We start from the raw sequence: 123,239 nt of genomic DNA on the forward strand, positions 1-123,239 counted from the left end.
CGAAGGCTTTAAGGACTGTTTTTTATCCCAAGAGCAATGGGAAGGTATTAAAAGGGGAATGGAGTTGGGGTGGAGCGGGCAACGAGTGACAAGATAATCTATTTTGAAATGCTAGGCTATAGAGTAAACAAATTTGGAGATGTCATCAATGAATTAGAGTAAACCAGGAAAAAAGATGGTGGTGGTATTATAGTCAGAGCTATGATAGCTTGGACTAGAGTAGTGGTGCTAGAAACCTAAACAATTTGACAACTTTGAAAAGGGGTAAAATGACCAGTTCTTGAGGAGGTGTAAAGGATAGTGTTGAAGAATCTGAAGTTTCTCACTGGTTTATTTGGATAAGTAATATGGGTGGTAAGAACAAAAGGGAAAAATAGGCTTTCAGGGTCGGGAGGCAGGAGTGCTAGGTAGTCCTGGGTTTTGATGTGAGCTTGATCTGGGAAGATCAGTTTATCTAGGATTGTGCTGTTTTGTATATTGTTTTCTTATGTGCTCCCTTTGGCTTGTACCTTTTCATTTCCAAAACAATACTTGCTCTGCCAATTACAAGAAATACTGATGATCCAAAAGGATATCCTCCCTTAATCCAGTCCATAAACGGTTCTCATAAATACCATGGCGCATGTTTTTTTTTTTTTCCTTCAAGCACTTTGAATGAAGATAACCCATTTAACAACGTTTAGCGAGTGGTCTTTGAGCACCTCTGTGCCAGCACTATTCTACATGCTAGGTATACCAGAGTGAATAGACAAGGCCCTTGGTTTCTCTGAACTTGATCATGAAAAGGTAGTTGTAAATGCTATGCAAAGCATTTAAGTAAGAATACAAAGCAACTGAGTGGCAACTTTGCAGAGGTGTTACCCAGCCTTCCCTAGTATTTAGGATATGTGATCTGTTTGGAGAGAGGTGTCAGGTGATAGGTGACAGTGGCTTAGATTACGGTTATAGCAATGAAGATGATAAGTGGTCAACTAATAGGGTTTTTTTTTTAATTAAAAAATTTTTTAAAAAAATACAGCAACAAACACAAACATGATCATTCAGTTCTACATATATAATCAATTCACAATATCACATAGTTGCATATTCATCCTCATAATCATTTCTTAGAACATTTGCATCAATTCAGAAAAAAAAAGACAACAAAAAAAATTCATACATACCATACCCCTTACCCCTCCCTTTCACTGATCACTAGCATTTCAATCTAAATTTATTTCTAATAGATTTGTGAGATAGTACTTAGAAAACTTGCTTAGGGATTGCATTTAGAACATGAGGGAAAGGATTCAGGAAAGATAGAGAAGGAGCAGGAGTGAATTATGGAGGGAAAAGCAACAGTTCTGATTCAGCCATGTTAAGTTTAATATGCCTATTGGATTAATTAAAAGAAATGTTAAGCAGTTAAATGTATGATTTCGGAGTTCTGGGGGAGAAAGAAATCAGTCCTATGAGTGGCCAGTTCTTTACAGTTATTGGACTAGATGAATTCACCTCGGAAGAGTATACAAGAGAAGAGACAAAAATGTGCGATGAATTACTCCCAGCATTTAGGGTTCTGGTACATGAACCTGCAGAGAAAACTGAGTGAGACAAAACCTGGCAAATAATAGTGTTATAGAAAGATAAGTTTCAAGACTCTTGGAAGGAAAGAATAGGCAGCTGGGCCAAATGCTACTGAGAGGTCAAGTATGATGGTAAATTGATTAGGATGGGCTAGCTGCTAAAATAAATAAACCCCAAAATATATAATGGCACAAACACAATAGGTGGTTTTCTTTCCCCTCATGTAAAATACTAGGAGAGTGATAGTCCGTGGCCAGACCCTTCCCCCTTAGTTATTTAGGGACACAGATGAATAGCAGCTCTATCAATTCAGTGTGTGGCTTCAAGAGCACACTGGAGTCATCTCCATTACTGCCAGAAAGGGTAAAGAATAAACATGGAGGATTTTGAATGGGACATAATTTTTCCTCATTTTTTTTTTATTAGAGTAGTTGAAGGTTCACAGAAAAATCATGAGAAAGTGCAGAGTTCCTATATACCCCTCTCAAACATTGTTTTCCCTAACATTTTGCATTTGTATGACACCTTTGTTACAAGTGATGAAACAATGTTATAATTATGTCTAGTTTACATTAGGGTTAACCCTTTGTTTTGTTCAGTTCTATGGTTTTAGAAAGTTTTTATTCTGTTAACATATGACCTATAAAAATTTCCATTTGAACCACTTTGAAGTACGATTCCGTGGCATTAATTCCATCACAATGTTGTGCTATCATCATCACCATCCATTCCCAAAATTTTTCCAACAACCCAAACAAGTTCTTTATCCCTTAAGCATCAATTCCCCATTCCCTACACTCACCCCAGCTTTCCTTTTTTTTTTTTTTTCTGTTTGCTGTATGGCACAGTCTCATTTCATTATTTTTCTATGTGAGTATCCTGTTACTGCAGTACCATTTTATTGAATTTTTTGTTTTTTTGGGAAGCGCATGGATCTGAATTGAACCTAGGTCTCCTGCATGGCAGGCGAGAATTCTATCACTGAACTCTTCCACCTCCCACCCCCAGCTTTACTTTTAACAGTTGAATAATACTCCATTGTATGTATACCACATTTTGTTTATCCATTCATCTGTTGATGGATACTTGGGCTGTGGTCCTTTAGTTACGATTTATGAAGCAATATTATGATTATGCTATTAACTTTAGCATGCTGTTTACACTAAGGTTCACTCATGTTGTTAAGCTCTATGGGTACATGTGTGCATGTGTGGTGACTTATACACAATCTAAAATTTCCATTTGTTTCCCGAATGGGACATTTTTATGGGCCAGGATAGGAATCACTTCTCATATTCTATTGACTTGAATTTAAATTTAGTCACAGGCCACTCCACCCCCTACTGCAACAGAGGTTGCAAGAGTAAACAACTCTTACAAACAGGAAAAAGAGGTACAAGCTTATTGTGAGGTGATATATAGAGATGGCTAGTTATCTCTGCTATAGATGGCTTTGGCAAGATGTAGGTCATACTGGCTTTTGATAAGAACTATTTCAACCAAGTGAAAGGACAAACACCTAACAGACGACTGGATGTAAAAAATGGAACTGATGAACACAGACTATTTCTGTAGTTTTGCTGTGAAGAGAAAGGAGGAATGGAGAAAAAGTTAGAGGGACATGAGATGTCAAGAGAGCGTTTTAATAAGAGGTGTGTTTACAGTGCAAACAATATATACTTTTTTTAAAGATTCGCAAAATAGATTCCCATGTTCTCACCAATATGATAGTGTGTTGGTGATGCACAAATCAGATCAAGGTGTACGTTGAACTTAGCAAAATAAGTGGTAAATTATACACTTAGGTTTTAGGTAATTATACAATTAGGTTTCCAAATCTAATTGTCTTTATGACTTTTTAATGTAGTAATGAAGCCATTAATAAACTACAAGCTTGAGAATAGAAATAACTCTTCTATGGCAATGGTCTTTCCTCAAAGAACAAAAATTCATCAAAATTAGTTCATTTTCTTAATAGAATACTGAGATGTATTCATTGTTGCATGCTCTATAGTATGCTACTAATAAAGAACCTTACTTTTTGTAGTCTGAAGATTTTATGGACCTTCCATTCACTTGGTGACTCAGTTTGAGATGATGCTAAGGACTCACATGCATCAGAATCACATGCAACCTGCAGGATCTCATAGAACCTAAGTGAAAGGCTTTAAACTGGCTTAAGCACACTGTTTTGGGATGCCATGATATTTAAAGCATGATTGTTGTCCAGAGCCATTTAAGGGATGATTCAGAGAATGGGGCTAGTCTAGCTAAAATATTTAAATTTATCGAAAAAGAATTCCAGAATGGCTGTATAAGTCTTGCTCCCCTGTAGTGTATTTTTTATTGAGATATAATTCACATATAAGATTCACCTATTTTAAAGTGAACCATTCAGTACTTTTTAGTATATTTACAAAACCTTGTAAAAGTTTACATGGTTGTACAACTATCAGCACTAATTCCAGGAAAAATTCTAAAAAGAAACTCTCATGTAAAAAAAAGTCACTTTCATTCCTCTCTTCCCCCATCCCCTAGAAACTATTAATCTACTTACCATGAATTTACCGATTCTGGCCATTTTATATAAATGGAATTATGCAATATGTGGCTTTTTGTGTCTGGCTTCTTTCACTTAGCACAATGTTTTTACACTTCATGTTTCAGCATGTGTCAGTAATTAATTTCCTTTTATGGCTGAATAATATTTCATCAAATGGATGTACCACATTTTGTTTATTCATTCATCCGTTGATGGACAATCTGGGTTGTTTCCACTTTTTAGCAACTATGAATAATGCTGCTGTGAACATGGTTGTACAAGTTTCTGTGTGAACATATGTTTTCACTTCTTTTGGGTATATACCTAGGTGAGTAATTGCTGAGTCATATGGCCTTTAGTTTATCTTGACCTTTGTTTCATTGCCATTTCTCAAGTGCTCCTCTCTCGTCGTCCATCTCATCCTCCCCCATAAAGTTATCCTTGGATTTATAGAACATTTTGACTTTCTGTAGTGACTAAAATTTCTTTTGCAAGCTCTTCCATAGTCCCCCTTTGGTAATTCATGTTAATCACTTTTCATACTGCGACCTTTAAATTTCTTTGAACTTCTCAATTCAAATGACACTTTTTACTCAACTTCTGTTATCCATAGCAGGTAAATATTCCACACTTTAGAAATGATCATCTTGGGTCTCTTCCAAAATCTGAATTCAAATTACTTTCCTTGGTAACTTTTTTCTCCTTCCATTTCACTCCCATTAAACTTACTCTTCATGCATATCATGACCTACAGTCTCTTAGTTCCTCTCCATTTTCAATTTATTTGCTAGTTTCTGTCATAATTTGTCTTTGTATCTAGCAGAAACTCAGGGCTAGCCATTTCAATGGTGTCTTCTCTCAAGTCCTTTGTTAAATCCTGCCCTGCCAATTTTCTGAGGTAGCTTACATGCCATCTATTTCCTTCAGTCTTGCCCATGAGGTTGCCAAGCCTTATGAAACAGCATCAATAGGTTTAACTGTAAATTCACGTTTCCAGGCTCAAAGGAGCACATTTTACTGTTTTGTATTCCTTTCATGTCAAAATTACTTTCTTTCATAACTACCTATTTCAAAATCTTGAACCTCAATCTCACTATTACCTTTTACTGCAAAAATAAAATTATTTCGCTGAGAAGATCTTGGCCAGCCATTATGTCTGCCTTACACTCTTCCCAGTTTTACCTCTTTTCTCTAAACCTCTTCCCACCAAGGCCAAGCCTTTCTCATACTTTTATTACCTTCTCTTTACTCCCTATCCTTGGTTTTTCATTATTCCCTCTTTAAAGCTTCTCTATGTACTCTCTTCTCCCTACAAATATTTACCCATTTAGAAAGAAAAATATATAAAATAACCCAATCCTAATTCTATACAATACTACCTTCTCTTCACCAATACTATAGATGGTTTTACCCAGGATGTATAATTTTTGCAAAACTATCTCCTTTATAACTGGCTTTCAAATTCAACTATTTTTTGAAATTGTTTTCAAGCATTGCCTATTCAATAAATCCAGTGTTTTCAGTCTTGAACTTTGGATCCCCATGGATTATAAACAGGTTACTTAAGCTTCGGGTCTCCTGCATGGAAGGGACTTAAAATGTTTCTATGGTTGGATGTTCTTGTAAAATTGGCAAAAGTAAAATATTTTTACATTTTTGTTCTTGAGTGTCAGGCCCAACAAAATCTAGATCTGCTACTTTATAAAAGGGGTCTGTCCTTCATATAAAAGAAGTTCATCAGACTCTATTATAGCCTATAGTTTTAACAAAATGGGGAATGGCTCTCTACAACGTCAGAACTAACAACAGAGCTAACTGCTCCATTAAGACTTACATCTTGGATTGCGCAAAGAATTCTGTTCTTTTTTTTTTTAATTTTTTTTTAATTTTTTATTTTATATTTTAGTTTTTAGAATTCTATTCTTTTTATACCTAGGTTCCAGGTCTGGTTCTCAATGCTACAGATTCCAGAACTAGATTTTAAACAATTTGGCCAAAGTGATAAAGCCTTGGAAAATTAATTCATGCTAAAAACTCAAATTATAAACCAGACTGTTTACTTTTTAGCATACAAGAAGGAATGAACACCTTAATATTAGTTATTAATACCTTAATATTGACTATGGGTATAAATCTTTGCTATCTAAGACACACTCTCTCCTGTATCAGGTATTTTAGAAACCAAATATGATTATAAAATGTTATGATTTAAAGAAAAATAACTGAGTGACCTTAACACCTCCTCACTAATGGAGAATCACCTAGCCCAAAATTCCTTGAAAATGGGTAAAGCCCTGTTTCTTGTGTTACCTCAAAATGTGCCTCATTCATTCTGACCTATCAGACATGCCTGATCATGAATAGAGTTAGTCTGTATCATAAATATTTTTATATTTAAAGACAAGATTTAAACATCGCATCCTCAGACTCCACTTGGTTGCCACACTCCAGTACTGCACATCATTTCTAGTTTCCCAACCATCCCAACACTTTTCTCATTTCATTCATGGCTTCTCTTTCTCCACTCTATCTCTCTACTCTAAAATCTTCCCTCGCTTTCAGTGTCCAGGCTGTCCTCCTGAAGCTCCTCCTAATGTCTGTGGTCGACAACCTCCTTTCATTTCTCCTCCTCTATTATCACCTCCTAGATCGTCATCCTCATCTCGTACGTGGCCCAGACCTGGTCCCCACCGCTCAGGTGTGAAAGAGTTGAAAGACGACCGGGACCCAAACCTCCCGGGTGAGGGCGCCCGGGGCCCGCCTGCCGCCCAGCTGGGAGGCTGGAAGGAACGCTCCATATCCCGCTCTTAGCACACTTCCCCTCGACTTCTTCTCCAGGTCCTACACGAACACCACTTCCCTTACCCTTACCGTGAGCCCCAAGAACCCCGTCTTGTCATCAGTTGGGAAAAGGGGTATCCCGCAAAGGCGGAAAAGTCGTCCCCGTAAGTTTCGAACGTAGGTCTGTAGGGGATGAGGCAGCCTTCGCGCCAAGGATCAGAACCTGGGGGAGCGGGATCGTTGGGGCTAAGCCAATCATAGCTCACGACGACAGGGATTGGCCAATCAGAACAAGGGAGGACCGGCTCCTCGGGGCGGACGGGGCCGTGGGAGGGCCCACCCCCTTGCAGCTAGGTGGCCACGCCTTCGCCCGGCGCTGCTTGGAGTGCGCTGGTTCTCAGACTCCAGGGACTGTGCGTCGTCTGAACCGCGGGCGGTGCCCTCTCACCTCCAGCTGATTTCTCTACAGGCCTTGGCCTTACCGGCTGTTGGTGTTTGCGGTGGACGCCGTCTGACCTAGGCCGTATCTCTCTCTGGAGACTTTGTGCCTATGGTTGGGGACATAGTGAGGTCGTTGCCTTGACGACGACGGCATGCGGCCCGCGGTCCTCCCGAGTGTGAACCTGCGGCGGGCCGAGGCCCATCTGCCTCCCTGCCTGCTTCACCTGGGACCCGTAACTGTGTCGGTTGAAGAAATCACGACAGCACTGGAATTGCTGGTTTGCTAGCCAGCATCTTTTAGGCCGGTGACTGAGATGCATTTCACCTCGAATTTGTTTCCAAGTTGAAAACCTTCCAAGTTGAATATCTTTCCATGTGAGGGACTTTTAAAGACACAGTAAGTAAAATATTTAACGTATTATCTCGTTTTATCCATCTGAATCAGTTTAGATTTCGATCTGTCTTAGCAAAATTAAAAATTAGCATTATCCAAGCATATCATGTAAATTATTAGTATTGGAATAATTTGCTTACGTGACACATGTCCAGAATACCACATTTCCAGTTAGCTGTGCTGCTTTTTAGTTTCTGTTGCCCTTAGGTTTAAGGGTAGAAGGCACGAAAAGTTACGGTGTATGAGTAACTGTTTCGGGAAACAAGGGACTCTGAATGACCTAATACTTTTAAGGTGTTTGTAGACAGTGCCACTTAAAGAAGGTGTGTTCACGTGGTGTGTCCAAATGTGCAGTAGGTTGGGAGAATAACTTGCATAATGTAAGCTTGTGATACACTTCAGAACAACATGCTCAAGGTAATTTTTGTTTCTATACACTTTGCATTTTCAAATATTGAGGACACATGGCAAAATGTTTAAAAATTATCCAGGTTATAGATTCTCTATTTTTGTCCGATGTATGATAAACTTTAGAACCTAGTCCTTAATAAAATTTCTTCTGCTTATGGAAGAAAAAAAAAATGAAAGGGAGGGATAGATTTACATTGAGAATTTTTTCAAATAAAAAAGAATTTATTAAAAATTGTAGTGCCAGAAATTGAAATATCAAATGTGTGGAAAGTTAGTGTTTGGGGACACTGATCTGTAAATAAGCCCAGTAGAATCTACCGTTAAAACTGGTAATAAAATAAGGAATAACTTGAATTGGTGTTGACTTTCATCATCAATAAGTAAAGCAAGAAAAATTTTCTTAGGATTGCCCTTATCCAGAAAGTGCCACCTAATGGGATGTGAAAGAATTCCAAAAACGAAATTTAAATGATCATAGTTAAAAGGAGTAATCACTAACAGGATATTTGAAAGATTGTATCCAGGTTTTTTTTTTAAATAGCTTATGTACTGTGAATTTAATTAATTCTCTGTTAGAAAAGTAAAGACAAATATTTTGTCCAAGATACCTAGTGTTAACTGGGCATGCAATCATTTGTGCACAAATATCTTTTCCCATTGAATAGAAAGTGCATAAAGATTTTTACTTTGATTTTTTTTAAGCTGGTAGAAAAAAATGAATTTGATCTTCATTAAGGCCAAATTAAATTGTACCTTTTTCAACTTTGAGTGAAAAGGAATTATGCTTTTCTTAAGTGAGCTGTAATTGTTCTTTATGATAGTTCAAGTGTGGCTTTATCTAAATTAAAAATATTGCATTTCATTAACATGAAATAAAATTTAAAGTTAATGGCTTCAGCTCCATTTGCTTTTTCTAATGTGGAATGTGTCTGAATATTTTGAAAACATAGCTTAAGTGTGAAAACAGAATAAAAAATTGTGAGTCACCACAGGACAACCATCAGCACAGTGACTGCTCTAACACTGATAACAAGTGGAGAAGAATTAATTTGCTAGGAGAGTAGAGGAAATAAATATACTCAATATTATTAACTCTGTGTTTTGCTTTTCACAGTAAGAAAAAAATTCATACTGGTTTTAAATTAAAATGGAGAAATATGAGAATTTAGGATTGGTTGGAGAAGGAAGCTATGGAATGGTGGTGAAGTGTAGGAATAAAGATAGTGGAAGAATTGTGGCAATCAAGAAGTTCTTAGAAAGTGATGATGACAAAATGGTTAAAAAAATTGCTATGCGAGAAATCAAGTTACTAAAGGTGAGTAAATATATATGTTGAGTTGAAAGAAATAGGAATTGTATTTTGATCAAGATTGAGCTTTTCAGGAAAAAAATTACTGGTTTTTGTATTTTTATTTTTCTAGTTAGGTTTAAAGTATTAATTTCTTTTTTGGCAATAAGGAGAAATAAAATGATTATGCATGTATTTATTCATCTCTTGAATCTTTACATGATTTTAAAAGTATTTGTTTCTTATCTACCTACCTATCTCTATCATCTCTCTCTCTTTTTATCTGTCTTTCTGTCATCAATTATCTATCTTTTTTGTGTCAGGGGTCCCAAAGATGACTCCCAGGTTCGATGATTCACTAGGAGGACTCAAAGGACTCAGCACATAGCTGTACTCCTGGCTATGATTTATCAATGAAAGGACATACAGCAAAAACAGCAAAGGGAAAAGGTGCATTGGGCAAAGTCTGGAGGAAACATGGTACAAGCTTTCAGGAGTCCTCTTCTAGTGAAGTCCCATAGGGTATCTGCACTTAATTCCTCCAGCAATGAGTTGTAACAATACATGTGAAATGTTGTCTACCAGTGAAACTCATAAGTGACTTTGTCCAGGATTTTTACTGGGAGCTGGTCACATAGACACCATTCTAACATATGCCAAAATTGTATACTCCCAGAAGGATAGTGGGTGTTCAACATAAACCATATTATTTGCACAGTAAGCCACTCATCATTTCTGGAAGTAAAAGAGACCCTGGTGAAATCCAAATTCCCACATGCCAGCCAAAGACCAACTTTATAAAAAAGACTTTCTAAGCAAAGTGTTCTCAAGGCTACTATGTTAACTTTTTCTTGTCTCTCTTTCCCATTTTAATCATTCTCATCAGAAGTTATCAGTTTTATTTATCTTTAGAAGATCAATGTTTGGTCTAGTTGATCACCTGTATTTATATTTCATTCATTTTTTATCTTATTTTATTCCTTCTGTTTACTTTACACAGGTTTAATTTGCTATTCTTTTTCCTAACTTGTTGAAATGGATGCTTACTTCATTAATTTCCAGACTTCTTTTCCCATATATGTATTTAAGGCTACATTTCCCTCTAAGAACAGCTTGGTCTGTATCCCAGAAATTTTGATCATCAGCTCAAAGTATTTTCTTATTTCCATTACATTTTCTTTAACCTCTGAGTTATGTAAAAGAATATTTCTTTACCCTCTGAGTTATGTAAAAGAATATTTCTTTACCCTCTGAGTTATGTAAAAGAATATTTCTTAATTTCCAAATGTGAAAATTTTCTAAGTTTTCTCCCCTGGTTATTTATTTGTGACTCAGTTGCCCTGTGATCTGAGTATAAATTGTATAAGATTTTATTCCTTTGGAAATTTTTAAGGTTTGCTTCTTGGATCAGAATGTAATAAATTAAGAAAAAAAGGTTCATTGTGTACTTGAAAAGTATTCTATGTATGTCCATTAAGTCAGGTTTGTTAATGGTGATGTTCAGATCTTCTAAATCCTTGCTGTTATTTTTTATGTTTGTTCTGCCCCATACTGAGAAGAGGGGTATAAAAAACTTCCAGTGTGATTATGGATTTGTTTGTCTTTCTTGGTATTTCAATTACTTTTTAACTTTGTATACTGAAGGGCCATATTATTTGTGCATCAAATTGCGAATTAATATATCTTCCTTTTAACATAATGAAACAACCCTTTTTATTATAGTAATATTTTCTCTTAAAGTCTATTTTGTCTGAAATTAATATGACAATACCAATTTAATTCTGATCAGTGTTTGCATCTTTTTGTTTTCAATTTTTCTGCATTATTTTTTGATGATTGTAAACATTATATAGTTACATTTTGCTTTTAATCCTGTTGAACAGTTTTTGCCTTTTGATTGACACATTTAGTCCTTTCACATGTATTGTAATTTCTGTTGTAGTCTGGTTTAAATCTACCGTCTTAATGTGTACCATTTGTCTTAGCAGTCCTATATTTCTTTTGCTTTTCTTACTTTGAATATATTATACAATATTTCTTTATTTCCCTCTAATAATTTGGGAATGATACTTTGTGTTTATATATATTTTTTTATTTGTTTGTTTGTTTGTTTTGCGTAGGCAGGCTTTGAGGATCAAACCCAGGTCTCTGGCATGGCAGACGAGAATTCTGCCACTGAGCCACGATTGCACTGCCCTGTTTCTGTATTTTTAATGGTTACCTAGAGGTTTAATAAGTCCAACATTATTCAATGCCTTTATTCTTCTCCCAGATAATACAAAAACCTTACAATATTTTAATTACAGTTATCCCCTTCTATATTATGCTAACACTGTTGCGTGTTAAACTTTGTTTTTTATTAGAACAGTTATAGATTCACAGAAAAATCATTTGGTTGTAGAAGTGGTGGGTTATTTTTGAATTCTCAGTTCAATTCCATTCATCTGTATGACTGCTCTTGTGCCGGTACCATGCTGTTTTGATTACTGTAGCTTTATAATAAGTTTTAAAATTAGCAAGTGCGAATCCTACAACTTTGTTCTTTTTCAAGATAGTTTTGGCTGTTTGGCGCCCCTTTCTCTTTTTTTTTTTTTAATACAGTTTTATTGAAATTCACTCGCACACCATACAGACCATCTGAAGTATACAATAACTGGCTCACAGTATCATCACACAGTTGTGCATACATCCCCATAATCAATTTTGGAACATTTTCATTACTCCAGAAAGTAAATAAAAATAAAAAATAAAACCTAAATCCTAAGAAACGAATTCCATTTACAATTGCAACTAAAAGAATAAAATACCTAGGAATAAATTTAACTAAAGAGACAAAAAACCTATACAAAGAAAACTACAAAAAACTGTTAAAAGAAATCACAGAAGACCTAAATAGATGGAAGGGCATACCGTGTTCATGGATTGGAAGACTAAATATAGTTAAGATGTCAATCCTACCTAAATTGATTTACAGATTCAATGCAATACCAATCAAAATCCCAACAACTTATTTTTCGGAAATAGAAAAACCAATAAGCAAATTCATCTGGAAGGGCAGGGTGCCCCGAATTGCTAAAAGTATCTTGAGGAAAAAAAACGAAGCTGGAGGTCTCATGCTGCCGGACTTTAAGGCATATTATGAAGCCACAGTGGTCAAAACAGCATGGTGTTGGCATAAAGATAGCTATATCGACCAATGGAATCGAATAGAGTGCTCAGATATAGACCCTCTCATCTATGGACATTTGATCTTTGATAAGGCAGTCAAGCCAACTCACCTGGGACAGAACAGTCTCTTCAACAAATGGTGCCTAGAGAACTGGATATCCATATGCAAAAGAATGAAAGAAGACCCATATCTCACACCCTACACAAAAGTTAACTCAAAATGGATCAAAGATCTAAACATTAGGTCTAAGACCATAAAACAGTTAGAGGAAAATGTAGGGAGATATCTTATGAATCTTACAATTGGAGGCAGTTTTATGGACCTTAAACCTAAAGCAAGAGCACTGAAGAAGGAAATAAATAAATGGGAACTCCTCAAAATTAAACACTTTTGTGCATCAAAGAACTTCATCAATAAAGTAGAAAGACAGCCTACACAATGGGAGACAATATTTGGAAACGACATATCGGATAAAGGTCTACTATCCAGAATTTATAAAGAGATTGTTCAACTCAATAACAAAAAGACAGCCAACCCAATTACAAAATGGGAAAAAGACTTGAACAGACACCTCTCAGAAGAGGAAATACAAATGGCCAAAAGACACATGAAGAGATGCTCAATGTCCCTGGCCATTAGAGAAATGCAAATCAAAACCACAATAAGATATCATCTCACACCCACCAGAATGGCTATTATCAACAAAACAGAAAATGACAAGTGCTGGAGAGGATGCGGAGAAAGAGGCACACTTATCCACTGTTGGTGGGAATGTCAAATGGTGCAACCACTGTGGAAGGCAGTTTGGCGGTTCCTCAAAAAACTGAATATAGAATTGCTATACGACCCAGCAATACCATTGCTAGGTATCTACTCAAAGGACTTAAGGGCAAAGACACAAACAGACATTTGCACACCAATGTTTATAGCAGCATTATTTACAATTGCAAAGAGATGGAAATAGCCAAAATGTCCATCAACAGACGAGTGGCTAAACAAACTGTGGTGTATACATACGATGGAATATTATGCAGCTTTAAGACAGAATAAACTTATGAAGCATGTAATAACATGGATGGACCTAGAGAACATTATGCTGAGTGAGACTAGCCAAAAACTAAAGGACAAATACTGTATGGTCCCACTGATGTGAACCGACATTAGAGAATAAACTTGGAATATGTCATTGGTAACAGAGACCATCAGGAGTTAGAAACAGGGTAAGACAATGGGTAATTGGAGCTGAAGGGTTACAGACTGTGCAACAGAACTAGATACAAAAACTCAAAAATGGACAGCACAATACTATCTGATTGTAATGTAATTATGTTAAAACACTGAATGAAGCTGCATCTGAGCTATAGTTTTTTTTGTTTGTTTGTGTTTTTTGTTTTTTTCTTTTTTATATATTTTTTTATTTTTTATTTTTATTATTATTTTTATTTTTTTCTCTATATTATTCTATATCTTTTTCTGTTGTTTTGCTAGTTCTTTTCCTAAATCGATGCAAATGTACTAAGAAATGATGATCACACATCTATGTGATGATATTAAGAATTACTGATTGCATATGTAGAATGGAATGATTTCTAAATGTTGTGTTAGTTAATTTTTTTTTTAATTAATAAAAAAAAAACAAAAAAACCTAAATCCTCCTAAACCCCTTTTCCCTCCCCACCCCCATCCACCCATTGACCAATAATATTAGTGTGGTACATTTGTTAACTGTTAATGAAAGAATATTAAAATATTACTGTTAACTATAGTCCATAGTTTGCAATAAGTACATTTTTTCTCCATGTATCTATTTTATTATTATTTTTTTAACATTTGTTTCCCTGTTATTTAGTTATTTTTAATTTAATTTATTTGTTATTATCAAACCAAAACAACATACAAACATAAACATTCTTAAAATACAAACATTCTGTGTATGGTGCACAGTCATTGGCTCACAACATCATCACATGGTAGTATGTTCATCACCATGATCATTTTTTAGAACATTTATATCACCCCAGAAAAAGAAAATAGCCCACACATACCATACCCCTTACCCCTCCCTGACATTGTTCACTAGTATTTCCATCTACTCAATGGATTTTAACCTTTGCTCCCCCTATTTTTTTCTATACCCCTTACCACTCCCTTTCATTGACCACTAGCATTTCAGTCTACTAAATTTATTTTAACATTTGTTCCCCCTATTATTTATTTATTTTTAATCCATATGTTTTACTCATCTGTCCATAAGATAGGTAAAAGAAGCATCAGACACAAGGTTTTTACAATCACATAGTCACATTACAGAAGCTATATCATTATACAATCATCTTCAAGAAACATGGCTACTGGAACACAGCTATACAGTTTCAGGCACTTCCCTCTAGCCTCTCTAATACACCTTACACTAAAAAGGGGAAATCTATATAATGCATAAGAATAGCCTCTAGGATAACTTCTCGATTCTGTTTGAAATCTCTCAGCCACTGACACTTTATTTTGTCTCATTTCTCTCTTCCCGGAAGGTTTTCTCAATCCCATAATGTTGAGCCCCAGCTCATTTTAGAATTTCTATCCCACGTTAACAGGGAGGTTTACATTCCTGGGAGTCATGTCCCACATAGAAACGGGAGGGCTGTGAGTTTGCTTGCTGTTATGGCTGCACGAGAGATGGGCCACAGCTGAGCAACAAAAGAGGTTCTCTGGGGGTGACTCTTAGTCCTAATTTTAAGTAGACGTAGTCTATCCTTTGCGGGGTTAAAGTTTCATATGAACAAACCCCAATATTGAGGGTGGAGCCCCTTACACTTCCATATAAATTTGAGGATTGGCTTTTCTATTTCTACAAGAGAGGTTGTTGGAATTTTGCTCAAGATTGTGCTGCATCTGTAAGAAGCTTTGGGTTGAATTGACTTCTTAACAATACTTAGTCTTCCAATCTATGAACACAGAATATCTTTCCATTTATTTAGGTCTTCTTTAATTTCTTTTAGCAGTGTTTTGTAGTTTTCATCCTTGGTTAGGCTTATTCCTAGATATTAGATTTTTTTAGTAAATTCCATTGTATTGTAAATGGAATTTTCCCCCCAATTTCCTCCTCAGATTGTTCATTACTAGTGTATGGAAACATTACTGATCTTTGTAAAAACTTTGAAAAAAACTGAGGAGTTTTGCTCTGGATTTTTCAAGATTTTTTGTACATAGGATCATGTCATCTGCAAATAGGGAAAGTGTTACTTTTCCTTTCCAATTTCAGTGCCTTTTATTTCCTTTTCTTGCCTAATCACTCTGGCTAGAACTTCCAGTACAATATTGAATAGCAGTGGTAACAGTGAGTATCTTTTGTCTTGTTCCTAATCTTATGGAAGAGCTTTCAGTCTGTCATCATTGAATTTATTTTAGTTGCGGGTTTTTCATATGTGCCCTTCATCATTTTGAAGACATTTCCTTCTATTCCTAGTTTTCTGAGTGTGTTTAACCAAGAAGTGCTAGATTTTGTCAAATGCCTTTTTTGCATAAAATGAAATGATCATGTGGGTTTTTTCCTTCATTTTATTAATGTGGTATACTACATTGATTGATTTTCTTATGTTGAACCATCCTTGCATACCTGGAATAAATCCCATTTGATCATAGTTTATAATTCTTTTAATGTGCTGTTGGATTTGGTTTGCTAGTATTTAGTTGAGGAATTTTGCATCTATATTCATGGAAGATATTGGTCTGTAATTTTCTTGTAAAATCTTTGGGTTTGTTAGTAGGGTGATGCTGTCCTCATGTTTAAAAGCATTTTGTTTAGTTTGCACATATTTGTGACCTATCCAGTACTCCCTCTGTATTGATTTCCACCTTTGTTCCTCTGTGGTCAGAGAAAATACATTGTAGGAGTTCAGTATTTTAAAATTTATTGAGACCTGTTTTATGACCTAATATATGGTCTATCCTAGAGAATGACCTATGCACACTAAGAGAAGAATATGTATTCTGCTGCTGCTGGATGAAATGTTCAGTATATGTCTGTTAGGTTTAGTTGGTTTATTGTATCATTTAAATGTCCTATTTCTTATTGGTCTTCTGTCTAGATGTTCTATTATTGAAAGAGATATTTTTAAGTCTCCTACTATTAACGCAGAACTGTCTTTTTCTCCCTTCAAATTCCCAAATATTTGGTCAGTGCTTATTAGGCAATACATAATATGTTGTTAAACTCAACAATTGATTTCTTAATTACAGATATTTTATTTTTTCAGTTCTAAAGTTTGCATTTCTTTTTTTTATAAATTCCAATTTTAAAAAATATATTTTTGTTGAGAAATCTTCACACACATGTAGTCTATCAAAAGTATACAATCAGTGGCTCACAATATCATCATATAGTTGTGTTTTCATCACCATGGTCATTTTTAGAGCATTTGCATCACTCCAGAAAAAGAAAGAAAAAGGAAAAAGAAAAAATTCATATATCCCATACTCTTTAACCATCCCTCTTATTGACCACCAGTATTTCAGTCTACCCAATTTTTATCCTTTATCACCCTCTATTATTTATATATTTTTTATCCTTGTTTTTTACTCATCTGTCCATACCCTGGATAAAAGGAACATCAGACACAAGGTTTTCACAGTCACATAGTCACATTGTAAAAGCTGTATCATTATACAATCATCTTCAAGAATCAAGGCTACTAGGATACAGTTCAACAGTTTCAGGTTCTTCCAGCCACTCCAATACATCATAAACTAAAAAGTAATATCTATATAATGCATGAGAATAACCTCTTGGCTCTGCTTGAAATCTCTCAGCCACTGAAACTTTATTTTGTCTCATTTCTCTCTTCCCTGTTTTGGTCAAGAAGGCATTCTCAATCCCATAATACTAGGTCGTTGCTCATCTGGGAATTCTGTCCCATGTTGCCAGGGAGATTTACACCCCTGGGAGTCATGTCCCACATAAAGGGAGGTTAGTGAGTTCACCTGCCAAGTTGACTTAGAGAGAAGGCCACACCTGAGCAACAAAAGATGTTCTCTGGGGTTGACTCTTAGGTATTATTATAAGTAGGCTTAACTTCTCCTTTGCGGGAATAAGTTTTATAGGGTCGAACCCCAAGATGTAGGTTCAGCCTATTGATTTTGTTGTCCCAACTACTTGCAAGAATATCCCGAATTCCACAAATGGGATGTTGAATTTTTCCTCCTTTCTTCCAAGTCCCCCAAGGGGACTTTGCAAAATACTTTTTTATTCACTGCCTAACTTATTCTGGGATATATTGGGGCATCACACTAACCTGTACAAACCAACAAGATCTCAGGCCCTATTCATGATTCCATGTAATTTTGGTGTTCAACTAAACTGACCATACAAGTTAAATTAGGTAATACACTACACGAAATATAAATTTTGCACCGAATAAACATTTCTCCCTTTTTTTGTACACAGACGTTGAAGTTTTAAAATAAGGACCATATCATCCTTTACCCTGCATTCTGATTTTCAGTCCTGTCCAGATCGGCTTCATTCATATTTCTTGTCAAAGTCTGATCACTTTTTCAACTTTTTAAACAGTTCCTTTATGGGGTACTGCTGACTTTCATAACTTTAGAACTCTAACTTTTAGTCCCATGTGTCACATAAATACCTAAAGTTTCAGGGAACGATCATGTTATACAAACAACTCAGTATCTCAGATTAAGAAATAACAATTACAATTCTTGAATATATGTGACTGCTAATAAGAGATTAAAATCTAGGACTTTTTATGGTAGGCCACAATGTGGTAACCCATGCTCTTGATTTCAGTTCACCAAATTTGTGTATTATAGTTAGTCTACATGAGTGAGGCATGATAATATTTTGTCTTTTTTTGTTTCTGCCATTTCACTCAACCTGCAGTCCTTAAGGTTCATTCACCTAATTGCGTGCCTCAGAACTTCATTCCTTCTATAGATTCCAATTTGCTGCTAAAATTCTGTATTTCACTTCCTTGACTATTTAAATTATAGTCTTTTTAACTCTTTATTTTGCTTCCTTGACTGTTTAAATTATAGTCTTTTCTATAGCCCATATCTGATAATTGTGATATCTCAATTTCCTATGGGTTCATTTAACTAAACAGATAATGTGAAGTCTATGAAGAGATGGCTTATTTCTGTTTATTTTTACACTGAAGGTGTAGTTTTTAGGGTTCCAGCTTAAATTAAAGATGGGGTATCAGAGACCTTTGGCAGATTTTTGGGCTTTGACTTTTCCCCCTTAGCTTCATGAGGCCACAAAAATCAGGTGAAAAACATCTTTCAGTCCTGAACTTACTTACCTCTTTGGGTTTTCCTGTTCTTGATTTTGGCCCAGTAATTCTTCATTATCTTCTTAGCTCTTTGATGTTTTTAATACAATTTTAAAAATCTTTGTCCAAGTTTTTAAGACTTTTCAGTAGAGGGACTACTGGGGATTGAATTATAACCCCTACAAAGACATGTGCAAGTCCTGTGGGTGTGAACCCATTTGTAAATAGGACCTTTGAAGGTGTTGTTAGTTAAGGTGTGCCCACACTGAATGAGGATGGGCCTTAATCCAGTATGGCTGAAGTTCTTATAAGCAATGAAAATTGGACACAGTAGAGAAGCTATGGATAGCAGCCAGAAGCTTGAAGTCAGTGGAACCCGGAAGAGAAAGGAAAAGATGCTGCCATGTGCATTGCCATGTAAGAGAAAAGCTATGGTTTCAAAGTATTCTCAGCAGCCAACCCAGAATGCCACAGTCTTCAGAGAGAAAGCATAGCCTTGCTAATGACTGTGATTTGTACTTTTCTTAGCCTCAAAACTGTGAGCCAATAAATGCCCATTGTTTAAGCCAACCCATTGTATGGTATTTGTTTTAGCAACTAGGAACCTAAGAAAGAGAGTTCATCTTAGTTACCTGGTCTGCCACTATCAAATGTGGTAAACACTTGCTTTTAAAAATGTATACACACAGGGTGCAAGGATGTGCTGGTAGTAGAGTGCTCACCTTCTATGCAGGAGATCCGGGTTCGATTCCCAGACCATCCAAAAATATATATCTATATATACATATTTATAAATATATATATACACACATATATACACAAAGAGAGAGAGAGAATATGTGGAACCAATAGTCTGTATTTTAATCATATTGGCTGGGTTAGGGCTGCTGTGGAAAATTTGGCAAGAAGAAGTTTACAGATAGCAGGGAAAGAGAAATTATCTGATGATATTGTCTGAATTGTTGATAAAGAGTAAAAAAATATTAAGTTAATGTTTTATCCTATTAGAAATTTTCTAAAATAGTCTTCAAAGAACTATTGATATTCTCTCATCATTTAATTTTCTAAAATAGAATTTGTCAGAAAATTTAAGTCTAATAAGCTATGAAATTTGTAAAATTAAGGTGTTCAGTTTGTTTTGTTAACAGGTTGTATGCTCTACTATGTGCATCTTTTCTTATGAGGAACTTAATCTCACATTTTAATTTAGCTTCTTCACGTTTAGACTCTATATCTCTTCTAAAAAGTACAAAATGTTTTTCTCTAAAAATAAACCAATTCCCAAACCTTACTAAGCCTTTTAATCCACTCAGAGTTTTAAATATGATTTGTCTTATTAATTGCTTTTTGGGACTATCACTATACTTTCTTTTTGTGACAAAATGGTATGGTAAATGAAATGCCGTAGTTGTCTCTAGATTATAATTAGGTGTTTTTATTTGTTAACTCCCTCCCTTCATGATTTTAAGGGGAAATGTATTTCTGTCATCAGATGATAGGAAATAAGTTTGTGATCATGATTAATCAGGTTGAAACATCAGATCATTTATTCAGGCTAAAGGTTGCTGCTTTAACTCTTTGAAAACTGTTTATATTAATTATCCCCCTCTTGGTTGCAAATGTTTATATTAGATAAACAGCCGAGACATTGTCTCCATGATATATTTGTTCTATGAAATCTGTTTCCTCTAAATATCATTATATGCTTTTTTCTACTCAGATTGTTAGCTTTGTGGGAGATAGATTTTGCTTTTGCATCTTGGTCTCCAGTAGCTGGTCTATAGTGGGTGTTCAGTAAGTATTTGATGAATGAATAATGTTGGAGTTTATATATATTTATTGAACACCCATTAGATGCTAGAGATTGTTCTAGTTCTGGGGATTATAGTAGAGAACAGACAGAAAATGCCCCTCCTCTCATAGAGAGCACTATATCCTAGCGGGAGAGGACACATTAAAAAAAACAAAACAATTAAACATCAGATAGGGATAGTACTATTATATAGTACTATGACAATAATTAAAGGGGGTGACATGCTAGAGAGTGGCTGAGGAGGTGACAGGAGGCTGAGACCTGAATGACAGGAATAAGCCTGCCGTCTAGAGATCTGGGAGAAGAATGTTACAGCCAAAAAGCTAGTGCAAAAGTCCTAATGAGTGAATAAATGAACCAAACAAATAGTGCATGTCCATTTGTAACACGAAATGAGCTTTGGTCATTTTTTGTCTGTATGAAAAAAAGTGGAACCCCTTCATACTGTACGTATGAGAACTCCTCTTTTTATATAGTGGTGTTGAGATCCAATGCCCTGCCTCCCACTACATAACCTGAAGGTGGGAGATCCTCCCTCTTCCCATCCTCTTATAGTTACCTTCTGTGAAGGAGGCTAACCAAAGGAATGTTCTACCCAAAGGCATAACACACAGAAGCAGTGTTTAGAAACAGAGTTTAGAGATTATTCAGTATATCCATGGGGTTTAGTGTGCACAGGCAGTTGTGCTCAGTGGTGGCCGTGGTGAAGGTGTCAGTGGAAGCTTCCTAACTGGGAATATCCAGGGTGTGACCTTGACTGTGCTTCCTGCAACCGAGCTTTCCAGGTTCCAAACCTTCTCTAGACTCCCAATCCATTTTTCTAATAAATATTTCTTATAAACTTGGTTTCCAATGGTGTGGGCTTTTTTTTTTTTTAACTTAAAATAAAAGCTCTCATGATCCATATTTTTCTGCTTATTTTAATTTTTGAATAGGTAACAGAAGTCTGTTTTATGAGTTTCCCTGCCACCTTTGTATACCACCTATTCTACTTTTCGTAAGCTACTACTTTACTGCTTTATTATACATCCACCGGAGCGATTTTGTTCATATGCAAAGATATGGGTGTTTATGGAGTTGGTATGTGCATATATCAAGTGCTACCGTACTCTACGCACTTACCTGCATCTTTTTTTCCCCACTTAATATATCTTAGCAATTATTGCATACAGTGGACATAGAGTTACTTCATTCTTTTTAACTGCTGCATTTTATTTTATTGTATAGATATACCTTAATTCATTTAACTAGTAATATATTTGGAATGTGCTTTGTGATCCAACTTGAGACCTTTCTTTTAATAAGTAAGTATTGTCTATTTATAATTAAATTGTAATAGAGAAGTTTGGTCTTAGTTTTCATTGATTTGTTTTTCCTCTAGAGTCAGTATAGCCTAATAAATAGAAGAAATCTAAATTTCTTGTGTAGAAATCAGCCGCAGATCTGGGTGAATTTAGAGGGTGGGTGTCCTGGACAAGAAAGAGAAATTCAATCAAAATTAAAATTTTTCCGAAAAAGAGGCCATACTTACTGGGTTCTAATCCTGCCCTTGACAATTACTGCTCTGAGACTTTGAACAAGTTAATTACTTAACTGCTATCTAGTGTAGTTTTCTCATCTTAAAGCAGGTGAATAATTATAGCTATTTCACAGGGTTTGTGTTCTTAGAATAGTGCTTAGAATGTGGTAAGAATTATGTAAGTATTAGCTATTATTATTTAATACTATCATGCTGTTTTATGTTTCAAAAATATTTTCCATGTGGTCTCCGTATTCCTTGTTTTGTATTGGTTGTGTTTCCTTTGGTAATTGGGAAAGGTTTTACTTTTGTGCTATTGGTTACTATTGTGCTATTGGTTTATAACTATAGTATTATATAATATACTTAATTGTTTGTAAAGTAATTACTATGTATCTGTTCTCTCTCTCACTATCTACCAGATGAATTTAGAAGATGTTTGTCTTAGTATTTACCATTAAATATGTAAATATAATTAAACTTTGGTAATTTGGATTTTCAGGTCAAAACATATCATTTTGATCCATTGACAAGGAAATCAGCATATGTGCACTCTTCTTTGCATCTTCTATTCCTTTTCCTACATTTGTTAGTAATATCATTTGCATTGTTGGGTTTAAAATAGTCACTTTCCATTTTGTAACTAGGATGCCCACATTTGTATAAGACTTAATCCTGTACTGAATGGATTCACTCTTCACATTGAAAATTTTTCTGTTGTCCTTTACTTAAATGACAGTCTGGCAGTTTGGTTGAGTATAAAGTTCCTCGATTATGCTTTCTTTCACTGAGGATTTTGAAGGCTGTGTTCTAGTGGTTTCTTTCTCTTTAAAGGTGGTCACATATTTTCCTGGTGTGTGTTCACCTGAAGTTTGTGTTCCTTTCTCCTTTCCTCCTTCTTTCTTACAGTGTCTTTACATAGATCCTGGAATGGTCATTTTGTGATTGTGCCTTATTTTGTAACAAAGTGTGTCCTTCCTGCACTGGCTGTTTGGAGAGTGGCCAGGATTTTGTTTCAGGCTAGCAGCAATCCACTGTGGTTCATAATAATGTTCCTTATGATACAGGACCTTCTGTGGGATTGAGTTCTGTTAGCCTTAATGTCTCTGATAGTTGTAGTTGCAGGTTTGCTCATAATTAATTGTTTTGCCTTCCTCTCTGCCTCACTGACAGATTGCTTCCAGCAAATGTGTTTCTATGTGATTACTTATTCAGCCCTACTTCCTCTAATGTTCCTTGGTGCCATTCAGTTCTAGAGATGCTTTCACTAGACAGCCCATGTACCCTGTTCCCTTTATATGTATATTTTATATATATATATATATTTTTTATATATATATATAAAATAAGGTGTTTTTGTGTTTCCTTTCCTTTCCTTTTTTTATTTCAGGAAATGTCACCAACTTTGGAGAACTCTTCCTATACCCTTGTTTGATCAAAACTACATTTGACAGATTCACTGAATATTGTGGGTAGGAATGATGAAAGAGCCCTCTTACTTTTATCAGTGATGGAGTTACATTTCTTTTTTTCTCATTGTTTTGGTTTTCTTGTGTTTTCTGAGAGAAGAAAAGAGCAGTAAAGTCTTTCGACTATAATTTAAAAATGAGAATATGCTTTTGAAATCTATACTGTTTATGCATTTTCTTTTGATGTTTTTTTTTCCCTTAGGGTAAGATCTATTTTAAATAGTTTAGATTGTGCCTAATTGCTAATAATTTCATCTTACACAAACTGTTTTTCATTTTTTTCAATAATAGCAATTGAGGCATGAAAATCTGGTGAATCTGTTGGAAGTATGTAAGAAAAAAAAACGATGGTACCTAGTCTTTGAATTTGTTGATCACACAATTCTTGATGACTTGGAACTCTTTCCAAATGGACTGGACTATCAAATAGTTCAAAAGTATTTGTTTCAGATTATTAATGGAATTGGATTTTGTCACAGTCACAATGTAAGTATTTGGTTTAAATAATGATGTTGCAATCATTGAGTCTCTAGATACTAGTCATTTAATTAAATGAGATATTTGCTTAAACTGAAGTTCGAATCAATAAAGTAATTTAAATGAACTATGTTACTTGTCAATCTTTACATGCCATAATACGTGTTCTACCCTCCCAAATTTTCTTATGAAAAATTTAAGACATAATAAAAGCTTAAGAAATAGGCAGTGAACACCCATGTACAAACATACTCATCACCTAGATTCTGTACTTAACATTTTGCTATGTTTACTTTATCCCATATTTATTCCTGTTATTCCCAATGTTAGCTACCTATTAATGTCCTATTTGTTTATGCATTTGAAAGTTGTGACATCAGTATACTTCACCCCTAAGTAAGAACTTCAGCTATGCATGTTATTAACAGGTAAAATATTTGTTTACTATCTTTTTTTTTTTGAGATGATACAATTATTAAGTGATAAGTTTTGACAAATGTGTATACCCAAGAATGCATATATTTTTGTCAGTTCAGGTTTCTCTTGCCTACTCTATGAAGTATGAAAGTAAGAAAAATCTCTGTCCTTATCCCATAATCTATTACTACCTTTTTAATCCTTTGAGTTTCATATAAAAGCACCTCCAGGAAAAATACACCTATAAAATATAAAATGAATGATTTAGCACATCAGTTCTGACTGTTATATAAAATTTTTCTTTTTTTAATTAACTGAACTGCAGACTTTACTCTGACTTTTTTTTTTAATTAGTTATTTTCCAATATTTGTGAACACCCTATATCACCAAGTGCAAACTCCCCCTTCTCCACTTTCCCTGTCCCCAGCTAATCTCTAATTTTCTTTCTGTCTCTACAAATTTGTTATTTCTAGATGTTTCATATAAGTGAAATCTTATCCTTATGTGCTTATTTCATTCAGCATAATGTTTTCAAGAGTCATCCTTCCTGCAGCATGTTTCAGAACTGCATTCCTTCTTATGGCCAAAAAATATTTCATTGTGCACATGTATCACATTTTGTTCACCTGTTCATTTTTTGATGGACAGTTATATTGTTTCTACCTTTTGGCTATTGTGAATAATGCTGCAATGAAAAATATTTTATTGATATCTTTTATGCAATTATAAAATTAATGTGTGCTTCTGGTAGAACATTTGAAAACTGAAGATAATCATAAAGAAAAAAATCATCCACATGCCTACCACCTAAACATTTGATATATTTTTCAGTTTTTTTTTACTATTCACTGTCTTTCTTTTTTTTCACTATCTTTCATTATTTAAATTGAGACTGTAGTATAGTTGAGTTATATTGTGTAGTTGAAATATATGTAATAGAAAAATTACTCAGTAGAAGCAGAACTGTAGTTTCTATCTGGGGAGATGCTCTCTGTTCTCCTGTAAGAGACTCCCAAGGTGGAATGATCCAGACTCAGAAAATTTATTTTGACAAACTAATTTTAAGACCTTATCTGTCTTTTAGGGCAGACTCAAATTAAACAAGCTCAGGAGATTGAATGCTAGTTTATTAAATTAGAAAGTTACAAAACAAAGGCAATTATTACAGGATTAGAATACATAAAGTTCACGTGGGATTAACACATTCAATCTCCACAGTATATGGCGATGTATAATGTTGGGTGGCAGAAAATCAGACCACCATGAGGTCAGTGAATCAGGTATTTAATGGCATCAATCTGAAAGACTGATTCATCCTTCAACAAAAATGATGTCTTGCTGATGTCTTGAAGTTTTATGGCTGAAAGCCCCAGATTCATTTCCACGCTAAGGGTAGGCTTGCCAATGGAACCAGTATGCAAAAAAATACCTCTAGTCTCTTCCTTACAGAGTTTGAATGGGCTCTACCTACATTTGCCTTGACGCCCCTCTGTTTTTTTATGCTTTATGACTAATCAACCCATATTTAATGACATATTCTGCATTTGTATATGTTAATACATTCAGGAAGTTTAGAGTCAAGTTTTGCTGGCATGGGTGCCATCCTGTCTTTTTAAGGCAGAGGGTATTAATATCCAGTGGTTCCCTGGAAAGCTTTAGGGGTTCATGTGTCTCTTCAAATTGTGTAAAATGTGAATTTTTATAGGGAAAGAACTGAGTGCAGTCTGATTTATGATGAGTTACCTCAAGGGAACTCTAGTTGCCTGACAATCATACTGTTTTTCTTAGTCCATTTACTTCAGACTCTTAAATTATGATTTTTTATACTCTCTCCTCAAAGCTCTAATACCTCTTCTCAAATCCTCACTCTAAGCCCCTCTATTAAATGGAAATAATAATAGGACCTATCTTATAGGGTTATTGTAAGGATAAAATAAAAGTAAAAGCATATAAAAGACTTAGAATAGTGCCTGATACATACTAAGTTCCCATGTTAGCTGTCATTACTATTATTATTAAAATATTGCATAGTAAGTCAAAAAGGACAAATATTGTATGATTCTACTTATTTGAAATGTCTAGAATAAGAAAATTGATAGAGAAAGAAAGTAGATTAGAGGTTACCCGGGACCGAGGGGAAAGGGAAACATGGAATTATTGCTTATGGATACAGAGTTTTTGTTTAGAGAGATAAAATAATCTGGTAATGGATGGTGATGATGGTAACACAATATGGTGAGTTTAATTAATGCCACTGAATTGCACAATTAAAAATGGTTAGGATGGCAAATTTTATGTTGCATATATGTTTTTGCAATAAAATTAAGGTCTTGTTTTCTGGGCAGTTAATGTTTTTATTCTTAAAGTAGATAGATAATTCTGGTAGGGAAGGGAATAAACAAATAAACACACACGCATGTGTATACATATACATACACAAATGATGAAACATCTCAATTAACGAAAATAAAAACATTAAAAATAAATATTATCCATTGTATATGTATTCATATTTATAAGCCCTAGGTGGTTATTTTTTAAAAATAGGATTTTAGTCCTTTTGTGAACCAGGCTGAGTAAACATATTTGGAAAACAAATTTAAGTTTGCCATCAATTCAAATTTGACCCAAATAGTATAGGATTTTACAAAGTATTTGTAGATGCTTAAATAGCTTTCCTGCCAAAATTACTAGGTATAATCATTTATTAGGTCATACCCTTTCATAAAACTTTTCCTAACCACCCTAGTCTGCAGTGGTAGATTTTAGCAAAAATTCTACTCATGTCAATATGCTTAAATTCTATTCTGAAGTCATAGAGTATAAATAGGAGGGAACATGAAGATCACATAAGTCAGCCCCTTCATTTGGGGTGTAAGAAGATGTACCTAGAAAGTTCAGGTTACCTGTGGCTATACTGAAAACCTGAGACTAGAGCTCAGGTCTCCCAACTCCTAGCTCAGCTCTTTCTGCTACAGCACAGGTGATTTGGGACTGAATGTGCCTTCATTACTAGGGTAATAGATGTTGGTAGCCTATGCAAAATCCTCAGCATGGCAGAGTGCCATTTAGGTTGCTGGCACTCTGAATGTTTTAAAACAAATATATATATATATTTGTATATACATAGGAAGTTATATATATACATACCTATAGATGTATACATACATATATAGTTTATTTATATTAAAGAATTAGACCTAATAATTTGTTTTGTCTAACTGTAGAGTTTTTCATATTGCCTCTCTCCCAGTGTCCAATTCCCCTCCACCCCCCAAACACTGTCCTTTAGAAACTGACCCTGCTTCTCCCTCTTTACATTTCTAACTGCCTGATGAGTGCTTCCACCTGGGTGCTCTGCAGTCCAGGTGGCTAAAACTAAACTACTGATTTTTCCATAAAAACTAACTCTTTGGGTAGACTTGTTTATTTTTGATAATAGAGCCTCCATTCTTTTAGATTCTTAGGTTTAAATAAAATACCTGAGCTATTTCCTAACATATGTTGATTCTTGACTTAAAGTATTTGTAGACTGTTTCTTTTCCTTTCTATTCTTCTGAGTACCAGCCTGGATTAGTACCTTATCACTTCATAGTTGTTCTACTGCTCTTCTCCAGTCCCTTTCTCTACTTTAGCTGGTTTATAGCCAACGTCTTCATTAAACAGCACAATATCAAATCACTTCAATGGGTTCCCATGGCCTTGACCACCCTGGCTGGCAGATGAGGCTGACCCTATTCAACCTCTACTCTAGGGGGAAAACCCCACAGTCTCCTGATATATTCCCATTTCCACCCTTTTGCTCGCCTTGTTACATCTTCTTGTAACTTAGATTGCCTTTCTGTTTCTACATTTAGCGATGTCACACTTAGTATTAAAGACCTATCTTAGAGCCCACCCCTTTCATAAAGATTTTTCTTGGCCATTCCCAGTCTTCAAAGATAGCTTTTCTCTCTCAATCTTGAAAGCAGTCATTAACTGAACAATTAATTTGGCAATTAATAATATGATATTTCACTAAGTATCTTCAGTTGTTTAAATAAAATTTCAAGCATCAGTGGTCTTTCTTACCCAACTAGGTCTTTCTTACCCAACCCACTTTAAACTCAGAGACACCTTTATGTACTTCTAGTGATAATCTTTATAGGAATGAAAATAGTGCCCTGCACATGGCAGGTGCTCAAGCAATAATTGAATGTGGCAACATATGTCAGGCTCTGCTTTTTGTCTTAGATCATACACAGAGATATAAAGCCAGAGAATATTTTAGTCTCCCAGTCTGGTGTTGTCAAGTTATGTGATTTTGGATTTGCCCGGACATTAGCAGCTCCTGGGGAGATTTATACAGATTACGTGGCAACCCGATGGTACAGAGCTCCAGAACTATTGGTTGGTGATGTCAAGTATGGCAAGTAAGAGATCAATAATGATCAGCATATTCTTCTTTGAGTTCTTCTATTGAGTTTTTCTATTTTCTTTCTATTAGTTTTCAGCTCTTGCTGTTCTGTATTTGTCTGCAAAACACCACTGCTTTTTTATGATATGCTTTTTTTCAGTATACCATAGGGCTATAGTGATCAAACTTGTAGAGTTATATATAAAAGAGAATAAATAGACTCTGAATAAAAGCCCAAAAGGCTTATTTCCAAGATAAAGTATACACTGATAACTGTTTTGGCTATTCAAAGGCCTTTTCCTGTATGTACGTGATTGAAGTTTCTGGAAATCTGACATATAAAATTGAAAATTGAGTTTATAGAGAAATGTATTGTTATAGATAACTTAAAGCATTTTGCTACTATTCTCACTATGAAGAATACCAAATAGTAATATGCAAAACAGACTCAGTCACAGTGATTTTCATTAAGTAAACATGTTAGGATGCCAGAGATACTTTACACCATGTTGCTTTTCTTTTAGGGCCGTTGATGTGTGGGCCATTGGTTGTCTGGTGACAGAAATGCTTGTGGGGGAACCCCTATTTCCTGGAGATTCTGATATTGATCAGCTATATCATATTATGCTGTGTTTGGGTAAGATTTTACATCAGCATTTTAAGTTAGGGTTTTTTCCTCTGTGTTGATTTTAGAGGCTGTTAACTATATTGAAGATATATGTTTTAAGTGGAAGCAGGGAGCAAATTAGAAAATCTCACCAGTGTATATATTTCTTCTTAGTCTAAGTCTAATTAACACATGGTCTTAATTATACTCACTCCACACCCCCTACTGAGAAGAAAAGAACAGAGATTGTACATTTGCCTGCACTTCTACCTTCAGTAAATCACGTGTAGAGAGAATATAAATGATTATGTATTATTTTGGGGACAGCAAGTATTTGGTATGTTATGACAGTTGCCCTCAATCTCATCTTTAAGATGTGGGCTTAAAGGCAGTTTAATCTTGTGTTATGTGGAGGTTTGAAACTGTGTATCCCAGAAAGTCGTTTTCTTAAAGCTAATCCATTCCTACGGGTGTGGACCCATGATAAGTGGGATATTTTGGTAAGGTTACTTTACTTAATGTGTGACCTAGGGTGGATCTTAATCTTCTTACTGGAGTTCTTTATAAAATGGGGTGAGTACAGAGAGAGTCATGACAGCAAGAAACTGAAAACAACGAAACCTGGAACAGAAGGGAGAGACCAGCAGATGCTGCCACGTGCCTTGCCATGTAACAGAGGAGTCCAAGATTTCTGGCAGCTGGTCTTCAGGAAGAAAGCATCATCTTAATGATGCCTAGAGTTTTGACATTTACGCAGCTTCAGAACTGAAGCTTGTAAGCTAATAAACTGCCGTAGTTAAAGCCAACACATTTCATGGTATCTGCTTTGAATTGCTTAGCAAACTAAAACACCTCAGATTTCATTTTTGTTGTTAGTGCTTTGGACAAAATTTTGAAGCTAGACTTCAAAGTCTTATATTTGTTGAAATATCAACTTCATGTTGAAATGAAGAGCTTGAAAATTGGAAATAATAGGAAAACACTTGGGGGTAGTTTAAATATTTGATTTTAAGTTTCTAGATTAGAAATTCAGTAAATAGTATAATATCTTATTAAGGTAGAATTTTTAAATTAAAGTAGAATTTTCATACTAAATTAGGAAAATTTTCCATTTCTTATTTTCCTATTGAAGTAGCTAAAAGGTAAGGTGCTCAAATCTGATTCTAGGTAGAGGTGTAAAGTCAATTGACCCAAAATTAAATTCTTAAAGGGTGAAACTGATTTATCTAGATTAGACCCTGAACCGTTTAACTCTTTTTTTTTTAATATTTTTATTGTAAACCTTAACAAAAGCATACAAACATTCTTGACATACAAACATTCTAAACATGGTGTACAATCAGTGGCTTACAGTATCATCACATTGTTGAGTATTCATCACCATGATGATTTTTTGAACATTTGCATCTCTCTAGCAAAAGAAATAAAAAAGAAAAAAGAAAAATTTCATACATACCATACCTGTTACCCCTCCCTCTTATTGACCACTAGTGTTTCAATCTTCTCAATTTATTTTACCTTTGTTCCCCTTATTATTTGTTTATTTTTTTGCCCATATTTTTTACTCATCTGTCATACCCAAGATAAAAAGAGCGTCAGACACAAGGTTTTCACAATCACACAGTCACATTGTAAAAGCTATATCATTATATAATCATCTTCAAGAAACATGGCTACTGGAACACAGCTCTAACACTGTTTCAGACACTTCCCTCTAGCCACTCTAATATACCATAAACTGAAGAGGGGATATCTATATATGCATAAGAATAACCTCCAGATGACCTCTTGACTCTGAAATCTCTCAGCCACTGAAACTTTATTTTGTCTCATTTCTCTCTTCCCACTTTTGGTCAAGAAGGTGATGCTGCATCCCAGCTCATCCCAGACTTTCTGTTCCATGTTACCAGGGAAGTTTACACCCCTGGGAGTCATGTCCCATGTAGTGGGGGAGGGCAGTAAGTTTGCTTTCTGTGTTAGCTTAAAGAGAAAGAGACCACATCTGAGCCACAAAAGAGGTTCTCTGGGGGTGACTCTTAGGCCTAATTTTAAGTAGTCTTAGCCTATCCTTTGCAGGGATAAATTTCATAGGGGCAAACCCCAAGATCGAAGGCTTGGCCTGTTGGTTTGGTTGTCCCCACTGCTTGAAAGAATATCAGGAATTCTCCAAATGGGGAAGTTGAATTTTTCCCCCTTTCTCCCCATTCTCCCATGGGAAATTTACAAATACTTCTTTATTCACTGTTCGAATTTCTCTGGGATTTATCAGGGCACTACACTAATCTGGACAAACCAACAAAATCTCATGCCCTGTTTAAAGTTCCAGGTTCCTATGGTGTTCAATTAAACTAATCATACAAGTTAAATTAAGAAATGCACCAGTCAAAATATAAATTTTGCACTAAAGAAAAAGAAAAAAATTTAGTCTCACACACATGAGCCATTTCACTCTTATATTTTATGGTTTTGATCAGCACCTTATGTTGGGTTGCTAGAAGGGGTACTGTATTACACCAAGAAAATTCTACATTTCTTCTTTTTCTTCCCTTTTCCTATGCTCCCCTCACTTCTTCAGTTCTATTTATAGAGGCATGTGAACTGTTTCCAGTGAGTATGTTGAGATAGGAATGCTGATTTCTTTAAGATGACATGTCAAAGCCACTATGTAGCTGCCACATGGCATCATAGAATTAGCACGGCCTTTGGTTGATTTTGTATGCTAAGAGAGCCTCAAATTCCATAAGCTGTGTTCCACTATTCCCTCAATTCCATACCACCTGTCTCTTCACCATTTCTATCACGTTTGTAACAGTAGAGATATGTGCTGTTTTCACTTCCAGGTAATTTAATTCCAAGACATCAAGAGCTATTTTATAAAAATCCTGTCTTTGCTGGAGTCAGATTGCCTGAAATCAAGGAGACAGAACCTCTTGAAAGACGCTATCCCAAGCTCTCTGAAGAAGCAGTAGATTTAGCAAAGGTAGTCATACTTTTCTTTTTCTCTTTCTGACAGGGAATTTAAATGATGGAGATTTGGTTTTCTCTTCTTTTTTTCTTGTACAGTTGATCTTTAATGTTAGCAGTTTCCTCTGAGGATTTTTATTTTTGTACATTAAGAAAGAGGTTAAATAACTTTTGCTAGGGGACTGCAGAGATAAAGACATAAAAAATTACTTCTTTTAACTCATGAAATCATTAGTGTGACCTAGCATATTTTAAGCATGAAAATACATTCATTACTATGTTTTTAATGTATAACACTTAAAACCAAGCTTCATATAACTGGAAAAGAGAAGAAAAGTAGGATAAGAAAATAAATGGATAGAAAAGTAGGAAAATATTAAAGTGTTAAGGCATAAATAGCATCATATCCAGTAGTGTATTGTCAGAGAATTTTTGCTTAACTGAAGCTCACTTAGAAATGTTCGTTACTTTTGCTTTGTATTTGATTGAGGGAAATGTTAGAATCTCACTAAATCCAACTGGCTTTAAAAATGTATCTTTTGGGCTACTATCTCTAGTAATACTTAGTTCAGATTGTCCTAAAGAATTGATAAATAAGTATTTCTCAAACACTAGGATGGTTTCTTTGCTTTTAATTCTTTAAATAACGCATTTAAAAAATATAAGCAATAAGCTTATAAGTAATAGCAGGTTCTTAGAACAACAGATTTCTACTTTTCTACATAATTTTTTAACAAATGCAAATATTTTTCACTGGAACAAGCTTATAATAAGTCTGTGGAGAGGTTTAAAGGGAATAAAGGCAAAACTACCTTCCAACTTGTGTCCCTTATAATTGAATCACATAATTTTCAAAATATCTTATTATGGAAAAGTTCCAACATAGAAAATCAACTAGAAAGAATAGTAGTGTAATGAACTATCATGTACGTATCATTTGGCTTCAACAATATCAAACTTTTGCCAATCTTATTTCATCTTCCACATTCCTTTCATCTATTTTTTGATGAAAAATTTTTTGAGAATTTTAAAGCAAATCCCTGACATTATATCATTTCACTTATATTTCAATTATTAATAAAAATTTTCTTGTTGATTTAAAGATATTTGTGAGTCCCTTTTATATTTGTTGGCATTGCGAGGTTCTAATGAATCAGAACATGACCTTACATTAAAATAAGAACATAGTAACAAGCACGGGATCCTTTCCCTTCCATTCTGCAAGGACTTTTTTTTTTTTTTTTTTTTGGTATGCTGTATGGCGGGGTCACATTTAATTATTTTTCCATGTGAATATCTCATTATTGCAGCACCATTTGTTGAATTTTTGTTTGTTTGTTTTGCTTATTTGTTTTTTGGGAAGTTTGTGGACCGGGGATCAAACCTGGGTCTCCCACATGGCAGGTAAGGATTCTACCACTGAACTATCCTTGGTCCCCCTTAAAGTATTTTTAATCTAGGAAAATGCAAAGTAGAAAATTAAAATCACCCACAGTCCCACTACCTAGAGACTTACAGACGACATTGTGAAGAATTTCCTCTCAGTATTTTTGATGCAGAATCTTTTCAGATAATATATTATTTTTTCTTTTTTTTCATCACATAGTTGAATATTCTTCATAATGATCATTTCTTAGAACATTTGCATCAATTCAGAAAAAAACACCGAAAAAAACATACATACCATACCCCTTACCTCTCCCTTTCATTGACCACTAACATTTCAATCTACTAAATTTATTTTAAGATTTGTTCCCCCTATTATTTATTTATTTTTAATCCATATGTTTCACTCATCTGTCCATAAGGCAGATAAGAGAAGCATCAGACACAAGGTTTTCACAATCACACAGTCACATAGTGAAAGCTATATCATTACACAATCATCTTCAAGAAACATGGCTACTAGAACACAGCTCTACATTTTCAGGCAGTTCCCTTCAGCCTCTCTGTTACACCTTAACTAAAAAGGTGATATCTATTTTTTTTTCACACTGTAAACGTTATATCTTTATATAATTGTCTTCAAGAATCAAGGCTACTGGAGCACAGCACTACGGCCACTCTAATACACCATAAACTAAAAAGGGATATCTGTATAATGCATAAAAATAACCCCCAGGATAAACTCTCAACTGTTTGAAATCTCTCAGCCACTGAAACTTTATTTCATCTCATTTCTCTCTTCCCCCTTTTGGCCAAGAAGTCTTTCTCAATCCCATGATGGTAGGTCTTGGCTCTTCCTAGGAGTTCTGTTCCACGTTGCCAGGGAGATTTAAAAAGGTGATATCAATTTAATGTGTAAGAATAACCTCCAGGATAACCGCTTGACTCTATTTGGAATCTCTCAGCCATTGGCACTTTATTTTGCCTCATTTCTCTCTTCCTCTTTCACTCAAGAAGGTTTTCTCAATCCCTTAGTGCTGAGTCCCAGCTCATTCTAGGATTTCTGTCTGACGTTGCCAGGAAGGTCTACACCCCTGGAGTCATGTCCCATGTAGAGAGGGGGAGGACAGTGAACTTACTTGTCGTGTTGGCTAAGAGAGAGAGGCCACATCTGAGCAACAAAAGAGGTTCTCTTGGGGGTGACTCTTAGGCCTAATTTTAAGTAGGCTTAGCCTATCCTTTATGGGGTTAAGTTTCATATGAACAACTCCCAAATTTGGGGGCTCAGCCTTTTGCTTTGGTTGTCTCCACTGCTTGTGAGAATATCAAGAATTCTCCACTTAGGGAAGCTGAATTTTCCCCCTTTCTCATCATCCCCCCAAGGGGACTTTGCAAATACTTTTTATTCACTGTTCAAATCACTCTGGGATTTATTGGGGCATCACTCTGGACAAACCTACAAAATCTCATGCCATACTCAAGGTTCTGTGCACTTACGGTGTTCAATTAAACTGTCCATATAAGTTAAATTAGGAGATGGACTAGTCAAAATATAAATTTTGTACCAAATAAACATTTTTTTGTTTTAGTATCACACACAAGTTAAAGTTTTAAAATATGTATTACCACCTGTTTTCATCACCTTGCAGTATTGACATTCCTTTGTTCTTCGTCATGCAAAAACATTTTTTAAATTGCACAGTCACTATCATTGTACACTCTAGGCATTCCTAGATTATACCATCTATCTTTATCATCTGTCTTTCCTTCTGATTTCATTTGTGCTCCCAGCCCTCCTTCCTTTATCATTCTCACATTCAGCTTCATTCAGTGTACTAACATTGTTGTACTACAGTTAGGTAGTATTGGGCTATCCACTTCTGAATTTTTACAGAACAGTCCTGTTGCACAATCTGTATCCCTTCAGCTCCAATTACCCAATATCTACCTTGTTTCTATTTCCTGATGACCTCTGTTCTTAACTGAAATTCTCCGAGTTCATTCATTAGTGTTAGTTCATATCAGTGAGACCATACAGTGTTTGTCCTTTTGTTTCTGGCTAATCTCACTGAGCATAATGTCCTCAAGGTCCAATCCATGTTGTTACATACTTCGTCACTTTATTCTTTCTTACAGCTGCATAATATTCCATTGTATGTATATACCACAGCTTGTTTAGCCACTCCTCTGTTGATGGTCATTTAGGTTGTTTCCATCTCTTGTCAATTGTAAATAATGCTGCTATAAACATTGGTGTGCAAATGTCTGTTTGTGTCCTTGCCCTCGTGTCCTCTGTGTAGATACCTAGCGATGGTATTGCTGGATCATATGGCAATTCTATACTTAGCTGAGGAACTGCCAAGCTGCCTTCCACAGCAGTTGTATCATTTTACATCACAGCAACAGTGAATAAGTGTGCCTCTTTCTCCACATCCTCTCCAGGACTTGTTTTCTGTTTTATTGACAATGGCCATTCTGGTGGGTGTGAGATGATATCTCATTGTGGTTTGATTTACATTTTTCTAATAGCCAGGGAAGTTGAGCATCTTTTCATGTGCCTTTTGGCCATTTGTATTTCCTCTTCTGAAAAGTGTCTGTTCATGTCTTTTGCGCATTTTGTAATTGGGTTGTTTGCCTTTTTGTTATTGAGGTGAACAATCTCTTTATATATTCTGGATACTGGACACTTATTTAATATATTGTTTCCAAATTTGTTTCCCATTGTGTAGTCTGTCTTTTTACTTTCTTGGCAAAGTTCTAGGATTTCCCATTTATCTATTTCTTTCTTCAGTGCTCATACTTTGGGTATAAGATCTAGGGAACCATCTCCTATTATAAGATTTACAAGATATTTCCCTACATTTTCTTCTAAAAGTTTTATGGTCTTAGATCTAATGTTTAGATCTTTGATCCATTTTGAGTTAATTTTTGTATAGGGTGTGAGATATGGGATCTCTTTCATTCTTTTGCATGTGGATATCCAGTTCTCTAGGTACCATTTATTGAAGAGACTGTTCTGTCCCAGGTGAGTTGGCTTGACTGCCTTATCAAAGATCAATTGTCCATATATGAGAGGGTCTATATCTGAACACTCTATTCAATTCCATTGGTTAGTATATCTATCTTTATGCCAGTACCATGCTGTTTTGACCCCTGTAGCTGCATAATACGCGTTAAAGTCAGTTAGTGTGAAACCTCCAACTTCATTTTTCTTTCTCAAGATACTTTTAGCTATTCAAGGTGCCCTGCCCTTCCAAATAAATTTGATTATTGATTTTTCTATTTCTGAAAATTAAGTTTTTGGGGGTTTTTTGGTATTGCATTGAATCTATAAATCAATTTAGGTAGAACTGACATCTTAACTCTATTTAGTCTTCCAATCCATGAACCCAGTATACCTTTTCATTTATTTAGGTCTTTTGTGATTTCTTTTAGCAATTTCTTATAGTTTTCTTTGTATAGGTCTTTTTATCTTTAGTTAAATTTATTCCTAAATATTTTATTCTTTTGGTTGCAACTATAAATGGGATTTTTGTCTTGATTTCCCCCTCAGAGTGTTCATTACTAGTGTATAGAAACACTACAGATTTTTGAGTGTTGTTCTTGTAACCTGCCACTTTGCTGTGCTCATTTATTAGCTCTAGTAGTTTTGCTGTGGATTTTTTGGGGTTTTGACATATAGTATTATATCATCTACAAACAGTGAGAGTTTTACTTCTTCCTTTCCATTTTGAATGCCTTGTATTTCTTTTTCTTGTCTAATGCTCTGGCTAGAATCTCAACACAATGTTGAATAGTGGACATCCTTGTTTTGTTCCTAATATTAGGGGGAAAGTTTTCAGGTTTTCCCCATTGAGGATGATGTTAGCTGTAGGTTTTCATATATTCCCTGTATCATGTTGAGGAAGTTCCCTTCTGTTCTTATTCTTTGAAGTGTTTTCAACAAGAAAGGATGTTGAATTTTGTCAGGTAACCTTTACTGCATCAATCGAGATGATCATGTGGTTTTTCTGTTTTGATTTGTTGATATAGTGTATTACATCAATTGATTTTCTTATGTTGAACCATCCTTGCATACCTGGGATGAATCCCACTTGGTCATGGTGTATAATTCTTTTAATGTGCTACTGGATTTGATTTGCAAGAATTTTGTTGAGGAATTTTGCATCTATATTCATTAGAGAGATTGGTCTGTAATTTTCTTTTCTTGTAGTATCTTTGTCTGGCTTTGGTATGAGGATGATGTTGGCTTCATAGAATGTTAGGTAGCCTTCCCTCCTCCTCAATTTTTTGAAGAGTTTGAGCAGGATTGGTTTCTTGAATGTAATTCTTTCTTGAATGTTTGGTAGAATTCACATGTGAAGCCATCTGGTCCTGGACTTTTCTTTTTGGGCAGTTTCTTAATGACTGATTCAGTTTCTTTACTTGTGATTGGTTTGTTGAGGTCGTCTATTTCTTCTTGAGTCAATGTTGGTTGTTCGTGCCTTTCTAGGAAATTGTCCATTTCATCTACATTGTTGACTTTATGAGCATAAAGTTGTTCATAGTATCCTCTCATTACTTCTTTTATTTCTCTGGGGTCAGTGGTTCTGTCTCCTCTTCCATTTCTGATCTTATTTATTTTTGTCCTCTCTCTTCTTTTTGTCAACCTCATTAAGGGCCCATCAATCTTACTGATTTTCTCATGAGCCAACTTATGGTTTTGTTGATTTTCTCAATTGTTTCCATGTTCTCACTTTCATTTTTTTTCTGCTCTGATCTTTGTTAGTTCTTTCCTTTTGCTTGCTTTTGGGTTCATTTGCTGGTCTTTCTCTAGTTCTTTCAAGTGAAGAGTTAATTCCTCCATATTTGCTCTTTCTTCTTTTAAATATAGGCATTTAGGGCAATAAATTTCCCTCTTGGCACTGCCTTTACTCTATCCCATAAATTTTTATTTGTTGTGTTTTCATTTTCATTTGCCTCGAGATATTTACTGATTTCTCTTGTAACTTATTCCTTGATCCACTGTGTGTTAGTTAGATTCAGTTGTCAACTTGGCCAGGTGAGCATACCTAATCTTGTTGCTGCGGACATAAGCCAACGGTAAGTGAACCTCATCTGTTGCCAATTACATCTGCAGTCGGCTAGGAGGCGTGTCTGCTGCAATGAGTGACGTTTGACTTAATTGGCTGGTGCTTAAATGAGAGATCGCAACATAGCACAGCCTAGCAGCTTGGCATTCCTCATCTCAGCACTTGCAGCTCAGCCCAGGCCCTTGGAGATGGAGAAAGAAATCACCCCGGGGAAAGTTGTTGGAACCCAGGGGCCTGGAGAGAAGACCAGCAGAGACCATCCTGTGCCTTCCATGTAAGAAAGAACCTCAGTGGAAAGTTAGCTGCCTTTCCTCTGAAGAACCAACAAAATAAATCCCCTTTTATTAAAAGCCAGTCCATCTCTGGTGTGTTGCATTCCGGCAGCTAGCAAACTAGAACACACTGGTTGCTTGAGAGTGTGTTGTTGAGCCTCCATATATTTGTGAATTTTCTGGCCCTCTGCCTATTATTGATTTCCAACTTCATTCCTTTATTATCTGAGGAAGTGTTTTGTATGATTTCAATCTTTTTAAATTTATTGAGACTTACTTTGTGACCCAGCATATGGTCTATCCTTGAGAATGATCCATGAGCACTTAAAAAAAGGTATATCCTGCTGTTGTGGGGTGTAATGTTCTATAAATGTCTGTGAAGTCTAGTTCATTTATTGTATTATTTAAATTCTCTGTTTCTTTATTGATCCTCTGTCTAGATGTTCTGTCCATTGATGAGAGTGGGGAATTGAAGTCTCCAACTATGATGGTAGATGTGTCTATTTCTCTTTTCAGTGTTCGCCTCATGTATTTTGGAGCATTCTGACTTGGTGCATAAATATTTATGATTGTTGTGTCTTCTTGTTGAATTATCCTTTTATTAAAACATAGTGCCCTTCTTTGTCTCTTTTAACTGCTTTACATTTGAAGTCTAATTTGTTGGATATTAGTATAGCTACTCCTGCTCTTTTGTGTTTGTTGTTTGCATGAAATGTCTTTTCCCAACCTTTCATTTCAACCTATGTTTATCCTTGGGCCTAAAATGTGTCTCCTGTAGACAATGTATAGATGCATCCTGTTTTTAAATCTGTTCTGCCAATCTGTGTCTTTTGATTGGGGAATTTAATCCATTAATATTTAGTGTTACTGCTGTAAGGTTAGTACTTTCTTCCACCATTTTGCCTTTTGAATTTTATATGTCGTATCTAATTTTTCTTCTTTTTACCTTTACTGATAGTCTCCATTTCTACACTCTTCTCCACACATTTCTCCCCTGTTTTTTTTTGTATCTGCCTGTTGTGCTCCCTTTAGTAATTCTTGCAGAGCCTGTCTCTTGGTCACAAATTTTGTCAGTGATTTTTTTGTCTGAAAGTATTTTAATTTCTCCCTCATTTTTGAAGGCCAATTTTGCTGGATACAGAATTCTTTTTTTTTTTTCTTTTTTATTGTGTAGTATAACATATATACAAAGCGAAGAAATAAAAAAGCAATAGTTTTCAATTCAATCTTCAACAGGTAGTTATAGGACAGATCCCAGAGTTTGTAGTGGGCTACTATACAATCCTCTCAGATTTTTTTTTCCTTCTAGCTGTCCCAGAATATAGGAGGCTAGAAGGCTTAAATATTTTTTTTATCATCACAATCAGCTTTTTTTCCTTTTCTTTTTTTTGTGAACAATAACATATATACAAAAAAAGCTATAAATTTCCAAGCACAGTACCACAATTAGTAGTAGAACATATTTCAGAGTTTGACATGGGTTATAATTTCACAGTTTTAGGTTTTTACTTCTAGCTGCTCTAAGATACTGGAGACTAAAAGAGATACCAATCTAATAATTCAGCATTCATATTCATTTGTTAAATCCTATCCTCACTGTGTAACTCCACCATCATGTTTGATCTTTCCATACCTCTCATTGGGGGTTGTTTGGGCAATGGCAATTCTAAATTTTTGATACTGGAAGGGTTTGTCACTAATATGGGATAGGCAGATGGAACTATATGATGTTCTGGAGAGGCTGGACTAGGTTTCAGGACTTATCTGGTCCAGGGACCCATCTGGAGGTTGTAGGTTTCTGGCAAATTACTCTAGTACATGAAACCATTGTGGAATCTTATAAATTGCTCTAGGTTAGATATAGAATTCTTGGTTGGCAGTGCTCTTTTAGTATTTTTAAAATAATCATACCACTGTCTTTGTGCCTCCATGGTTTCTGCTGAGAAATCTATGCATAGTCTTATTGGGCTACCCTTGTATGTGATGGATTGCTTTTCTCTTCGTGCTTTCAAAATTCTCTCTTTCTCTTTGACATCTGACATCGTGATTATAGGTGTCTTGGAGTACGTCTGTTTGGATCTGTTTGGTGTTTCACTGTACTTCTTGGATCTGTAATTTTAAGTCTTTCATAAGGGTTGGGAAATTTTCAGTGATAATTTCCTCTGTTAGTTTTTCTCCTCCTTTTCCCTTCTCTTCTCCTTCTGGGACACCCACAACACATATATTCATACATTTCATGTTGTCATTCAGTTCCCAGAGTCCCTGCTCATATTTTTCCATTCTTTTCCCTCTATTTTCTTTTGCTTGTCAGATTTTAGATGTCCTATCCTCCAGTTCACTAACCCTACCTTCTGCCTCTTCAAATCTAATATTGTAGGTTTCCATTGTTTTTTTTAATCTCTTCTACCGTGCCTTTCATTCCCATAAGTTCTGTGATTTGTTTTTTTCAGATATTCGATTTCTTCTTTTTTGCCCACTCCTTGCCTTCTTTATATCCTCCCTTAATTCATTGATTTGATTTTTTAATGAGTCTTTTGCATGTCTGTTTGTGCATTCTGAATTAATTGTTTCAACTCCTGTATTTCATTGGAATTGTTGGTTTGTTCCTTTGACTGGCCCATATCTTCAGTTTTCCTAGTATGATTCATTATTTTTTTGCTGGCCTCTAGGCATTTAATTTCCTTAATTAGTTTATTCTGAAGATTGTTTTCACTTTTTTTTACTTAGAATTTTCTTGCTGGATGACTTTATTGTCTACTGTTCTTTAACATTCAGTTCAGCTTATTCTAGACCTCTAGCTGAGGTTTTGTTTAACAGATCAGAATTTTTCAGTTCTTGTTTTCTTATTTCCTGCCCTGCCTGTATGGTGCCTTCCCCCCCCCCCCCATTTGGAGGGTCTACTTAGGTGTTATGGACCCCAGTCAGATTTTCTCAGACCAAATTGGCCTCCTCTCAGGAAGAAAGAGTCACCTGCATCAGTTTTCCCTGAGAGTGAGACCCAGCGGGTTGAAAGACTTTCCTGTGAAGCCTCTAGACTCTGTATTTTTCCTATATGTCCAGTATGTGGCGCTTGTCTGCCTGCAGGTCCCCAGCATAAGGTAATGTGGTACCTTTAACTTCAGTAGACTCCCTGCTTGGGGTGTGGTTGAAACAGAGGAGAGGTTGTAGGCTGGCTTTAATTGCTTCAGTTTTCCAGACCCTGGGTCTGAATTCCTTGAGGAAAGGATTCTACCTGAGCTGGGCCCCACCCCTCTCCTGGGGAAGGCACAGCCTCCAGGTAAGCTCTCAAGATGAGCTTAATTCTGTCTTTGCCTGGGGCAATTGAAGCCTGAGAAGCCGTGCAGTTGTATCCAAAGAGTAGTCAAGCTGTAGAAGCATAGCCACAAAAAAAGAAAAGACAAGAAAAAAAATACTCCTTTTCAGAGCAGGATCCCTGTTCCTCAGGTTTGCCAATCTAGAGCTTAAGCTGGTACATTGCTCTGTCAATCTCCAGGTCCTGTGTGCCCCCTCCTTTCCTTCACGGCCCAGGCCCTTTCAAGTATTCTGTTCTGTCCGATCAAAAAAAAAAAAAACCTCTTTTTTTTTTCTTTTTTTCTTTTTATGTTAGCCCTGGCCCCTCTGCACCAGGGCAAAAAACAGCAACCTTAGCTTTTACTCGAGGTTCAGCTGAGCTGGGGGCCTATTTTTAGTAGTCAGAATTTGTCAATTCCACAAATTTCAGTTTGGTTGATCGCCCCTTGCTGCTAGTAAAGTCTCTTTCCTTTTCCCCTCTGTGAACCAGCCTGTGGGTTGGTTCTCTCTAGAAGGAAGGCAAATAAGTTTGCTATATAAATTAGTTTCATCTTACATGATTTGTGGAATTAGAATTAACATTGAGTGATGAGTTGAAAGAAATGTCAATGAATAGTATCTATAATTTTCTAATGTTAATACTGTTTTAGTTCAACTTCTACTTTAACATAAAAATAATACAGTTGTAATTAATCACTGACTGCATATATAGCACCATTGTTCCTGGATGAAATTGTGGATAATATTTACCTAAACTGCTGTGTCAGTTCAGATCCTAAAGGGAGGTAACACCAAGATGGAATTAAAGTGCAGGGGGTGAAAAAAAGTGCAGAGGAAAAATGTAAAAATAAAGGGGAGAGGGAACAAGAGTCAGCAGGGACAGCAAAGCAGGTTGACATTTGTGAAAAGAGCTAGGAGGAGATTCAAATTATATAGGGCAAGTCTCAGTCAGGCCAATGGGCAGCTCCAGAGGGAAGATTGCTCTTTAGAGGAGTCCCACATTGGGTAAGAATGACCTAACTTCAGAACTGCCACCATGCTCAGACATTGAGTTGAAACAACCTGGGGAGAGCATGGCCTTGGCACAAACATACCATGGTGGATCCTGAAGATGCAGTAGCTGAAAGTTGCCAGCTGACTGTACACTTTGCCTCAGGTTCTCTCTAGAAGGGAGATCTGAGAGGTGTGCCTCCATGACTGTCACAGGTTCTCTCTGTATGCCTTTCTGCACACTTTCTTTCTTCAGCATCTCCAAGGGGTGCTGGCTGCCGTAGCTTGGGGGACTCATGGTTCTGGGTGGGCTCGCAGCTGGTCCAGCTTGTCCAGACTAGTGTATGCTTGTGTTCAGTCACTGATGTGGCCCCATCAGTTGTTTACTAGCTGCCTCTGGAGGATGAATTAAATCCCACACCTCACTAAGCCAGTATGTTGGCTCCTCTCATCCCCCTGTTATTTTTTTTGCTTATTTACATGCCATACAATCCATCCTACGTGTACAATCAATGACTGCTGGTATACTCACATAGTTAAGAATTCACTACTACAGTTAATATGAGAATGTTCTCATTTCTTCCAAAGAAAAAATTCCCATACCTCTTATATCCCACTATTATTGACATTTAGCTTTGGTATAGTGCCTTTCTTGCAAGTAATGCTGGAATATTACAATGTTACTGTTTATTATAGACCTTAGTTTACATTAATTGTATTTCCCCATAAAGCACCCTATTATTAACACCTTGTAATAGTTACCTACGTTTATTACAGTTCATGTAAGAACTTTATGCTTATACAATTAACCACTATCATTGTCCACCCTAGGTTTTGTTAAGTTGTGCAATCCCAGGCTTTATCCTATAGCTTTCCTTCTGGTGACATACACAACTCTAGCCTTCCTCTTTCAACCATACTCATACTTATGTGCTTTATTTTAAATAATTTATTATAGATGTTTATTCATTGAACTATAAGGAAGAATTATATTTTTCTGTAATTAGAAATTTAGATATAGATGGCTTTTCTCTTATATGAATTGTATGGTTTGTTGATCTTTCAGAAATGCTTACATATTGACCCAGACAAAAGGCCCTTCTGTGCTGAGCTTCTGCACCATGATTTCTTTCGTATGGATGGATTTACTGAGAGGTAGAGTATTTACCCATGTTTTCCAGACCACATCAACCTACGGTTAAAGTAAATTGCAAAAATAGTAGCATGTGATATTTCTCTTATTTCTGCCCCCGTCTATTTTTGCAGGATCTCAAATATCAATTACTCTTCTCCTATTCACTGTTAGCAGTAATGTAAGTTCTAGGGATATTCCCCTACATTCACTTAATTAGTCCTCTTGGTATCACAAAGTAATTCCTTCATGCCTTTCTTTCTGTGGTGACATCTGCCACCTGGGTAATTGATTTATGTGTTGCTTCCAGCTAGCTGTGTGCTGCCATCATCTTAGGTGCTGATGCGGTTGGAAAGGCACCATCTCCTGTTGCTGCCAAACTCACACCATGCCAAGTCCTATGATCCTGCTGATGTGCTGGAAACCTTGATGTACCAAACCTGCAAGTGCCAGGGCTGTTGGCACAATCTCTTGTGCTGCTCCAGCTGCTGGCATCCATGCAGCTGACAGCTTGCATTTTCAGTGTCCTGCAGAGAATTAAAAAGCTTCTTCACTTACTGTTTTCACATAGCAGCCCCTTTTCCTAGGACCCTGGTATGAAACCAGGTCCATAAAGAGGCTAGGTGAAAGACATTGTGTTACATCCTGATCTGCTTCTTCCACCTAACTTAGGTTATCTTCTTTAGTCAGACTTGTTTACTGTGAATCACTTTTCTTGGAGATGAGTTATTTCCCAAAAGGCTCCTTGGAACTTCAGAAAAATAGGCCCTTGGGCCTACTGGCCAGCCCTTCAGTTCTGTGTTTTTCAAATCAATGTCGATCATTTAAAGGAAAAGAAATTCTTAAGTACCCTTATTTGAGGTACTTGAGAAACGCAATTTAAAGAAATTTTAAAATGTATTTCTAGTGTGAATTATTACTGAAAATGGGACCTCTTAAAGCTGACAAAATAAATTAAAATTTCAGCCAAAATAAAAAGACAAACAAAAATAAAATAAAATAATTTTATAGAACTCATCTGTTTACTGGTGGGTTGGAGGTGGTAAATGATTTGAGAATCATAAAGGTGAAATCTGTCTGCTATAGTAATTCTATGATAATGTTTGACATCATTTAAATCTTTATCAGCTGATCTGTTTATCTTTTATCAATATATCAGCACCTAGAACAGGGCTTGACAATATTTTCTCAATAAATATGCTGTTGCCTCTTAGGCAAATAAGTTTGCTATATAAATTAGTTTCATCTTACATGATTTGTGGAATTAGAATTAACGTTGAGTGATGAGTTGAAAGAAATGTCAATGAATAGTATCTATAATTTTCTAATGTTAATACTGTTTTATTTCAACTTCTACTTTAACATAAAAATAATACAGTTGTAATTAATCACTGACTGCATATATAGCACCATTGTTCCTGGATGAAATTGTGGATAATATTTACCTAAACTGCTGTGTCAGTTCAGATCCTAAAGGGAGGTAACACCAAGATGGAATTAAAAGTGCAGGGGGTGAAAAAAAGTGCAGAGGAAAAATGTGAAAATAAAGGGGAGAGGGAACAAGAGTCAGCAGGGACAGCAAAGCAGGTTGACATTTGTGAAAAGAGCCAGGAGGAGATTCAAATTATATAGGGCAAGTCTCAGTCAGGCCAATGGGCAGCTCCAGAGGGAAGATTGCTCTTTAGAGGAGTCCCACATTGGGTAAGAATGACCTAACTTCAGAACTGCCACCATGCTCAGACGTTGAGTTGAAACAGCCTGGTGAGAGCATGGCCTTGGCACAAACATACCATGGTGGATCCTGAAGATGCAGTAGCTGAAAGTTGCCAGCTGACTGCACACTTTGCCTCAGGTTCTCTGTAGAAGGGAGATCTGAGAGGTGTGCCTCCATGACTGTCACAGGTTCTCTCTGTATGCCTTTCTGCACACTTTCTTCAGCATCTCCAAGGTAACTGGTGTTCCCATTCTAGCTCTCCTGAGAAGAAAGTGATCTGAGAAACTAATTCACAAAAAGGTTTTGTACCTTTCAGGGGTATTTGCACTTTTAAAGGTGCCTATAAGGAGAACAATGCTTAATACAATGAAGCTAATTTCCAGTGGAAAAATTTAAGTACTCACAGCCTGAATGAGTGACTGCCTCTCATATCATACTACTGAGGATTCCACTATTCAAAAAAGGCTAGAATAGGATTATGATCACTTGGGCTTTGGAATCAGACTCTAGCATGTAGGATGAACAAAACACATTAAACTAGAAATCTATACAGATGTATCACTAAGTTTACTTAAACCTCTCAATTAGATTAATGCTGGAGATTATTCTGGGATAGTTATGAATAATTGTCAGATGTTTCAGATGAGAATTTATGATACATAAAATAGGAAATTTTACTAAGTTTAGAAAGCTTAAATCACTTCAATAAGCTTATACTGCAAAGTAGCATCAAATAGGTTCTTTTTTTAAAAGCACCAATGAACTATTATTACAAACAATCCTAAATCCTCATATAAATCTTGGAAGACATTAAGACTGGGTTAAAGAGGAATCAGGCTATACAGAAAAGTGTTTCATTAAAAAAATAACAAAAGTATTATCCTTAGTTTATTTCCTATTTTGTGCTTGGTCTGCCAGTCTCCCCTCTCTTTTTCTCTAACCTGTTTCTCAATCAGCAGATAGATTCATTTTCTTGAAACACTGCTTTCAATTATGTTCCTCTTCTTACTCAGAATCATTCAGTGGTTCTTCACTGATTGCCAGAACAAATTAAACTCCTCAACTTGACATTTTTGGCTATAGAGATTGAAGACCAGAAATGTTACTTAGCTTAGCTCCTGCTATTCTAACACAAATCCCTGATGTTGGCCTGACAGGTTAATTGATCTCCCAACACTACTTGGGATCATGGCCCCACCTATGCAGATTTTCCTGTGCAGCATTTCAACAAGGAGTGTCCTTGTCTCCTCTGCTTCTTAGAATCTTGAAGGCTTCTATGGCGATTCCTGCCCACAAAGACTTAACCTCTATCATGTATTACCATGTACTTTGCTAAATATTTATATGTATGGTGCGTATTTATATATAGTCTTCACTATCAGGCTATAAACTTTTAAAATTCATTGACTGTATCATATTTAGTATACTTTTAAAAGCCTAGACATAATGTCTTATTTAATTGAAAATATGACCCCTGGCACTAGGGCTGTTTGTTCCAAGAATACTTGTAAATTATTATAAAACTCATGAATGTGAAAAGAAATGATGAATGTTTTATGTGAAAATAAAATTGAATGTGGTAACAGAATTGAAAATGCTAATATATAAATCTATAAGGCCCACATTCACCCTACCACTATATCTTATATTGTTTTTTATCTGCTAAATAATAGAATATAGAAAAGAATATTGTATTAGCTAAAATACCTACTAAATTTATTCCAAATCACTGTTAATTGCCATTACTGATAACATTTGTGGAATGGCATTAATATGCTAGATACAACACTGAGTTGATGCTTTTCCTAGTTTTAAATATGACCATCTACATCTAGGACAGCTCTTCTCAAATTTTTTTATTCCTTGGGACTTCTTTACATTGTTAAAAATTATTGAGGACCTCAACTAATTTTTATTTATGAGTGCCATATCAATTGATATTTGCCATATTAGATATTAAACCAAAAATTTAAAATATTTACCTATGATTAATTTTCAAAATAACAATAAACCCATCATATGTCATGTTAGCTTGGGTTCCTCAAGAAGCAGATGTCATGATGAGACTGAATGTGCAGTCTTTTATCCTGTGAAGGAAAAAGAAGAAGATAGAGTGCCTTTAACCCACAGTGCAGTTCTAACACTTACAAAAGGGGAGAGAGAAGGAAAGATTGGGTAGTAAGAATCTCAAACCACAGCATAACTCTGAGAACATTTTGGCGAGGTTGATGGAAAGTGCTTAAGTAAGTAAAGATTGCCTGTTGGAAGAGCACTCCTGGAAGAGTCCTGCCCCAGGCAGGAATGGGTCTGACTCTAGCACTTTCACCTTGCTCAGGCATTGGCTGTCAGCAAATGCGGGGCAGGGAAGGATGGCCTTGGGTCCAATGTGGAGGTTAACCAAAAGGGATGGCAGCTGGGCCTGTCAGTCAACTGTGCTTTCCCTGGCTGATTATCTTAAGATTTGAGAAGCACACTTCCATGTTGGCTATCACATGTATTAACATAATGTTTTTAAATGAAAAATAATTATATTTTCCAAAGTAAAAAATGAGAAAACATCAATCTCTTACTATCTAGCTTAAGAAAAGTTAGCTGGATTCTTCATTCAATCAGTTTGTGATATTTTATTTTGGTTGAAGAATGTGAAGAAACTAACTTCGTATAACTATGCAGTTGAGAAATGGAGGAGTATTTTAATAGTCTTTTCAGATAATTGTGGGTATTCTTTGATACCAAAACAAAACTTAGCAAGTGGTCCTTTCTTAAAGGTTAGTTGGACTGTGGAATCTGAAACCCTATCATGAATTTTTCTTGCTCTGTTACATTAAAATCCACCTATCTATCTTTTATTGTGAATAGATCTTTTACCCATGCATGATTTTGTAACACCATACTTTCATCGTTAGAAAAATATTGATTCCTTATTTAGGCAGATCTTACAAGTGTTGACATATTTCATTATACAGTATCAAAAAGTCATATTCTATCTCATCAGAAAAGTTTTCAAGTATTGGGAAACTAAAGCACACGGTAGTGGATACAGGTATAATATAATTCAAATATTTGCCTAAAAATTAGAACTTTATCATTGACACAAATACTTGTTCTAAAAATTAGAACTCTATCATTGACACAAATACTTGTCAGTTATTTTCCTTGAAGTGAAAGGCTTGCTTTCTTTATTTTTTTAAAGAAATTGTCTGCAAAATATCCCAAGTCTCAATAACTATAGCTTTTCCATCAGTCTTTCTCTCAAGGAAAAATATTGTTCCATGAAAAAAGTGACTAGTTCAATTTGTTTCACAATCACACAAGTGCTTTTCTTAAGACAACCATTTACTTTGATAGGTAGCAAAAGTGCTTTATGCATATTTCCTAATTCCTTTATGCATATTTGTCACATAGAATATGAAAAGACATTTGTTCCTGGGCTTAGATTTAATAAAAATAATACTTTTTCTTTTTACTGCTTCATCAGAGACATTTTTTTTTCTGTTCTACATCAGTAATTCTCAATATCATCACATAGTTGCATATTCATCATTTCTTAGAACATTTGCATCAATTCAGAAAACAAAATAAAAAGACAACAGAAAAATAAAACGATAACAGAGAAAAAAAAAAGATTATACATATCATACCCCTTACCCCTCACTTTCATTTATCCTAGCATTTCAAACTAAATTTATTTTAACATTTGTTCTTCATCAGGGACATTCTTAAGTAAAACTCATTTTTTTTAAAATTGAGAATGTATGGCTGTGAAGAATACAATGACTATTTGGTACCACTGCTTTGAATTGTGGTAAAATACTAGCTATTTTACCCACCGTTGCTTTTATATCATCAGTGCAAAGGTCTATATGGTAAAAAGATCAATAGCATCTTTGTATTAGGATAAGAATGACTTTGACCTTGTAAATCTTTGAAAGAGCCTAGGGAGCTCCATGGCTCTACAGACCATTCTTGGGTTGCTGCTGATCTATACTGTGATTTTTCTCATTTTAAATAACATAACCTAGTTTCAAACGCTCATTTTTAAAAGTAAATATCTTGAAAACCATTTTTTTCTATGTTGAGTTGTTTCATACAGTTTCATTTTATTGACATATACTTTTATGTAGGTTTTCTCATGAACTGCAGTTAAAAATACAGAAAGATGGCAGAAATATTTCTTTATCTAAAAAGCCCCAAAACAGAAAGAAGGAAAAAGAAAAGGATGATTCCTTAGGTGAAGAAAGGAAAACACTTGTGGTGCAGGTAACTATCCATGTTTCAAATGTGTATTGTATTTTAAATTTAACATATATAATTTTTAAAAATATTTTTTAACTTTTCTTTATTAATTAAAAAAACTAACAAACAAAACATTAAGATATCATTCCATTCTACATATACAATCAGTAATTCTTAATATCATCACATAGTTGCATATTCATCATTTCTTAGTACATTTGCATCGATTTTAAATATTTTTATTGAGATATTTTCACACACATACAGTCCATCCAAAGTATACAATCAGTGGCTCACAATATCATCACATAGTTGTGTATTCATTGTCATGATCATTTTTAGAACATTTCCTCCTTTCTCCCCAGTCCCCCAAGAGGATTTGCAAACACTTTCTTATTCTCTGCCCAGATTACTCTGGGATATATCAGGGCATCATACAAACCAACAAGATCTCACTCCCTAGTCAAGATTCCATGTAATTATGGTGTTCGAATAAACTGACCATACATGTTAAATTAGATAATGTGCTACCCGAAATATAAATTTTGCACCAAATGAACATCTCTTCCTTTGGTCTCACACAGATGTTGAAGTTTTAAAATATGGAGCATATCATCCTTTACCCTATACTCTGATTTACCTTAGTCCTATATAGATCAACTTCATTCATATCTCTTGTTGAAGTCTCATCACTTTTTAAACTTTTTAAACAGCTACTGAATGGGGTACTGCTGACTTTCATAGCCTCAGAGCTCCATGAGTTTCAAGTGTCACATAAATACCCTAAGTTTCAGGGAACAACCATGTTAAATGCAAATAGCTCAGAATCTCAGAATTTGTAAATAGCAGTTACAGCTCCAGAATACTTGTGACCTTTCTAAGAGCTTACAGTCTAGAGCCCTTTAAATTAGGTCCCAACTTCATAGTCCATGTCCTCGACTTAATTCTCCAAGTCTGTGTAATGCAGTCAGTCCATGTGAATGAGATGTGATAATAGTTGTCTTTTTGTTTCTGCCATTTCATTCAACATACTCGTCTCAAGGTTCATTCACATCGTTGCATGCCTCACAACTTCTTCCTTCTTGCAGCCTCTCAGTCCTTCGTATGTATACACTAGAGTTCCCCATTCCATTCCTGACTTGTGTACCCTTAGGCCACATCCAACCATGCAAGTTGTGAACACTGCCACCATCAACACTGGTGTACAATGTCCATTCGTGCCCCCACTCTCAGTTCCTCCAAGTATGTACCTGGCAGTGGGGTTGGTTGCAGGATCATAGGGCAACTCTATCCCTGGCCTCCTGTGGAGCCACCACACTGCCCTCTAGAGGGGCTGCACCTCTAGCTCCTCCACCAACAGCGAATAGGCGCGTCTCTTTCTCCACATTTTTCCAGCACTTGTATCTCTCTGTTCATTTTTAACAGTTTTATGTGCATATCATACAATCCAACCTGAGTAAAATATGCCTTCGCTGCCGCTATCTGTCTGAAGACATTTCCTTTACTTCTGCAAAGAATCCCACACCTCCCCCCATCCCTGCTTGTTGACATTTAGTTTTGGTACAATGCCTTTGTTACATTCAGTTAAAGCATATTACAATGTTATTATTGACTATAGACCCTAGTTTGCATTACCTGATTATCTTTTAATTTTTTGAAGAAAAAAAATTAAAAAAAAGTTTTCTGAGTTGTGAATAACCATTAATTTTTAGCTTAGTTGTAAAATAAATACCTTTTCTGTAAACATTATATATATATTTTTAAAAATCTTAACATATTATGTACTGAGTTCTTACTATATACCAGACTATGCAATAGGGCTTGTCAGGAAATCACACTCATCCAAGGACACACGTTTATGCAAACTAATACACACCAGTTTTTCCCTTAAATGATATGACAGAAAATATCATTTTGAAACTTTTGTATAAAGAAGAGCATTTTAAGATTGAGGTTTTGACATTTAATTTATTTTTTTCCTAGTTAGTTATCCAGGATCTGTTCTTGGTAAGTTAATTCAAATTCACTGAACCCACTACCATTTTCTCAAATGAATCAAAAGAATAAAGAGAAATGGTCTCAATTTTTTGCTCCTTGGCTTTAAACATATAAGAAAAAAGTGGGCATTCTTGTTGCCTCTTCCGTATTTTCCCCCCTGAAATTAGTATATATATATCAGAGCTAGTGTGAATTGCATTTCCATTCTGATATTTTCACAATAAATGTCTGCATAAGAATCCCTGAAATAGTTTTAATTCTGTAGGGAGACTAAAGAAAATAGGGACACAAAATGGTGATATCTATGGAATTCTGCTCTAGTTGACAGGTGCTTTATAAGAAGTGTTTTTCATTCTCAGATCTTAACATTTTTATTGTCAGGATACAAATGCTGATCCCCAAATTAAGGAATCTAAAGTATTTAAAATAAAAGGGTCAAAAACTGATGGAGAAAAAATTGAAAAAGGTGGCCGAGCTTCAAATGCCAGCTGTTTCCATGACAACGGGACAAGCCACATCAGAACAGTGCCTTCGACAAGCCTCCGAGATTGCAACAATGGCAGTAGGGATCATACAAAAAGTCCAGGCATGGCAATCCCCCCACTTATGCACAGTCTTTCTACAATGACTCCCAGTATTAATTCTGGAATGGGGACTGTCCCAGGAGTTCAGAGTTGCAGGTATGAATTAGAGAAATAAGACAAAAAAAATTGCTTAAAGGAATATTTGCAAATTCAGCCACAATGCATTACTCTCAAGGTTTTGGGTGATAGTCATTCTTGTCAAAATGCTGTTTCAAAGGATTTTCTGGCCTACATGATGAAAATTATTAGCATTAGATTAAAAAAGATTTGCCTGAGTCCTGCAAAAATAGGGTCATATTGTTTAAGGTAAAGTGTTATTACCTTCAAGAGTTATTATCTCTAATAATGTAGAGGGAAGTTGTTATAAAAAAAGAGGTAATTGGCTTTGAGGATCTGCCGCTGATGGCATAGTTGTGGGCATTTAGTGGTACAAAGGAGCTCTGTTTGGGAATTTTGCTAAAAGGGAGGTAATTTTATTTGGTAGGAGTGGGGGCTGGGTTGGAGAGATGAGGATAGTGGTAGAGGATAGAATGCTTCACTAGATTTGTGTGTGTTGTACATTAGAATAGACATTACATTCTGATGACACTGCATGCCACTTGGAGCTGTGTCATTTGCTTCTGTGTCTGAGAAAATAATTGCAGCTGGTTCTAACTTAAATTTTCTTTTGTTGTTACAGATTGAATGAGAAAACCAAGAAGTATTACATTCCATTTGTTAAACCAAACAAACATTCTCCATCAGGCATTTATAATATTAATGTGACCACATCAGTAAGTGAATTGTTCTCAGTGGTAGAAGAGCAAGCATTGATCAGTTCTAGAATTTTGTTAATATTAAATATGATAGTGAAGAACTGAAAATTGTATATGGAGACATGTCATAAATGAAGCCTTAATTATGTGTATCATTCCAGTCAGTCATAGTCATAAATGTGAAAGTGATTTAAAAGTGTGAAAACTTAAATATAATTTAGAGTGAAATGCTGGTGATCAGTGAGGGGGAAGGGTGGAGGGTATGGTATGTATGAATTTTTTTCTGTTTTCTTTTTAGTTCTTTTTCTGAATAGATGCAAATGTTCCAAGAAATGATCATGATGATGAATATGCAACTATGTGATGCTATTGTGAATTACTGATTATGTATGTAGAACGGAACGATCAAAAGTTATGAATGTTTGCGTTTGTTTGGTGTTTTTTGGTATTTAAAAAAAATTTAAAAATTAATAATTAAAAAAACTTAAATATAAGATGTTACATTATTATCTGCAGTAATGTAAGTTTCCTTAACTTAATGCTTGGATCAGTTCTTTTTTAGAGTAGATGAGAAGATAAATTGTTTGAATATCATATTATCACCACATTTTTGGTAAACATGTTCTGTTTATTCATTCAACAAATATTTATTGATCATCTGTTATGTGTAAGACTGTAGATAAGTCAGTCAGTCTTTTCTCTTCAAGAGATGATGGTCTAGTGGGAGATCAACAAATTAAAGCATAATAGCAGATTGTAATAGTAGAAGCATGTACAAGGTTCACAGGTAGCACAGAAAGGAACCTAATTATTCTCAACATAGCTGCCAGAATCTTTTTTTAAAAGTTAAATGAAATCATCATCACTATTCTGCTTAAAACCCTTCATTGGCTTCTTTTCTCAAGTAGAGGTGAAAGTCTTTACAGTGGCCTATAAGTCCCTGTGTGGTTTACTCCCCACATCCCCCGACCCTGTCTCCTGCTGCTCTTTCTTGCTCAGTCTGTTCTAACCATACCGATTTCCTTGTTCTTGGAATATGTCTAGACATTCTTCTACCTTTAGTTTTTTGTGCTTGTAATTTCTTTGGTTTGGAACATTCTCCTCCCAGACAGCCCAAAGAATTTGCTTTCTCTGTTTCTGGTTCACATGAAACCTGTTTGTGACGTGTTTCCTAATCACCCTATCTAATATTGAAGCTCACTTTGCCTTCCGTTACTCTCTCTTCCCTTCTCTTGCTCTATTTCCTCCCCATTGCATATACCTGCCATCCTCTGTATTTTACTTATTCATATGTATTTGTCTGTTTCCCCCCACTGGAATGTAACCTTCCTGAGGGTAGGGACTTGTGCTTTGTTTGTGTTTTCCACAGTACTTTACCTTAGCACCTAGAACAGTGTCTGCAACATTGAAGGTACTTAATACGTGTTGAATGAATGAAGTCTTTCAGGGGGAGGAATAGTGACATGGAAGTCTTCCCAGAGGAGTGTTTTTCTTACAAATTTCCCTAACCTATCTCTCTCATTTTCCTCAGAGCTGAAAACAAAACAAAACAAAAAACTAGTCTTCTTTTAATCTCTCATGATTTGGACATTGCATTTATTTTCCTTTTAATTATTCTTTGCTGGCAATTTCTGTGCCTATAGTACTTTCTTTTTTGATCCACCCAGCTGACTTCTTTGTGAACATTGTATTTCACAATCCTCACCTGCTTTGGAAGGTTATTTTGATTGGCAAGGCTCTTCAAAGTAGTGACATTCTGCTGGAATTGATATCAACCTGATTTCAGGCATTGTGTAATCAAGACCAGCTGATAATTCTAGATCCTATTTCTGTTTATTCTTCCTTGGAAAAGGCATACAAGAAAGGAGGTAAAAAGTAGGAGGGAGAACACACTGGAGTCTTTCTTTAATGAAAATTAATGCAGGCAGAGCAAACCCTAGACTTTTTTCAGCTTCTAAATTGGAGATCAACTCCGTCCCCATGCTTTATGCCCTAATTTTGAGATGTGATTGAATATATTGTTATAAACATCTCTTAAGTGTTTATTTGCCACTCTTTGAAAGATATCTATGTAAATCTGGTAGTTTGAACTAATTACTTTGTTATGTTTTTTGTACTTGGAGATTTTGTTTTACTAGTGTGAACTAATTATTTCATTATATAGCATTTTTTGAACCAAGAGCCTTAGCACTTATTCTATTAAAAGAGCAGGGACGAACATCCAAAAGACAGAAACTCAAATGCCAACTGCAGGACTTCTAAAGTGCTTCTGGGAGCAGAATGCATAATTCACAGAGTGTTAAACTGGAAGTATGAAGGAACCTCAATCCTGGGTTTGATGCTGCCATCATACATAAATGCATATATGGTTCCTTACACATACGTATAAGTATATATGCATACATGCACATATATACACATATATGCTTTTATTATATATGTATTTATTTAGCAAACTACATGGCTCTGTGTATCATTTGTTTTGGTAATGTGAAAAAAGAATATTAGAGTTTCTTTGCTTCTTAAATGAAACAGATTGGAAAAGTGTGAAATTCATTAAAATGCAGAATGGGAGTGCTACTACTAGTCTTTATTTTTTTAGACCTTATCAATAATGAGGTAATAGCACTGAGGAAATTGGGAGAATAGTTGAACTTATAATTCTTTACTTAAACCACGTTCCAACCGATTTTCTGAAGATTTTTGATCCCTGAATTTGTCTGATCTTGTAACAAAGAAAGGTTTTGGAATTTTTTTCAATTTTGTAACTGCCTCAACATCCATGCGTGTTGATCTTTCCTAGCTGGTTTTTGCAATCCATCTTTTAAAAAATGTTTTTATCGATCAATTTTCACACACATACATTCCATACATGGTGGACAGTCAGTGGCTCCCAATATCATCACATAGCTGTGTATTCATCACCATGATAATTTTTTTTTTTTTCTGCATAGGCAGGCACCGGGAATTGAACCCGGGTCTCCGGCATAGCAGGTGAGAACTCTGCCTTCTCAGCCACTGTGGCCTGCCCATCACCATGATCACTTTTTAGAACATTTGCATCACTCCAGGAAAAGAAATTAAAAAGAAAAAAGAATCTCATATGTACCATACCCCTTGCCCCTCCCTCTCATTGACCACTAGTATTTCCATCTATCCAATTTATTTTACCTCTTAACCCTCCTATTATTTATTCATTGTCCATATTTTTTACTCATCTATCCATATACTGGATAAAAGGAGCATCAGACCAACGTTTTTACAATCACACAGTCAGAACTGTAAAAGTTATATCTTTATACAATCATCTTCAAGAGTCAAGGCTACTGGAACACAGCTCAAGTGTATCAGGTACTTCCCTCCAGCCACTCCAGTACACCATAAACTAAAAAGGGATATATATATAATACATAAGAATAACCTCAACAATAACCTCTTGGCTCTGTTTGAAATCTCTCAGCCACTGAAACTTTATTTTGTCTCATTTCTCTCTTCCCCCTTTTGGTCAAGAAGGCCTTCTCAATCCCATGATGCCATGTCCTGGCTCGGCCCTAGATTTTTGTCCCACATCGCCAGGGAGTTATGTCCCATGTTATGGGGGATGGCAGTGAGTTCACCTGCTGAGTTGGCTTAGAGAGAGAGGCTACATCTGAGCAACAAAAGAGGTTTCTGGGGGTGACTCAGTTGTAATTATAAACAGACTTAGCCTATCCTTTGCAGCAATAAGTTTCGTAGGGGTGAACCCCAAGATTGAGGGCTCAGCCTATTGATTTGTTTGTCCCTACTGCTTGCGAGAATATCAGAAATTCTCCAGATGGGGAAGTTGAATATTTCCTCCTTTCTCCCCAGTCCCCCAAGGGGACTTTGCAAATTCTTCTTTATTCACTGCTCAAATTACTCTGGGATCTATCAGGGCATCACATAACCTGGACAAACCAACAAAATCTCCCGCCCTATTCAAGATTCCATGTGTTCAGCTAAACTGATCATACAAGTTAAATTAGGAAATGCACTATCCAAAATATAAATTTCGTACCAAATAAATATCTCTCCCTTCGGTCTCACACAGAAGTTGAAATTCTAAAATGTGGACGATATCATCCTTTACCCTGTATTCTGATTTACCTCAGTCCTCTCCATATCACCTTTATTCATATCGGTACTTGAAGTCTGATCACTTTTTCAACTTTTAAAATAGTTCTATATGGAATATTGCAGACATACATAGCTTCAGAGCTCTAACTCTTGAGTTTCAGGTGTCACATAAATACCTGAAGTTTCTGGGAATTTGCGATCCATCTTGATTGCTGGAATTGTCTAGGGTTTATTTGCATGCAGATTACTCTTTTTTTTTTTTACCTGTCTTTAGAAAGATAAGCATCAGCACCATGTTGGAACATTGCTCTGAAAAAAGTGGGAGGATTGTATGGTGAAGAGGAAACTTGATAATATGCCCACATGGACAGGTTGACATTGTTAAATTGGAAACATGCTTCATTTAAAAAAATTTTTTGTTAATAAACCAATCAACATACATTATGAACATTCTTTTTTCATCACATAGTTGTATATTCATCATCATGATCATTTCTTAGAACATTTGCATCAATTTATAAAAAGAAAACAGAAAAAAATTCATCATACCATGCCCCTTATCCCTCCCTTTCATTGACCACTAACGTTTCAATTTACTAAATTTTTTTTTAAGTTTTTAAAAAAATATTTTTATTGTAAAAACTTAACATGCAAGCGTGTATTCTTTTTTTTTAGGTAGCTTTTTTTTTTACAATATGTACATTCTTTTTTTTTTTTTTTTTTTTTTTTTTTTTTTTTTTTTTTAAGGAAAGACAGAGAGAAGGAAGGAAGGATAGAAGGAAGGAAGGAAGGAAGAAAGGGAAACATTTTTAAACATTTTCTTGTTTTATTGTATTCTGTTTCTCCGTTTTTGTTACATGGGCTGGGGCCAGGAATCGAACCGAGGTCCTCCGGCATAGCAGGCAAGCACTTTGCCCGCTGAGCCACCGCGGCCCACCCTGTACATTCTTTTTTTTATCACATAGTTGTATATTCATCATCATGATCATTTCTTAGAACATTTGCATCAATTCAGAAAAAGAAATAAAAAGAAAACAGAAAAAAAAAAATTTCATACATACTGTTCTAGTTTGCTAGTTGCCAGAATGCAATATACCAGAAACAGAGTGGCTTTTAAAAACGAGAATTTAATGAGTTGCTAGTTTACAGTTCTAAGGCCGAGAAAATGTCCCAATTAAAGCAAGTCTACAGAAATGTCCCATCAGAGGCATCCAGGGAAAGATACCTTGGTTTGCTTCAAGAAGGCCAATGAAGTTCAGGGTTTCACTCTCAAGTGAGAAGGCACATGGCGAACACAGTCAGGCTTCTCTCTCATCTGGAAGGGCACATGGTGAACATGGCATCATCTGCTAGCTTCTTCTCCTGGCTTCTTGTTTCATGAAGCTCCCCGGGAGGTGTTTTCCTTCTTCATCTCCAAAGGTCTCTGGCTGGTGGACTCTCCTTCGTGGTGCTGCAGCATTATGTGCTCTCTCTGAATCTCTTTCATTCTCCAAAATGTTTCCTCTTTTATAGGGACTCCAGAAATTTATCAAGACCCACCCAAATGGGTGGAGACATGTCGTCACCTAATCCAGTTTAACAGCCACTTTTGATTAAATCACATCTACAGGGAGATTATCTAATTACAGAGTCAAACATACAGTATTGAATAGGGATTATTCTGCCATTACGAAATGGAATTTTGATTAAAACATGGCTTTTCTAGGGTCCATACATCCTTTCAAACCAGCACACATACCATACCCCTTACCCCTCCCATTCATTGATCACTAGCATTTCAATCTACTAAATTTATTTTAACATTTGTTCACCCTACTGTTTATTTATTTTTAGTCCATATGTTTTACACATCTGTCCACAAGGTAGATAAAAGAAGCATCAGACACAAGGTTTTCACAATCACACAGTCATGTTGCAAAAGCTATATCATTATATAATCATCTTCTAGAAATGTGGCTACTGGAACACAGCTCTACATTTTCAGGCAGTTCCCTTCAACCTCTCTGTTATGCCTTAACTAAAAAGGTGACATCTGTTTAATGCATAAGAATAACCTCCAGGATAACTGCTCGACTCTGTTTGGAATCTCCCAACCATTCACACTTTATTTTGTCTCATTTCTCTCTTCCCCCTTTCGGTCGAGAAGTTTTTCTCAATCCCTTGGTGCTGAGTCCCAGCTCATTCTAGGATTTCTGTCCCACGTTGCCAGGAAGGTCCACACCCCTGGGAGTCATGTCCCACGTAGAGAGGGGAAGGGCAGTGAGTTTACTTGTCAAGTTGGCTGACAGAGAGAGGCCACATCTGAGCAACAAAAGAGGTTCTCTTGGGGGTGACTTTTAGGCCTAATTTTAAGTAGGGGTTAAGTTTCATATGTTTCATTTTTTTAAGTTAAATTAAGCTCTTAGAATTTTACTATCTTTGTAAAGCAATTTCATTTCTGCCATCTCTCAGTATTTGGAAGTGACCTAACAAAGGAAACTTGTCCATATTAATTGGCCTTGAAGAAAACTGATTAATTCAGCATTTATTAGATGCATACTGTTTTCCAAGCACTGTGCTAAGCACAAAAGAAGATACAAATTAATGGTGATATGATTCTCATTTTTTTTTTACCATCCTTTATCTGAAGTGCATTAATTTTTATTTCTGTGTTTCTTTGGGTGCTTTAGCTCTTTTGTTCATTCTTTCAGTGTGTCAGGTGAAAACAATCAATCAAATGAATAAAACAGAATATCTTGCTGTGGGACTCCAGGGACTCCAGGGCTATCCTAGCAGGACTGCGGGGGTTGGAGTTGGGGATTCCTCCAGGATGCTTGTTTCTGAGCATTTTAATTCAGAGTGGCCGTTCATCCTCTTAGAGTTCCTGTCAGCCAAGAAGATGGTAGCTGGGTGGGATCCAGCACTCACTCAAAGCTTAGTGAAATCCTATAGTCTTACTACTTTTCCTTGGTTCTTTTCAAATATTCAAAGCTTAGTAAAAAAATATTTAACCATGTATTTCTTGATCCTATATTTATAGAATAAAAGTGTTCTAATGTAGAAATAGTGTAATTCATAAAGAGAGTATAGATAGGAAGACAACGAGAGCCCTTGTTAGTTCAGAGACCAATATAGAGACAGATGCAGGGAAAGGAGCATGAGCTAAATTTTGGCTTTGTTCTAAGGTTTTATTTACATTTGCAGGCAAGAGCAGAGGTTTCTTTTTTTGAAGAAAAATTAAAGGCTAATAAATTTATTTCCCTTTCGTTTGGACATTATCCATTTAGAGGAAAATATATAAAGCCTTCAAGTTTTCATTCTAGATAAATACATGGAATTTAATTTTTAAAATGACTGAAAGATTTTGCTTCAAAATACAATTATATATTATCAAAAAACATACAGGAATATCTTCTTGTGGTATTTCCTTACCATTCACTGTATAGGGATATGCCAACAGAATGTTTAAGCAACTGCGAAAGCTAGTGCAGGAGAATCTGGACAGGAAACGTCCCATGTCAAAACCTTAAAATCAGTAGCCATATTCAAGTACTACCATACAATAGCAGAAAGACCTGAAACTTGTTGTTGAGGATAATAGGTGTATGTGAATTGTGAATGACTTCCAGCCCTGACATCATAAATGTCTGCCAGTGAAGCTATGGGGCAAACTCTGATATCAACCTGTCATATGTCCTCTAGTTCCTAGGCAAATTCTATCTCTGGTTTGAAAAAATATGGGAAGAAGTATACTCTTCCATATATATATACGTATATATATGTATATAAACACCGAGCCTAGTGGGGGGATGACTCCTGGGAAGCTTGATCTTAAACCTCCTTGTGCCATGCCTAACATACAGTGTTTGAGTAGAGTACCATGGGGTACTCCATCTAAAAATATTGTAATTTCAAACTTCTAGACTACATATGGCATCTAAAAATATTTAACATAGCTGCTACATCTTTACTGATTTTATTATTATTTTTAAGGTATCTTTTACAAATTTCCTAAGTTCAAATTCAGTGTTTATATGAAGTTAGGAGTGAGAGATACATAGTGTCACAAATTTAGAATTACTAAATGCCCTTTTTAATAACACTTTTTTCTTCTCTTTAATATGAAAGTCACCTATTTAAAATCAAGGTGACCATAAAAAACAAAACAAAACAAAAAAAGGTGACCATAATTGTATATGTTGAAATGATAATTACTGATGGTTGTCTATTCTTTCCCAACAGAGGGCTGGAATAAAACAGGTTCTTGACTGAAGTATGACCAGAGGAACTTAGTTGAGAAGTCTTCTCATAGTTTCAACAAATAAATAAAAGAGAACATGATATCTCTAGGTTGCAGAAAATTCCATGTGGTGGGTGGGTCTTGGGCATCTCTCACCCAGAAAATTCTTTCTTCCGTTTTAGTCAGTATAGTCCAGTTGTGCGTACATCCATGTTTCTCAGAAGCATCCACTCTAAGTCTTCCACTACTGAAAGTCTAACTCCTGTGATTAACTTCCATTGGGGAGTTTTTGTAAGTGGAGCTAGAACCCATAACATTATGTATATAAAGTAGTCTGCCAGGGCTTTAAAATTTGCTTAAGAAATTGAAGTATTATATAAAGTTAAGTGTTTTTTTCTCTACTCGTTTTCTTTTTTTGACGTGTGCAGACTCCGGGAATCGAATCTGGGTCCCTGGCATGGCAGGTGAGAACTCGGCCATTGAGTCACCATTGCTTGCCCTCTTTTCTTTTTATTATAGGAAAAATTAAACAAAATAAAATGTGTGTAAACTATATATAAAAGTAGAGAGCAGAGAATAACGAGTCTCTAAATATCGATCATCCTGTTTGAACAATTGCCGACTCAATGCCAGCCTTGTTTCATCCTCTTGTCCACTTCCCGGTCTCACCTGCATATTTTGAAGCAAACCTAGACATCATATATTTCAGATGTAAATATTTAAGTATGTATCTCTAAAAGATAGGGACCCTATTTCTAATCATTATTTTATTATAATCTACCCTTAATCATTGGGGGTTGAAAATATCTAGAAGGCTTTTTGTTCCTCCCCATATTTTCTGTTGACTTTGTTGTATTCATAGGCCAGGATGAATTAGCTGGGAGTTGCAATGGACTTGAAGAGTTCTGAGGGATAAAGAAGGGTTATGGGGAGCAGTCTGAGGCAGGATTAAAATGAAGTAGTGAACTAGAATAGTTTCTAGGATGACCAGGAAGATAGTATCATGTGTTAACTCTGTGGGACAAGACAAGGACAAATACAGAAAAATAAGTAACGGGATTATAGTGGAAAAGTGAAAAAACTAGGAGGAGATATGATATGTGGGTCAAAATGAGCAGTTCACAGTTAAGGTAGACAGCAGCGGCTATGATGCTGAGAAGCCTAGCAAGTGTTGAAAAGCCTGGCCTTGCTAGTCTAAAAGACCAGGACACTGATGTTCATCTTTTTGGCATTTTACTGTTTGCCAGGACTTAAACTGAAGCTTGGCGGAGGGAGAAGGAAAAACTCATAGCAATCAAGTTATTCACTAGTTAGCAATTTTAACAAATTTAATGGGGTAGAGGGTTAAAATAATTAGATGAAACTGTTTATTGTGTTAATTATGTTCTTTAAATGTTGTGTTATTCTCACCCTTCCATTGCACAAATTTTAGGATTTGAGCATCATAGTTACAAAAGGGGGAAAGCCTAGCTTACCTTGAAGCTAATTCACTTGTATTAACCATTCTAATGATATTAGGTCTCTAGTGAAAAGAGCCACCTTCAGGCAAGTAACAAAAGAAGGGAATTCTCAAAGACAGATGTCCGTTTGCCTGAACTAAACTATAATCATCTCCCTGAGCTAAGAGCTTTGGAAGGCATAGGTATGTTTATGATGCTTTTAATTTTTTCAGCTCATTTATTTATATTATTTAAAATTTATATTAAATAAGCTCATTTTATTAAAAATAAAAAATTGATAGTAACTTTACATATTTAAGTATGTAAATTTGTATAATATGTGCATACTGAGGGACAGACATAAAAATGTGAAAAGCTAATATGAATGTCTCATTTTTAAAAATTTTTTACTCTGTTTATGGTCATTTTAAATCTAGCTCGAAATTCCAAGCTAATCAAGAAAGAGAACAAAAATCTTTCAGAATCTCGAATTCCTTCTCTGGCCACTATTGATCGGCATACCCCCAGTATTGCATTGCAACAGGTACAGAAATTCTCTTTGTTAGTTGGCTGGAATTCAGGTGTCTCTCATACATCCTATTAAAGCATTCTAGGGACAGTTCGTTCTGAAGGATTGAGTGGGCTTATTGGTGGGATCTAGAAAATTTTGCTTATTAAATTTTGTTTTATGGTTCATTGTACTTAGTAGCTTTATTATATATATGTTTAAATAAACATCTCCCAACTTAATCAGTTTTTGTATGTAAAAAATGTGTATGTGCATGTGTCTGTATGTGTGTGTAGCCTTGCTAAAGCCTTTTTATAATTGTTTTGTGGTAGCTTATAGTATTTCACTAAAAAAGCTTATAGTATTGCACTAAAAAATGTTACAACCTATCTTTCAAACTAATCATAATTGTTTTTATTCTTTGAAAATACAGTCATTTTTTAACTTTTTAAATTAATTTTTAATTTTTTAAAAACTATAACAACAAACACATTCTTAACTTATGATCATTCTGTTCTACATATATAATCAATAATTCACAATATTATCTCATAATTGCATATTCATCATTTCTTAGAACATTTACATCAATTCAGAAAAAGAAATAAAAAGATAACAGAAAAAATTTCATACATACCATACCCGTTACCTCTCCTTTTCATTGATCACTAGCATTTCAATATAAATTTATTTTAACATTTGTTCCCCCATTATTTATTTTTATTCCATATGTTTTGCTCATAGATAAAAGGAGCATCAGACACAAGGTTTTCACAATCACACAGTCACATTGTGAAAGCTATATCATTATACAATCATCTTCAAGAAACATGGCTACTGGAACACAGCTCTACATTTTCAGGCAGTTCCCTCTAGCCTCTCTGTTACACCTTAACTAAAAAGATGATATCTATTTAATGTGTAAGAATAACCTCCAGGATAACTGCTCGACTCTGTTTGGAATATCTCAGCCATTGACACTTTATTTTGTCTCATTTCACTCTTCCCTCTTTTGATCGAGAAGGTTTTCTCAATCCCTTGATGCTGAGTTCCAGCTCATTCTAGGATTTCTGTTCCACGTTGCCAGGAAGGTCCACACCCCTGGGAGTCATGTCCCTCCTAGACAGGAGGTGGGTAGTGAGTTTGCTTGTTGTGTTGGCTAGAGAGAGAGGCCACATTTGAACTACAAAAGAGGTTCTCGTGGGGGTGACTCTTAGGCCTAATTTTAAGTAGGTTTGACCTATCCTTTGTGGGGTAAATTTCATATGAACAAACCTCAAGATTGGGGGCTCAGCCTATTGCTTTGGTTGTCCCACTGCTTGTAAGAATATCAAGAATTCCACTTGGGGAAGTTGAAGTTTTCCCCTTTCTCACCATTCCCCAAAGGGGACTTTGCAAATATGAAAATATACAGTCATTTAACATTTTTCCAAGACAATTCATTTCATCCTTGTTAAAGATTTTCTATTTCCTATAATCAACTCTTCATAATTTCTCTTCACTCTTCAGAATATGTACATTTCTACTACTTCTATATCATCAGGCACATCACTCATTTTTACCTTAAGAAAACTGGCAGATTTTTAAAATCTCCTGAGCCATCTATAACTACCAACAAACTTTAGGCATGGATCATTGTGCTTCAACCAAGTCTCTCACCTTTGCTTATGAAGCTAAGCAGTTTTGTTTTGAAGTGTAATTTTCTACCTATTATTTTCTTTTCACAGAGTATCTTTATGTTGCTTCCTTATGCATTTGGATTATTTTTCTGCTGCTACTCTTTAACAGTACTGTAGAACTCTATAAATAATATTGTTGAAGATAATGATATTGTTGAAGAAATAATATTGTCGAAGATAAAAAATTACAGCAATGTTGAGGAAATTACCCAGAAAAGATGAGAGACTTTATTAACTACTGCTGCTTTTCTTTTCTTGACATCAATTTCTGTAGCAACTTTTAATCAAAGATGAACAAATTTCTGTTACGTAAAGTTAAAACACTGTCACAAATTTACCTTTAGAAACTATGGAATGTTGATGAATTTCTTGTATACTTCTTAACAATAATGTAGATTTTAAAGGCACAGAATTTTCCACCTGCTCTTTTGTGAGCGAACTTTTATTCAGAACACTTTTAGGTTGAAATAACCAAATCCAGTTTCATGCACTGGAAGAAAGGCTTTGGTTGCCTTCAACATCCTTAATATTTTCATTTGCTGTTTTAAGCTAATCTTTTTATATTTACAAACTTTATGCATTTTTTACTCTCAATTTACTTCTTAAACTTGTATTTCAAATACAATAAAGAAGAAAGTAGGTGTAGTGAATAGCACAAATTAACAAGAGCTTATGGGTGAAAAATTTGAAAGGTAAGAGAAACAACAGGATACTGAAAGCAAAAGACCTCCTGGCAGAAGCCGTGACTTGTCCTGGTTGAATATAGGTGAATATTTTTCTCGCTTGGATGTGGATGAGTACTTTCTGGTATTCACCCACACACTGGACCGCATTTTGTATCTGTGCATAACATAAAATGTTCACGTTGATGAAAGTTTATCATATACTTCCTGGAACAATCTGTAAGGTAGGTTTGTATGAGTCAAGTATTACGTAACCCATGGATTCTGTCTCTACACCTACCCCACTCTCTCGCACACTGTGTATTTATATACGTTTGTATGTGTGTGACATGAGAACTTTCCCTTACATAGATCACGCTTACAAATAACTTACATAGCTACACATTTAAGAAACAAATATCTACAGGTGGTGTCCCCATTAGAGGTGTTTCCTGGAAGCATTAGGAAAACAAGAAATGTGCTACAGGCTTATACCAGCTAAAACAACAAAATTAGGATTTGGTTAGAATCAGTATAATTGCTTGACCCACCACTAAACTAAGGAAAGGAGGGAATATCAAGCATTATTTAGGAGAGGGATCAACAAGAGTTAATTGATTATAGCAGTGATTGTTTTTTTAAATATTTTTATTGACAAATCTTCACATGCATACAGTCCATACATGGTGTACAATCAGTGGCTCACAATATCATCTCATAGTTGTATATTCATCACATGATCATTTTTAGAACATTTGCATCACTCCAGAAAAAGAAATAAAAAGAAAAAAGACATATCCTATACCCCTTACCCCCTCTCTCATTGACCACTAGTATTTCAATCTATACAATTTATTTACCCCTTACCCCCATTGTTTATTTATTTTTTATCCATATATATTTTTGGGTGCATGTTCCGTATCCATATATTTTTTACTCATCTATCCATACCCTGGGTAAAAGGAGCATCAGACACAAGGTTATCACATTTACATGGTTACATTGTAAAAGCTGTATTGTTATACAGTCATTTTCAAGAATCAAGGCTGCTGGAACACAGCTCAAGTGTTTCAGGTGCTTCCCTCCAGCCACTCCAATACACCATAAATTAAAAAGGGATATCTATATAATGCATAAAAATAACCTCTTGGCTCTGTCTGAAATCTCTCAGCCACTGAAACTTTATTTTCTCTCATTTCTCTCTTCCCCCTTTTGGTCAAGAAGACTTTCTCAATCCCATAATGATGGGTCCTGGCTCTTCCCAGGAGTTTTGTCCCACATTGCCAGGGAGATTTACACCCTGAGAGTCATGTCCCATATAGGGAGAAGGGCAGCGACTTCACCTGCTGAGCTGACTTAGAGAAAGAGGTCACATCTGAGCAAAAAGAGTGGTTCTCTGGGCGTGACTTTCAGGCATAATTATAAGTAGGCTTTAGCTTCTCCTTTGCAGGAATAAGTTTCATAGGGGTGAATCCCATGATTGCAGGCTCAGCCTATTGATTTGGTTGTTCCCACTGCTTGCAAGAATATCAGAAATTCTCCAAATGGGGAAGTTGAATATTTTCTCCTTTCTCTCCAGTTCCCCAAAGGGACTTTACAGCAGAGATTCTTAATCTTGACCTTTATGTTAGTTATCCTGTGTACTACATCTATATCCACTGAAAACCCCACCAGACTTTTTTTTACTTCAAATAGTCATAAATATTGTAAAGAATTTATCAAATAAAAAGTAGTATTTTGTGTTTACCTAGCTCTTTATATTTTAGTTGCTTTTCTTCTTTCCTGAAGGTCCAGAGTTTCCTTAGTATTACTTTCCATCAGCCTGAAGAACTTTCTTTAGCATTTCTTGAAGAGCAGCTCTGATGGTGACACTTTCTCTTAGTGCTTCTTCATTTGAGAATGACTTTATTTTGCTTTAATTCCTGAAAGATATTTTCATGGGATATAGAATTTGGGTTAACAGTTTTAATTTTTTTCTAGAGTGCTATAAAGTTTGTTTTTCTATATTCTAATCTTTATCTTTTCTGATGGGTAATTCTCAGGCATTTGAATTGATGTTTCCCTATATATAATGTGTTGTATTTCTCTATCTGCTTTCAGGATTTAATCTTTACTTATTGCTTTCATTTGTTTGAATATGATGTGTCTAGATATAGTTTTCTTTGGTTTGATGTTTACTGAGCTTCTTGAATCTATACATTTATGTCTTTTATCAAACTTAAGTTTTTGGACATTATTTCTTCATTTTTTTTTCCTGCTATAATCTCTTTCTCCTTTCTTTCTGAGATTCCAGTGATACATATGTTAGATGTCTTCTATTTCCCACAGTTTTCTGAAGCTCTAATCACTTTTTTTCAATAATTTCTTTCTGCGTACTTCAGATTGGTTAATTTGTGTGGTTCTATCTCCAAATTCACTGACTCTTTATGATCTCCATTCATATTAAGCCCAACCAGTAAGCTTTTTTAAAAAATTCAAATACTATATATTTTAGTTCTAAGATTTCCATTGTTTCTTTTTTATAACTTCTCATTTGCTCTTCAGAATTCCTGTCCCTTTGTTCATTTCCAGTGTGTTTTCCTTTGCTTCATATGACATAGTTATATTTGCTATTTTAAAGTCTTTGTGTGATAGTTCCATCATTTGGGCCATCTTGGGGCCAAGCTGTCAAACAGATATCATTGTTGATTAGTTTTTTACCCCTTGAGAATTAGTCACAGTTTGCTCATTCTTTTTATGTCCAATGATTTGGGATTGCATCCTGGATATTGTAAATGTTACGTTTTGTAGCCATGTCCTGTTATAATCTTCTGGAGAATGTTGATTATTTTGTTTTAGCAGGCAATCAAATGAGTTTTATTCACTTTAAGTTTTGTCACATCTTCCATGAGAGGTGATTCAAATCTCAGTTCAATTCTCTCAGCCGTTGCTATCCTGGTTTGGGTCTGTCCTGTGCACATGTGGCAGGAATTAATTTGAGACTCATATGGGGGGTTAAAACTTCTATTTGTTCTCTAAACCTTTGCTTTGTCAAGCAGAGGCTTGAGTTTGTTATATGTGGTCATGTGTTAGTCTAAGATTTGTATGCGTGGTTCAAATCTCAGTTTAATTCTCTAAGCTTGCTTAATACCTTGATTGAGCTCTAAGTCTTTGCTATACTGGTTTGGGTTGGTCCCATACATGCATAGCTCAGAAATTAGACTGAGAGTTTTGAGGGTAGAGGATCTCTTCCTGGTTCCTCTACCTGTAAAGACAGGACTTCTTCAGAATTTTAGCCTCTTGCACTTCCTCACCACTCTGCAAGTAGGGCCTGCCTTTTGGGCAAAAGCCACAGGAGTGAGAAAACAAACAAAATGGGAAATTTACCTTTCTGTGGAGCTGGAGGGTTTCACACCTCCAAGTTTTAACTCCTGTCCTCAATCATCAGACATTTGTTTTTGTATTTTTCTAAAAGGGTTTTTTTTTTGGTAATAAGTGGGAGAGAGGGGCTGTAATAGGTTTTTACAAACATAGCAGATCAGAAGTATCTTTTAATATTTGTATAAACTAGTAGGTCAAGAAGTAATGTCCCTTTACTTTACTTTATGCCCTCTCAAGTGAGCATCTGGATCTATAAGAGTTAATTCTAAATATCTAATATTTGAACAACCAGAATTGAGATGTTTGGGGAGTGGGACTTTTGCAGTTACTTCAAACCTATCATATTTGATAATTAATTTATAGGTATCAGGATCTCCCCTGTCAGATGCTTCAGAAGCTGACTTTCCTCGAGTGGAACACCAGCACTAGAGATTATTTTCGTTCTGAACTGGGTAGGTCTTATTTATCACACTTTTCTCATACTTGCCCCTTTCATGGGAAAAATTTTGTGCTTGCTAAAGGTCACATTTTTCAGCTGAAGCATTCTCTCGTGATTCATTCCATGATAACTCCTGATAGAGAAAGTTTTGCAGCATTTAAACCAAATGTGGCACTCGTCTCTGGGATGAAATTCCTTTTCATAGAACTTAAATCTTTTATTCTTAAACTAATCTCCTGCATTTTATTAGACACAGTAATGTGAATTTAGAGCGACAAGTGCTCTAAAAGGATACATGTTTATCTCCCTTATCAGTCATTTGCTTTGTAGGCTTGTAAAGCAAGTTAGGTATAATGATTGCTTGGCCATCTTTTTCCTAATAAAGAGGGATTGGTGCTATACCAAATGATTGCCTCCCTTTTAAATATAACTTTTGTTTTTTAATTCTGTGCAGTGGGGGTCACATTTCATTCTTTTTCCATGTGAATATCCTGTCGTTGCCCCACCATTTGCTGAATATTTTTTGTTTGTTTATTTTTTTTCTCTTCTTGGAGTGCATGGGCTGGGAATCAAACCTGGGTCTCCCACATGGTGGGCGAGAATTTAACACTGAACTAAATATACTTTTTAGTATATTTAGTATCACTGTACTGGTATATATAGTATCACTGTACTAAATATAACTTTTTAGTACTAAGAAAACAAACACAAAAATGAAAACTTTTTTGAGTGATAATTTGCTATGTGACCTCAGACAAGTCATTCAGTGTTTGATATATTAATCATTCTATGAAATATGATGATAATAAAATCACATGTGACCATTAATAAAGTACACCAGCCAAAAAAAAAAATTACATGTGTTGTAACTCAGTAGTGGGAATTAATCTGTTAACCTCCACAAAGCATTCTGAGTATCTGTGATGACAAAGGTAAATTTACTGGGTGAACAAAGTCTCAGTTTTAGATTAGACTAACCCCTCACTTTCATGGCCCTCCTTCCAAGGCTCTGGGAAAGGTCTTTGCATTGTGTTCATTTGTTCCATGTATGTAAAAGTTTCAAAAGTATTGAGAAGTAATATTTTCAAAAATTCTTGAGGTGTTTTATTATAAGCCACAAACTACATAAACTGCAGGCTCCACAAAATTTGGATGTGCTTCTGTCAAAATTAATCATTATTTAAGTAAGAGAGATAAAATGCCATGCTTGGTAATTCTGCTTAGTAATTATCCTAAAAATTGTCTTTGTTTTTGATACAAATGACACATATATGCTAAGTTTTCTTAGGCTGCATGGTGTCTACCAATATTATCAATATAAACAGTGTGAAAAAATAAAAGAGTTAGAAATCAATTTCAAGAAAGATTTTATGTAAAATGCTTGGTAGTTATTTGTTTCTGTGCTTTTAGATACTGCTCTAACACTTGAGATGACATCCTCTTGAAACAAGAGTGCTGACATCCTAGGAAAAGAGACTTGTGGTTTTCATTTGAACTGCCCATGCTTTCTGAGAAAGACCTTGCAGAAAAAGGAAAGACAAAGACTTCCAAATGTTTTGAAGGAAGATTGAACAAGTGCCCTCCCCAACTATTATCTTGTCACCTTTCAAGTTTTCTGATGCTATTTCAAGATATGGCCAATGAAAGAATAGTGATATGATTCTTGTTAAATGAATATGTATTTACTGATAGCAGATGGTGTATTTAAAGTTATCCAAGATTAAAAGTGAATAAAAAGAGGGTAATAGAAAAACACTACAAAAAGTCATGCTATATACTGAACTGTGTGCATTATATGTTCTTTATTTAGGAATGGGTTTGGTGGGGGGTTGGTGATAAAAACTAAGGTTAATTGAAGGGAATGAAATCAGTAAGAGAAAATGTGTCCTTTCCCCAGACGTAACTATAAAAACACATTTAAAAATCTCATTTATTTCTAGAATTAATGGGTTATATAACTGCTCTCCATGGATAGATGTATATCTTTGGTTTCTGTGACTGTTGTTGATCTTTGGATCACTGTATTATGGAGATCTGGCCTCTCTGCTGCTCTTTTTCTAAGAATTAATGCAATTCTAGCAAAGGAACCTTTTATTTCTAATGACTCTGGCATTGGACAGTCCTCTGTGTTTCAAGATTCTAATATTAATGATCCTATGTGAAAGAACATGATTGAAACAAGTCTGGAGAAGAAGCATTTTGTAGGTATACTTTAGAGTTGAGTACTTATTGAAAAAAGAGGAATAGAATAAAAAATGAAGAGATGGGAAGCAGGATTACCTGTTGATTAAGAGTGATTGATCTTTTCTGGGCCAATTGCTATTGGCTTTCAAGAGGGAATGTCCATTACAATGGACTTCATGCCTATCCAGTATTTTGAGGGTGATATTAGACAAAACCCAGAGATATTGTTGTCTCCTTGTTTCCATAAACACTTGAATCTTCTCAAAAGCTGTCTACCAAGATACAGAATAACTTACCTACAGTCCATACATCTTTTCTAATGCACTGGCCCAAAACTTATTAGGTCATGGAGTTAAACCAACTTGGCTCCAGGTTGTTGGTTTCCAGAATGCCATGTGCTGTATTTATCATTTTAGAGCATGGTTGTTAAGGAACTGTTAACCAATTAATAGTGTCTTGGTTTTCCCAAAAGCCATTGACTAGAGCTTAGCTCAAGCAATTAACTAGCACTTTTCTTTATTTCTGAGGAGTGCTTTCTTAATATTGAGTTCTGATCTTAGGCACCTGGGCCTTAAAGGTGTGGGACATTCAGGTGATGGCAAAATAGAGGTTCTACGTAAAAGTTTATAGGCAATTAAAATTTGGTCTTGATTTTAAAGCTTTGTCTTTAACCTCTGATCAGGTTTTTTACTAAATTGCTAATAACGTGTTGAAAAATATCAATGTATAGGTATTAATAGGATTCACATTAAAATATTATGATTTTATTTTTACTTCAAAAATATTGCCACCAGAAAACAAGAAACACTTAAGTGGCACTTTAACTTATTTAAATATTCTTTGTAGGTAAAGATCAGTGTGATGATATTAGCTCAACTTCTAATGCTCTAGGGTCAGTTCCCTTCCTATTTTCTACATTTGCTTTTGGTATATTTTGCCTATTGAAACACTTTGTAAACTTTAGAATTAAGGCACTAAAAATTACTTACCTTACGTCTAAGTTGAGACTTAGGGATCATATCTGATTAAAATCTTGGCACATTACTAGAAAACAAAAGATTTTGCAAATTGGAGCTACTTAACCAAAATAATCCTTTTTTCAACTTAAGGTTATCTAGTCTCTTTTTACAATGATATTATTTAATCATACACTAATAGGAAATATGTGCATGTATTGATGGGGGAAATGGGCTTACTGTGTGTGTGTATGTTTATTTAAAAATTAATAAATATATCTTACTGAATTTAATAGATGACTTTTATTCAGAGTTATTAAATTAACAGACTATAAATAATGTATATACCAGTGTATGCTGTTTATCAAATAACTTTTTTTTTTGCATGATCAGGCACCGGGAATTGAACCTGGGTCTCTGGCATGGCAGGTGAGACTCTACCTGCTGAGCCACCATGGCCTGCCCTCTTAGGCCTAATTTTAAGTATGCATAGTTGCATAGTTTTATTTAATCCCTTGATAAGTCTACTTTGGCAAATAGGGTCATCTCTGGAAGTGAGGAAGTTTCCAGTAAAATTTTGGAAAATTTATAGTTGGTTAACATAAATTAATATAAACATGAATCAGGAAATGATTACTATTAGAATGAATTTAAAACTATCCCTTGAATTCCATGCACAAGGGTAACTTGCCAGAAACCTACAACCTCCAGGTGGGTCCCTGTACCAGAAAAGTCCTGAAACCTAGAGGGTCCAGCTTCTCCAGACATCAGCTACTTCCACTCCCTACCCCATATTATTAACAGCCCCTTCCAACATGAAAAAGTTAGAATGGCCATAGTCCAAATACTCCTAAAGAGTGGGATAGAAAGACCAAAGGTGATGGTGGAGTTATACAGAGAAGGTAGGGTTTAACAAATGAACATGATTGCTGAATCATTAAATTGGTATTTCTTTTAATCTCCAGTATCTTAGAGCAGCTAGAAGTAAAAACCTAAAATTGAGGAACTGTAGCCCATACCAAACTCTTCAATATGTTCTACAACTAATTGTTGTGCTGTGCTTTGAAATGTGTTGCTTTTTTGTATATGTTATTTTTCACAAAAAGGAAAAAAAAAGTCAATTGTGATGATAAAAAAAATATTTTTTCCTTCTAGCCTCCTATGTTCTGGAACAGCAAGAAGGAAAAATGGTGGTATGGTAGCCCATGACAAACTCTGTGATCTGTCCTGTAACTACTTGTTAAAGAATGCTTCGAAAACTATTGCTTTTTTCTTTCTTTGCTTTGTATATATGTTATATTATACAATAAAAAAACAATTAAGAGAAAAAAATCTATCCCTTAACCCTATAACAATGTTTCAATGGTTATTTTTACCTCAGTCTGCTTTTAGCCTTCTTCCTTGGCTAATCACTCCTTTTGTTTATATGTACACCTGTCTCCCCCAGTAGTTTTTTAAAAAACTGTTTTTAAAAAATCAATTTATTGAGAGGTGTTAAATTGCTCCTAGAACCTCCAGAAGAGGCAGTGCCAGATTCTAAAGGCACACAGGCAAGGACAACACCCAATGTCACTGCCCCAACTAAAATTTTAAGGTTGATTTTGTTTTCTAGCTGCTAAAACAAAAATTCAAGGGGTTGGCTTAACAACAGAAATTTATTGGCTCACTGTTTCAGAGGCTAAGAAGGCTTGCTAACCCCCAGAGTTTTTATCTTCTGGCTGGCCAGCAATTTTGAAGTTCCTTGGTTTTCTGTCTCGTGGCAATGCACATGTAGGGGTCTTCTCATTTTTCTTCTAGGTTATGGGTTTCATTGATGACCAGCTTTTGGCTGCTCCCTGAGACGTCTCTCTCTCTGTGACCTTCTCTATAAGGCCCCCAGTTATAGGATTAAGACACATCCTGATTCAGTTGGGCTGCACCTTAACTGGAATAACTTCATCAGAGCTCCTGGGTACAAAGGATCACACCTGCAGGAATTAAGATTAAGATTAAGAACATGTTTTTCTGAGATACACAAGTCCAAGCCACCACAAAAGTCTCTATAGATTGGGAATCACACCCTATTTATCAATTTCTGTTCCCTACTGTCTAGCACATGATTTCTATGTGACAATAGTAATAATACCTCTATGAAGTAGGAATGTTAATCACATTTTACAGATAAGGCAACAGGTTTAGAAAGTTTAAGAAATTTAATCAGTGTCACTCACTCAGTAAATGATAGAGCCATGGGTATTAGTATAAATAAATTTATGGTCATGATTCTGGAATCAGTTTTTTAAAAAAGTATTTAGATAATATAAACTTCGGAAGGTTAGACTTAGAATGAGGAATTACATGCTTCTTTCTCCACTTGTAGAGGAAGAGGCAAGTTTTCCACAACCATCAAACAAAACTTCCCTCCACTCTAACTGAGCTGAATTTGGGTACTGCTCATCCTGAATCAGTCGCTGTAGTCAGGAAAATGGCAGGCAGCGATTGGCTTAGGCCTCTGTTAAATTTTCTTGCCTGATTAATAATACAGCAGAAGGCAATGGGATTATGCTGGTTAACAAGGCCAATGTCAGCCTGTTCATGGGAGCCACATGGTTTTTACAAAGTAGGGCAGATACAGATTGGACATTTGGGAAACAATCACAATCCTTACCTCAGATGGGCATTTAGAAGAGGCAAAGGATATGCCTCATTTTAGATTTGAATGACTCTGCCAAATTGTCCTCCAAAAAGGCTGACCAATTTACATTCCCACCAACAATGCGTGAGACGCTTTATTCTTCCACATTATATACTATTCCACTCATGTCCATTTTGACCATTAGGTTGGTGAAAATTATTTTGTTTTAGCTTATATTTCCCTGATTATTACTGAGGTACATATATTTTCATATTTTTTTCTGTTCAAATATTTATTGGCCGTTTGAGTTCCTTCGGTAAATAAAGGGTAAAATAGGCTTCAGTTTGAATGTTGGGAGTTTTCTTCTGCAGAAGTTTTTTCTATCCCCCAAAAGAGGCAAATGCCAACTTCAGATATTATAGTTTGGTTCAAAAATATATTTTGGATCAAATTTTTGTGTGTGTGTGCCAGGAAGTACAACCCAGCCAGAAGAATGTGTTTTTAATTACACTTACTTTGTTGAATAAGAGTGTCAGGTTCCTTTCTCCTGCTTGGGGCTTGGGAGGAAATAAACCAGTAAGTTACCCTCCTAGGGTAGAGGGTGAAGGAGAGGTCAGCTCTGCTCTAATGATCAGGAATTATTTGGAGAGAGTTATGAGATCTGAACCCTGGGGTTCCGGGAGTTGGTTTTCCATCCATTTCATTAAAATGATTCTGTACTCCTATAGCTCTCCAGGAGGTGGCAGTAAAGCCCCACTCACTGTAAACATACCCATTCCAAGAGGGAAAATGCTAAATCCTATGAGGAGCTTTACCTGAAGGTATTATCTGTTCCTTTTTGTTCATGCATCCATTAAATGGGCTTCATTTTTCCTTTTTTCCTCAAGAAAAAAATCTCTTTATTTATTTCACAATAACACCACCCTTCCTCCATCTTTACTATTATCAATGGCAATAATGATATTTACTCAGGGTTTGCTATGGGGCAGGCTCACTGCTTGTTCTCATACAGGTTTGGAAGTGAAAAATGAGCTTTACATTTCCCCCCAAATTTTTAAGAGTCCAGTGTTAAGCAGTGCTTAAATTATTTTAGCCATAGGGCGGCAAGGAAAGGTTTAAAAGGTTTTTCTTCAGAGGCCATCCCCAGTAGAACGGGGCACCTCATTAGACATTGCGAATTAAGCACTCTGGTAGTCCTGTTTGGAGGGGTTTATGAAACACTGAGAACAGAAGAGGCAGAACGCATGTGGCCTCCTCGCAGTCTCTGTGATTGTGTGAGGACTCCAAAGTCAGCTGTGGTTCAGAGGTCAGCAAGGAAGAGCCAGTGGTTGAATGAGGGGTAGGCTGGTGGGAGCATGGGGGGGGAGGGGGGTGTTGGTAGCGAGGAGCTTCGGAATTTGCTGAGAATCCTGAGTTTTAAAAAACTTAGAGAATTATGAAAGTAAATTTTTCCCACAAAGATGAAGTTTGGGCAGATGGGAAAGGCAGAGTATCAGGAGTGCCAATCAGGCCACTTCCAAAAATATCTTTGGAATTAATCAGGAATATGGTTTTCCAGGGTGATTTCTACTTAAATGGCAAAATGTTAGTCAACCTTTGCAAGAAATGGAAATTTGAAAATTAATCCTCATCAGGATTGGCTTTCTTTATTGAATTATATTTGTAATGCAGCACAGGCCATTTGCGTGGTATAGCTCCAGACACATTTCCCACTTTGATATCAGAAAGCTGATAGGAGTTAAATTGGTAGCTAGCTCTAAGCCTACAGGGCAAGTGAACTCACTGCCCTCCCCCCCGGATGTGGGACCTGACTCCCAGGGGTGTAAATCTCCTTGGCAATGTGGGACAGAAATCCTGGGATGAGCTGGGACACCGCATCAAGGGATTGAGAAAACCTTCTTGACCAAAAGGGGGAAGAGAGAATGAGACACACGTGTCAGTAGCTGAGAGACTTAAAACAGAGTTGAAAGGTTATCCTGGAGGTTATTCTTGTGCATTATGTAGGTATCCCTTTTTTAGTTTATGGTATATTGGAGTGGCTAGAGCTGGGTTCCAGTAGCCATGTTTCTTGAAGATGATTGTATGATGATGATATAGCTTTTACAATGTGACTGTGTGATTGTGAAAACCTTGTGTCTGGTGCTCCTTTTATCTAGGGTATGGACAGATGAGTAAAAAATATGGATAAAAAATAAATAATAGAGGGAACAAAGTTTAAAATAAATAGAAAAAAATGGTAGCTGGTATACTGAAATTCAGGATTTGAAAAAATGCAGGACATAATGTTGTTTAGGGGAAATAAGTGATCAGCTTTGTTTTTAAAATTTAAGCCCTTAATCTATCTCTCAACATGTTACTTGAAAAAAAGTCACAAAAGAAAACTGAAAAAGGACAGTAAAAAGGAGAAAAGTTGTGCTAATATAGAAACAGAACTTTAAAGCAAATTTTGAACTGAATTTTATTACTATGACTCCATGAAAGTTACCTCTATCCAGAGTGAATATGGGTATCTAATTGTCAGAGTGAAGGAAAATTATGAAAGATATTTCCAAATAAGTTAAAATGTTTATTATGTGCAGAACATATAATAAGCCTCCTTTGTAGAACATGAACCAAGAAGCATATAATTTTCATTGGCAGAAAATCTGTTTTTCCTTGCCTGTGGAACAGATATTTAAAGAATAACAAATTTGAAGAGGCATCTTAAATAATTAGCCTTCCCAGAAACCCAGCGTGTCTTGACCTTGTCTTAGAGGAGGGATTTCATAAAAAGAATTAGACTCAAATTTACAAAAAAACAAACATACACACACACACACACAGAAAAAAAATTAGCCAAGATAGTCTGCTAAAAAGATCTGAAAAATTACAAAATTAAGTGAGCAGTGTAATTGGAGAATTCTGTCTCTAGTTACCATTTTATCCCCTCTTCCAACAAACTGCAGAAAGAGAGAAATTGTATCTGCAATGAAACAGGGAAAGATTCGTTTTTAAATTGCTGAAAGGAGGTTGAAAGAATGCACCAGCAGCCAGTAACTATTTAAACTGTAAGCAATTTTATTTCTCTCCTTAATAGAGGTTCTTTTTTCCTTGATTAAAATTTTTAAATCTTGAGACTTCCCCTGATATGTATGAATTGATTTGGATGCAAATAGTGTTAAATATTAGTTAGGTGGTTAAAAAATTCATTGACATAACAATTATTTATCGAATCCCTGCTATGTGTGCAAACATAGTTCTAAGTCTTTGGGGAGAAAGGAACAAACAAAATAGACAAGCATCTCTACCTTCAAGGAGAGAGGAACAAACAAAATAGACAAGCATCTCTACCTTCAAGGAGAAAGGAACAAACAAAATAGACAGACAAGCATCTCTACCTTCAAGGGGAGAGGAATAAACAAAATAGACAAGCATCTCTACCTTCAAGGGGAGAGGAACAAACAAAATAGACAAGCATCTCTACCTTCAAGGGGAGAGGAACAAACAAAATAGACAAGGATCTCTACCTTCAAGGGGAGAGGAACAAACAAAATAGACAAGCATCTCTACCTTCAAGGGGAGAGGAACAAACAAAATAGACAAGCATCTCTACCTTCAAGGGGAGAGGAATAAACAAAATAGACAGACAAGCATCTCTACCTTCAAGGGGTTTATTTTCTGGTATGGAAAACAAATGCTAAACAAGATACTTAAGAATATGTATTGAATGTTTGAATGTGATTCAACCAGGGATGAAAATAAAATTGGGAGGGGATAGAAGAAGTGGTTTGGGCCTGGACGTTTTGATGGGTGGTCAGGGAATGGAAAGAGAGGATTTTTTTTTTAAGGACAGCTTTTTATTGCTTATCAGAGGCTTTTATTATCAGTACATGGTTCTGACTGCAATATCTTCCTTGGATTGCACAGGGATCTCAGGATCCAGAAGTCATCAGAGGAAATTTGGGGGTGGAGAGTGAGGGCAAGAGGCTACTGAAATCCTAATAGTTTAGCTTAACATAAAACTTGAGTGCTGGATTCAGTTATTACATGTTATAGGCTCAAATTATAGAACTGCCTCAACATCTAGACAGTGTCCTACTGATTGTAAATGAGTGAAAATTTTGATCAGTTACAAAATTTAATTTTAGTTGTTACATGTTTCTTTGGTGAGAAACTGGATATAAATTAACTTTATCACAAATTCTTTTTTTGTTTGTTTTGCTTTCATCTTATTTTTAAACTTTTTTTAATTGTATAATATAACATATGCACAAAGCAAAGAAAGAAAAAAGCAATAATTTTCAGAGCACTCTTCGGCACACAGTTCCAGGACAGATCCCAACGTTTGTCATGGGCTACCATACCATCCTCTCAGATTTTTCCTTCCAGCTGCTCCAGAATATACGAGGCTAGAAGGAATAACTTTTTTTTTTTTGATCATCACAATTGACTTTTTTTCCTTTTTTGTGAAAAATAACATCTATACAAAAAAAGCAATAAATTTCCCAGCACAGCACAACAATTAGCTGTAGAACAGATTTCAGAGTTTGGTATGGGTTACAATTTCACAATTTTAGGTTTTTACTTTTAGCTGCTCTAAGAGACTGGAAACTAAAAGAAATTCAGTTTAATGATTCAGCAATCATATTTGTTCGTTAAACCTTACCTCTCTGTTCACAAATTCTTTTCTCCATATGTCAAAAATGCTTCCACCAAATCTAAGAGTGTCCTAATTACATGCCACAAAGTTTTACCTTAAAGCAAACAAAAATGACAACAGTAATTTTGTCTCTAAACTAGAGGTCAAAATGAAACAAACATGAAAAATCAATGTAATGTGGGTCCTTTTTATATTTTATCCTCTTTGATTCATATGGGACAATTTCAAAGTACCCCTTTCTTTGAATTTTAATCATGGACTAAACTGCTAAAAAATTATTTTGGGGTTTCCTATTCAGTGGAGGTCAGGGTATAAATCAAATACATAAAATTCATTAAGTATTCAATTAATGAACAAGCAGAAGCAAGAGGAAAATTAATCAGAATGCTGGGGACGAGGTTTGCTAGCTATACATTTTGGAATTTTTTTTAAGCATTAAAGTGAATTTATGGAGGTGATGTAGTGGAGAAAGTGATGGAACTGACACTACAAATTTTTTTTTTGCTTTTTTCTTTGTTTAGGTTTTTTGTTTTTTTTTTTTTTAAGTTTTTTGGTCTTCTGAAGTTCTTATACTTTTTTTGGTTTTTAAGTACTTAAATAATGTTGGGATTATAATTAACCGTGCATGTAAACAAGAGCTTTTTCCTAGTTCACTTCAATTTAGCCTTCAAGGTTGATATCCTTTATATGGCCTCCTTCCTGGTTTTACATGTTCCCTTTCCCAGAGTAGATTGCCTTTGCTTTGCACTTCAGGTAACATCTGTTGAAACTACATAACAAAAACAGGCTGCAGAGGTGGTCAAGGGGAAGTAGGCCCTCGCCTTGATAAATCAAGGCCATTTGTCTTGCCTTGATTAATTAGTGCCACACACAGACCCATATTTTCTGGAGCGCTATCTTCATTATAGAGCGTTTGATTTCATCATAGACGTCATCCACTTCCGTTTCCTCTACTTTGCGTTTAGCAGGGGTATGCTTGCATGCACTGGAGCCTGAGAGAGGATGGTGGAAGGCTGTTGCACTTGTGTCTGGAATTTCCGGTTTACTGCTTCCCTGGAGGAATCTGGGCCTGTGCTTTCTGAAGTAGTTCCACTGAAAGAGAAAGCCAGTCAGGAATGAGTTTCTCCATTTCCAAACTAACCATGGCCAGAGCAAGCCTCCTTTGAATTGCAGAAGCTGGGGACAGGCCATACACTTAAGCAGCTGCTTGGTAAGGACTGCCAAAGGCTGAGATGGGCAGACTGAGGCCTAGTTGACACTGCAATAACATGGAAAATGTAGAGAAAATCTGGTGGTGTCGCTGTGTGTAGACCCCAGTTATCCAGAATAATTCTCTCCATTCTCAGAATTTCAGATGAAGAACATTCGCAGAAACTGTCTCTTGCCAACACCTTCAGTACTGGAATTCCCTCATTCTCCTCAACAGTCTCGGCAGCTAGGAAAAAACAGCTGATTGTCCCATACAGCTCAGGTATTTTGGGTGAGCCTTCACAGTAGTTAAAAACCTGCCCAAAAGGCTGCTAGCTAGCTAGAGTAGATGTTTCTGGGTAAAGCTTGAATTGGTGCTTGAATGTGGCTAGGCCCTGAACAACCTCATCTCCCTGGGATGGAGAAGCCTTCGGATGTGTAGGCGTTTGGAGCACATTCCCCTTCCGTCTGGGCTTCCCGAGAGAGATGCCCTTTTCCAAGAGGAAAGACAATCTCTGGTTTTCCAAAGGTCCTGGCACCTTCGTGATATCCTTTGTATCTGCCTGCCACCCAGTTAGAGGTCGCCATCTCCTCCTCCGCCCCCGCAGAGCTGGAGGCCTCACAGTGGTGGCGCCGGCTCATCCGCGGGCCCGTTACCACTTCATTTTCCTTAGCGCGCGGCGGCGGGGCGCGCGGGACGAGGTCCGGGCCGACCGAGGAGGGAGAAGAGGGGGAACCGGGCCGGGGGACGCGGGCGCTGGGGCTCGAGTGGGACGCACGGCTGCGGCCGGTGGATCGGTCAGCGAGTTAGTTCCATGATGATCCTGGACCCGAGGCCGCCACCGTCAGTCCCACTCCTCCAACCGCCGCCGCCGGTGCCGGGGTGGGGAGGGGGCTCCCTCTCGCCATAGGGCGGCGGGGGCCGGGGAGAGGCGGGTGGGGAGACCGGCTCTGCCCCTGCCCGGAGAAAGCGCCTCCGAGAGGAAATGGTGAAAGGGGGAAGGGGGAAAAAGGAAGAAAAAAAAAAGGGGGGAAAGGGAGGGGAAAAATAAGAAAAAGCGAGACAGAGGCGCTGCCGCGTCCGCTCGCGGGGAAGGCTGGGGAGGGAGCGCGAAGGGGGCATTTTATGAAGGTCCTGAAGGGAGGGAGGGAGCCCTGTGGCTAAGTGAGGGAAGAGCATTTCAGACAGAGGGAACAGCAAAGGGACGGTACCTGGGAGGGTGAGTGAGTGGTTTGTTTGAGAAGCACCGAGGAGGTCAGTGTGTCTGAAGTAGTGAAATTAGGAAAGGAATATGAGATGAGGTTAGAGAAGAAAAGGGTGTGCGGAGTGGGGAGGGCCAGATGGCGCAGGCCACCCTAAGGACCTACACATCTAGGTCAAGAGGTTTCAAATGTAATATTTTGTTTGTGATGGCCCCTTCTCTACAAATCATTGAACTACTACTGTCGGACTTATGTGTATAATCAATTTCCAATGTGGACATTGTGAGAGAGAACTTTTTTCTTTGGAATGTTTTTAGTTGCTTTCCTGTTTCTCTGGCTAGCCAGCTGTGTGAGTTATAAGGGTACATTTAAGGCTGTTTAAACATTTCTGGTTTAAATGTACTCTTATGGGTAAATGCTTACTGGCACAAACTAGAAAATACGCATCCTGTTTACTCACTGTTATGAGGTGATATTTGAGTGAAATACTACTTAATACAACTTTGCTAAATACCAGTCAATTAATTATTCTAATGCTTGTTTGGTTAAAGAAAGCCACAATTCTAATCAGTATGCATTTGTCGATTTCCCTTTTCCCATTTGTGAGGTTCATCTATGTGGTATTAAAAATTTTTAATTGGTACATAACTCGCAGTAAAATACATAAATTTCATGCATACAGCTTGATGAAACTTTACAAATGCGTACACCTATATAACCACCACTCAGATAAAGACGTGGAATATTTGCAGCTTCTAGAAGGGTCCTTCTTGTCCATTCCCAGTCAATTATCCACCAAAGATTATCCCTATTCTATCCTGTATCACAATAGATTTGTTTTACATCTTCTTGAAATGAAGTTCTATATGTATTTTTTTGTGTTTCTGGCTTTTTTCACTGAACATTAAATCTGTGAGATTAATCTATGTTGTGTGTGTAAGAACAATTGATTGTTTTCATTTCTGTGGAGTGTTGTTCTAGTTGCTAGCAGCCGGAATGCAACATACCAGAAACTCAACAGCTTTTAAAGAGGGGAATTTAATAAGTTGCTAATTTATAGTTCCAAGGCTGAGAAAATGTCCCAGTTAAAACAAGTCTATAGAAATGTCTAATCTAAGGCATCCAGAAAAGATACCTTGATTCAAGAAGACCAATGAAGTACAGGGTTTCTCTCTGAAGGGAAAAGGTACAGGTGAACATGGTCAGGGTTTCTCTCTTGGCTGGGAGGGCATATGGCGAGCACAGCATCATCTGCTAGCTTCCTCTCCAGCTCCCTGGGAGGTATCTTTTTCATCTCCAAAAGTTGCTGGCTGGTGGACTCTCTGCTTTGTGGTGCTGCAGCATTCTCCAAACTTCTCTCCAAATCTCCTGCTTTCTCCAAACTTCCTTCTTTCATAGGATTCCAGTAAAATAGTCAAGACCTACCTAGAATGGGTGGAGACACATAGCCACCCAATCCAGTTTAACAACCACTCTTGATTGAGTCACACCTCCAGGGAGATGATACCATTTTCAAACATACAGTACTGAATAGGAATTAGAAGAAATGGCTACCTTTACAAAATGGGACTAGGATTAAAACATGGCTTTTTTTTTTTTTTACGTGGGCAGGCACCAGGAAACGAACCAGGTCCTCTGGCATGGCAGTGAAGCATTCCTGCCTGCTGAGCCACCGTGGCCCGCCCAAACATGGCTTTTCTAGGGTACATATATCCTTTCAAACCAGCACATGGCATAAGCAGGAGGAACATGCATAAGCCATTAACCACATATACAAAACCACACTTCCTATGTTTTAAGTAAGGTAACTGGCATAAGCAGGAGGCAGTATTTTACAGAGTGGACAAAGACATAACCAATGAATGCAATCAGTGAGATTTATTTTTCATATTGCATGCTCAGAATACAAGGTTCTCATAGTTGAGTAAATATCTGTAGAGTTTCAGAATTACAAGAAGCTTCATGTAACCTTTTAGTCAGGACTTTGTATCTGAAACTATGTTTAAAGTTTTAGGGGAAGTATATTATTTTAGCGAGTATCTATATGATGATAGAAGAAACAGTGAGATACTTAAGAAAATAATTTGCACTGGTTGCTTAAAAAGTTAACATTAAAGTAAATTTAGATTCCACAATTAAAAGAATTATTTGGGTTAGATAATTCAGACTATATATCTGTTCTGGTCAGGTTCATGTGTCAACTTGTCCAAGTGGTGGTACCTGTTTGTCTGGTTGGGCTAGTGCTGGCCTGTCTGTTGCAATGAAAACATTTCATAGAATTAGATCATGAGCACGTCAGCTGCACCCACAGCTGATTCCATTTGTAATCAGCCCAAAGGGAGTGTCTTCTGCAATGAGTGATGCTTAATCTGATCATGGGAAGCCTTTTAAGGAGGATTCAGAAGAGACAGCTTCATTCCTTCTTTGGCTGGCGAGCCTCTCCTGTGGAGGTCGTCCAGACCCGCCATCGGAGTTGTTGGCTTCACAGCCTGCCCTGCAGATTTTGGACTCTGCATTCCCATGGTCACGTGAGACACTTTTATAAATTTATATTTGCGAGTGTTCCCTGTTGCTTCTGTTTCTCTAGAGAGCCCTAACTAATACAATATCTCTAAAGTATTATCTACAGTTAGACTGCCCATATAACTTTGTCTTACTTTAATCCTTATAGTTTCTTTTTAAAAGCTGTTTTATTGAGATATATTCACACACCATACAATCCATCCAAAGTGTACAATCAATAGCTTGCAATATAATCACAGAGTTGTGCATTCATCACCAAAATCAATTTTAGAACATTTACAGGAAAATCCTACACCTTTGATATCCCCCTACTAATGACACTTTACAATTTCTTTTAAAAGTTCACTTTGTAAATGTACCTCTCTCTGTAAGGTTTCCAACGAGTATAAAATATGTCATTAGTGTCTTCATTTGGTTTGTAATGATCTTAATTTATTTACCTGCTCTTCACTTGAATTTAGAAGAGGGAATCCATTCTTCTGGCATCTCAATATGGATCTATTATTAGAATATCCATTTTAAGTTTTATTTGTGGAAATGTCCTGTGATCATAAAAAGTTGGGGATAAGAAAAATGTAGTAGCCACTACTATTTTGCAAACATGAAAATTGTATAAACCAATATCTTCACTGCTGAGGAGGAGAGCATTTTCTAGTCAGCAGTTTTGAGTCAGCCGTTTTTAGGATACTTAATTTTTAAATCCAGTAGTTTTAATTTGGAGAGAGAAAACATACATCTTTTTGCTTTTTCTTTGCCATTGGCTTCTTTTGATTCAATGTGTTTGGGACTTCTCTTTTCTTTCAGTTTTTCTCAGATGAACATCCTTTCTGAAATTTTTTTAATGGGGAAAGAATTATAACAAGGAGTATGGTGACTGGGTGACAAAAAAATGGCCAGAACTGAAAATGGTGGTTGCATTTTGGAGGGAAGAAAGGTCTGTCTGGAAATCTAAGGAGGACTCTGGATCTTCTTAGTGGAAAAAAATGGAAAGGACACGTGGGTGTTCTTACAATGGGCTGGGTCTCTGTTACTGGTTTCCTTATGGCGGGAGAAGAGTGAGTGTAGTGATTGGGCGGTCTGTGGGGTCCACATTGTTTTGTGACCCTGTAGAAGGTGTGTCTACTTCTTCTTGTCCCGTGGGGAGGAAAATGCAGGTCAGGAATCAAGCTTGATAATAGAAGCAAAAGTGAGATATTTTAAGGTAGTAGCAAGGGGGAAAGCTGGGAAGAGAGAAGTAGAGAAGTCTCAGAGCATGTTTGAAAGAACCAGCAATTTCAATAAAATGAAATACAGGCACATCTAAGGACCCAGCAGTTCCACTTCAGGGAATTCACTCTAGAGAAATGAATGCATATGATTACAAAAAGAATAGTTCAAGAATGTTCACAGTACGAGTATTTATTATTATTATTATTGTTAATATTTTTTTTAAAGGCACTGGGAATCGAACCCAGGTCTCTGGCATGGCAGACGAGAACTCTGCTTGCTGAGCCACTGTGGCCAGCCCAGTATGCTTATTTATAATGGTTTAAAATCGGAAGCCATCCAACTGTCTATCAGTAGGAGAAAAAATAAACTGTGTATATTCTTACAATGAAATAATACTTAGCAACAAAAATACTCTTCTTTTCTCTGAGAGGCCTTCCCCATTTTACTACTTCTCTGTACTAATACTAATTCAACTTTAGAGTCTCATGATTGCTAAAGACAGCCCCTAATGTTTATTAATGAAGGGTCTGGAGTCAGCCCAGAACTACCCATCCCAAATCTAAAGTTATCTTGATAACTGAGACTGGATCTAACCAAACTGGGCTTACCTGACATGCGCATTAGCTTAGATTTTAACCTACAAGTCATATATATCTTGTTCTAGTTTGCTAGCTGCTGGAATGCAATACACCAGAAATGGAATGACTTCTAAAAAGGGGAATTTAATAAGTTGCTAGTTTATAGTTCTAAGGCCGAGAAAATGTCCCAATTAAAACAAGTCTATAGAAATGTCCAATCTAAGGCATCCAGGGAAAGATACCTTGATTCAAGAAGGCTGATGAAGTTCACAGTTTCTCTCTTGAGTGGAAGGGCACATGGCAAACACAGTCACAGTTTCTCTCTCATTTGGAAGGGCACATGGTGAACACAGTGTCATCTGCTGGCTTCTTCTCCTGGCTTCCTGTTTCATGACGTTCCCCAGGAGGCATTTTTCTTCTTCATCTCCAAAGGTCGCTGGCTGGTGGACTCTGCTTCTCGTGGCTGTGTTGTTCTGCTCTGCTCTCTCTGAATCTCTCATTCTCCAAAATGTTTCCTCTTTTATAGGACTTCAGAAACTAATCAAGACCCACCCAAATGGGTGGAGACACGCCTCTACCTAAACCAGCTTAATAACCACTCTTGATTAAATCACATCTCCAGGGAGATGATCTAACTACAGTTTCAAACATACAATACTGAATAGGGATTAGAAGAAATGGCTGTCTTTACAAAATGGGATTAGGATTAAAATATGGTTTTTCTAGGGTACATACCTCATTTCAAACCAGCACATACCTCATTCTGCCATCTTCTTTCATATTCTGTGACTAAGCATGTAATTAATCTGCACATGCTCAATAATTAGATCACCTCTAATCACATCATCTGGGGCCACTGTGCTCATTATTCTAAACCCTGCCCATTTTTTCTCTAATAAAATTGCCCAAATTACTGCAGCTTGGGGAGACAGATTTTAAGTTGCTAGACCATCTGCTCTCCTACCACACAACTAGTAATAAACTCTTTCTTTGAAACCCCAGTGTCTCAGGAATTGGTTATCGAGCACATTAGGCAAAAGAATCCACCGCGTTTGTCCGGTAACAGGATTGCCTCAAAATTGAACACTTGTGGACATCCAGGAAGATGGCAGAATAGGAGAGTCAAAGCTAACTTCCCCGCTGTGCTGGTTTGAAAGGATTTATCTACCCTAGAAAAGCCATGTTTTAATCCTAATCAATCTTGTGGGAGCAACCATTTCTTTAAGCCCTATTCACTGCTGTATGTTGGTAACTTGATTAGGTTATCTCCACAAAAGTGTGACTCACCCAATTGTGGCTATTAACTTTTGAATAGAGGGAGATGTGGCTCCACCCACTCCAAGTGGATCTTGATTAGTTTACTGGAATCCTTTAAAAGAGGAAACATTTTGGAGAAAGCTTCAGAGCCACAGGAACCACGAGAGCCCATGCAGCCACTTTGGGGGTGAAAAAGGAAAATGCCCCTGTGGGAGCTTCATGAAACAAGAAGCCTGGAGAGAAAGCTAGCAGACATCGCCATGTTTGTCATGAGAGAACACTGAACATCATTGGCCTTCTTGAACCTAAGTATCTATCCCTGGATGCTTTAGATTGGACATTTCCATAGCCTTGCTTTAATTTGGACATTTTCACTTCTTTAGAACTGTAAACTTGCAACTTAATAAATTCCCCTTTATAAAAGCTGTTATGTTACTGGTATATCATATTCTGGCAGCTTGCAAGCTAGAACAGTGTGTAATTGAGAAATTAAGATTCAAGGGATGATTTTGATTGCTGAATCATTGTATAAATATTCCTTTTTGCTTTCTGTGTATTGGAGTGGACAGAGGGGGAATACCTGAAATCCCTAAACTATAATTCAGCTGCCCTGATATCTGAAATAATTGTAAAAGCCCTTATCTTGTGCTTTTGTGATTGTAAGAACTGGTACTCCCTTTACCTGGATATTTTCTTATGTTGTAGGGCAAAGGCCCAAATATTGATGCAAAATTTGAAGTCAGCCATTAACTAGTTCCAGCCTCCTAACACTTATAAATTGTATTGGCTAGACACTGCTATTGAAAATAAAACTGTCTCCCTTCCTTTCAGCTTACATCTTCAGTATTGAAATAAAAACTTTGCTTCCCCTCTTTTCCAATTATTCTCCTATTGAAATGATAGTGATAACTCTATCTTCTTTTCTGCTTAGAATTTCTGTTTGAAACTGTAATGACCTCATCTCTCCTTGCTAAAATCCATATAAACCTGAGCCCCCTAAACTCAGGGAGACAGATTTTGGGTTGTTAGGCCATCTGTTCTCCTACTATGCACCTAGTAATAAACTTTTTCTCTCTTTGAAATCCCAGTGTCTCAGGAATTGGTCATTGAGTGCATTGGGCTAAAGAATCCATCATTTTTGTCCAGTAACAGGATGGCCAGAGAGGGACTTCTATATTACATAGGGAGGACCTGGATGAAAAAATGGAGAAATTATGACTGAAAAGGATGGGTGAGTTTATTGAATCACGACTGCCTCTGGGGCTGACTCCCATGTGCGCTGGTGGGAGTGGGTGAGGGAGGAACTGTGCAATCCAGCACTCCCCTCTCCACAACCAGCTTAGGAGAGCACCCATCTCAGTTCCACAGCTTGGAGCACCCATGTGGAAACTCAAGAAGCAACAGACTTGTTTTAGTCACACAAGGAGACCTTGCAGTGGGGTGCAGTACCTCCCCTCTCAACACAGAGCCAGCCGCTGTAGGAGCCTGGCTTTCAGGAAGATTGGGGGGAGAGGGCATGCAGAGCAAAGCAGAGCTGATCTGATAAGTAGCAGGTGAAAGAGACTCATTCTGTTCTGCAGCCTGGATCCTTTCCCCATGGAGGCCTAGCTCACCATATGCATGGCTGGTGAGGCAAGTACAAGGGAGACAAACACATGTAAACACCAAGACTTCCTCCCAAACTGCAGATGCCTGTGGGTGCAGGGCTGGTAGGGATCTTTTTTACTATTATTATTATTTTTAATATAACAACATAACAAACACGAACATTCTTACCATATGATTATTCCATTCTTGGTATATAATCAATAATTCACAATATCATCACATAGTTGTATGTTCATCACCACGATCACCCCTTAGAACATTTGCATCAATCCAGAAAAAGAAATAAAAAGAAAAAAAGAAAAAAATTCATACATACCATACCCTCCTCACCGATCACCAGCATTTCAATCTACTAAATTTATTTAAAAATTTCCCCCTATTATTTGTTTATCTGTAATCCATATGTTTTACTCATCTGTCGATAAGGTAGATAAAAGGAGCATCAGACACAAGGTTTTCACGATCACACAGTCACATTGTGAAAGCTATATCATTATACAATCATCATCAAGAAACATGGCTACTGGAATACAGCTCTACATTTGTAAGCAGTTCCCTCCAGCCTCTCCATTACACCATAACTAAAAAGGTGATATAATATATAATGCATAAGAATAACCTTCAGGATAACCTCTGGACTCTGTTTGGAATCTCTCAGCCATGGATACTTTATTTTGTCTCATTTTGCTCTTCCCCCTTTTGGTTGAGAAGGTTTTCTCAATCCTTTGATGCTGAGTCCCAGTTCTTTCTAGGATTTCTGTCCCATGTTGGGCTGGCAGGGATCTTACGGACCGACCAATAGCAGGGCACTTCCAAACTGGCTGAAGGCTGGGGAAGGAGAATTTCTAAGACCCACAACCTGAGGTTATTTCACTTGGAAGCCTGAAAATCACCAGACCCATCCTGTCCTCAAGTGGGTTCTCCAGTAAGGGGCACAGTGCCCACCCCCCACCCCCAGGAAAAGCAATATCCAACATGCACAGAAACCTACAGCATTGTTTGGATTTTCACCTGGTTTGGACCCTGCTCAGCATGCTGCCTTACTCACACAAAAGTGGGTTTGAGAAGAAGTGGCCTAAGAGGGCCAGGGAAAGTACACTCTAGCAAACTGTTCTGCAAAATCCTATGTTGATGTCCAAATAGACTTGATTTTCCCATGGGAGGACTTGGCCTTGGTCTGAAAGGGAATTACTGATAAATCAAGTGTCAAAGGAGAGCTGCAATACAAACTCAAGCATCCATAAAATCTGAGGTGAAAGAGGGAATTCAAACTTCAAAAATTATATAAAGTTATCAAGATATTAAATGCTGAAAAATCAGCAGAAAATCATAAAGTACATGAAGATGCAAGACAATATGGTGAAGTCAAATGACAAAATTAAAAAGCCTGAGGAGACTCAGAATTTGGAACAGCTAATTTAAAAAGTATATGTAAATCTCTAAAATACCTTCAATGGGTTGACTTCTTGATAAAGGAGATCAAGAGGACATGTGAAGAGCATAAAGAAGAATTTGAAAGAGTAAATGGAAAAAATAGCAGGCTTATGTAAATAAAAGATGCTGTAGATCAAGTTAAAAATATATTAGAGACACACAACAGCAGATTTGAAGAGGCAGAAGAAAGGCTAAGCGAACTAGAGGACAGGGCAATTGTATGCAAATGCACAAAAGAACAAATGGTTAAAAAGATGGAAAAATTGAAGTTAGATGTCAGGAAAATGATGGACAACATGAGGTACACAAAAATAAAAATGACTGGTGTCCCAGAAGGAGAAAAGAAGAGTAAAGGACTAAGAAGAGTATTTGAGGAGATAACTGGGAAAAAACCTCCCAACTCTTATAAAAGACTTACATATGCATGGGTTCAATTCCTGGTCCACACACTTCCCAAAAAACAAAACAAACAAAAACTCAACAAGTGGTGATGCAATAATGGGATACTCACATGGAAAAATAATGAAGTGTGACCCTGCCAGCATACACACACACACAAAGACATGCATATGCAAACCAAAGAAGATCAATGAACTCCAAATAGAATAAATCCAAATAGACCCACTGTACTAATCAAATTGTCAAATGTTCATAAATAATAAAGATTAAGCAAAAATAAATGAGCTGGAGAAAAACAACAAAACAAAAGAGAGAATCAATAAAACCAAAAGTTGATGTGCTGGTTTGAAAGGACTATATACCCAAGGAAAGCCATACTTTAATCCTAATCCAATCTTGTGGAAACAACTTTTTCCTTTAATACCTATTCAATAATGTAAGTTGAAATCTTTTGACTAGATTACCTCCATGGAGATTTGACTCACCCAAATATGGGTATTAACCTTGATTAGATGGAGATGTGACTATACCTATTCCAAGTGGATCTTGATTAGCTTACTGGAATCCTTTTAAAAAGGAAGATTTTGGAGAGAGTCCCTTTTTGAGAGCCACAAGAAAGCCATGAGAATCAGGAGATCCCATGCAGCCAGAGACCTTGAGAGATGAAGAAAGAAAATCCCCTGAGGGGACAAAGAAAGCAAGCAGATGTTGCCATGCTCACCATGTGCCTTTCCAGTTGAGAGAGAAACCCTGAACTTCATTGGCCTTTCTTGATTGAAGGTAACCTCTTGTTGGTGCCTCAATTTGGACATTTCTGTAGGCTTGCTTTAATTGGAACATTTTCAGCCTTAGAACTATAAACTAACAACTTACTAAATTCCCTCTTTTAAAAAGCCATTCCATTTTGATGTATTGCATTCCAGCAGCTAGCAAACTAGAACAGTTGGTTCTTTGAGAAGATCTACAAGATTGACAAACCCTTACCTTGACTGGCAAAGTCAAAAAAGGAGAAGATGCAAATAAATAAAATCAGAAATGAGAGGGGTCCATTACCATGGATCCCAAAGAAATAAAGAAACTCATAAGAGGATACTATGAACAACTGTATGCCAACAAACTAGACAACTTAGAGAAAATGGACAATTTCCTAGAAACACATGAACAATCCATAGTGATTCGAGAAGAAATAAAAGACCTCAACAAACAAATCACAAGTAGAGAGATTCAGTTAGTCATCAAAACCTTCCTAGAAAGAAAAGCCCAGGACCAGATGGCTTTATAGGGGAATTCTATCAAACATTCAAAAAAGAACTAACAAAATTCCTGCTTAAGCTTTTCCAAAAAAATTTGAAAAGGGAACACTTCCTAACTCATTTAGGAATACCAAAACCAGCTAAAGATATTATAAGGAAAGGAAAACTACAGTCCAAACTCCTAATGAATAAAGATGCAAAAATTCTCAGCAAAATACTTGCAAATCAAATCCAATGGCACATAAAAGGAATTATACACCATGACCAAGTGTAGTTTATTCCAGGCATGCAAGGGTGGATCAACATAAGAAAATTAATCAAAGTAATGCAAAATATTAATAAATCGAAAGGGAAAAATCACATAGCCATCTTGATAGATGCTGAAAAAGTATTTGACAAAATTCAGCATCCTTTTCTGATAAAAACACTTACAAAAGTAGGAATCAAAGGAAATTTCCTCAATGTGATAAAGGGCATATATGAAAAACCCACAGCCAATATCATACTAAATGGTGGGAGACTGATAGCCTTCCCCCTAAAATTAGGAATGAGACAAGGATGCCCACTGTCACCACTATTATTCAACATTGTGCTAGAAGTTCCAGCAAGAGCAATTAGGCAAGAAAAAGAAATAAAAGGCGTCCACATCACACACCACAAGTGCTGGAGAAGATGTGGAGAAGTAGGAACACATTCACTGCTGATGGAAATGTTGAATGGTGCAGCGCCTTTGGAACACGGTTTGACAGTTCCTCAAGAAGCTAAGTGTAGAACAGCCAGGTGATATGGCAATCCCTTACTAGATTATACTCAGAAGAACTGAAAGCAGGGACTGGAATAAGTGTTTGCACACTGATGTTCATAGGGCATTATTCATAACTGCCAAAAGATGGAAATAGCCCAAGTGTCCATTAAACAATGAGTGGATAAATTAACTATGGAATGCACATACAATGGAATATTATTCAGTTGTAAGAAGGAATATATATATTTTAAATACAGTTTTATTGAGGAACACTCACATACCATACAGACCATCTGAAGTATACAATCACTGGCTCACAGTATCATCACGTAGTTGTGATTATATCCCCATGATCAATTTTGGAACAATTGCATTACTCCAGAAAGAAAATAAAAATAAAAAATAAAACCCAAATCCTCCCATACCCCTTATCCCTCTCCCCTCAATGACTGATAGTATTGGTGTGGTACATTTGTTAACTGTTAATGAAAGAATATTAAAGTATTACTGTTAACCATGGTCCATAGTTTGCAATAGGTACATTTTTCCTCATGTATCTATTATTTTTTTTTAACATTTGTTCCTCTCATTATTTATTTATTTTAATCCATATTTTTTACTCATCTGTCCATACCATAGATAAAAGGAGCATCAGACACAAGTTTTTTTACAATCATACAGTCACATTGTGAAAACTATATCATACAATCATCTTCAAGAAACATGGCTACAGAAACACAGCTCTACATTTTCAGGTACTTCCATCTAGCCTCTGTAATATACCTTAGACCAAAAAGGGGATATCTATGTAATGCATAGGAATAACCTCCAGGATAACCTCTCAACTCTGTTTGGAATCTCTCAGTCATCGACACTTTATTTTGTCTCATTTCACTTTTCCTCCTCTTGGTCTAGAAGGTTTTCTCAATTCCTTGATTTGAATTGAGTCCCAGCTCATTCTAGGATTTCTGTCCCACGTTTCCAGGGAGGTTTACACCCCTGGGAGTCATGTCCCATGTAGAGATGGGGAGGGTTGTGAGTTTGTTTGCTGTGTTGGCTGAGAGAGAGAGAGAGGCCACATCTGAGCAACAAAAGAGGTTCTCTGGGGGTGAGTTTTAGGCCTAATTTTAAGTAGGCTTAGCCTGTCAGATGGAATGAAGTTTTGATGCATGCAACAACATGGATGAACCTTGAGAACATTATGTTGTGTGAAATCAGCCAGACACAAAAGGACAAACATTGTACAGTCTCACTAATATGAACCAATTATTATGAGGAAACCCTGGGAGTTAAAATCTAGAGTATAGGTTAACAGAGCTAGGACAAAGGTAGAGAATTGGCAAATGATGCTTAAAGTGTTCAGAATTTTTTAATAAGTTTGATTGTAAATGTTTGGGAATGGATAGACAAAGCACAATTCTGCACGTGTACTTAGCAGTGCTGAGTATAAGGATGGTTGAAAGGGGAAGTCTAGGGTCATGTACATCACTGGAAGGGAATCTAGAGCATAAACCATGGGACTGTATAACACAGAAAACCTGTTGTGAATGATGATTTGTGGTTAATTGCACAAATATAAGGACGTTCTTACAGGTACTAGAACAAATGTGCATCATTATTACAAGGTGTTAATAATAGGGTGATATATGGGATAATATAATTAATGCTAATTAGGGACTATAGTAAACAGTAACCTTGTAATAGTCTTTCAATTGTAAAAAGGTATTCTTCCACAGCTAAGCATCAATTATAGGAGGGTTAAAGGGGTGTGCCGGTTTGAAAGGAAGTATGCCCCCTAAGAAAAGCCATGTTTTAATATAAATCCCATTTCATAAAGGTAGAATAATCCCTATTCAATGCTGCATGTTTGAAACTGCAATGAGATCATCTCCCTGGAAGATGTGATTTAGTCAAGAGTGGTTGTTAAACTGGATTAAGGGACGACATGTCTCCTCCCATTTGGGTCGGTCTTGACTGGTTTATTGGAGTCCTATAAAAGAGGAAATATTTTGGAGAATGAGAGATTCAGAGAGAGCAACATTATGAAGCAGAGAGTCCACCAGCCAGCGACCTTTGGAGATGAAGAAGGAAAATGCCTCCCGGGGAGCTTCATGAAACCAGAAGCCAGGAGAGAAAGCTAGCAGATGACGCCGTATTCGCCATGTGTCCTTCCAGCTGAGAGAGAAGCCCTGACTGTGCACCATGTGCCTTTTCACTTGAGAGAGAAACCCTGAACTTCATCAGCCTTCTTGAACAAAGGTTCCCTGGATGCCTCAGATTGGACATTTCTATAGACTTGTTTTAACTGGGACATTTTGTTATCGTTAGAACTGTAAACTTGCAACTCATTAAATTCTCCCTTTTAAAAGCCATTCAGTTTCTGGTGTATTGCATTCCAGAAGCTAGCAAACTAGAACAAGGGTATGGGATTTTTTTTTTCAGAACAATAAGAATGTTCTCAAATTGATTATGGTAGCAAATCATAATTCTGTGATTATACCAAGAGCCATTGATACTGCACTTTGGATGGATTGTCTGGTATGTGAATAAAACTATTAAAAAAAAACTAAAAATAAATTAACCACCATATATGTCATTTCTCTAAATCAAAGTCACCTATGCTTAATTCAAAATTATTGTAATAATGCTAATAAATGAGGGCTTTTAATTGGATGCTATATTAAAAAGTACAGTTAAACCTACCAGGTGTGCAGCTGCTAAAAAAAAATAAAGAGAACATGGAGGGAGTAGCCTCAGTTCTTGACTTTCCAGTGCTGGTCCTTATAAAGGCTGGCTGTACTTAGGTCCTTGAAGACATCTGTATACTTATCACCCCACCTCCAAATCCTTAAGGCTGCCTGCTCCTTGAATAAAATGCCATACCCACCAAACCTACAGGGTAATAAAATAAAGCTTCTAGTGTAAAATTTTTTATTGTAACTAGATCAAGGTAGTTCAGACAATAGAAGATGATTAAATCCCAAAAAACCTGTTCTTTCATCCTACACAATTAGATCAGTTTTGAACCTTTGTAATATGAAACCTTTCTGCCCAGAATCCAGTCACTGGAAAGAAGCTAGCCTTCTTCTTTTTTTTTTTTCTTCAACATAACAACATACAACCGTGAACATTCTTATGATATGATCATTCTGTTCTTGGTATATAATCAATTACTCACAATATCATCACATAGTTGTATATTCATCACTATGATAATTTCTTAGAACATCTGTATCAATTCACAAAAAGAAATAAAAAGAAAAAAGAAAAAACTCATACATACCATACCCAACCCCTCCCTCTCATTGACTGCTAGTATTTCCACCTACGCAATATATTTTAGCCTTTGTTCCCCTATTTTCTTCTATACCCCTTACCACTCCCGTTCATTGATCACTAACATTTCAAGCTACTAAATTTATTTTAATAATTTGTTCCCCCTATTATTTATTTTTTGATCCATATGTTTTACTCATCTGTCCATACCATAGATAAAAGGAGCATCAGACATACGGTTTTCACAATCACACAATAATATTGCAAAAGCTATATCTTTATACAATCATCTTCAAGAAACATGGCTACGGAAGCACAGCTCTACATTTTCAGGCACTTCCCTCCAGCCTCTCCATTACACCTTAACTAAAAAAGGTGATATCTATATAATGTGTAAAAATAACCTCCAGGATAACCTCTCGACTCTGTTTGAAATCTTTCAGTCATTGATGCTTTATTTTGTCTCATTTCTCTCTTCCCCCTTTTGGTCTAGAAGATTTTTCTCAATCCCTTGATGCTGAGTCCCTGCTCATTCTAGGATTTCTGTCCCATGTTGCCAGGAAGGTTTATATCCCTGGGAGTCATGTCCCACATAGAGCAGGGGAGGGCAGTGAGTTTGCTTGTCATGTTGGCTGAGAGAGAGAGCCCACATCTGAGCAACAAAAGAGGTTCTCTGGGTGTGGCTCTTAGGCCTACTTTTCAGTAGGTTTAGCCTATCCTTTGCGGGGATAAGTTTCATATGACCAAACCCCAAGATTGAGGGCTCAGCCTATTGCTTTGGTTGTCCCCACTACTTGTGAGAATATCATAGCCTTACTCTTATGTGCCATCTTAAGAATGGATAGGATTAGTTAGGCCTTGTGTTCTGCCTTTCAGTAAACTGAACCCCAGATGTTAAACACACATAAACCTCCCATCTCCTGTGCTTATCTAATTTCTTGAAACCTCTAGCTAGTCTCCAAATCCTCTTGCTGACATTTGGGTGTTAGAGCCTGCCAGGCAGGATTTCTTTGACTGTGAGACATGCTATCTTCTCCTGGGAATTTCCAAAGGCTCAAGATCAAGGTACAAGCTTGCCCCAGTCACCTACTCAAAAATGTGGAAAGGACCACATAAAACCACATTCTTCCAGAAGATTGGACCCGTGGTGATTTAGCTAGCACAAGAATTCTAAAAGGTGGGAGTTGTAGAGATTGATTTGGGCACTGGTCACAGTTTGCAAAATTGAGGTCACACATCTGAGTAGGTTGGCACTGTTCAAGGTCTCTGAGTTTGGCTGAATTAACACTGCTTATCACTCCTTTTGTTTTAACTTGTTCTGCTCCCTTTTTCGTGTCTTTGAAACCTTTACAACCCTCTGCAAAGCTCCTTCAAAATTCTCATACTCTTCTATGTACATTGCTGAGCTTCATATTTCAGAAAGTAAGCTGAACTTCTTTGGTCCTTACTTCTCTTTCTTCAAAGATAAGTCTATGCACATACTGACTCCATTCTTTCCCCCCACCTACTTAATCTATTGGAATCTTACTCTGCCTCCTCCACCTCAGAAAAGCTTCTTTGGAAAAAACTGTCAAGGGCTCTGGGCTTTTAAAAAGTTCGTTCCAGTTGGCTAGAGCACCATTTCTTGCTCTCTTCCCCTGGCTCACTCCTATCTAGCTTGTAAGTCTCAGGAAGGCTGGGTTTTGCGATATGTTTCTATAGCACCCTGTGAGTCCACTTTCATAATATACATCAGCCATGTGGTTACTATTCAGTAGTTATGTTCCCGCTTGGTTGACTGCTGTCTCCTCATTCCTAGCACAGTATTCACTGTAAAATTGAACTGATTGAGGGAAACCTCAGTTTTTATAATTGCAAAAATTACCATGCTCCTACCTCTCAGGAATAATGTACTGATTAAGAAGCAAATATTTCCCATTATGTAACATGGCAACATGACACAAAGCCACTGAATATCAAAGATGAGAGCTCTTCAGTGAGCTTAATGCGCCCAAGGTAGGTCAAATAATTAAAGAAAGATGTTCTAGTTTGCTAGCTGCTGGAATGCAATATACTAGAAACAGAATGACTTTTAAAAGGGGGAATTTAATAAATTGCTAGTTTATAGTTCTAAGGCCAAGAAAATGCCCCAATTAAAATAAGTCTATAGAAATGTCCAATTTAAGGCATCCAGGGAAAGATATCTTGGTTCAAGAAAGCCGATGACGTTCAACGTTTCTCTCTCAACTGGAAGGGCTCATAGCGAACATAGTGGCATCTGCTGGCTTTCTTGTGATGCTACCAAAAAGGGACTCTCTCCAAAATGTTTCCTCTTTTAAAGGATTCTAATAAGCAACTCCATCTTTAGTGGGTGGAGACACACCTCTATGGAAATCATCAAATCAAAAGTTACCACCCATGATTGGGTGGGTCACATCTTCATGGAAACAATCAAAATGCTCCCACCCAACAATATTGAATGAGGATTAAAGGGCATGGCTTTTCTGGCGTCCACCACAGATTCAGAGTGACGCAAAAGATTAAAACCATTTTGAGAGTCAGAATAGCATAGGGTTTAAAAACATAGCATCTAGAACCAAGCTGCCTGAGCTCTGCCTTTTAATAACTGTGTGACCATAAATGGGTTGCTTGACTGGTCTGAGTTTCATTTTCCTTATTTGTAAAATGGAGGAACTAATACTACCTATCTCATTAACTTGTGATTCTTATATTAAATAAGTGTTTAAAGTGCTCAGAACATTGCCTGACACATGTTAAAATTTATTAAATCTTCATTACTATTAAATTATTAATCTTGAATGTTATGGAGAAATTCCTTTAGCATGAGTCCCATTTTCTTAAGCCCATCTGGTTATATCTCATTTGTAAAATTTGTGTGCTAAAGAGTACAGACATTATTAGAATAGGGCCTGTTGGACACTGCGTTGTCCCTAGCACCTAAGAATAGTCCCTGGTGAACAGTGGTGCTCAGTAAGTATTTTAGGAATTGAATGAATGGTCAGGTAGACATTGTGTTACTTGTGTGGATCTCAGTAAGTATTTAATTCCAATTCCAGAAAATTCTCAATATTTACATTTTGAATTAGCATATGATAAAAAAATCAAGCCAAAATGTTGCTTGGAGACTGGATGTCAATTTCAAATGGTTTATTTTATCATCTAGACATGAAATTCATAGCATGCTAACAACTAGTACTTAGAAAAAAACCAGGTGATGATAAGAAGACCTGTACCCCATAGTCATTTGGACAGATGATAGTTGCTTTATAGGGAACTGTACTGATCTTAAGAGAAGTAAGCTTTGTACTTGACTTATAAATATGCATTTCTTCCCTTATATGGCACATGGAATCTTTGAAAATTTTTCAGTGCTTTCAGAGGTGAACCAGAAATAAACATAAGACTTGTGATTAATTTATTCACAATAACTACAACTCAATTCATTTTGCAGACTCACAGATTGGTCAGCTATCTTGGTCACATCTCTGATTTTACTGGTGAGGAATTTGGAGCCCAGAGAGTGTCCCTCAGGACTCTTGCCATGTTATGCTCTAAGGCAAGGCATTTCATAAATGGGCAGGCTAGTGTATTAGGTGCCATGACAAATATAGGGATGATAGAGATGCAGGGCCTGCCTTCAAGGAGTAGGGAGATGCTACGAATACATGGCTCTGTTACACAGAGCAGAATGCAGTAAGCGCCGTGGGCGATGCGTGAATTGCTATAAGAATTCAAAGATGTCAGAGTTTACAATTTTAAAATTATGTATCTTAAGAAAGGCTTTGTGAAGGCATTTAAGTGCCAGGACTTGAAGCAGAATCGCCATCTATGAAGAGGAAAGCAGGAAGAGAGGCAGTAGCTGCTGTTATGGGGGCAAGAGAGAGCAGGGTGAGTTTGGAGACCCGTAGATGACACTGTCTAGCAGACCCAGGGTATGTGCAAGTGAGCAAAGAATTGGAAAGAACCAGGACTGCTTGGATAGAGTGAAGCCACATTTGAAGGACTTTGATACCTATCTGAGGAGCAGTAGGGGTAAATGAGCCATATTCAGAGAGCAAAACTCAGGTTTCAATTGATGTTTCTTACATGTGAATTAAAGAACCACTAATCTCATTTTAACTTGCTTAGCTACACATTTACAAAACCTTGCAAAGAGTGGTTCACTTGTTAGGAAGAGTGTGGCAGGTGGCTAGTTCTCTTTTTTTTTTTTTTTTTTTAACTTTTTTATTAATTAAAAAATTAACAAACAAAACATTAAGATATCATTCCATTCTACATATACAATCAGTAATTCTTAATATCATCACATAGTTGCATATTCATCATTTCTTAGAACATTTGCATCGATTTAGAAAAAGAAATAAAAAGACAACAGAAAAAGAAATAAAACGATAACAGAGAAAAAAAAGATTATACATACCATACCCCTTACCCCTCGCTTTCATTTACCACTAGAATTTCAAACTAAATTTATTTTAACATTTGTTCCCCCTATTATTTATTTTTATTCCATATGTTCTACTCTTCTGTTGATATAGTAGCTAAAAGGAGCATCAGACACAAGGTTTTCACATTCACAGAGTCTCATTGTGAAAGCTATATCATTGTTCAATCATCATCAAGAAACATGGCTACTGGAACACAGCTCCACATTTTCAGGCAGTTCCCTCCAGCCTCTCTGGTACATCTTGAAAAACAAGGTGATCTCTACTTAATGCATAAGAATAACCTCCAGGATAACCTCTCAACTCTGTTTGGAATCTCTCAGCCATTTTGACACTTAGTCTCCTTTCACTCTTCCCCCTTTGGTCGAGAAGGTTCTCTCAATCCCTTGATGTTAATTCTCAGCTCATTCTAGGGTTTTTCTCAGTCCCTTGATGCTGAGTCTCAGCTTACTCCAGGATCTCTGTCCCACGTTGCCAGGAAGGTCCACACCCCTGGGAGTCATGTCCCACACAGAGAAGGGGAGGGTGGTGAGACTGCTCATCATGTTGGCTGGAGAGAGAGGCCACATCTGAGCAACAAAAGAGGCTCTCTTGGGGGTGATTCTTAGGCCTAAATTTTAAGTAGACTTGACATATCCTTTGTGGGGTTAAGTTTCATATGAACAACTCCCAAGACTGGGGGCTCAGCCTATAGCTTTGGTTGTCCACACTGCTTGTGAGAATATCAGGAATTCAACTTGGGGAAGTTGAATTTTTCCCCACACTCACCATTCCCCGACGGGGGCTTGCAAACACTGTTTAGTCACTGATCAAATCACTCTGGGATTCATCGGGGCATCACTTTGGACAAACTAACAAAATCTCATGTGCTACCTGAGATTCCAAGTACTTATGACATTCAATCAAACTATCTACATGAGTTATATTAGGAAATGCTCTAGTCAAAATATAAATTTTGTAACAAATAAACATTTTTTGCTTTAGTCTCACACATTAGTTGAAATTTTAAACTACTAAGTACCATCTATTTTCAGCACACTGCAGTAATGACATTCCTTTGTTCTTCCTCATGCAAAAACATTTTTAAAATTTGTACATTGTACATTTCACTATTATTATACACTCTAGGCATTCCTAGATTATACCATCTCGATCTTTACCATCTATCTTTCTTTCTGATTTCATTTATGTCCCCAGCCCTCCTCCCTCTATCATTCTCACATGCAGCTTCATTCAGTGTTTTAACATAATTGTATTACAGTTAGGTAGTATTGTGCTGTCCATTTCTGAGTTTTTATATTCAGTCCTTTTGCACAATCTGTATCCCTTCAGCTCCAATTACCCAATATCTCACCCCATTTCTATCTCCTGATGGTCTCTGTTACCAAGGAAATATTCCAAGTTTATTCACTAATGTCAGTTCATACCAGTGAGACCATACAGTATTTGTCCTTTTGTTCCTGGCTAATCACACTCAGCATAATGTCCTTAAGGTCCATTCATGTTGTTACATACTTCATAACTTTATTCTGTCTTACAGCTGCATAATATTCCATCTTATGTAAATATCACAGATTGTTTAGTCAGCTGTCTGTTGATGAACATTTTGGCTGTTTCCATCTCTTGGTAATTGTTAATAATGCTGCTATAAACATTGATGTGTAAAATGTCCATTTGTGTCCTTGGCCTCGTGTCCTTTGAGTAGAGACAGCATATCGATGGGTCCTGTTTTTTAATCCATTCTGCCAGACTATGTCTTTTGATTGGAGAGTTTAATCCATTAACATTCAGTGTTATCACTGCATGGGTAGTACTTTCTTCTACTATTTTGCCTTCTGGACTTTATATGTCATATCTAATTTTCCTCCTTTTTACCTTTACTCATAGTCTTCCTTTCTACACTCTTCTCTACACCTCTCTTTTCTGTCTTCGTATCTGTCTCTAGTGTTCCCTTTAGTATTTCTTGCAGAGCTGGTCTCTGGGTCACAAATTCTCTCAGTGATTTTTTGTCTGAAAATGTTTTAATTTCTCCCTCATTTTTGAAGGACAGTTTTGCTGGATATAGAATTCTTGGTTGGCAGTTTTTCTCTTTTAATAATTTAAATATATTATCCCGCTGTCTTCTCGCCTCCATGGTTTCTGCTGAGAGATCTGTGCATAGTCTTATTGGGCTTCCCTTGTATGTGATGGATTGCTTTTCTCTTGCTGCTTTCAAGATCCTCTCTTTCTCTTTGACCTCTGACATTCTGATTATTAAATGTCTTGGAGTATGTCTATTTGGATCTATTCTCTTTGGGGTACGCTGCACTTCTTGGATCTGTAATTTTAAGTCTTTCATAAGAGTTGGGAAATTTTCAGTGATAATTTCCTTCATTAGTTTTCCTCCTCCTTTTCCCTTCTCTTCTCCTTCTGGGACACCCACAACACGTATATTCATGCGCTTCATATTGTCTTTCAATTCCCTGAGTCCCTGTTCATATTTTTCTATTGTTTTTCCTATAGTTTCTGTTTCTTGTGGGATTTCAGATGTTCCATCCTCCAGTTTTGAAATCCTATGTTCTGTCTATTGAAATCTACCATTGCAGGTTTCCATTGTTTTTTTCATCTCTTCTACTGTGTCTTTCATTCCCATAAGTTCTGTGATTTGTTTTTTCAGACTTTCAGTTTCTTCTTTTTGTTCTTTCCTTGCCTTCTTTATATCCTCCCTCAATTCATTGATTTGGTTTTTGATGAGGTTTTCCATGTCTATTCGTACATTCTGAATTAATTGTTTCAGCTCCTGTATGTCATTTGAATTGTTGGTTTGTTCCTTTGACTGGGCCATATCTTCAATTTTCCTAGTGTGATTTATTTTTTGCTGGTGTCTAGGCATTTAATTACCTTAATTAGTTTATTCTGGAGGTTGCTTTCACTTCTTTTATCTAGGGATTTCTTGCTGGATGAATTTGTGTCTATCTGTTCTTTGACATTCCGTTCAGCTTTATCTGGACCTTTAGCTTAAGTTTTGTTTAACAGAGGAGAATTTTCCCGTTCTGGTTTTCTTATTTCTTGCCCTGCTTGTCTGGTGCCTTTCACCCACACACATTTAGGAGGGTCTACTTAGATATTATAGACCCCAGCCAGATTTTCCCGGACCAAACTGGCCTCCTATCAGGAGGAAAGAGTCACCTGTGTTGGTTTTCCCTGAGGGTGAGACCCAGCAGGTTGAAAGACTTCCCTGTGAAGTCTCTGGACTCTATTTTTCTTATCCTGCCCAGTATGTGGTGCTTGTCTGACTGCAGGTCCCACCAGCATAAGATGATGCAGTACCTTTAACTTTGGCAGACTCTCCCTGTTGGGGGCGTGGTGGAGACAGAGGAGAGATTGTAGACTGGTTTTAATGGCTTCAAATTACCAAGCCCTGGTTTCTGAATTCCTTGATGGAGGGATTCCACCTGGGTGGGGCTTCACCCCTCCCCTGGGGAAGGCACAGGCTCCAGACAAGCCCCCAAAAGAGCTCACTTCTGCCTATGTCTGGGACAGTTGCAGCCTGAAAAGTCCTGCTGCTGTATCCAGAGGCAGTCAAGACTTTATAGATACACAGCCACAAAAACCTCTGCTTTCTTCTTTTTTTTTCCCCCCCTTTTTCTGTCAGTCCTGCCCCCTTGCCGCCGGGGCAAAAATGAGCAACCTCCGCTTTGATCAGGTTCACCTAAGCTGGGGGCCTATTTTTAGTAGTCAGAATTAGTTAATTAGTTCCACAATTGGTGTTTGATTGTGCCCAGTCTCTGCTGCTGGTAAAGTCCTTTCCTTTCCCCTCTGGAAAGCAGCCTGTGGGGGAGGGGCACTGGCTGCCGCAGCTTTGGGAACTCACGGTTAAGGGGTGCTCGCAGCCGGTCCAGCTGGTCCAGACTGGGGTACGCTGTGTGTCTGGTCACTGACGTGGCCCCAGGAGCTGTTCTGTACTGTTTCTGGTTATTTAGTAGGTGTTCTGGAGGACGAACTAAAACACGCTCGTTGTTCGGCTAGTTCTCTTTTATGATGCTTCTTTTAGATGTCATTTTCAACAGGTGATGACTGGGGACCTTGCTTGGGGTTTGGGGCAGGTGTTATTTACAGTCTAGACCCCCTTGCCCTCCGATTGCCAAGTCAGCACAGAGGTTGGATAAGATGATCTCTGGTTATCCCATTAGCAGCTTTTATGTCTCTATCGCTCTCCATTCTGGTATGAGTTTTGAGGGACAGGGGCAGGGACCTTGTCAGGTATGGGTAGAGGCTGGATGAGCCTCTGCAAAGTGCCCCCCCCACCCACCCAGGGCATGCGTGAGGGATGACAGGCTTGGTTTGACTACTGAGTCTCTTTTCCCAGAACAGCTTCCAATTTTGTAACTAAAGTGAACCTTGCAAAAAAGGGTAGACCTAGCATCCCCTTTCCCTTTCTTTTGCTGTTCTCTTTCTCCTCCCATTTCATCTTTTCCTTTTTCTTCCCCAGTGTTTTGCAAACTAATTCTTAGGCTCAGCCACCTGGAGATTTTGTAGTGGGGAAAAGGAAAGAAAGAGTATAAGAGCTGTGTAAAAGACGAATCTCATATAATCCTAAAGAGAGAAACCTATGCTGACTGTACCAAGATACAGCTGACTGAATGTGATTAATTAAAGCAATTAACAAAGAGATACTAAACACCCACTATGTGCAAAGTACTATCCTGCTGGGGATATTGCTGTAAAGAGGTGGATATTGCTGTAATTTAAGGCGTAAATTGTTAGCTTTATAACAATAATAACTAGAATTTGTATAGTGTATTAAACTGGAAGAGTTTTTCACATATGATAGCTCATTTGGTCTGCACAACCCGCACCGTAATGAATATTATTAATACTGTCACTTCACATTGTTCAGAGAGGTTAAGTATCTCTGAAATCACAGAGCTAGAACTGAGACTAGGACCAAGGTCTTCAGATGATAAAATCCAGCCTCTTTCTCTTTTACCATCTAGGCTGATGGATGCTGATGTAAATATTTCCAGTTTATGGGAATGTATAATTATGGAGCCAAATTTTGCTTTCTCACCCAATTTATTAACTAGAAGATCACCACCAGTAGAATTAAAAGTAAAACCCTTACCTTCTGCCATGGTTACCATCAACCAACAAACCATTACCCAATAGGAGCAGCAGAGTCTGCCAGCTATGGCTTCTACCTTGAATAGTCACTGTGTTGAACTCAGCGTTACTTTAAAAGGGAGGTGGTGAGTCACCTGCAGCCTGATTCAGGTCATTTGCATTTGCATAGTGGTCAGAGCATGTGGGGTGAGGGTAAGAAATCAGCAAGCAAATACTAGACAGTATTTGTCCACCAGGAGCTTCTTGTCATGACAGCCAAACATCATTCATCTCTCCTTGCTGTCAGATTTTGGACAACCACACCTTCACAATCCTTTTAGTTCCCTTAAATCTTCTCCCTTTGAGGGAGAAGTTAATGTCTTTCTTTGTTTGTATGTGTGGGTCTGTCTGTGAGAGAAGGAATCTGTCTATGAAATCCTCAAAACTGCTTCCTTCTTTGTAGCTTATTTACTTAATAAAGCAAAAATGGGGCTGTGGGGGTGGGGGAGGTGTCATTATTCAGAGACTTTCTGCCCCAGGTAGTTGGAAGAGGTTATTGGTAGACCTCATCAGGGTTCATGGCTGCTGCTTCTCTTCTCCACCTTTGTCCACGAAGGACAGGGCAACAGAGTCAAAAAATTATCTTTTCTGGTAGCCATGATAGTAACAAACAAAAAAAGTTGGGAGAGTCATTTACTGAGTTAAGCTTTTTTCCAGGGTGTCTTCTGATTCACCACATTCACCAAATTGTCTATAAGATGGACATAATACATCTAAGTCCTGGTTTGTTTCCTGGGAGAAGGGCTTCTGTCTAAACCTTCTGGAGGAATGAGAGGAGATGGTCAAAAGTAATTAAAAGCATGGATTTGGAGTTAGAAGAAACTGGGCTCCAATCTACATTTTTTTTCTTACCAGCTGGGTGACTGTGGGTGAGTCCCTGAGACTTCCAGAAGCTTCAGTTGACATAAAATGGGGCTGGTAGTAGCTCACTCAGATGATTATAGCAAGGAATAAAAGAGATGATTAATGTAAGACTCCAACTACAGTGCCTGGCCTGTGAAAGTAAGTAGTGGTTGTTATTAAATTGTAATAACTCTAATTCATAGTCGTTCTCTTAGGGGTTGTACTGGCCTCCTGTTCTAGTTTGCTAGCTGCCGGAATGCAATATACCAGAGATGGAATCGTTTTTAAAAAGGGGAATTTAATAAGTTGTTAGTTTACAGTTCTAAGGCCGAGAAAATGTACCAATTACAACAAGTCTATAGAAATGTCCAATCAAAGGCATCCAGGGAAAGATACTTTGGTTCAAGAAGGCCGATGAAGTTCAGGGTTTCCTCTCAAGTGGAAGGGCACAAGGCAAACACAGTCAAAGTTTCTCTCTCATCTAGAAAGGCATATGGTGAACACAGTCAGGGTTCCTCTCTCATCTGGAAGGGCACATGGCAAACATGGCATCATCTGCTAGCTTCTTCTCCTGGCTTCTTGTTTCATGAAGCTCCCCAGGAGGCATTTTCCGTCTTCATCTTCAAAGGTCGCTGGCTGGTGGACTCTCTGCTTCGTGGTGCTGCAGCATTCTCTGCTCTCTCCAAATCTCTTCATTCTCCAAAATGTTTCCTCTTTTATAGGACTCCAGAAACTTATCAAGACCCACCCAGATGGGTGGAGACATGTCGTCACCTAATCCAGTTTAACAACCACACTTGATTAAATCACATCTCCAGGGAGATGATCTGATTACCATTTCAAATATACAGTATTGAATAGGGATTAGTCTACCTTTATGAAATGGGATTTAGATTAAAACATGGCTTTTCTAAGGGACATATTTCCTTTCAAACCAGCATACCTCCAATCAATATCCTCAAAGACTCACAATTTGAGCAGGACATTTTGTTGGGTAATGTACAAAAAACAAAACTGAACATAGTCTCTTGCTTCAAAGGCCTGCAATCTAAATAGGAAGACTGCAAACTGAGAATCAAAATCAGTAAGAATGCAATCACTCAAAAACTATAAAATGGTAAATTCCAAAGGCTTGATGATAATCCTAGAACAGATGATGAAACAGACGATTTGTCAGCAGCTTGAAAGGAAGCAGGAGACAATTAGAATAAGCTCAGCTCTTTTGATCCAGATACTGCCACTCATTCAGCAGCTCTTTATTTACCAAGTATCACGTGCCAGGCACTGGGCCAAGTGCTGGTGATAAAGACTGGGTTCCTGCCCTCACGGAGCTTCCAGTCTGACAGGGACGTTAAATAATAACTGAGAAATAACAATAAAGGGTTTTGAGTGTAAAGAAGTACGGGGTGTATGGTAGCATGGAGCAGAGGATCATAATCAATAATTTTACACCAGTAAGTCTGTATTTAATATACTCCTTTGTTCCCTGGATAGGAGACATATTGCCATGCCAATCAAATTAGATCCATGTAGGCATTTTATCTACTGCCCAGTGTTCCATTTCATAAGGTTATCATAATTTACTTAACCAAGCTTTTAGTTGCTGGACATTTGTATTATTTCTTTGGATCCTCTCTCTTTTTTGCATTGGATTTCTTTCTTTTCTTTTTTTTTTTTTTAACATGAGCAGGCACCGGGAATCGAACCCGGGTCCTCTGGCATGGCAGGCAAGCATTCTTGCCTGCTGGGCCACCGTTGCCCACCCTGCATTGGATTTCTGATGAACTTTCAATTTAAATGTTGGTAAAAATAAAAGAAATACAAAAGTAACATGGCTTATTTTTTCCCCCATTTGCTATTTATAACAAATATCAGCAATTTCCTGAATTTTATAAAATAAAAACCAAAAATTCAAAAGGAACAAAAAATGTAAAAAATTCATAAAATTCTTATTTGACAGAAAATCTTAACTTAATTCTTTACTGGTGGTGTACAGATAAGATAGATATGGCTATACCTTGTCTATTTGTATGTTATATAGAGAGTAGGGAAGTAAATGTTTGACAACAGATAAAATAAAGCTGCTGTCAGGTTATCAAATTCATTTGCAAAATTCCTTATTTATCTAAATATAAGACAAATATTTCTGAAAGTTTGCCTCAACTGCAGTAACGTTGGTAAAAATATCTTTTCAGTCATATACTTTAAAATTTACATATTGTGAATTTATTTTTTTTTTATTTTTTTTTAATTTTTTTATTAATCAAAATAAAGAAAAGAAATTAACACAACATTTAGAAATCATTCCATTCTACAAATGCACTCCGTAATTCTTAGTATCATCACATAGATGTATGATCATCATTTCTTAGTACATTTGCATCGATTTAGGAAAAGAACTAGCAAAACAGCAGAAAAAGATATAGAATGTTAATATAGAGAAGAGAATTAAAATAATAATACTAATAATATATATATATATATATATATATATATATATATATAAAGGAAAAAGAAAAAAAACCAAAAACAAAAGATACAAACACACAAACAAACAAACAAAAAACCATATTTCAGGTGCAGCTTCATTCAGTGTTCCAACATAGTTACATTACACTTAGGTATTATTGTGCTGTCCATTTTTGAGTTTTTGTATCTAGTCCTGTTGCACAGTCTGTATCCCTTCAGCTCCAATTACCCATTATCTTACCCTGTTTCTAACTCCTGCTGGTCTCTGTTACCAATGATGTATTCCAAGCTGATTCTCGAATGTCGGTTCACATCAGTGGGACCTTACAGTATTTGTCCTTTAGTTTTGGGCTAGACTCACTCAGCATAATGTTCTCTAGGTCCATCCATGTTATTACATGCTTCATAAGTTTAGTCTGTCTTAAAGCTGCATAATATTCCATCGTAGGTATACGCCACTAGTTTGTTTAGCCACTCGTCTGTTGATGGACATTTTGGCTGTTTCCATTTCTTTGCAATTGTAGATAATGCTGCTATAAACACTGGTGTGCAAATGTCCGTCTGTGTCTTTGCCCTTAAGTCCTTTGAGTAGATACCTAGCAGTGGTATTTCTGGGTCGTAATCCATTCTGCCATTCTATGTCTTTTGATTGGGAAATTCAGTCCATTAACTTTTAGTATTATTACTGTTTGGATAATATTTTCCTCTACCATTTTGGCTTTTGTATTATATATATCATATCTGATTTTCCTTCTTTCTACACTCTTCTCCATACCTTTCTCTTCTGTCTTTTCGTATCTGACTCTAGTGCTCCCTTTAGTATTTCTTGCAGAGCTGGTCTCTTGGTCACAAATTCTCTCAGTGACTTTTTGTCTATAAATGTTTTAATTTCTCCTTCATTTTTGAAGGACAATTTTGCTGGATATAGGAGTCTTGGTTGGCAGTTTTTCTCTTTTAGTAATTTAAATATATCTTCCCACTGTCTTCTAGCTTCCATGGTTTCTGCTGAGAAATCTACACATAGTCTTATTGGGTTTCTCTTGTATGTGACAGATTGTTTTTCTCTTGCTGCTTTCAAGATCCTCTCTTTCTCTTTGACCTCTGACATTCTAACTAGTAAGTGTCTTGGAGAACGCCTATTTGGGTCTATTCTCTTTGGGGTGCGCTGCACTTCTTGGATCTGCAAATTTAGGTCTTTCATAAGAGTTGGGAAATTTTCAGTGATAATTTCTTCCATTAGTTTTTCTCCTCCTTTTCCCTTCTCTTCTCCTTCTGGGACACCCACAACACGTATATTTGTGCGCTTCATATTGTCATTCAGTTCCCTGATCCCCTGCTCAAGTTTTTCCATTCTTTTCCCTATAGTTTCTGTTTCTTTTTGGAATTCAGATCTTCCATCCTCCAGTTCACTAATTGTAGCTTCTGTCTCTTTAGATCTACCATTGTAGGTATCCATTGTTTTTTCCATTTTTTCTTCTTTGTCCTTCACTCCCATAAGTTCTGTGATTTGTTTTTTCAGATTTTCTATTTCTTCTTTTTGTTCAGCCCATGTCTTCTTCATGTCCTCCCTCAATTTATTGATTTGGTTTTTGAAGAGGTTTTCCATTTCTGTTCGTATATTCAGCATTAGTTGTCTCAGCTCCTGTATCTCATTTGAACTATTGGTTTGTTCCTTTGACTGGGCCATATCTTCAATTTTCCGAGCGTCATCCATTATTTTCTGCTGGTGTCTGGGCATTTGATCAGATTTCCCTGGGTGTGGGACCCGGCTGGTTGAAAGTTTTCTCTGTGAAATCTCTGGGCTCTGTTTTTCTTTTCCTGCCCAGTAGGTGGCGCTCGTGGCGCTCGTCTGTCTGCACGGCAGTTGGCCCGGGAAACCGCGTGTGGAGGCGGGGGTCGCTGGCCGCCGCGGCTTGGGAGAGTGCCGGTCCTAATTGCCCAGCTGGCCCAAAATGCCGAGCGTGACGGGAGGGCCCCGCTATCCAATGTTCCCAGTCAGACCGGGGAGCCACGTGCGTGGAGGGGACCCCAGTCGCCAGCCGCCCCGGCCGGGAAAACGCGCGCCCCTCGGGTATCTCACCGCAGCAGATTCTCCCTGCCCGTTCAGCTGTTCCAGAATGGGGTACGCTGTCTTTTTGGTCTCTGTCGTGACTCCGGGAGCTGTTTCGTATTGTTTCTGTTTCTTTAGTTGCTTTTCTGGAGGAGGAACTAAGACCCGCGCGTCTTACTAAGCCGCCATCTTCTCCGGAAGTGATCCATATTGTGAATTTATTATTTAGTGGAATGCTGATCAGTGAGATTCTAATTTCCATATTTCCTAATATCAAGCAAACTCTAATGACTTTGGGCACTATTGTGGATCCAGTGTGTTAAGGGGCAGGGCCCAGGTAAGTGACTTTGTAACCTTAGGAAGTAGGTGATAAAGGCCTCAAGAGGGGTTACATTTCTTTTTCAAGGACTCAAAGACACTCAGCGGTAAGTCTCGGAGTCAGAACTGGCATTTTTTCTGACTCCAAAATTCATGTTCTTTCTTCTATTTCAATATATTCATTTTGTTTTAAATATGCATCCATTTATTCATTCACTAATTAATTAGCTTATATTTTTTATTTCAATGGACTCTTGCTTTATATCCTTCTGTCTTAGCAACATATGAAGAAAGAGGCTCTTCTCTGCTAGCACCAATTAGAAAAGTCCTGGGGAGGAGCTCTGGTTGGCCAAACCTGGAATATGTGTCTGGGGACAGAAAGAATCATAAGTAAACAATAAATAAAACACATGGGTGAATTATATATGTTAGAAGGTAATATGTGCTACAGAAAAATAAAAGATGATGAGAGCAAGGAATGTGGAGGCAGTTTGTAATTTTAAATAGAAGATGACATGTAAAGACTTAAGTGAGGTGGAGGAGTCAGCCTTGTAGATATCTGGGGAAGAGTGTACCAGGCATAGGCTAGAGCCAGTGCAAAGGCTCTGGGGTAGGACTAGATTTGCTATGAAATGTATAGCCAGGAGGCCATTGTCGCTGGGGCAACAGGAGATAGGGAAATAATGGAAGGCCAGATCATTATTCTAAGTGACATGGAGAGCCTTGGGAGGGTTTTGCACAGAGGTACAATCTTCATTTTTATTTTAAAGGATCTCTCTGGCTATTATTGAAGAATAATAATAAGAATAGATTATTGGGGCACAGGCGTGGAAGAAGGCAGCCTGCAGACTATCACAGTAGTTTAAAAGGGAGATGACTCAGATTGTGATGGTATCAGTGATGCTGTGGAGAATATTTAGAAAGTAGAATTGACAGGATTTCCAGCTGAGTTGGAGGTAGCATGAGAGATACAGAAGAGCCATGGATAATGCCGTGGTTTTTTGGTCAAAGCATTTGATTGCTTTGTTGGGTGTGTTTAGGTGGTGAGATTGTGGTTGAATTAGAGTAATGTTATTATAGAACTTTTTTCTTATGTCAAAATTGGAAGAGTGAAATGCTTTGCTTTGGAAGATACACTGGTACTTTAAAGAGTAAATACTAAGAGAGTTTATAACGTAAGACCAGTTTTTTTTTGAGGGGGTTGGTGCATGGTCCAGGAATTGAACCTAGGTCCCCTGCATGGAACGTGAGCATTGTACCACTGAACCACCCATGCACCCGTAAGACCAGTTTTTAAAAGATTCTGTGGGGGGTGGCTAAGGAGTGAGTACTATGAAACTGTAGTACTTAGGAAGTGAGACTTTCATATTTGGGCAAAATGAAGGCTCTGGTGCACAGGAAGACTCATGTCCAGAGCAGCTTTGATGAGAGGGGAGAGAAAGGACGAGGTCAACAGGTGAATGAGGCGCAGTTCCTGGTGACCCGCATGGGCTGTAGGTTCCCTGGTTTGCCCTAACCCACCATGTGTAGCCCCTTATATGGGAATTGTGCTTGGCGTCGGTCTCCCTATCTGGACTTTGAGAAGCTTAATAACAAGATCTGATTCTTAAGCACAGTTGTAGCCTCAGTTCCTGGCACATAGTGGGCATTCAGTAAATAATTCTGGAAGGATTAGGTAAACGTATGTCTGTGGAGGGAGGAGTGAGAAGGGGTGAGAGTAGAGGAGAAGGCAAAACACCTCCACCCTCCTTATTCTGCAGATCAGGAGACTGAGGCCCAGAACAGGTGGTGAAGGTCACCTCAGTGATTTAAGAACAGAGTGGCAATGCCCCGGTCAGGGTCAGAGAGAGATGCCGGGGACTTGAGAGCCAGCATTTATCAACAGTTTGAAACACAGTATCAAATCAGCAGGACAAACCAGGGTTCTGGTCCCTGTCTTTCCTCCAATTAGCTGTGAGACATTGGACCAGTCAGCCTTGCTCTCCCTCCATTTCCCTATCCATAAAATATGAAATAGCATTTACCATATGTTGGACACTATTCTAAACACTGCACATATATTAAGTCATGTAACCTTCAAAACAATTCAATAGGAAGGTACTATTGTCACCCCCAATGTATTTATTTATTATTATTTTTTATTTTTGTTTATTTTATTTTTAGATTTTATTTTAATCACTCCCAATTTAAAGATGAAAAAATTAAGGCACAGAGAAGTTATGTGGCTAAGTCATTTGGCTAATAATGAGAGTCGTGCTATGAACCCAGAAAGTCCAGCTTCACAATCGCAGTATGAGATGTTGTGTGACATCCCGTCTGTCAGCTCAATGTCATAAAAGGTCTGGGAAGGTATCCTTACGATTCACTCATCTACTGTAGAACGAAAGAGTTGGTTTGTTAAACATTTTTTTTCCAAGGCAAAATAAGCAAACAAGCAAAGAGGTGGCAGGGTAATCCATAGATTAAAAGAGACTGAAGAGATATATAAACTAATTTTAATGTTCAGACTTTATTTGGATCCTGTTTCAAATAAATTAAAAAAAATAAGACAGCTGTGTAAGACAATTGGGGTAATGTGAACCCTGATTGGATAGTTGATGATGTTAGGTGATTATTGTTTTTTAGTGTGTTATAATGGTATTTAGTTCTGTTTAAAAAGATAGAGCTCTTACCTTTTAGAGCTGCATGCTGAAATATTTACAAATTAAAGGATGTCTGGGACTTGCTTCAGAATAATCTAGAGGAGGGGCATGAGTGAGGTAGTAGATGGAACAGGATTGTATATGAGTTGGTAATTGTTGAAACTGGGATGGATACATTTGAGTTTATGATGTCCTTGTGCTGGCTTGAATCTTTTGTGGACCCCAGAAAAGCCATGTTTTGATACTAATCCATTTTGTGGATCTTTTAATTCCTATTCAGTGCTGTAGGTTGGAAATTTGATTAGATTATCTCCATGGTGATGTGACACACCCAATTGCAGGTATTCATCTTTGATTAAAGGGAAATGTGACTGCACCCATTCTAGGTGGGTCTTGATTAGTTTACTGGAATCCTTTAGAAGAGGAAACATTTTGGAGATCCATCAGAGCCACAAGAACCACGAGAGCCCATGTAGCCAGAGACCTTTGGAAATGAAGAAGGAAAACGCCCCCGGGGAGCTTCACGAAACAAGAAGCCTGGAGAGAAAGCTAGTGGATGTCACCGTGTTTGTCATGTGCCTTTGCAATTGAGAGAGAAACCCTGAACTTCTTCGGCCCTTCCTGAGTGAAGGTAACCTCTTATTGGTGCCTTAATTTGGACATTTCTGTAGACTTGCTTTAATTTTGACATTTTCACTACTTTAGAACTGTAAACTTGTGACTTAATAAATTCCCCTTTTAAAAAGCTGTTGTTTCTGGAATATCGTATTTCTGCAGCTAGCAAACTAGAACAGTCTTCCCTTCTTTTTTCTTTTTTTTTTTTTTAACTTTCTATTATAAAAAGTTTTTAAAAATCATTCTGTGTAGGTTTTTAAAAAAAATTTGTGGGAGCATTTGTAGGTTTACAGAAATATCAGGCAAAAAGAACATGATATTTACACACTCTCTCTCTCCTCCCCCTGTAGACGTCTGCTCTTTCTGAGAAATGGCAAGAGCACCATGGACTGGCCTCCCAGGATTAGTGGGGAGAAAATGGTCCATGGGGAGAGAGTGGGTGGAACACTGCTTAGAAGAGTCACCTTCCGAGGTGTATCATATTTTGCCTTTGGATTTGAAGTCGTAAAGAGACATTCTTACAAGAAAGGAGAGCATACTTGATAAAGCAAAGTGAAGAGATACTAGAATCTGATAACTTCGTTTGCGCTCCTGCATCAAGCTGTGCCTGAAACTGGTGAACAGTGAATACATTCATTGCATGTAGTGTGCTAAAACTGTTTTTGAAATGTTAAGCAACATAGACTGAACTAGCAAATTGCCTAAAAAATGAAAATTCTATTTTCAGTCTAGTGTTGCTTGTTACATGGAAAGAAGAGCTATTAACATTTAATCAACTACAATTGTATTTGATTAAAGACTATAGATGTAGATGTGGAATAGAAGATATGTCAGTTTCAGTGATTGGGTAAAGCATTAGCAGAGATTAGGGACCAATCTGTCATCATTCTATGCATTATTCCTGACAGCTGAGAGAAACCAAGTGACTAGAGAGACTCCCAGGCAATGAAATCCATGAGTATTTGACTGTCTTGCTTATAAATGTGGTAAAGTGACTTCACTCTGAGTGCTCAGCAGTAGCACCAGACAGATCCAGATTGGGGCAGTGAGTCACTGTGGGCTCTGCCCAGCTTCAGACACAGGATGAGATCACACACTTTGTCCTTCAGCCTCAGAATGCCCCAACTGGGGCTTGTGAATGGAACGTCGGGAGTCTGACTTTGAGGTGTGGTCCTGGTTCAACAGCAATTCAACATTTAGTGACTGTTCCTTTGGCTCTGGGTCTGGGGATGCAGATCAGAGTTCACAACAGTGTGGCTCTTTACACAATAGGATTTATCATTATACCAACTGGGAGACTTTGGGCAAATGCCCTAGCTTCTTTTCTGTTTAATTTCCTCATCTGAAAAATGACAGTAATAATAACAATACTTCATAGGATTGTTGCAAGGTTAAATGTGAATAAAATTTTAAGCACTTCGAATAGAGATTGTAAATGTTATCCATCATATTAATGAAAAATAATAATTTCTGTCCTAGACAGGCATTTCTTCTTGAACATGGATATTCAAAATGAAACAACAAAGGGCAGAAATATGAGGATTTATGAAAATTATGAAAAACTCTGGGAGCACACTACACTTTTCCTGTAGCAGTACTTTGAAGTCATGTCCTTTAGTTTTCTGAGGTGTTGAGTCCGATGGAAAGCTAGATTTGAAGACTTTCAAGAGGGGACAGAGGTGGTTGTTTTTAGGGTTCTGTTAGGTGACCGGTACAGGCAAGTTAACTAAAATCCTATAACCACACCTACTCAGACAGTGGTTTCTTTAAATCTCAATAGTTAAATGGGCAGGGGTTTCAGTGAGATTTTAAAAAATAAATGCAGGAAATGGTAGTAGTTCCAGACTTGGGTCCAGCTTCAGCTAATGACTTTCCAAAGAGATAGTGAAGGTAATGATAACAGGGAGCCGCCCCTCCCCTTTTTTTTCCAGAGATGGAATGGCTTTGATGTAAATTTTTAGAATGCTGTTATGATTTTTAAAATTTTCTTTCCCTCCCCCACTGCTTGTTTTCCTTCCTCCTCCTCACTTTTATTTCTACACTCCCCACCCCCTTTATTTCTTCCACAAGAAGAATCTAGTCCAGAAGTAACTACTTTTAACAGTTTAATATTTACCTTTCCATTCCTTTTTCTATGCATTTACATACATAATACATGTATACTTAGAAATAATTTTGTAGATGGGTTAAATTTTTTTTCATATAAAAGGGAGGTTTTAGTTGCTTTTCAAATTGCTTTTTTTCTACCTTAAAATGTCTTTTCTTCCCATGTCAATGAATATAGATTGATCTCTTTCTTTCAAATTGCTGCTTATTATTTTATTTCATTATATGGGTGCACTGCAGTTTATCTATTTAGCACTTGATGGACATTTGAGTTGCTTCCAATTTTCTGCTTGTACGAACAATCCTGACATGCCCTCTTTGGGCACATAGTCTCTTTGCCATTACATACATTTAAAAATAACTTTCTGATGCTGTTTTTAGTTTTAATTTATGTAATACATTTTCACAGTCTCTATGGGGTCTTGAAGAGTTTGAATCTCTGGATGGCCATATTTTTTTCCTTGTTAAAATCACTTCCCATCTTTTTTTTTTTTTTGTATGGGCAGGCACTGGGAATCAAACTCAGGTCTCCTGCATGGCAGGCTAGAACTCTGTCTGCTGAGCCACCATGGCCTGCCTTACTTCCCATCTTTTTAACAGGATGAGATCAGATAATGGCGAGGACTACAGAAAGGTGAACTGTTTATCTCAATAATCAAGTTGTTCCCTACTCTTAAGACCCATCTATCCAAGTGTCATGGTGTTTAAAAAATGTAAAACAATCTAAAAGACTTCAGCTGTCTTGCCCTGATAACATTTTGTGCCATTATAAAATTGGCCTGTTTTAAGCAACTGTTCAATTTAAATTGCATGTTGTATATATTTACTGGCAAGTCTGTAGCTGAATGCCTGTCTCCACAAGGTACTCATCACCACTTCTGTGGTTAGTATCCTGCATAGCCCTGCTCAGTTGACTACTTTATTTGATAAAACACTTTCTTTTGAAAAAGTACGAGGCCCCTATCTGCTGAGCTGGATGTGATGTTACATTTCAACTGTATAGCTCAAACACAAGGATTTGGAAAGATTATCTGACACAGATTTGGCAGGCTTGTCTGTTCTGTCTATAGGCCACAAACCATGGAGTTAAAGTTAATTCGAAGATTGTCTGTTTTGTAAATGCCTTGACACTAAGACAGTTCTGCACAAAGTTGCTGTTTTGTGAACTCTTTTTTTTACTGGTCCAGAATGTGAATCAACACACTGTTTCATTCCTTGACAAAGCCTTGCTATGTGTTCCAGTTTGCTAGCTGCTGGAATGCAATATACTAGAATGACTTTTAAAAAGGGGAGTTTAATAAGTTGCAAGTAATTTTTAGGTCATAGAAATGTCCAATCTAAGGCATCCAGGGAAAGATACCTTGATTCAAGAACGCCAATGAAGTTCAGGGTTTCTCTCTCAAGTGGAAAGGCACATGGTGAACACAGTATCATCTGCTAACTTCCTCTCCAGCTTCCCAGGAGGCATTTTCCTTCTTCATCTCCAAAAGTCACAAACTGGTGGACTCTGCTTCATGGTTCTGTTCTTTTCTGCTCTCTCTGAATCTCATGGCTTTCTCTCTTGTCATTCTCTAGCTTTTTCCAAAGTGCTTCTTCTTTTAAAGGATTCCAGTAAAACCAAGACCTACCTAGAATGGTGGAGACATGTCTTCACCTAATCCAGTTTAACAACCACTCTTGATTGAGTCACATCTCCAGGGAGATAATCTAATTAAAGTTTCAAACACAGTACTAAATAGGGATTAGAAGAAATGGCTGCCTTTAAAAAATGGGATTAGGATTGAAACATGGTTTTTCTAGGGTACACACATCCTTTCAAACTGGCACACTATGAAAAAAAATATTGACTGAACTAAACAGTGTGCTTTGTGATTTACATTCTGGTGTAAATTCCCTAACTTGTGCACTGGTCTTTGCAATATATATATATATATATATATATATATATATATATATATATATATTGTGGTTTTATTTTCTAATGCAAATTTTTGAGCTATATTCACATATTATATAATCATCCAACATGTACAATCAGTGGTTCACAGAATCATCACATAGTTGTGCATTCATCACCATAATCAATTTTTGAACATTTTCGTTACTCAAAAAAAAAAAAACAAAACAATAAAAATAAAGATAAAAATAAAAAAAGAACACCCAAAATATTCCATACCCCTTAACCCCCCTATTATTTATTTATTTTTTGTTTTTATTTTCTTTTGCTCATCTGTCCATACACTAGATAAAGGGAATGCTACTCACAAGGGTTTCAAAATCACATGGGCACACCATGAAAACTATATAATTGTACAATAATCTTCAAGAATCAAGACACAGTTTGTGATTCTTGTGAACTGGAACACAGTTCAAGAGTTTCAGGTATTTCTTCTAGTTATTCTAAAACACTAAAAACTAGAAAGGGATGTCTATATGCTGCGTACAAATAACCTCCAGAATGACCTCTTGACTATTTGAAATCCCTCAGCCACTGACACTTTACTTTGTTTCATATCTCTTCTGCCTTTGAGTCAAGAAGGCTTTCTCAATCCCATGATGCCAGGGCCAGGCTCATCTCTGGGAGTTGTGCCCCACGTTGCCAGGGAGACTTACACCCCGGGAGTCATGTCATGTCCCATGTAATGGAAAAGGCAGTGAGTTTACCTTCAGAGTTGGCTCAGAGAAAGAGCCAACATCTGAACAACAAAAGAAGTTCTCTGGGGGTGACTCTTAGGCATAATTATAAGTAGGTTAGCTTCTCTTTGCAAGAATAACTTTCGTAAGGGCAAGCCCCAATATCGAGGGCTTGGTCTATTAAATTAGTAGTCCCCAATGCTTGTGAGAATATCAGAAATTCCCCAGTGGGGAAGTTTAGTAGTTCTGCTTTTTTTCCTGATCCTTCAAGGGGACTTTGCAAATTTTTTATTTTCTGCCCAGATCATTCTAGGATGTATCAGGACATCATGCTAACCTGTACAAACCAATGAGATTTCACACCCTAGTCAAGGTTCCATGTGTGCTGGTTTGAAATGATGTATTTACCATAGAAAAATCATGTTTTAATCCTAATCCCATTTTGTAAAGGCAGCCATTTCTTCTAATCCCTATTCAGCATTGTATGTTTGAAACTGTAATTAGATCATCTCCCTGGAGATGTGATTTAATCAAGAGTGGTTGTTAATCTGGATTAGAGGCATGTCTCCACCCATTTGGGTGGGTCTTGATTAGTTTCTGAAGTCCTATAAAAGAGGAAACATTTTGGAGAATGAGAGATTCAGAGAGAGCAGAGAATGCTGTAGCACCATGAAGCAGAGTCCACCAGCCAGCGACCTTTGGAGATGAAGAAGGAAAACACCTCCTGGGGAGCTTCATGAAACAGGAAGCCAGGAGAGAAAACTGACAGATGACACCATGTTTGCCATGTGACTTTGCAGCCGAGAGAAACCCTGACTGTATTTGCCACTCACTTGAATGAGTGAGAGACCCCGAACTTCATCAACCTTCTTGAACCAAGGTCTCTTTCCCTGGATGCCTTTGATGGGACGTTTCTATAGACCTGCTTTAATTGGGACATTTTCTTGACCTTAGGACTGTAAACTAGCAACTTATTAAATTCTCCCTTTTAAAAGCCATTCTGTTTTTGATATATTGCATTCCAGCAGCCAGCAAACTAGAATAGCATGTAATTATGGTGTTCGAATACACTGACTATACAAATTAAGTTAGATTCGAATAAACTGACTGTACAAACTAAGTTAGATAATGTGCTACAGAAAATTTAAATTTTGCACCAAATAAACATCACTTTCTTTGTGAACCATGTTTTTTTTTTTTTTTAACATGGGCAGGCACCAGGCATGGCAGGCGAGAACTCTGCCAGTGAGCCACTGTGGCCAGCCCTGTGAACCATGTTTTGATAGCACTGTTGAAGGTGTTTATAAGGTTGAATGAATGAGAAGTGTACATAAAATGGATTAAATGGCTTGCCAGAGTTGGGGTGGGGGGCTGAAGAGGAGGATGGTGATTAAATAAAGTTTTCTTTCAATGGGGCAATGTGCCTTGTCTGTCTTTGAGTTGTCCTAAGACATTTCACACGGATATTCCACCTGCCCACTGGCACTTACAAATCCATCACTCCTTAACAATGCATTCCACCTCTTCCCTAGTTCTCGCCCTTCTTCCTGGTCTTATCTCCTTTCCTCAGGACTCTGGGACTAGATTTAAAGATTACAGGCATACCTTGAAGATGTTGCCAGTTTGGTTCCAGATCACTGCAATAAACAAATATCTCTATAAAGCAAGTCATGCAATTTATTTTGGTTTCCCAGTGCAATAAAAATTGTGTTTACATATGCTCTGATCTATTTAGTGTGAAATAGCATTATGTCTAGAAAAACAATGTACTTAATTAAAAAATACTTTATGACTCTTGTCCCTCCCCCCTTATTTACGTCTGCTGTTGCTGTGGTAGTGCTGATGGTTTCCTTTTGAACACAGCTCATAGCATGTAATAGCAGTTTCCCCCCTGTACCCTGGACTTAATCATACAAGAATCATATCTTTGAAGTAATTCTTGTGATAACTAATTCATATTTCTAGTGTTAATCAGTGGGACACGTAGGTCTATACAACCCCTTTAAATTTTGTTCATCTTCAATATGGTAATATTACTTATAGACCCACTAGAGAACCACCTTCACTCCTACCTGTTCCCTTAAGAGTTCAAATTCATTAGCTAATGGTTCATCCATCTCTAGCTTCTATGAATCTCTAAGTCCCCTATATTCTGTATTATAAACCTCTGATTATACCTTTATACTGGTCATAAAAGTGGAATTATACAGTATCTATCCTTTTGTGTCTGGCTAACTTCACTCAGCATTATGTCCTCAAGGCTCATCCATCCTGTCATGTGCTTCATGTCTTACTGCTGCATAGTATCCATGGTATGTATATACCACATTTTGTTGATCCACTTGTCTGTTAATGGGCATTTGGTTTGTTTCCATCTTTTGGTGATTGTGAATAATGCTGCTATGAACATTGGTGTGCAAATGTCCGGCTGTGTTGTTGCTTTCAGCTCTTCTGGGTATATACCTAGTGCTATTGCTGGGTCATAGGACAACTTGATATTTACTTTCCTAGGTAACCGCCAAACAGTTTTCAATAGTGT

General features: G+C 36.9%; 2 protein-coding genes and 1 pseudogene across 4 annotated transcripts; 1 reads left to right on the plus strand and 2 right to left on the minus strand.

The window, feature by feature from the left end:
* Nucleotides 1-6,804: 6,804 nt before the first annotated feature.
* Nucleotides 6,805-74,841, plus strand: CDKL2 (cyclin dependent kinase like 2). 3 transcript variants are annotated; one of them, XM_077143153.1, is made up of 15 exons: nt 6,805-7,727; nt 9,250-9,450; nt 23,969-24,163; nt 28,806-28,984; nt 29,493-29,605; nt 32,416-32,555; nt 44,617-44,705; nt 50,521-50,656; nt 53,012-53,310; nt 53,894-53,987; nt 62,712-62,747; nt 63,802-63,925; nt 64,160-64,266; nt 70,295-70,383; nt 71,781-74,841. In XM_077143153.1, exons 2-14 carry the CDS (start codon nt 9,283-9,285, stop codon nt 70,358-70,360), a joined length of 1,746 nt encoding a protein of 581 aa, XP_076999268.1. In that variant the 5' UTR covers nt 6,805-7,727; nt 9,250-9,282; the 3' UTR covers nt 70,361-70,383; nt 71,781-74,841. The 3 variants fall into 3 exon arrangements, with proteins under 3 accessions (XP_076999268.1, XP_076999269.1, XP_076999271.1); XM_077143154.1 differs by lacking the exons at nt 50,521-50,656; nt 53,012-53,310; nt 53,894-53,987; ... (3 more) ...; nt 70,295-70,383; nt 71,781-74,841 and adding exons at nt 44,817-44,863; nt 44,993-49,844 and having other exon boundaries at nt 7,028-7,727; XM_077143156.1 differs by lacking the exons at nt 50,521-50,656; nt 53,012-53,310; nt 53,894-53,987; ... (3 more) ...; nt 70,295-70,383; nt 71,781-74,841 and adding an exon at nt 44,993-49,844 and having other exon boundaries at nt 7,030-7,727.
* A 6,298-nt stretch (nt 74,842-81,139) lies between these two features.
* LOC143668223 (cyclin-I pseudogene) lies at nt 81,140-82,860 on the minus strand (annotated as a pseudogene).
* Nucleotides 82,861-86,470: 3,610 nt separating this feature from the next.
* ODAPH (odontogenesis associated phosphoprotein) lies at nt 86,471-87,501 on the minus strand. The gene is given in 3 exon segments (XM_077142810.1): nt 86,471-86,731; nt 86,734-86,805; nt 87,495-87,501. Coding segments are annotated over 3 exon segments (333 nt in total). The 3' UTR covers nt 86,471-86,477.
* Between the last annotated feature and the right edge of the window lie 35,738 nt (nt 87,502-123,239).

Source organism: Tamandua tetradactyla, chromosome 24 (assembly GCF_023851605.1).
Source record: "Tamandua tetradactyla isolate mTamTet1 chromosome 24, mTamTet1.pri, whole genome shotgun sequence".
NCBI classification, from domain to species: Eukaryota; Metazoa; Chordata; class Mammalia; order Pilosa; family Myrmecophagidae; genus Tamandua; species Tamandua tetradactyla.

Bases quoted from the DNA above. Each gene is read 5' to 3' on its own strand.
- CDKL2 (XM_077143153.1), top strand. From the start codon at position 9,283: ATGGAGAAATATGAGAATTTAGGATTGGTTGGAGAAGGAAGCTATGGA. The intron at 44,706-50,520 runs GTAGAGTATTTA...ACTTTTATGTAG, and splicing joins ATGGATGGATTTACTGAGAG to GTTTTCTCATGAACTGCAGT. The intron at 62,748-63,801 runs GTGAGAACTCGG...TAATGATATTAG, and splicing joins CTGGGTCCCTGGCATGGCAG to GTCTCTAGTGAAAAGAGCCA.